We start from the raw sequence: 124,962 nt of genomic DNA, 5'->3' as shown, positions 1-124,962 counted from the left end.
ACACCTCTACTGACTCCAAAGTCCAGATCAGTGTCAACTGGTGGGAAGTTTACTGCACTTTTTGTGCAAATTACTGTTCTCCCAAAATACTGGATAATTTGTATCTTCATCTATGACCATCAAATCAGGAATCAAATGGATAAGAGCAAAGTCTGCTGGAGTTGCTATACTGTAGGACAGATTTTTTTTTTATGCTTGTCTTTAAGAAACAGCAGGTGGGAATATAATGTGAAACCTGGTGCATTGTGCTACACAGGAAATAACTGGGCAGACCTGCAGAACCTCATGCAGCACAAGCACTGAGGACACTCAGCCCCAAGGCAACCTACCAGAAAAATAATTGCATTTTATTTAGTAGTTTGAAAATAATTGTTTTGCTGAAATTTAAGTTGATGTAAGCACCTCAAAGGCAAACTTGAGGGCAGCCTTCAGCTCTGCGGAGGAAATAATTACAATTTCCAAGCTTGTGTAGCCAACCCCATGTGGGCCAAGGGCCCCTGGAACTGCCTTCCTGACAATTTCACTCCTCTCCCACCAGCCTGCCCAGTCCTCCCAGGAAAAGCCAAGCGCTGGCCCTCACACCCCGCAGTGTGCAGGAAAGGAGCAAAAAGTCCATCACCCTCTGCAAGGTCGCTCCTCAAGTGCTTTTGGCTTCAGATCAAGAAGGGGTTGGTGCAGACCCCTCCAAGTTTTGGCTGTGTTTCTCATCTGCCCCTGGGTTGAGGTTTGGGCTGGGAAAATGCTGGGAAAGCCAGCCCTGAGGTGTTTTAGCAGTGGTTACCACAGGCAGGACCCTGTCACCGGGTATGTGTGACAGAGAAGGGGAAGTCTGTGTAGGAGCATTTGCCTGTGCAAAGGCTGTGGGCTTACACAGTAAACACAAAAATTCAAAAAAGAAGTCACTTAACGAAGTCACAGGTTAATTCAAAAAGAAGTCACTTTTGCTGAGCAAGTGTTACCTTTGTCTCTTTTCTTTGAACTTGAAGTCAGTGTCTCAGCTGTGTTCACTGAAGACCCTCCTACTAGCATAAACTTGTTCACGACTTTTTGCTCTCTGACTGATGCAGGTAAGACAATGAAGATAGGGCATTGAGGCCCAAATTCTGCCTTCAGCTGTGTTTGCAAGCTGGCAGTGGCTATACAGCTCATCTTTAAGGACTGTAAAACGTATTAGCTCTATTATTTTTCCGTAAATAATTTGTGATCAGGTTGATTTTTTTTTTTTTTTTCACGATCCCCCTGGATGTATGATATTACTAGGCACTGGTTACCACAGGCAGGACACATCCACTGGGTATGGATGACACAGAAGGGGAAGTCTGTGTAGGAGCATTTCCCTGTGCAAAGGCTTCAGGCTCACGCCATAAAAACGCTTGTGCAAGAGGGTAGGGAGGACTGTGGGACCACAGTGTGTAACTTGGGAAGAGGGAAAGGGCTGCCTTTGAGGCATGCCACAGCTTAAGCAATGCGTTACAGCTGAAGAGAAAAATTAGAAAAAAAAAAAAAGGGAAAAGAAACACCAAGTTTACAACAGGTCTTTGAGGCAAGGCTCTTCTTGCCTTGTGGGGTTCCAGCTGTATCTGCACCAAGTGTGGCTGAGTTTAAACAGATCACTATCTGGTGCCTGGTGCCGAGCAGTACCGGGAGACATGGAAGCTCACCCTGCAGGTGTCCAGCATAAAGACTGGGTTTTTTTCCACTACACCTTTAGTTGCTTTAGTACCCACTTTTCACATGCAAAACCACTGCAACAATTGTCTTGTTGATGGGCATGATTAGAGCTAATACAGAAAAAAATATTTCTTTTCCCCCCTCCTTCGATTGAAAATGCAAAACACTCAATAGATTAAGGCAAATTTGCATATGTTTCTGTATGCATGTGGTACTCAGAATTAGTGAAGTAAGAGGCTTTGTGTGAATATCTAGCCCAGGAATTTAATTATTGTTCTCCCACCAATACATCCTAAGTTTCCTTTGCAATGAAGTGCCACCTCCTATGTGTCTTTCTCAGACAAATATCCCCCACATGCCATATATCCATGTTGTGCTTAGCACCTGAAATTTCTGTCAGAGGTCCATGAGAAGTCCTTCCTGCCTGTTAAATTCCATCATGAGCGTTGGTGAGGCAAGACCTGTCCTAAGACAGGTTGATGTAGATGGTCTTGGTGATGGTTATTTGTCCTTGTGTTGGTTCTTTGCACAGGTGTATAGCAATCCTGCATCCATTTAAACCTAGAGTAACCTACCAAAAGGAAGGGAAAACAGGTTCAGTCAAGTTCTCATTTAATGGAGAGTAGATATTTGCCTTGAATTCCTATTAACCTTTTTCTTCACTGTAATTATAACTTAATAATGTTGTCAGTGGGAATTCTTTTGATTTCTGAAAAGAATTTCAATTATCATTTCAGCATGTGCTGCTAATTAAAAATGAAGAGGCAAAGGAGCCAGGGCAAAAATAAAGGAAAATACCAGAGCATGAGGTGTTTCCCAGCTAGACCCTGTAATTCTGTAGCTCTCCCTAGTAAAGCATACTCTCTGCAGAGTTCCAGGGGGCTGAAATCCCAGAGGCCTTACGTGTGACAGCCATCAGCTTAAACTGAAAGAAGTGCCAGAGACTGGAGTGGTTTGGGAAAAATTGTAACAGCTTGAATGAAAGAGCCAGACTTAGTAGTTAAGAGCAAAAATAACAAGTCTGCTGAGGGTAAATCATAGAGGACAGCACTGAATATTCTTTAGCACAGAGTGATTCCCTCATAAATGACAGAAGAAAAGGGTTTTTTCCTTAGCATTGACAACCTTGGTTCATATCCAGTTCAGCTAACTCAATGGCTACCAACCCTCGTCAAGCCTCAAGCCCACACAGTCGGGCACCTAAGCAAAAGGTGTATATGTAGGATTGTGACTGGATTATCATAATCATCTTATTCCTGACACATTAAATTCTATTTCTATGTCAGCCCTGACTTGAGACAGAGGTGATGGGAAAGAACAAAAAAAATCCCTTGTTCCTATAGGTATATTTAAAATGTTTGTTGCTTTTTTGTTGTTGTTTTGGAAGAGCATGTTAAAAATATTTCATCTCAGGAAAGAAGGATTTTGAGGCTCTGCCTGTCTCCTGTTCCCTAGCACTGGTGGAGTCAGTCAGGAACCCAGACTTTCCCAGAAGCAATGGCAGCATTTTGCCCGAGTGGCCAAGGAAAGACACAGGCCACACCTTTAATAACCAGGCTAATGATTTAATTCAAAAAGAAGTCACTTTTGCTGAGCAAGTGCACTTGTCACCTTTGTCTCTTTTCTTTGAACTTGAAGTCAATGTCTCAGCAATTTTCATGGAAGACCCTCTTACCAGCATAAACTTGTTCATGACTTTTTTGCTCTGGCTGATGTAGGTAAGACAATGAAGATAGGGCATAGAGGCCCAAATTCTGCCTTCAGCTGTGTTTGCAAGCTGGCAGCGGTTATACAGCTCATCACCGAGGGCTGTAAAATGCATTTGCTCTGCTATTATTTTTCCGTAAATAATTTGTGATCAGGTTGTTGTGGGTTTTTTTTCACAATCCCCCTGGATGCATGATATTACAAGGCATTTTTCCAGTCTGAGTATTAGGACAATTGATGATTTTTAACTTTTATTTTTGAAAGAGCCTCTGCTTCTCAGACTGCACTGATCTGCATTTACACTCCAGCTTGACTTGCATGTGAGGAAATTTCATTCCAGGGGGAAACAACTTTTACTACCTGCGTAAATTACTACTCCCCGTTACAGCTCCAAGCTGTGCTCTGCTCACACACCTCTCAGAAAACCCCTTGCAAACGGCGAAGAAGAAACTTTCAGGAAGTTCTCCCCAGACAGGTTTCTACTCTAACCATGGACACCACCTCTGCACCTCCCGGTTCCTGCAGGCCCAGCTGCGCGCCTGCCCTGGCCCTCCTGATAAAGTCAGCCCTGAGAGACTCTTGAAAGGGGGGCTGCAGGTGTGCTTTCCTGCCCCTGCCTATCTCTCCCCGCTGCCTCTCATGTTTCATTAACTCTCTCATCAGCCTACACCAGCACAGGAGGTATCTGGAGGCGAGGGGAGGCCCTGAGTATTTAAGCGCTGGGTTCTGGGTATTTGTGTTTGGAGGAGCTGGAGGTGGAGAGCTCAGAGGTGCAGGCTCAGCCTTCCTGTGCAGATAAAGGTGCTGGTGCTGCCAGCAGGGAACTGGAAATCTGGCTGTAGCTCCTACCTGCCCGGCCATGTCTCTGAGAAATAACACGGAGGAACGGCCACGGTTTGCTGCCTAAAATAACTTTCAGCGAAATTATTAAGAAAAAGGGATGATGCTTTGCTTTTCTTTATGGCTCTGCTCCTCCTCCTGGCCATCCCTGCTTTCCCTGTAGCTGCTTTGAGCGGGCTCAGCTCTGTGTCACCAAGGCACACATCCTGTTGAGGTCTGGCCCAAACCCTGATGATAATTGATTAAGGAAAGTTGCTGGTCTCTGGGACCTCAGCAAGCCCAAACCAAGACTTCTCAAGGGCTAAGAACATGGATCATTTCTCTGCTCATGGCTGACACGCCTCTGCCACACCCCTCTGAGGAGAGGCCCTCACACACTCCTCCCACTCGTCCTCTTACCTCCAGGTTCTAGATCATCTTCACTGAAAGCTGAGCTTGGGTCTTATCTTGAGTACCTTTCTCCAGTCAAGCCTCATTCATTCACAAAAGCCTCTCACTGGCAGTGTGACTCTTCCCAAAGAGGCCCACCAGGACTGGACCGGACAGGCTGCCTGCCTGCCCTGCCATGTTACACTCAGCTTTGCCTCCCTCTTAGCAGTTTTCCATCTTTCCCAGGTTGGGGACAAGCTCTGCTGCCCTGTGAAGGATCTGCTGTGGCACCCCAGGAGCCACACTGGGACTCACTGGGAGATCTTCTTAGTTAGGGCTGACAAAGGCACACCCGTAACTTTCTCTAATCAAAGAAGTTAAAGTAATCCTTTCCTCAGCAGCCTCTGATTTGTGGCCACATCCTCTGACAGAAAACCCATAACAAATACAAATATAGTTTGTACAGTGGTAAGATACAGAACTGATGAGATAAGTCACCCATCCATGACCCCTCTAAAAACTATTGCTTCCTAGGGCAGGCTGTCATTGCATCCCATTGGCACTGCTGCTGTTCAGATCTCAAGAAAGGCCCCACTGCCACAAGAGAGGAGTCAACCTGGTATACACCTGCCCCATGATTTTGCCACAGGCAAAGCAGTAACTCACTGACTTTTTGATTAAAATAAGCTGTTGGATTTTTTCCCCCCTCACTGTTAAGTTGTCACTTCTGAAGTTTGCTAGGCTATCTGTCTGACATCCAAAAAAATACCTGTTATCATTCACTCTGGCAATGATCAATGGAGGAACTGGATTTTTATGTGACAGCTTGAATGGATTGAATGTGAAATTTTAAATGATACCCTGGTAAGTCTTTCTAACTGTCAGACTGGTACAAGCTCTTCTTCCCTTCTCTTTGACACCCAGAACTGATTTTTTTTTCAATGGATTTCCTATAACAGGGATCATCTTTTTTCTTAAGCACAGGAAGTTGTCCAGAAGGCTTGACATTACAAACATGATCCTGTACTCTCCTGAAGCTGATGCTGAAGGTGCTACAACTTCAGTCTTGCTGTGCCAAAGCAGGTTCTCATACCCTCATGCAAACCTTCCAGCCAAACTTTGGTGACAAGAAGCCCAACTGCTGCACAGGTAGGTTTTAACTTAATGGTTTTCTACTACTTTTGCACACAGGCTGGCAAAGTGCAGGTCACCCTGGTTCTGGAGCAATGTTTAGATGCTAGTGATGAGAATGTCATGATATGTTGCATGTAGAGTAACACAACTGAGCAACACAATGTATTAGACTTTCGGTTTCCAAGTCCCTAAATGTCCTGAGGAAGTTTGTCAAAAGTCAGCAAAGGAGAAGCATTGACTTCCAGAAGAGGTGATGATTTTCATTCACGTTCATTTATATAAGTAAGCACAACCAAATACATCCATGTATTTCTCTACATATATACTTACTTACCCTACTAAATTAAAGAAAGGATGTTTTACTTGAAGAGACCCAAATCCCACCAGCAGTCTGACCACCACAGGCTGTGTATCCTGTGCTTGGGTCATGGGAACTCTTGGCCACCAGCACAAAAATTGTAAAGGGTAGAATTCAGACAAACATCAGACTCAGCACTCAGAAAAAGAGAAAACAATCCAAACAAGAGGCTTCTGTGAGAACATCTTCTGTGATGAGAACTGAAACTGCAAGTCACTGGTTTTCATTGAAAGCAATGCAACCAAGAGTCTGAAATCAGTCATACACAACTGATGAGTTGACTGAAATCTGCCACCTTCCAGAACACAAGGATCCTGAGATATCTCATCTTCCTCATTTGTGATCACAGATCTCTCTCTTAAAGGGTACTTCATTATTAAAATCAAATTCTTAATTATAATCATTAAAACACCATGGGGAAAAACATACATAGAAGTTGACTGAGTTGTTCTCTTCTCCCCAGTGCATAGGGATTAATGTTTGAATTTATGCTGCAAGTGAGTTCACACATAGCCATTTATACTAGAAGTTAGGTTGTCAGAGGTTTCTCCAGATACATTGCAATTTAGAGTGGACTGCACTTAATTTCTTTACCATGTTTTAACATAATTCTTGCATGCCTGATGCAAGAGCTTCCAGACAAGTCAATGGGAGTAATCATGTGAATAACACACACAGGTTTGGGCCTGAAAATCCCTACCACCCTCATTTGTGGGTCAAGGTTGGTCTACTTGGGGAAAATCACAATGCAATGCCAACAGTGAATGGCCTTTACATGGTCTATTTCCGAGAGATATAATGATACCACCAAACCCCCAGGACTGTATGCACATAATGAAAAGTGACAATGCAGTCGTTTGTGAAGGATATAAGACAGCCACTGGTAGTTAGGGCAGCATTTGCATAATCACATTAACTTTAAGGACCTACTTTAAAATTGACCTAACAATGGCTGTCATTGTTTAAAGCCACAGCTGTCCATGCTGACAGGACAACATGCTTGGTCAACTGGTGACACAGACATCTTCTACAGGAGGATTTTAGAAAGTCTGACTGAAAAAAATTGTGGGCTGCAGGACATCCTGTGAGTGTCTAGCCTCCCACCGTGGTTTGGGTATCTGGGAATCCACAGTTTTCAGATCTGCACAACAGTTGCATTTTCATCGGGACTGCTGTAATTTATTGCACAGCTTTATTTTTCAGAATTGTTCATCAAGGTTGTGTGAAAAAGCCCACAGAGACTGCTTATTAGCTGCTAAGAATATTACAAATATGGGTAGTCAAAGCCCTGGTTATTGTAGGCTTGCTTGAGTTGCTTCTAAGATTTAAAAAAAATCAGAACTTGTACTCAGACGTGACACTTCATCCATGTGTTCCTTCTAGGCACAGGGAAGAGTGGACCCCCACATCAAAATCACTGATATTCAGCCAAAAATGTACCTGATGAGTGATCTTTGGTGGGAAAATGACTACTTAAATTGTCAAGGGTTGTGTTTTATGAAACACAGTTTTATTCCAGTTTTAATGAAAAACTAGACTCTCCTTATCTAAGATTTCTTTTTCTTGTTCTCATTGGCTTTAAAAAGGCAGCCACGTCCACCTTGAAAAACATGTTTATTTTAAGTATTTTAGGATTCTCAGACAAGCAAAGTGCTGCTGGATTAGCTGCAGGGAACTCAAAGTTTCAGTTAGAGTGTGTCTTCTTTGAATAACACTAACCACAGGTAGGAGAATGACTGGAGCACACTCTCTAGGCTGGAAAACAAATAAAGACAAATGTCAAAAAAAAAAAAAAAAAAAGCCGCAATAAAAATGGTTCAGCCCTTTCTGAGAATGAGGTTAAGGAAAACTAGTTTCTCCTTGCCCTGGTAGGCCTGGTTAGCATAGCTGCTAGCATAAATCCATGAACTTTAACTGACTTCTTGTTTTGCATTGCATATACCCGTGATTAAAAATCCATTTAGTCCCCACGCTGTCACTTTGTCTTAAGCCATGATACCCAGTTCCATATAAATCTGACCAAGTCACACCCTCTGAGCATTTTCACTTAGCACAGGAGTAGCAGAGATTCAAACTCCAGTTTGGCAGCTCCCTCCATTCCTTGCAGACCACCTGGGCAGCAGGCAGCATCCATTTGAGGCTTGGGGGCTGCAGTGGGCCATCTGTGTCCCTGCTTCTCACCATCGGGGTCACACAGCGTCTCAGCTCAGCTGTCCGGGGTCTCTGAAGAGACCTTCTGGTGCCCCTTGCTGAGCCTTCAGAGGAAGGAGGAGGTTACTAGACGTAAATGCAGGGGGAATACTGAGTGAAGTGGATACAAAACCAAGCTGGAAACAATTGGAATGACTGGCTAAGATCCAGATGTAAATGTGTGTATGACTGTGTGCGCACACATAAATATGTGTAATTAAGATTAGTATTATAATGCATACACAGAGAAGTGGGGAGTAAGGGGAGGGTGAATTAATTGTGTGGAGAACCTCAATTCTGACTCCCCTAACTTTGAAGTGCTGCACTCCCAAGCCTTAATGGTCTTTTAATTTATATTTAAAATGATAATTTACCTGTTGATTATTCAAAAGATGGGCAGCATTTTATACCAACACTTTACATTCAAGCAAAGTAATTGAAAAGATGCAAATGCCTTTAATGAACAGATATGCAGAATGCCCTTCTGAGTTAAGCACAGGTAAAGTGAACAAGCATATTAATATAGGCAAAGTTTCACTAACCACACTGTTGTTTATATTTTAGGCACTTAGTCCATCATAAGGATCAGCATTCTTTCCTCATACTCATATCTGAACACATTAAGGCTACTGCAAGAGTTCAAGAGCATTACAAGAGAACTGCAGGTAGAGCAAAGGTGGGGATGAGATCTGTTGCGCTTCTTCAGAAACACCTATGTTGTTTCAGAACTTCTGTACTGTTTCAGTACTTCAGAAACCCCTATAATTTCAGACTGGAAAAAAATACAGCTTCATACCACTTAGACTTGCATACACTTCCCACACCAAGGAAAGTCTCAGAGTCAGTACTGTTGAAAGAAAAATTGCAGTAGTTGTGCAAGGCTGTCTTCTGACAGTCAAAAATCAATCTTTTCCGGGTAAAATGATCCAACACATTCATTTGATCTTAGTTTAGGCCTCCCAAGAACTATGTGAGTCCCTTTATCTTAAGTCAGTGTGAGGATACTTTATGTAATTTTTGCTTTTGGAAATCAGCATTGTGCTACTCATACATTACCAAGAACTGGGTTATTACTGAGCACAGTTCTATCACAATGAGCTCAATAGATATTTCGTTATGCAAGAAGTCTTGCATAGATTTGTGCAGGGATCCAAGACTGAATGGACATGTTCCAGTACAGCATTTTTACTGCTTCATATAACTCTCCAAACAAAAGAGAAAGAATGAGTCATTTATCTTAAGGACATGAATATTTCGACAAACATAAGATAAAAGTGCAGAGTGTGGATAGAAAGTTCAGAAACCCATTCAAGCACCAGGCAACATGTAAGCTCTCATCAGCTATCACCAGAAGTGACTCATTAACAATGGAGTAAGACAAGGTTTATAGGGAGAGCAATATTTTTTATTAGACTACCTGATACAGCTTCCTAGGCCAATGGCTGAACCCATGCAAAGATACTACAGGCTTTGATTTTCTCCATAGCAGATAACAGAATCTCACTTGAACCCTTAGGCAATCAAAGCCACAAGAGCACTCATTCATTACATGGCACACAAGGGACAAAGTGATGTCCCACGACTACACATGAAACTAGTGGAGCAAAGTGAGCATCGGCAAGAACTTCCCACACAAAGTTCTATGTGGCATAAGCACCATCTGGTAGAAAATCTAAATAGCACAGCTGTGTAGGAGCACACCGTATATACACTAATCTAGGTAAGATCCTCAGTCCAACTATTATCCTATTTTGCCTTACAGATGGTGGTACCTGTTGCTGTGGGAACAGGTGAGATGTGTCAGCAAATCAGCAAAGTATTTTCTGCAATGGGGGAGAAGAGAGAAAGCTGTTCTCTTTGGGGTACTGCATGTCTTGATGTGAGATTTTGTTAATCTTTCTTAATACCAAATGTTATTTTGTAGCCAGCTACCCATGTTATGCACATAAGTATACACTGCTTAAAGGCAGATTAGCAGTAGAAGGTCATGGGCAGCTCAAAATAAATTTTCTTTAAAAACTCAGGTATCTCCTCCAAAGTTCCCACATACTTAATTGAAATATGCACACAGGTTATTTTCAGCTGCTGTAACTCACTGGTCTCCGTTTAGCAACTTCTGTATTTTTTTCCTTTTCTTATGGCACTTTGAAGGTGTGGGTTTGTAGAGCACTGATGTAAAACAATAACCTTAGAGAACAAACCAAATTAAGCATCTGTTCGTATTACTGAAAACCAAGGGGAAAATCAGATGTCTTTTGCTTCTGATAGCTTTTTCAAAGTCCCCACAAACAGCGCACAGCCCTTTAACTTTTCCGTTGGATTTTTTGTGTCTTTTCCTCTGCTAAAAGTCCCCCTGTTAAAAAAGAAAGGAGACTGTTATTCCATGAACCTTATGTTCCCCTCACATTTAAATATCGCAGGTCTTAATATTTCTACGAAGCTATTGTTTATTTCTATCACAACAGCAGTCAGTAATTTCAAGGAGAGTCTTATTGTATGACACTGTGTAACAACCCCAGAAAATTCCCGTTGTGCCAAGCAGAATTTGCTGTTACAAGATTTATTTAATAGTATTGTATTGTTGTGAGAATAGATCTCGTCGCTTCAAAGAGCCCGAGCATTATCTGCTGCTCCACGACAGGCAGTGAAGGTACCCTTCACGGGCAGGTGGGACTGTTTATTTTCATCACACGCTAGCACATTATGACATCAATCTATAGGATCTCTGTGAGAACTTCCTTTGTGAGCATACATAAAGCCATGCAGTTGGAGCTCCCGGGCGACCCTTTGCCTTGCATTGGCTTATTGGAAGAGCTACAACAGCTTTTCTGCAGAGGAACTACACTAATGATATTGCATGGTATGTGTTACACTCTGGTAGCCTTCTGTGTATGGTCGCTCGGTTTGGGATTCCTTCCATGTATTCATTGTCTCTTTCAAAAGGGAGGGAAAAAAAAGGAAAGAAAGGAGGGAGGAAAAAAATCTCAAGCTATTTCTTTGAGTTGAGACCTCCACGTGCTGCCTAGGCACGCGCAGCCTGTTGCCTGTTTTGTGCTCTGCCATGCTATGTGGCATAACTAACTTTGATCCCTGGGGTGGTGAGGCAGAAGTTGGTCTTCACCATTAAATTTTTTTATAGATAGCAAAGTCCATCCTTCCACCTGCATCCAAAGCACTGAGGCAGCTGGCAGAACAAAGCACTAGAGAAAAATAGTTGACCAGAATCTATCTGAAATTGCCAGCATACAGGTGCAGTCTTGTTTTTCATCTCAGTCGCAGCAGTCCCTAGTGACTGTCAATGTTTTACTGAGACTAATTAACCCTTTTTCTGCCTAGCATGGATCAGGGGAAAAAACCCAAAACAAAACACCAAAATCCCCACCAACCTGCCACCCAAGCTTAAAATTACATGAGTAGAGGAATGCAACAATCATGCCTAGCCGAGAACTGTGCCACAAATAAAGAAGCTGCTACAAAAGCAAAAAAGAGACAGTAAGAGTACAAAGAAACTTTGCATCTTGGGATCCTTGAGACTGCTCCAAGGTTAGTGTGTTACTTCTAACACCCGAATGAGGTGGTAAAGATAAACAGAGAAATCACCTACTGCTGAAGCACTGCCAACTCCTGAGCGTAAAGGAGCAGTTGTTAAACAAGGAATAGTAAAACTGAACAATAAACCTGGATAAGCATTGTAGACAGGAACTCAGGAAATATAAACAACTGAAACTAAAGATAAGAATTTGAAGACAGATAAGAATTCCCAAAGCTGCAGTTTGGCTCAGCCGTCAACATTAAACATTCTTTTGGATCCTCAAGGAGAAGTGGTGGCCAAGGAGCCTTATGACTTTTAAGTTTCTTCCTCAAAGAAGCCAGGGGAAATCCAAATTATCCATGCAAAAGGCAGGACTGTTCCCTGAGATGCGGTGCCTCACACTCCTTATCTGTCTGGTTGTTCAAGTCCTAAAATACAGGTTTCCACAGTTCCCTGGGGGAGATGATCCCACAGTCCAAGTGTTTGGGTTTTCCATTTACATGTAGCCTAAGTTTTGCTTCTTATTTTCATCTCATTCCTTCTATTTTTACCTCATCAACAAAAAGAAAATGGCAATCGCTATTATTTGTGTGTTTCAAGTATTAACCTCATTTTCACATCCTCTCTAGCTAAATGGCTGTCATTAACCAGGGTATATTTAGTTCTCTGACAAGCCTCTGTGGAAGCTACAAGCTGGAAATGGAGGAGCTGTTCCAAATGCCCCCAGCCCTCCAGGGCCTGGCTCACAGCTGTTGCAGAAGGGGAAAGGTCTTTGCTTCTTGCTTCAGACCCCTGATACCTCAATATTGGTCCTTTCAAAATGCACTGGCCTTTTTTTTTTCCTCTCCCAGTCACATGATGAGCACACATGTAGCCAGCAGAGAAGATGCCTTTCCTTGTAGAAAGTGTATTCAGTCCAGGATGCTTCTTCTCCCAACATCAGTTTTTTCCACACCAACTTGAACTAGACATAACCACATCTGTAATTTGTCATACAAAAATAATACACTGCCAGCTTCCTATCCATGACCAAAAGCTGAGTGACGGCAGAACAAAAAGCCCAAACTGGCAGGCAGCATCTGGGCTCCATTTTACCTTCATTCTCTGGTGTGACAGCTTTAGGAGAGCCAGAAATACAAATGAAAAATTTGGGAAGATGCTTGCTGCCACGCTCTGCATTTCTGCCAAGCTTTCTGCTTTCATCATGTCAGTGCCTCAGTTTCCAGGGTGGAGTGTTTGGAAGGACACTCTGATGTTTCTCTCCAGCTGTGTCAAAACCCAAACCCAGATCTGGCAGAGCCTCTGTAGCTATGAAAGGGGCAGCATTGGTACACGGAGAGTAATGCCTAGGTCTGGGATGAAAAGGACAAGACAGGCTGCAAGAGGGAGAAATGCTCAGCCGTGAGAGTACAGCAGGAGCTCAGCACAGGCATCAGAGCTGATGATCCCTGCTTGAATCACTTTAAACAAGCCAGTTCAAAACATCTTGCCAGCCCAGAGCTGGGGATTCCTGAGCTGCAGTCATATTCCTGGCCCTCAATGAAACCGCCCCCTCCGCTTCTCGGAAGCCACGTCAAGGAAAGTGATGCCTCCAGACCAGAGATGTGGAAGCCTGCCACAGGGCTGGAAATGCTGGAAAGCCAGGACATGATGCAATGCTTTGGCAGTCGCTGGCTGTGCTGCAGTCAGGCTTACACAGCTGTGCCAGTTGTTCCTTCCACATCCCTCACTTTGAAGGATGCCATGCACAGAGTCAGTGAAAGGGAAAACATTTCCCTTGCCAAGACAATTCAACTGCAAGTCTTGGACACTTTGTTGACTATAAAGATAGAAAATACAGTTGGAAGGCATCTCAAGGGGTTATTATGTTCATCCTCATGCTTTTAGGCAGCATAAGGCCTAAGAAGCAGCTCTGCAATAGATTTTTTTAACCTCTTCTTGAATGTCTTCCAGGGATGGAGATGTCCAGTTTCCCCAGCCCTCTGTTTTTAATGCAATGCTTTCTCTAAGTCTTACCTGCCTTCATTGCTGCAGTTGAAGTCCAATTCTTCTTTTTTTGAGTGGCAAAACACTTGTTATTAAACACTTGTTATTAAAGCTTGTTATTTTCCTCTTGCAGCAATATTAATAGTTAGTATTAATAAACAATCATCCTCTAATAAAACGGGGTAATATTTAGAAACATCAGTCACTAGGAGCCTTCAGCTGAAAGGCCATGTACCTTGGTAATGTAGTATGACAAAAACTGTTCTCTGGTTGTAAAAGGCTCTGAAATCTAACATTTCTTGATTTAACTGGATTAAATTGAAATTCTGCAGTAAACGGAATTCTAGACTTGCAAAACTACTTCCTCCCATTCATAAATCATATCACTTTGCATGTATTTGAGTGGTCAAACATCTATTTAGTCCGTGGAATGATTTGTTCTTTCATTAGTGGAGACAAGATGAAAGCCACAGATAACAAACAACTCAGTGATTGAACATAAAGTAAAACTCCTTTATTATATGGGATCTGCAGCCTGAGCACCATGGCAATTATCTAATGATGCCAAAACTTGGATGCCCTTCAAATGCTTCAGAACAATATTTGCTGTCAACATGACCTACACGAGGTACCAGCAACTGAGAAGCCAGAGTCTGAAGTTAGAGCTTCCCTCTGCCACTGTGGGCACCCTGTAAGGGCAGTGCCTCAGAAGCACCCAGGAAGCACTGGGCATGAAGAAACCTGGACAAGGGGCTGGCATCACCCAGGCCCAGCCTACTTGGGCTCCTCTATCTAATTTAGATCTTTTAAGATCTGTCTGCCACAAACACTGCTGCTAAAACTCTCCAAGAGGTGAACAAAAGCCCTTGTTAGGATATCTCAGAGCACTTAAGCTAAGCAGCTCCCACTGACTTCAATGGGATTTGCCCAGCAATGAAGCATGCAAATATTTATGCTTGCAGAACTCCTACATTTTAAAGTTAACAGGGGCTTGGCCTGGATAAAGAGTGTGAGATGGAAGCTATCCTTAAAGCAGCTCCAGGATTTTGGAGCAAACAGTAGAGGATCTTCCTCAGGGCCAAGCTTGTAACACTATGGAGAATAAATTTGCTAAGTGCATGCAGCAGTACATTGGTAGCCCCTTTAGAAAAAAGGTACATCTTCTGTTTGCCACCAAAAGCCAAATTATTTTAATGACTGGTGGGGTTGTTCAATTTAAATGGGATAAAATCCATATGTACTCTGTGCAGCATAAAACTAAAATACAGCTGGAGTGAATATGTTTCACTTCCAAGCAGAAAATGTTTTCTCAGACTAATGCTTGGAGTAGGTTTGGTGCTTTCAGGGTGATGTGGGAAAGGGAAAGGGGGAGGAAGGAATAACTCAACCAAAACACAGTGTAGTTAGTCTCCTATTATTCCCTCTTTTCAGCCAAATAGCTGTATTCAATGGCTACACGATTTCCTGGACAGAAATAGTGTTAATTCTGAGCTGGGGAGAAAGATTCCCCCATTGAGGAAAAATGTGAGATCATTAAAAACCAATCAGTGACCAAGATCACAAAAGAAGAAAAATGGATATGAAAAAAAGCCCAGTTCCCCAACAAGACATTTCCAACAGGGCTGCAGTATTTATTTTAGTTTAAACGTATTCCTCCCAAATTAATGAACTGAAGGTGCATAGGTTAGGACCCACCAGGAATACTCTTCTCCTATCAGAGGCATATTTTTCAAACACGTAAGTGGTTACAGCCTTTATGAGTTCTGTTTCTATCTGAAGATTCATCCACCTCTTAATGAGGGTGTGCTTACACTTGAAATGAACACTGGAACTGCAGCCTGACCCTCTGGATCTTTTGATCCAGCATTATTATCTGATGTACTGTAAAATAAGCATGGTCTGCTCAATGAGTTCTTAACACCTTTCTGTCTTGTTATCCAATTGGCACAGCATCCTGTATGCTAGGCAGGTATTCCTGCTTGTGGGGGACACAGCAACTTGGGTCCTTTCCTTGCCAGCTTTTCCAGCATTTATCTTCTCTCTCTGTTTTGATGGCAATTATCATTTATGAATGCAAGAAACCTGAGGGGAAAAGTAACCTCTCTTTCCTTGCCATGGAACGTACTTCAAGGCTTTGAGTTTTTCTGGCCAGATTCCCATCATAGATTTTTTGAGCTCCAGTGGGGATTGCTCTACAGTCTATTATAGCTGTCAGGGTAGAGTGTCTTGTAATATGTTATAGTCTCCAACTACAGCTGAATAATCTACCCTTACAAGCAAAGGCTTTTTTCAGAGCTTATTCATCTCATGTCTGATATTGCCAGCCCCAAAAATAAGATAATAAAAATTGCTTATCCAAGTCAAAAGCAAAAAACATGAGTATACAAAAGTCAGTTAAAGAAACCTCAAATATCAAAACTTAGAAGTGCCGTAAGTATGGACTATCTACTATCTACTCAGCTACTCACTGAGTCATCTAGGTACGTGACAGCTAAACTTTTAAGAATCTGCTAGACAAGGGCTTGAGGACTGTACATTGTCAAAAGCAGATTAGCTCTCAGGCTGTCTAGAGGAGAAATATTAGTATCTGTGGCTAAAGACAGGGAAATTGAGGTGGAGGTTCAATTTACCCAAGGCCATGCCATAAATCATCAGAACAGCATGATTAAAACTGAATAGCCATAGGCTCATGATTTCTGGACAAAGATGCAGGGTCAGGATTTTTGCTCCAGTTAGAGATTTATGACAGAAGAGATAATGAATAAAACACTTCCACTGTCATTTTTTCTCAAAGAACTGTTGTTAAGCACCAACACTGATCTAGTGGGTCTTACAGATGATATTTTAGAGGAAGAAAATGGCAACTAATAATAGTACGCAGAGAAAACACAGAGAAAGAAAGGAAATCTATGACCATCTAATTTAAATGGTCCCATGGCTTCTTTTAGCTCTGTCACACTGCTGTCAGGTAAAGGGAAATGTGTTCACAAGCAGGAGAGAAAAATGCTTTGTAATGAAATCACACGGACATAGATCATACCAAACAGAGTTGCCTAACCTCCTTCTTTCTGTAAAAGTCTACATACAGTTAAGCACTGCTATCGTGTCTCCCACTCCTTATCTCCTTTTTATAGCAAATTCCTTGCACATCCCTCATCAGTTTCTAAACTTCTTGTTATCCCCACTGCAATTCCCTGGACCTTCTTCAGTTTGTCTACTACTATGCAGTGGCAAAAACTAAAGCAAAGTATTTTGGTTGAAGCTTCACCAGCATACCTTGGAAAGAAATAATAATCTTCTGATCTACACATTTCATCCCTGCTAATATCAACACTTAAAATGACATTTTTTTCCAGTTGAGATAATGTGTTGCTCAGCCATTTAGTTTGCATTCGAACCTTTAGCCTTGAACACTTTTCAGCAATAAAACTGTAAAAGCAGTTTATATTTCTGCCTCTGTTTCCTTCCCTCTCTGCTTTGCACAAATCTTACTGGCTTATATTTTACTGATTTGCACCATTACTTCCATTTTCCAAAATAATTTTTAATTCTGATCACGTCCTGCAAGGAGCCTGCAAACTCCTGGTGTCACGCACAAGTTTTATAAATACTACTGCATCATCCAACTCATTAATGGAAATAGTGAATAGAAGTGACAGACAACTGACCTCAGGGACCTCACTTGCAATATCTTCCTAGTATGATAACTAAACTTGGTTAACTCTTTCTTGAATGCAGCTTTTCTTTTTTAATTAGTTATGCATCAACTCCTCGTGATAGTTTCATCTAGGCCATATTTCCTCCCTTTGTTTATAAAAAATATCATATGAGACAGTATAAAAAATCTTACCAACATCATAATTTGTTACACCTAATATGCAGTCTTAGACCTGTTATGCTGCTGAAGGACCAGACTTGTTTGAGTATTCACCAAGGATTTTTCCTAAAGAAATTATCTTTTAAAAAGTACAGTAGTTATCTATGACAAACTTCCAACATTGTCAACATTTTCTGTGACAATGAAATGACTATATTTTCCAAAATTATTGTAAAAAAATCATTGCTGGCATTTTTTATTAAATACTGATAAAACATAAATTAGGATAATTAATTAGGTCATTGAGTTAGACAAGAGTTTTAGATTAAAGTTAATTAATCTGATTTCAGTTAAAAGTCACAAAACCAGATGTAAGTTAAACCAAACAGAATGGAAAAAAAAAAAAAAGTTAATTTCAACACTTTTTGAAAGAGAATTTTTTTGGTTTCCAGACAGCAAAAAAGTTCCAGAGCAAAGCTTTAAATTTCACGTGGCTGAATGCTTTACACACTAGAGCAGATGTTTTGCCACCTTAGGACAGAAGCAGGAAAAATCGCCACTGCTCACACCTTTCTAGTCAAAGAAAGTTATAATGATGGTGACAAATGACAAGCCAACCAACCTAAACACAAAAGCCAGCCTTCAAAAAGGCCGATAGTAAACAAGGCAGCTAAATCAATATTTGCACAAATTTGCCCAGGAGTGAATAATTTCTTTGAGTTACACGAGGCATGAGTGCATGAAGAAGTGGGTTGCCCTGGGGATGGATGGCATGGTGTCCCTCAGAGAGAGAAGCAGCGTCTGATGCCCGGGTATCTGGCACACTGCCACCCATCCCATTTCTCCATTTCAGCTGGAGTTTTCCAGAGGAGGCAGGAGGCCAGCAGGGAACTGAGGGTGGCTGGGAGGGAGAATGAGAGCAGCACCACAAATTGCACGTCCTTCAAGAAGACCTTAATCTCGTGTGACATTTGCCACTGCTTACAAATCCTTGTATAGCAGGGCCTGTTTTCCACGCTGCTGCACCATGCAGTGAAGAGACTACTGGTGGATCACTTAACACTTCTCCACTGGTTTTGCACAGGTTCAAATGACAAGCAAATTCTCTTTGTCTTTTTCTCTAGCTTACGTGTAGGATTCAAAATGACCCTGCAAGATGTACTCATGCCAAGAAACTCTAATATTCAAAGGAAATCTGCCAGTGAGGATAACCGCTGTTCAGCTACAGTTTCAGGCACAAATAAATGCATCTTCAAATTTGAAAGCCGTGTTTGTCCAATGTCAGGTCCTGTGAAAGCACATACCTAAACTTTGCTGCTTCTAACTCTCAGAGAAGATGTCTCTGTTCCAGAAAAAGATATCAAAAGTTCAAACCTCTTAGGAAAAGATTTCTTCAATGACACAGAGGTAAGTTTCCAATAGTTATTACTACACATTCAAAAAAGGAACAAAACCAGAAAGCAAAAAGATACCCCAAAACTTTTGCATATGTTACAGCACTGCTCTTTGTGTAGGAAACCGGAGGAGTTCAAATGACTCAGTGAAGAAACCTACACCTACAAAAAGACCTGACCTTGATGGTGTTTGACCAGGGTGCCAGCTCCAGTGTGCTGAACTGGTCGCTTTTCTCTCCATTAAAATTTTCTTCCTAGAATAAGCAAACTGAGCTAAACATTATATTTATCCCCTATGTTGGCAGGCTCAGTGTCTGGGCTGAAAGGGATCTGAGTCACAGAGCTTTCTCCTTCAAATCTCCTGTTTTTTCATGGACTTGGAGAAGTCTCTGTCGGTAGCTGTGTGACCTGACTGTCAGCATTACTAGTCCTGTATTGCCTTCTGTTTCACTGGCATGAAATAATACTAATGAATGCTAAGTATTAAAAAACCCAAACAACTGGCTCTTCTGGTGAACCAAAGCGAATCAAGCTGTTACTCGATAGCACAAACCAATCAGGAAATTGTACCTCAGATCATGTCTTCATGGGCTTCTCTTCTTCCACAGAGAACCTGACCAACAACCAGAACCTGGGAATTACCAGGCATCTTTTCTCAATTTGAATTCAGGCTACTCAGGGACCTAACTGGAGGCAGCTGAGTCCTTGACAAATGATATCAGAAACAGTTCCTCAAGTGATTCTCAGCAACCTCAACTATTTTGTTGCCAAAGAGTATGACAAGCCAAAGACTGGGGACACTGAATTCAAAAAGATGCCATCGAGGGCTTTTTCCTCAGAGAGAAAACCTACCCCTGACTGAAAGGCAAGAAAAAAGCAGGTGTAACCCACTTCACACAAACATGGCAAAAAAGCCCTGTCTAGAACTTCCACCCTCCTTCCCAGTGCCTGCCTGGTCACTGGAGCATGTCCCTAGGGAGTGGGAAATGGGAAGCCTGAGCTCTGGCCCTGCCCAGCGCCAGCCTTGCCAACCCCCCTAAGGAGTGAGGGTACCTTGGGTGCTCCCCCAGCTCCTGAATGACCCGTCCTGAAGGCAGGCTGCCTGGTTCACATCCAAACCTTTGGATGCAGGCAACAAAATGGGAACTTTGGGGTCTAAATCAGGAGTCCCGGTTTTGGGATGCTTCCTTCAGTGAGCGGGAACTGCAGAGCCCAGAGCTTTGGCTGGGCAGTGATCCAGCAGAGAGAGGGCCACGTGTTGCTACCCACCTCCTGTCTGCCTGCGGATTCCCACGCTGCATCACTGAGGAGCTGCCCCAAAATATTTATTGGGCTGTAGCGTTCTGCCTCAGCTAACAGAAAAGCCACCTTTAGTCATCCTGCACTGTAACTCCGACCTCCTCAGCTCCGGTCATGCTGTTGGTCAAGCAGGAGGGATGTCAGGAGCCCTTGGCCACACCATGGAGCACATTTACTGCCCCTTCTGCCCTTTCCCTGATGTCACTTTCTCATTATGACATTATACCAAATCACAATGGGGATTAACCACCCCTGTATAAGCTTATTATAGGCTTATGCAGCCTGCTAGAGCTTGGCTTTATATTGCATTTATTTTAATGAGCCTCAGGCTGATGTCACCGCGACACCCATTAATGTATATCTCCATTAAGCACTAAATTAATGCAAACATAAAATTAAGTTGCTTTGTACAGTATCTGTACAAAGGTGTCAAAATCCCTATGATGTACACAGAAAAAAAAATTGCTGATGATGCAACAGCAAAATAAAAACGTCAAAGTGGAACTAAGGGAAGAGTTAAAGTCCATCAAAAAAACAAACGCTGCCATGTAACGCTTGGGGATGATAACAATCCCTTTACACTGCACTGCTCACCTGCAGTACTGGATATGCAAAGGCTTAACTGGTGCACTTTAAAACAAGCAGTGCAAGTGAGGAAGCAAAAAGTCTTGCTTATCAAAATTCGGAGGGCAGAAAGGAATTTTCTGCAAATTATGCAGTTGCATAGTGCTGATTTGGTTATATTTTGCTGATTTGGTTATATTTTGGTTATATTATATTTGGGGATTAATAGCAGGGTATTCAAGATTGTGGGTATTGCCAGAAAAAATATGAAATTCAGTATTTCTTCATTTTAACTGAGAGCTGGGGCGATGAATCTAGGGTAAACAGTTGAATTCAGGGAGGACTTACTTCAGTCACCTTTGTAAGAACTAAGCAGGAAGAGACATTAAAAATAGAGTGGTAAGAAATTCATACTTATTCTTTTTTCAACTCACAGACAATTTGAATGAACTCTTTGTTTTATTTAACAAAAGATGGTGTCTTTAGCGAGGGCAGAGAAAGAAAAATACAGACTGATCAAGAAGCAAGCTAAACTGGCACTGAATGTTTCAGCTCCACTCACTAATTTCATCACCAAAACGCATGGATAGGGCCTGGACTGACACACAAAATGTGTGAAAAGAGGCTCCTCAGTTGAGCATGGCCACAGAACTTCATTAACTATCCTTCTCACTCCCAGAAGAGCAGGATCTAGGCCAATATATTCTGCAAAAATTTCCTTTCCACTTGGTACCTCTGCTTGCGCTGAGTTTGCCGAAGACAAGCCATGATATTGGTGAATGTCAGTCTGGAAAAAAAATTTCTAGATTCAGAGAAATAGTGGCAATATTGGGCTCTCTGTTATTTATTTTTTTTCCCCCAGCTATACCTGCATTTTTATGTGACTAGAGGGTTTTCAAACAGCTATATCATAACAGTCTGTCGCAAGTGTATTGGGTGTTTCAGTTTGCCAGACCTGTCATAATAAATTAATTACAGGATGTTGCAGAAATGGCTGAGTTCCAGCAGCATCTTGCACAGTTTAATATAGCCCTATTTCCCCATTTCGATGTATTTGTGGTTAGATAAATCCTCAGAAAATTTACAGCTGCTACACACTAGTTTATTATACTCCCCGCCTGTGCAGCCCATGCAAGTGCAACAAAAATTTGATGCCTTCTCAGAGCATAGATTTTACTGATACTGCTTCTTTACTGATGTGGAAACATTTTTCTGCTAAAAGTCACATCTGCAGTTTCCGAGTACTTGCATTTGAGCATTAAACAGGACTTCTAAACTTGCTTGTCCCAGCCAAACAGGGCAAATTCATTTGGCCTGACAGTCCTCACAAAAAAAAAAAACCCAAAAAAACCCCAACAGGTGGCTAGAGTTTTAGATGAAGCACAGCTATTAGTTTTGTTTATTAGTGCAAGCTAGAAAGTGGTTTTTTCAGTCTTCAAGGTTATTGTACATTAATGCAAAAACTATAGCCACGGTGTGTCTGCTGGAAGCCTAATCCTTACTGACTTTATGGAGCTTTGAGTATAGAGGTCTGCTTACTCTGGGAAGCTTGGAAGACCAGGACTGAACACATAGATCCATGTCACTGCTGGGAAACAGACACCTCAGGAGGCAAAGGCAGCAAGAAGCAAGCATAGAACACACTGAACAAAGGACAAAGCTCTGACCAAAAGCAGTGTGAGTGGAGTACATCTACATGTATGGAAAGAATCATCATACGATATTTAATGCTCAGAACAGCAGCTAGATGCTTGCTGTGAAATTCTCATGTAGGCTCTAAGGTTTTTTTGCACAGGATGAAGATGCTGGAGCTAACTGAGTCAAGGCAGACCATAGGTGACAGGGACCTTTCTAGGCTGTAGCTCAGTTAGGACAGTAAAGAGTTATGAATTACTGGAGAGACACTGTAGAACATTCCTTGTGCCTTCCAAGAATTAATCCAAAAAGCTCCTGACATCACTGTAAATAGCACAAAAATATATTAAAAAGTGATGTGGTTAAATACCTTAATTGCTAAAGTCTAAAAACATGACTGAAGTTACCAAAGTTCTGCTATAACACGCCTTCCCACTATCTTCTGTTCCTTCTTCTTCAGTTCCAATTTCTAATTGCCACATTCTTGCAAGTCTCCCCCAGACACGTAGTTTTCTTCTCAAGTCACTTATTCCCCTCTCTCAGACTTCCTCTCGTTTCTATTCCTTATGTGCAGTTTTGTTCATAATGTGTGTATTTTATACTGCAAGCAGTAAAACTCCTTGAACTAACACAGGATGTTTTAACAAGTTCAGGTGTACATCCATAAATCCACTTATCCAAAACATTCTGGATAGCCATTGGACAGAATGCTTAAGGGGAAAACCCCCGAGCACAATCTGGTACAGGAATCATTCTAGCCTCTCTCCACTACTCAGAAAGCACTTCTATCCCCACCCCATTTCCAGACCCATAAAATATAGGTTGCACTGCACACATACTATTTTCATATGTGCTGGAAAAGGATCATTAAAAAAACCCCACACCACTCTTTGTGTTTACCAAACAATTGTTTTTTGCTTTAGTGTGTTCCCGCCTTAAACAAAGTATTTCCTATTCACCTCAGTAATTAGAGCAGAAGGAGGCAGTGAATGAAGTGCCTCATTATCAAGTTTGTATCCATGGGCTCTGCAGAATGGCTGCCATGCTGGCTATTTTTCATAGCTGTCTGCTTTTCCTTGTAATGGGCCATTGTTAACCCTAAATGATCCTGACATCCAATTCTCCCCCAGACAATCGGGTCCAGCCGGCAGATTTAGTTCACCAGTCAACAGAGACTTTCAGTTGTCATGTTCCTCTGTGTTCTCATTAGCCCTTGTTTGACTGTGATCCATCCCCTACTGCCTTCTGAATTAAGTGATGCTACAAATACACTTATTGTGCTTTACAATGTCTGTTCCTCAGATTGTTTTTAAGGGAAAAATCAAATGCAATCTGATGGCTTTTGGGAAACTGAGGGAAAATGTGCCGTCCATTCTTTTCTTCTCTGTTGGTTTATGCCTTGTTCTCCGTGTCTGCCATAGCATAAAAATGTAATAGGAAATGTATGTTGTAACCACACACACAATACCTAGAAACTCCAGAACAGTGGAAGATCTGCTATGCTGTTATCACCAGAGCTATAAATCTAATATTGACCTTTTTTAAACAAGGTTTGATCTGCTTTGTTCCAGCAATCATCTTGTATCAGCCTCTAAAAACTCCTCAAATAGACTTTTATAATTCTTGTATTTTAATCCATGGCTCTGGGAACAATTTGAAGGGCACTTGTGTTTCAGGACGCTTAATGTGAATCATAAAGAACCAATGATCAATCGTAAAGAATGAAAATTTTCAACAGGCAACCAGAATCCTTCTGAAATTCTTTTTTTCCACTGAAATTTAAATACATTTTTGGGCAATTTTACACAATGTTAATTTTAAAGTGATTTTCAAAAACGTATAGGCTTCATTAACATAGAAACAGAAAGCATTACATAAAAGTTCGATTTAAATTTTTTTTTGCACCATTATCCTAACCTAAGCTGTTTAAAACTTTTGTCCTTACTTGTACAATTAAAATCCCAACAGATCCCTGAAGAATAAAGGATCTATTACTACTGATGAGAAAAGCAGTTTTTCCTACAATTATGCTACATTAGTAACTTAGCAGATTTTAGACTGAAGGTTCTATTTTCACTACTGAAGGATCACTTACAATATTTAAAAAAAGAAAAAGAAGATCTTTATGTTTATTTTCTGTTAAACTAATGGTGAAAGCTCAGGTACCACAGCGATGCAGTACAAAGGAACAGAAGCGTCCAACCAACCATGAGGTGGGGAGGAAAAGTAATAAAAACAAAAGCCACTGCAATTACAAGAAAACATTATGAAAAGTTTACTTTCAACTCCCTGCGTTTTCATCTTTGGCTCTTATCTGATTCCTTCTGCTTAATTGTTATTTGGAACCGTGCCTTGGAAGACGCTGCTGCTGCCTCTCCTCTCAATTTGGAAAGTGTGGCAAAGCAGCGCTATTCAGCTTCAGAGCAGTGAACATAATTGGAGCCCCAGTTCGCAAGCATGAAAGGAGGTGCTGTGCCTTTGATTAGAACTACCATCTCTCCGTGGTGTTTATCTGATGTGTTATTTCTGTCTTCGGCGTCCACAATGCCAAATTAACATCTTACAATGGTTTCCAATGAGCTCCCAGATCTTGGCTGCTGCTCACCTCTCCCTGACGTGGAGCCTGATGTCACGCTCTGCCCTTATTTTAAATGTGATTCGGGACATTTGAAGAAATGGAAGATGTTGAGGTTTTTTTGCTTTTACAAAACCTTTAAAGACCACATGTCACACAGAATTATGAGTTGGAACATAGTGAAAAAGCAGAGAGATAAGAGGATAGAAGCCTTGCTAGAATCAGGCAGTCCCAGATTTTATACCACCTCTGACTGGGGAAAGAGACTTTCCAGTATAAATATGCAAGCCCCATTTAAGAGAGGACTCCATATATACGCTCTATGCAAATCAAACCTAGGACTTTTAGCAAAAAGCAATTTCAGTGGAGAAAACAAAACAAAACAAAAGTATTTGCTGTTGTGCTTTACTCAAGCAAGTTTACAGACTTTTCTGGCTTTAAACCATGCTGCAACTCGTCCTCTACATCTGGATGCATTTCACACATCAGTGCCCAACACTGTTATTCTCACTTCTTTTTTTAATGGAATCAAGTGCCCTGTCTTCTAAATAAGGGCTTTCTAATTTTATGTTATTTATTGCTTCAGAGGGGGAGGAGGAGGAGGAATTTCCTAGCAGAGTAAAAATAAACTGGACATCATCAGCCAGAAAAAATACCAAGACTCGCTGATATATTGTGTTTCATTTAATATAAAACAAATTATTTAGCACTGTAGATAATTATTGAAGTCATTAGTAAAAGTTTACAACATAATACTTCAGTAAAAAAATAGATTAATGACACTTAAAAGAGAATAAAAACTACAAGTAAAACAAACAGCACAGCTGGATATGAAATATTTCATTCACACAAAAGAAAGTATATTTGGCAAGACTGCTGCCCAAGCAGCCAGGAACTCTGACAAAACCACAATGCATCTTTATTATGTGCAGAAAAATTCATTTGAAAAATATAACTGCCTGGAATTTGCAACACTTATTTACATTGCTAAGCATGAATAGTCCCCACTGAAGACAGTGTTTTTGCATAGGTAGTTACTCGAAAACTCACTTCAGAACTGCAAAAACGCAGCCCAGGTGAATATCTGATGTCAGAAGAATGTATTTTTAAAGTTTATGGTTTCAGGTACATTGTAGTATCAGTGTTCCCTTGGAATTCTACCATTTGGAGCACTCCTCTATTTAACTTGCAACACATATTAAAATGCTAATTTAATAACTTCAGTAGTAGTTGGACTTGTTTGCTTTAGATCCTTTATCACTCAGATGCTTTAGAACTTTCTCACTTAATTCTCCGCTCCCCAGTGGAGTATCTACAGTCCACATAAATGCCTAAGTTAAGGTGTAATCAGCCAATAAACAGGTTAACATTGTATTTGATAGTTTCAGATTTTACCAGGCCAGTGAGGAGTTGAAAATTCAAGATCTGTTATTTCAAAGAACCCAGGACAAAACCCAAAACAACTTTACACCATTGGTAAGTCACAACTGGAACCATTTTGTGTATATGAGTATTTCTTTTGTTTCTTGTTAATCCTAAAAGTGACTTCATAGTTGCAGCCTTTGATACACATACTGAATATCACACCAGTACTTGGAATTAAATTATAACTATACATCACAGTATTAGGGCTCAAAGGCAGTATTTGTCTTTCCATTTGTGCTTAAGCTTGAGCCTTTCACTGCCTTTTTCTTCTTCTTCTTCAATTCCACCCCACGGGCTGTAGGTTCATTTTCAGCACCATTAGCTGTAACTGATGATACAGGAGTATCGAGACCCACTAAGTTGTGCTCATTTTCTCTCTCACTCCTCTGTATCCTTTTCTTCTTTTTCTTTGCACCTCTAGAGGAAGGCAGATATAAAAGGAGTAAAAGAAACACAAAGTTAGCCCAAATTCAGAGCTTTTTCCACCCACAGCTGATGTGTTAGAGCAATTGTCTGCCTGTCCCCCTTGAGCACAATGCTGAAAAAGCTACAAAAACTACTGTTCTACAGCAGAACAAAGACAGGAAAAACATTAAGACAAAATATGAGACCAGTCCACCAATCTACTTTTTAAAATACCATAGCACAGCTTTGGAAAGAACTGCTCATAATCCTAAGAATCAGCTGATCTTGATCAATAGTCAGCCAATATAATTAAAAAATATAAATTACCAGTCACCTCCTCTCATTAAAGCAATTTTTTTTTCTTTCCTAAGATCAAACACCAAAATACTTGCAATTGAAGAGAGATCTCTGGTTTATTTGTTCAACAAGAATTAGACCAAGTGCACAATATTAGTTTTTCCATTTTAATTTACCTGAACTTTGACAGATTCACAGAATTGGAAAATGCTACAACATCTGTTTATGCTTATCAGACTTTATACAACGCCAAATGCATCAGTCAAGTTTCTGTATCTTTCCCAATTAGTGCTTTTAACAAGGGAATTAGACTGGGTTTGCAGATGATGCCAGGGATTATACAGATGTTACAGCACTTTGACCATGCATTTCCACTCTTGACAGAACTTGTAACTTTATTTAACCATAAGTATGTAATAATACTTGGACTGCAGCTTTTCAAGGGCAAGTACAGTCTTCATTCTAAATCTGTGTTGTGCCCAGCATGGAGAAGCCTTGGTTTGTGACCAGAATTGCTACTGAACACTGCTGAAACACATCAGCAAGGGGATGGATCAAGACTAAAGAATGTAATGAGATGTGTGCAGTTTCACCAATAATGGTGTTGCAGGATATTACTTCTGGTGATACCATTGTCATGTAATCATCTTTTATAGGTGAAAATTTTTGCACAGCCTTACTGAAGGACTGATTACTTTCTGATATAGTTTAAATTTTAAGATAAATTGTGTATTAATGAATATATGAATTGCTGTAGCTCTAACACTGGAACATCCTAATGTTCTGGAGTTTATAACTGTCTGTGCTAGGACTCCTGGAACAATTTGAAAAGTGCTGTTGCAGGAGGAAACCAGGGCTCAAAAATCATAATTAATCAGTACTGTAAGTACCAGTCTGCCAAACTGAGTTCAGTTCAGATGGAACTCATGCATAATCACTTGTAAATTTATGCAGAGAGCACTACCTAGTGTAGCTCAACAAAACTGTACAATGGGAATATATGTCAGGAGGTAATGTCTTTACTGAAAAGCAGTATCTAATAATTAATATTCAAAGAGACAGGTTTCTACACAAATTTTCAGTATAAAGTTACCCAAAACTTGAGAAGTAATTTAATTTTTTTAATTATTTGAATATCTCTTAGAGATACTTAGATAAAAGCCTTAGTTCACTTAGCATCTATTATGTGGACATTTCTGTTTCTTCTAGACTCTGCAGAAGAGATATTAACTGCTTGGCTAAGATAAGAATCTCCTACTATCTTGAATATTTTTTTTCCTATTGCAAAACCATTGCTTCCATCTAGAAATTCTGAAAGACATGTCATTGGGGCTTGGCATTCACTTGCTTTTACAGCAAGTAATGTGGCCATAATGAATACTATTCAAATAGGCAAAACAGCAATTATTCATTAGGGGGCTCAAAGAAAGGTATAGTCAGTTGTGCAGGTGCAGTTTCACTTCTCCATGCTTGGCAAGCACATCTAGCTTGATACTTAAAAAGTTTATTTACTGTCTAATTTCTATTATGCTGATCTGCTTCTGGATGCTAAACTGAAAAACATTTCCAGTTAAGATGGCAACACTTGCACGTGTCATTTTGTATGAACACTGCAAGACACAACTGTACAGAACAAAAAAACCCTACAGTTCTATCACAGCCCCTGCAGGTCATGGTTACAGGTCCAAGAAGCAAGAGTTTTCATGAACATTCACAGCCACGTTTCTGAAATGTTTTATTATCTGATCTGTACTATATAGGTAGCCTATAGACAGAAATATGGAGTTGTATTTTAAACAAGCAGCATCAGAAATGCTTAAAGATCCTTCTCCTAGGTCTCAAAAAAGGGCAAAAACTTGGAAGTTACTTCTGAAAAAATCCTAGTATATGAAGTCTTCTTAGTACATGACAACCTTTTGCAATTCACATTAATTAATTTTAAGGAGCTGCAAAAATAGTCTACAGTTTGAATCAAAAGCCTAATACATAGCTGAGGGATGCTGCAGGACTACCCTATATCCCTGAGTTCTGATTCTCTTGTACATTACCGTCCTTGCTCTTTTGGGGAAGAGAGCACATGTATGAATGGATGTACATGTATACATACTTACTTCCTTCATGTTTCATGGAACATATTTTGATTGATTTTCACAAAATTGTTCTGGTTGGAAAAGACCTTTAAGTTCATTGCATACAACAATTACCTTAACTCTACTGAGTCCAGTGCTAAACCGTGTCCCTAAACACATCTATATGTCTTTTAAAGACCTTCATGGATAGTGATTCAACAACCTCACTGGGCAGCCTGTTAAGTGTTTGACAACCTGTTCAGTGAGAAAGTTTCCTCTAATATCTAACCTAAACCTCTCTAGGTACAACTTGAGGCCATTTCTACTCACCCTAACACTCATAACTTGGAAGAGGAGACCTGCACCCACATTTCTATGAACTCCTTTCAGGTGAGAGTGGTAAGGTCTCCCCTCAGCCTCCCCTTCTCCAAACTAAACAGCCCAAGTTCCCTCAGATGCTCTTCAGAAGACTTTCCTCACCAGTTTCACTGCTCTTCTCTGGACTTGCTCAAGCAGCCTGATGTCTTTTTTATAGTGAGGGGCTCAAAACTGAACACAGGACCTCACCAATGCCAAGCAGAGGGTAACAGTCACTTCCCTAGTCCTGCTGGCCACACTATTTCTGATACAGGCCAGGATGCTGTTGGGCTTCTTAGCCACCTGGGCACACTACTGGCCCATGTTCATCTGTTTGTTGACTCACACCCATAGGTCCCATTCTGCCTGGCACTTTCCAGCCATTTTTCCCCAAGCCTGTAGTATTGCATGGGGTTGTTGTGGCTTGAGTGCAGGACCCTGAAACTAACTTCTTTTGCTTGCTGAAACAAAACAACCCCTCCAGCATTTCTCAAAGTTTCCTACCAGCAGTTGCAGAAACAGCAGTGCAAACTGATTTAAGTACTTCTTGCTTACTGTGTCACAAGTGTGTCTCTGTCTGTGTCATGCTCTGAGCTGAATTTTATGTCCCCTGACTTACTGGTGACTGGTGACATCTGTAAAAGAAGAAAAAAAAATAGGAAGGTAAAAAGACAACAGACAATGGGGCCAACACATGTACATAGAAAACCCACCAGCTTCCTGAATGAGGAGAGAATATACCTCGTTACTAAAAGAATGTCTTTCAGCCATAAAATGTTAACTCCTATGTGGTTACAAACAAGGAAACAGTATCCTGCTTAAAATCAAACAAACAAAAAAGGTACTTTCACATAAGACAGTTTACAGGTATGCGTAAAAACAGAAGGTTATCTATTCAATGCCATCTTCCTGCATAAACAAGATAAATGTGTCTATTTTTTCAGCCTCCACCAGTTCAAATCACTCCAGGTTGCTTCATAATTCAGGCTAAGAAACCCTCTAAAATCCAAGAAAAAAACCAACACAAACAAACCAAAAAACCAAAACAGCCTGGAAGAGTTTAAGCAAATTCTCTAATCACCAATGTAATTAGTTGGTCTCTACACAACCTGCTCCATCTATAAACAAAACCCTTCTAATCCTAACACACTTATGGAAAAAATTCCCATAAAGAAATGTGACTGCCCATCCTGAGTTTACTCTCTGCAGGGACAGATTATTTTCTCTATCTTCTTCCAGCAGGCTTTTCAAAGATCTGGTAACTATCCCTGTAGTTTGACTTTCACGGAGGGCAGAAGCCACCATAACCTCATGTCTCACTCAAAATTTGCTCTTCTGTAATAAGGCAAACACTACACATTCAGCCATGAACTTCGAGGCCTCCATAGCACCACAACCAAGCAGAAAAGCTGTGGAAAGCAGTGCAGCACACTGTACATTTAGACCTTGTATCATAACGCTATCACTGAAAAACTGTTGAGGACCTCTACTTCAGGATGATAGGTGTGTTCCCCAAGTTTTGTATGGAATGCATGGAAAAAGTTATATCCAGGCAGCCACAGTGAGACTGGGTACTGGTTCCCACTTGAAACTGAGCAGCATTAGGAAGAGAGTATCATTCAGCAGCTCTGGAGCACCTAACAAGAGCACAGCAACTAAAGAAGTAACCATGAAGCCACCAAGAGCTTTCTGGAAGCAACAGAGAAGAAAAACATTACAGTTTTTGACCCTCCAGTCTGCCAATTGTTCATTTAATTTTGTGTGACTTAAGATGCAAGGTGAACCATGATCCCTCCATATTTAACTTAAACATAGAAAAAAATAGAGGGTTTCACAGCAGTTCTTTTTATCACTCAAGCATCAGTTATGGTATTTGAAAACAGAATGAAAATACTTTGTTTTCAGATGCCCAACTTATCCATGATGGATTTCAAAGCTCTAAGGAATGAAACTTAACATTCCCCTGTCAAGTACTATCATTCAATTTTGATTTGGGGTGAGGTGAGGCACAGAGGAAAATTGTCTTAGGCCACACAAATGAAGATTATATTGGAACCAGAACCCACATCTCCCAAACATAATCGTACGTCTTCAACAGTTTAATTTCTCTCTTAAACTTTAAATGGAATTAATTACAAAAAATTTAGTCAAGGTTAGTAGTTGAATGAAATTTTAACTTTTTGGTCTTGGTACGGTTCCCTAGTATTATTTTATTACTTGAATATTATTTTTCTGCTGACTTAGAAGCAGGGTCAAGCTCCCATTGACTTACTGAATCCATATAAGCACACTGCCCATCATGTTCAAACTTTAGTCATTAGAATTAGTTTGCTGAAAAACACAGACTGCTGGTTTAGTTTAGACAAAAGTCAGCCTATAAAAATATAATAATGCAGCATGTGCAGGGCTATGAAGAAAAATCTTTAACTTCACACACAAAAACCATGTTAATACAGTCATAAACTTGAAACTAAGACAATGGTATAAGTAAACATAAAAGGAGGAAATATAATGCCACTGATATGAAATACAAGGGAGTATTGTAAAGAGAATGACTCTAAGTAACTAATACTTCCTTCAGCATTTATTACCTTGTATTTCCTTGCCATAAGCAATCATGAATTCACTTTGCTTGCAGTCAAACAAAATCTATTTCTGAAAGTCCTATGAATGATGTTGAACTAGATTTTTTACCCTCCTTTTTGAGTAAATACTACAGAATCTGTACATTATACTAATACCATAAAATATGGACCTTTCTAAAGAGCAGTCAAGTTGAATTCCCTTAAGTGCCTCAACAGAAGACTGACTTCTCTTATCAAAAAAAGTATTTAAAGCTTTTTAATACTTTCAGATATCAAATGACAAGGTTATCCTTCTTTTAAAGTTAGAAGGTTAAAGTATCCACTAAATTAAGTTGCCTAAGTGAAGGTTCCTATGATCTCTTTTAAAAACAACTCATCAGATATGCTTTCATACATTCCAAGCACGCTGTCTCAGTATGAGTGCCCAGGAAAAAAAAGCACAAAATTACAGACATCCAAATAACTGTTCACCTGATATAGCAACTAACAAGCATCCCTAAGGTCAGGAGAGAGAAACTGTTCAAGTAGGACAGCCTCCTTCCCTCGACCCTACAAACTTTCAAGCATGTGATGAGGCAGGAACTAGATACTAAATCTTTTTGAAGCAGAGCTCACTGTCGCTCCCTTCTCTTGTCTATCCCACATCCCTTTGTGTCCCTCTTAGCCCAATCCTTGAACTAGTTTTCCCATCCCAGTGATGTAAGTAAGCAGTAGCAGTACTGACGAAAAAAGTGGGGTGAGTGGCAGATGGGAGAAGGCAGTGCAGATGCTGGTGCACCAAGCAGATGAAGCATCAGGAGGAGCACAGTGAATGAGTGAGTGGAGGCTGGGCAAACAGGCAGGAGGTATTTGGTGAAAGAGGTAGTGGTAACACTGAATGCATCAAGGACATACTAATGTAAGGAGCAAGTGACAGAAATCTAACGTATGGAGGGGCTGAAGGGGATGATGATCTCTTCTTCCCCCATTTCTAAACCTCTCAACCACTTGTTATGCATGGGTAGATCTGACAGGAAGCTCCAAACAGCTGTGCACTATTGGCACTCCGTTTACACTAAGATTTAGCAAACCTAGCATTGTAAACAGATATGGTGTTAACTATTAAATGTATCCGGATTGCAGAGCTTAAACATAAATACAAAATTATTAGGGCTGTGTTTGCTTTAAAGGAAAAAATATTAATGTTTCAGATAATTAAGAATATCTTCTAAAGAAGAAATACTGAACATTTGTTGCCTTGTTCTAATTCTGCACCCTTTGAATGATATAGCCCACCAGGAGAGGAGAACATCAGTTCCTATCAATGGTAGAAGCTTATAGTTCCTGAAGTTTCTTTTATTTTATTTACTACCATAGAAATAACAATTGCAATAAAATATATGCTGCCCTTTTCTAGAAGTCTTGCTTGCTTTACAGCTCATTTTTGATACTTAATATTTAAGTGTTGCCACACAAGAAGCAAACAAGGTAAAACAATGAAAGGCTAAATACACAAAAGCCTATCAGTTCCTGACCACTGCCATGAACTCCACAGCAGTAATTCAAGCACTAAACCCTCCCTGTGTAACTCATGGAAACAATCAGATCTATCAGAACACACTTCCTAGCAAAACCTGAAGCAGAGGGAATCTGAAGGCAACACTAGTGACAAAGTCTCATCATCCCAAGTCTACATCTTTGGTAGTGCTTTCCTCTAGGCTGTGCAGAGTGGTCTCTAAGACTGATGGTCTGTACAGGTCTTTGACAGACTAGGGGACAGATGGAGAGAATGGAGTGGGGCAGGCAATCTGGTTAGGTGATATGAGCCAAGAAAGTAAATGCACTTTCTCTACAGCCCAAGTTCCACAGATGAGCCCTCCCATAGAAGCTGTTCCTACAGAACTTGATCTAATTAAAGATTAATTGGATCACAGATGGCAAGAATGAACATGTCTGTGTCTTCTCAGTCTAGTCTTCAGGATGTCAAACTCAGTATTACTAAGTTTATATTTTGTTTTCTATTACATAGTCCATGAATAAAAGATTTATAGCAATGCACTACCTCTCCAGAACCATGTTGATACCTCCTGTAAAAACTGTTCTGACAAGTCAAGTTTGGGAGAAATATTGTGACACTACATCGCAATCAATTTATTGAGGGGTTATTCTGTACCCCTCCACACATTTCCCCAGTAAATGAACAACTGACAGGGAGTTTTGCTAGTAGAATTACATATGTTTCTTTTGCCATGAACTCCTTACTTAAAAGGCAGTTAACTTAAAATTGCTTTAAATCTGCTTTCTTGCTCTATGTCCCTTATGCCTGACAGTACCAACTTAGTTGTCAGTATCTAGCAGAACTGTAGCTCCATATGCAACATTTTATCTTTCTCATAAAAAACAGCCCAACCACTCAGGTGTTTAGGACCAAGCCAACACTCACTGGCTTCTCCATCCATGGATGCTAGAGCCACAGGCAGAGGAGTTTGCCTTCTCTGGTCTTTGAAACTACAGAAACCTGGGCCTGTCCAGGGCTAAGAGAGACCAGCAGAAAATCCAGCAGGGGAAAACTGTAGTCAGGGCTCAACACTGACAAACACTACAAATACTGCATTTCAGAAAACAAATCAACTGGATTTGAGGGACAATTAAAGAAAGAGGATGGAGAGTGGAGAGAAGATACTTCAGGCTGAAGCACTGGTTTAGAGCAGCTGTTTTCAGTCTTCAAGTCTTGGCCTCTGGGAATTTATCTGTGGTTACAGCTTTGCATTAATATTTGCATAAAAATAGTTCAATCCTGATCAGAAAGAGGCTGTGAGAACCCAAGGAGAAAACCACGGAGAAGAGCGAGGCTACCTTGCTCCTGAGTGCTATTTTAATTATGTAAGTGTGTTTTTGATTCTGCTTGACTGGCTTGGTGGCTCAGCCTGATTCTTCCTATCTTTAAAAACACCAGCCATTAACAGCAAATTACTATGGATGTCATTCCCCCCCCCCCCAACAGACATTAGTTTCCTTATAAACCAAATACCTTTTTCAATGACTCAAATAATAATAATATAGACCCTGCCATGAATAATTTTTGAGACAGAAACCATTGGGAATCACAAAGGTGGTTTTGCAGTTGAGAAAAGAAGAGCTACTAGCTTACAAATACAGTAGAATGAAACATACTTAAGAGAGACTAATTCAACTTGAAGACTACAAAGTGCATTTCAAACAGAAAACAGAATACTTACAAAAAGGAAACTACAGAACTAAAATGTTAATAACAGGTAATGTTTAATGTTCCGTTCCTCACAGATGGTACCATAATAACATTTCCTTCAGAAGCATTTCTTCAAGAATCTTCAATGTAATTATTATTTTCAAAAGTAGTATTTACAAAGATATTTCTATTTTATAATACCTATTCAACAGATTACCTGGAAGACCACACAGCAGCTTTGCAGACTGATTCTAGAAAAAGCATAGTTTCTCTCAGCCTAGATCTGAGTGACTTTAAAAAAGTGACCTGTACTCATATTTGGCATGAATGCAGCCCAGAATTACAAACTTCACTAGAACACATTCACAGTTGAATATAATCTTTTCCTGGGCCTATATTCTCTCTGAACCTAGAAAATAAACACACTTCATGACATATCCAAAACCTTCAACTCTATTCAGTGCATGAGTTCTATAGTATTAATTCTTTAATTTTTCCCTCACTAGCATTATCACATCTTCCTAGTCCCTCCTCTACAGAAAAGATAATCAGTCACTGAAGTGCTCCCCAGTAACCTGAAGAAAGGCACAATAAAAGGAGAAAACAGAAACAGCACAAACATAAAATGAAAGTTTTCAATCTTGTATTTTTGGAAATATTTTTTGAGCAACTTTTTTATGCTTCTGAAATTTTTAAATCTAATAAAAAAATTTTGAGCCCACAAAACCACCCAAACTGAAAGAGCTCAATCCCAGAGGAAAAGCATCAATTACATGGAAGGTTAGTTTCAGGCATGCTATGCTAAGTATTCTGAAAGTCTGACAACAACCTACTCTAGAGGAAGAACATGAATTATTTATGTGAACATTGATAATCCCAAACTTTGTTTGAATATACATGGAATCAAGTTTTGATGATCTGTGGGGTAGATTAGCCAAACTTGCAATAATAATGTAGTTCTTGAAGGTAACCCTATTATTTTCATGGTTATGACCATTATTTTATATCTTAACATAATGTTTTAAAGATAAACATTCTAGAAAGACAATTTTCTTAGACTTCCAATGGGAATTCTAAATTACAGGTTTGGTGTTTTGTCTGTCATCACTTCCTGCTGTTCTCACATAACACAGAATTGAGTACAGAATATTCAGAATCCAGATGTATGAGATATAATAAGTAGTAGAACATCTTAAATGATAAAAGCTTATTCACAAGATTTTACAGACAGCCAAAGAGTTCTGGCCGAAGACACTGTATTGACTTTGAAATGTCTCTGATTTGCCAAAATTCTGCAAAACCCAAATTCTGGTGTCTAATAGAACCCTGAGTTCCTGTCTTTTCTGCCTTAATCTTAATGAATCCCACAACAGGACATTTACTGGAGCAGCCAGAGGACAGATCTGTCTCTGTTTCTTGGGATTCTTCAGCAATGTAGTGAAAACTTCACTCCATGAAATTTCGATTGGCAGTTTAAATGTATGTTGTAATTAAAGATTATTATGACCTAACTTTGCGGCTCAGGAATTAAGTAACTCATAAGGCAGGAAAAAAAGGTTTGCATGAAATTATTATGCTATGAATGCAAAGCTGATGGTAAAAAGCATTTTGAAAACAGGTTTGAAAACAACTTTTTTTTATTATTTGCAAAGGTTAATATTGGATCTTGATTATTATGCCCTCTTCTAATGTAATGATCCCATTTGATTCAGACATCATAAAATTCTGATGCCTAGGCTAGATATGCATTTAAAACATCTGCAGTTGGAAAACCATGTTGAATTAGATTATGTAGAATTCTCAATAATTTAAAACCAGAGTAGTATTCTACATTTAAAGTACTCAGCCTTGTATGGTAGCAACATCTCAGGAGTAGCTGCTGACCATGGTTTTCACTGTAACTGTGTTTTGCAGTCTTAACAGACTTTTTCATCAAAACAAAGAGAAAGAATAATAGATATAGAAGACCTGGCTATAATTATTTGGGAAAACATGCTTGTGGCCTAAAACCCAAACACAACCAAAACCTGTTACATTTTCCTGTTTGTGCTAACAACTTCAGCAAAAATGTAATTATTTGATAAATATTTTTTGGATTAAAAAATAATTTCATTTTCTGTCAAAGCAAAAAACCCTCCCAAACAATAAAGTATCACAAAGTAATGATTTTTCTTGTTCCCCATGTAAAAGAAATTAACTTTTTAACTTTTTTTTTTTTTTGTTATCTGCTATTTTACTGAATAAGAAAAAAAAAAAAAAAGAAAGGAATAGGAGGAAAAGTTGCTGTGTCACTGCTGCAACACAGGAACTGTCATAACCGATCAGCCCCCTCAGTGGTCATCTTAGCAGTTTTCTCTCATAAGTATCTGATATTGCCCTAAAGGCAAAGCACAGCAGAACTTTCCTTCATTTTGACAAACAGCTGAATGAAAATTTGCTGCTTCTGTGCAGCACATTGCAACTTTTGTAAAACCGTTGCAGTTCAAGTGATAGCAGGTCTTACACAGATGTGATTCATGTTTATTCAACTCAAAATCTTACTGGTGATTTATATGGTGCTTCTGTAACTTGAAATGACCAAAAAAACCCCCAAAAAACCCAAACCCAAAAACCAACCCAAACCAAAAAACCCCGAAAACCAGTCATATTTCTGTTTCCAAGCAATTTTAAAGCTCTTGGAATCTCAACCATTACCCCAGCCTGGCATGTTATTAATAAAAAAAAAGATCCCTGAACACATAAGTTTAACAGTAGTTAAACTTGTAGTAGGCAGGTTCACCAGGTTAACTAAGCATGGCATAAACAATCATTTCCTTTCTTAGTTTGGGTTCTATTTAGGTTTAACGTTCTTTTAACAGTTCATGTCTCTATATAATTTATTATTTTGTATTATTTTATTTATGCTCTTCAGTGCTCATTCTAGTGCTAGTTTAATCTTGTAAATATATCCTCTTATACTATTTTTCCAGGACTTGTAAATGTTTCATTACTAGTTCTTTAAGATTTTGTAGTGCCCTTGGATGCTGTGCAAGATAAAAAGCACCATATCTTCTTGGGTTTTGACTGCTACTCTACACTTTATTAATGATATCTTTTGAATACTTGCACGTATGACACAGACTACTAAAAACCTAATTATTAAACATGCAGCCAATTTAATTCAAAGTGCCAGCAGAATCTAAGAGTATTTTTATGAAACATTACTAAACTGAGTGTTACTACAAAAGTGCCACTTGTAACACAAAAACTATTTTAAAAAAAGTCAACTCTAGAACTGAGAAAATGTGATTAAAAGCAATCAAATGTTACTTCTCACAAAGTTGAATAATATTTGCAAATGCTAGTAACATTAGTTTTGTATATAAAAGTATTTTGATCCAGTAAATCAAGGAGATTCCTGTTGGATTAAAACAGAAAATATGTGGATAAAACTGGTTCAGTCTTACATGACAATAAGCAATTCAGCACTTGCCCCTCTTCTAATCTGGGTATGAATGAAACTGGTGAGTACAGCAGCATATTCCCTCTGGGGGACAGACTGCCTCCAGCAACACAGACAACAGATGAAATAAATTTTCATATTCTCCAGTAATGTAATTTCTCCTATATTTCCAGTCTACCTTTATTGGAATATCTGGAAGTTATACACCCTTGTCTTTCTTGCACAATGGTTTGGGTATGAGTTTCTCAGCTATGAAGAGGTAAAAGACACTTCAGAGTAATTATTACTACTTGGTAATAATTATTGGTGTAGTAATTAATTTTGTTTTCCAAGTATAGTTAGAAATTAAGCACATGATAATTTGATTTATAGTGGTTGGCGTTCAACAAGACTGGCAAGTGAGTAAACTGTACTCAAAAATTTATTAAATACTACCTCTCTGCTTATTAAGAACAACAGCTACATAAAAAAGGTTAATAGAAGTAGCTTTGAGTGTTAACCCCGAACACTGGAATTTCTATTATGCAGCAAGTATAAATAATCTAAAAAGAACACCAAAAATGGAGCAGCACAGCCTATGCTTTTAGTCTTGCAAATCAGATGCAAAATATTACATTCAACTATAAAAAAGTACATGGAAAAGTCAAGTAATTTGAAAGAAATTTGAATAGAAGTAATTTTTGAAGCAGCCGTGTTATTAACATTTGGCTAAATAAATAGCTGTGGAAATTACATTTAAGAAGGATACAAATATTTTTGAACAGCCCCTCCCCCCTATTCTAACAGTTATTGAACCAATTTCTATTGGATTTTTTCTGCTTATAAAGTATCCAATGTTTTAAGATGATCATCAGTCTTACTTCACAGAAGGTGATCATAAGCTATGCAAAGCTTCTTAGTTCTATTTGTCTGGAGAAGTGAAAGCCATTTGGCCCTCTTTGCACACAGTAGTATCTCTAAACTAAAAATCAAATCCCTATCTTTCCCTTGACTAAAAACTGGTGTCTGTTTCTTTGTTCTGTACATACCATATTTGACTGCTAACTAAAATCACAGGAACAGGAACGCTGCTGCATACAATATAGTATGTGATGTGTAAATAACAACACAAAGCCATATGCAATTGCAACCCAACAGAAGTATATAATGGGAGAGATAGCAGGTATAGTAAAGACAAAAGCCTTTCTTTCCTTTGTTACTTCAAACTATGAAGTCTCCACAGTCAACCCTCCTGAGCAGCCTACGAGGATGAGTGCAGTCATTCTGCAGTGCTTCTGCAGTCATTCACAGCAGAAGCTTTTAAACAGAAACATCTTGACAAGCACATTTAGATGCAGCTTATCTCCTGGTCTGGTAATAAGGCTTTATGATCACATTGTATATCTTTAATTAGGGTATTATTACATGGACCGAAAAGCTCTCAAGAGAAAACCAAGAGATTTTCCTAAGCAACCTGATAGATAAGAAAATTTCATGGCAGAAAATCTGTTCCAAGAATGACAGTCAGGTGCCTGAATATCTGTCAAGATATGACAAACTCATCTTGTTTCTTCAACTCTTATTTACATCACGTAGCTACAAAAGATACCCCTGTAAACCTTCAAGTCAATGGGAAATATGCCACGCATTACAATAGTGCAAAGGTAGGCAGAATATTTAATTGCCACATGATGGAAAAGCTGGTTCCACACGAGACAAATATTGGACAATTGCTCAAAATCTATCTGCTTGCCTAGATCTACACAGGAAATTTTTGCAAGGAAATACGAAAATTAATACATTCCACCTGGCACACACAAGACCAGTACTTAATAGAATCCTTCCTTCCCAAATTATTACCTTATGTACTATTGGAGATCCTGCCTCTGGTTTTGGTGCTTCAGGTAGGAGAGGAGCAGAATCTGGCACTGATCCTGAAGGTTGCTCTTCATATTCTTCTGCAAACATGATCCATAATGCACCGTTATGAGAACCATCAAAGAATTCTGAAAGCTTCTATTTTATGTGAACAACTTTGAAATCACAATGTAGCCAGTAACAAGATGCGAAACGAAACAGGTAAAATGTGTTTAAAGACAAACTTTGTATAAAAATTTGTCAAAGCCTTCCCATTAACTTTTGTTCACATAAGTAAGATTAGATTTAAATGCAATTTACATATAGGTAATTATATATAAATTTTAAAAATGCCTCAAAAAACAAGTAAACAAGACTTTTAAGAACAGCAGGCCATCACTGAAGACTCTTCCTAGAAGATAGACTGCTCTCTGGCTTATTTTGCAAGAAAAAAATGAAGCAGAAAATGCACAGGATATGCAACAGAAGGACAAAGGAAACTGGCAGTAATTATGCTGACTTTAATTACCATCATGAAGTTAGTACAGTCTTGGGTTTTTTTGTTTGTTTGTTTTTTTGGGGTGTGTGTGTTGTTTTGTTTTTGTTTTTTAGGAAAAAGGCACAAATACTACAATGAAAAGATAAAGGCATTAGCTAAAAAATGGGGGAAAATTTCTTGAGAAATGCTTGGTTAAAAGATTTCCAAACACCAGAAGAACTGATAATTTGATAATTTAGTAAGGCAAGTGAATTTCTTGTAGTATGCAATTATCACTATGTCCATCCATAAGCTGAATAATAACTATGAGGACATTGTGCATCTTTACATCAACTGACTCAACAGGATGCTTCCCATACTATTAGTTCAGATTTACTTAGGCTTGTATATATTAGTTTAATCAAAACTGTTTTAATAACTGAGACCTGGTAGCAAGTTCCATGTTCAGATATGACATTTTAGCATTACTGTTCTTTTAAAACTTCATACTGAAATCCCCTTACCTGGGAACTGAGCACTCTCCATATCACAGTAAAGGGAAAATCAACAGTTTTTACAAAAGCAGCTGGCTAGATCTAACAGAGATTGCCTAAAAAAACCTTAAGATGTTAGTGAAATGCTTTGATGTATCCTAAACTGTTGCCAAGGCAGGGCATGAACCAGGTGGCTATATGTAAGAAGAGATGAGGAATCAATCCAGTTGACCGATAATTAAGCCAGTACTATACAAGATGGAATGTTTAAGTAAGTGCCAATACCTTCCTAAGTTAGGTGTGTCAATTTGCTCAGTGGTTAGCTAACTTCATACAATTTTTACATCATTACAAGTCATCACTATGCCACCTGTTTGCTACATAAAGTCAGATCTTCATAACAATAAGCAGTGCGGCACGGTAAGATCTTGGACCATCAGTTAAACCCACACCGGTATACCAGGAAGACAGCAGCAAACTTACTTTCACCAACCACATAATTAGCTGGAAAATAGCCTTGCTGTCCATTTGCTAGGCTGCCAAACCACCAGTTATCATTATCTTTGTATAACACTTGGATAATGTCACTGCGATGGATGGTTAGCTCATCTGATCGATGCGCTGTGTAGTCATAAAGAGCCACTACCTAAAAGAGAGATAAGAGCACCACAGCTTATCACAACCATGCCACAGAGAAAAAAGCGCAACATTCACTTCCTCTTGCAGAAAAGCAGCTGAAACCAAAGCTGCACTTTGGTAAAAGCTGAGGCTGTCTCAAGTTTTGCTAATGGGATCAGGGGTGGTGAGAAAGCAGCAGGAGAAGCAAGATAAAGGACTGTGGGATTGTAGAAATGGTTAAGAACATTCAATTCACCAAGATTAGCTTAAAAACAGCAGCTGTTAGTTTTATAAGCAATTTACTTGTGAAGCAAAAGGAAAAAAAAATACACTTCATACATTCACTTTCTCAGAACTGTTACACCACCTTCAGATCCCATTCTGTGTGTGTTTGAATAAATACTTCAACAGTACGACAGTTTTACCAAAGGAAAGATTTAGTACAAAATATTACTATCAATTTTACTTTGGCCACCCCACCCTTTTTTGTTTGTTTGTTTTTGTTAAGAAATAAAGATTTGGAACCACAATTTTATAAATATTTGCAAAAAAAGTTTATATTCCATTACTCATAAATCCATTTTCTAGTAAAATATGATGCATCTACACTTTTCTAGAAGAAGTGTACAAATAGTTGACAGTACCATACATGGAACATATTACCAGATGTAGCCTGCTTTCTACCCTCAATATGAAAATATCAAGTACAATTTCTTACTTATTTACTCTCACCTATGAACAAAAATGTGTCCTGATGAACTCAGAGCAGAAAAGACTGACAAAACAAGTGAACTGGAAAAATAAGGGAATTTTTCACTTCCCTCATCAAGTGAAGAACAAAATTATGACCTATTTTACACAAAACCTTTCCTTACGTATAATTTTCACCTCAGATTCCTCTACAAAATTTTAAGTACACTGGTCAGAAACAAGGATTGTTAGGAATGAGACAGAAGATTATAGAAGACTGAGGGTGACAGCAAAGTTATTATGAAGATAGGGATTTGGAGAAAATACTTCCTTTTTTTATTAATCATGCATGTATTTAAATCCTGAGACTTCTGACCTGCACAGTGTTTTTTATATTTTTATTTCTATCTTGAGTAAGTTCACCTGTGAGTTATGTGTGTAAAAATAAGGCAACCATAACTTGTGTTTTCATACTTCCATGCCACCGATTAAACAGGTTAGTTATGAATGGGAAAATAAGGAAATTCTGAATTATTCTAACATTGTAAATTCTATGTGGTACCTTGTGAGCTCATCAGCAACTAAGAATTAGTGCCAGTATTGTTGTCAGCAGATGGGAATTTTATTTAACCATGCATTCAGTAATCCTCAACTTATATAAAGAAACTAAACTATGAAATATGTGTTATAAAAACGCTCTTAGCCTGCATTAGAAAAGCCAAAAGAGTAATTACATGTGATGTTGACAGTACAGAAATATGAACTATAGAAAATTACATAAAACTAAAGCACAATAATGAGCACCACAGAGAAGCAGCATAGAACTGGATGCTTGCATCATCATGTCCAGTAAAGGGTGCTTTAACAGAGCTCACCTCAGTTAAGGGGCAATGGTTTCCTTAGCAATGATACTATGAAAATCATGAGGTCACTTCAGGTAAGAAAAATAATAAATAAGTAAATAAATAAACACTAATTACTTGGCAGCATTAAAAACAATGAAAGGCACAGCAACAAATATTTCATTTTGCAGCATCTTTTGTAAGACAGTCCTGGTGTAAATGTTTTGGTTTGGGGAACATAAAGGTAAGAATTCAGTAACATGGAAACCATTCAAGCAAGTTTCAGTGGCTCCCAGAAATAAAAAAATCAAAATAGTAATGTGTCCTGTAATACAACTGGTTTAGCAAGCCTGACAATTCAAACAAAATGTGGAAATTGCCATTATATTCTCTGGAGACATATGATCTGAAAATGCCTGTAGGGGGGATACATGAAATCCAACTCAGGACCAAGGGAAAAAATGCTCACAATTATGCCCAAAACAACAGAATTTCTTCTGGTGTGACATTCAGACATATATCAAGATCTGTCTGGGCCCAAAAGCAAAAAATCTGTACTAATAAAAAATTTTACAAAATGATTCTTCAAGACTGATATAAAAACAGCACTAACATGGCTACACCAGTTTGTAAGAACTTCACAATCCAGGGTACCAATAAAAAAAAATAAAATCCTAGGATCATGGTAAAAGAACAGAAGATGCTTTCAGAAGCACAAATTCAGAGTAGCAGGTATAGGAGGTACAGCAGAAAACTACATAGTACTTACAATCTCTTGCCCGAGTGGACAATTGCTTCCTCCTCTGACCCCCAGTGCAGTCAGGCAGTCATCATTCTAGAAAAGAAATTATTTTCAGATTTTAATATGAAGTATTTTGATAAACAATAACTTTGAGTATTTTAATGCCTGCTGCTAAACAGCAAAAATTAACTGTAATTAAAAGCTTTTCTTAAAAAACAAAAAAGCAGAAGTGTAGTTAAGCAACAGTAATACTGACTATGTAGATATTTGGAAAAAGATATTAAGTTTTTCAAGTATGTACATGACTCTATAGACAACACGGGGAAGACAGAGAATTGATGATTATGCAGTCTAAACCTGTGTGCATTGCAAATACTGCAGTAGATGTTTAGGATGTTGTTGCAGTGAATTTCACCTCTGAACCAGTACACAAAAGATGACATTTTCATAAAGTGGAGAATTTCAGGTTGGTCTTAATCACCAATACTTTCAATTTAATTCTAATTCTTCTGCCTTTACCACTTACTCTTCAGATTTTCAAAGAAGTCAAAGGAATAGGAGATATTTAACACAACATCTAGGATGTCCCTGTACCTACAAAATTTGATTTTTTTCAGAATTCTTCAGTTGAAAGAAGATTTAAACCAGAAAAATTATGAAAATCAGCTGAGGGACAACAAACGTTAGAACAAACGAAGAGATGGAAGTCCTTTTCTGCTGTTTCTTAATTTTTTCCAATGGCTTGTTTTTACCAAGTTTCCCATAGATTTTGTGTGTTTTAAAGGATACAAGCTACAATACAGAGCAGAAATATTACACAGTAATTAAATATTTTAGAGGGGAAGAATCAAATGTGAACTTTGTGAAGTAAAAACATTTCAAACCATAACAGATTGTATCACATTGTAAACAAAAGTTAAATTTGAGAACTGCTATCCACCACACTTCACCTTTTTCATATTTTACAGCCCTTCCTTTAACGTTTTTCTTTTTTTTTTCATTAACTTTTCTCTTATCTTGCTTTTTAAAAACCTGTACCTAAAACGTATTGCTCCTTTTACTTTTTATTTTTTCTTTATAAGGGTGATACAAGGAACAGAACTATTGCAATCCTCAGCTGAATAAATGGCATTCGCTAGGAGAGATTCTTACCCTCAACACTGTTTTTCCTAACTTAGCCAGGCTCATCATAAATGGGAAAGAGATCTCTGATGTTCCTAAATAGAAGGGTTCCATTCAGCCTCCAGATTGTGTTGGTGCTAGAGCAGTAGTGTGTCACTGCCTGATTTGATAACAACTTTTGAATAAAGGCTGGAGGAGTCGCAGTTTAGTGTGTGGCTTGCTGAGTGGTCTACTGGTAGTCAGCACTGCCTTCCAGGTTCCAGCCAATTCTCCTTTTCCATTCTCAAGGTTAAGAGACCTGTGCAGCCAACGTGCTTAGCCTGTGGGATGGGAGTGCCTCCTGTTGCTCAAAAATGATTCATCAGAATTATTAGCAGAATTATTTAGTTATCTAGTTCAGCTACTCATATTGCCCCATTATTGTGTCTCAATTCGTCTCTCTTTTTAATAAAGTATTTATGTGCTCTCAAACACTCAACGTAAGGAGAGCTTGAAGAGAGTGAGCTGTTTGGAAATAACAAGCTGAAATCTGTGAGTCATCCTCAGACTATGTTGAATGTTCTCAGACACCATGTTAAACTTCTAAGGCAACAACAATCCAAAGAGTTCCCTCTTAAAGAGACAGAGCCAGTATGTCACAGGCTGCACACATGCCTTACCTCCAGTGGGACAGGGAAATGCCACTCCACTGCAGCGGAGCTACTGCAAGGCAGCAGAGCAGCCTCTGTCATGCTGTGACATTTCTCAGAGAGTGCCAGCTGCAAGTGACACCAGTAACTACTGGCTTTGCAGTTTAGAATAAATTTCTTTTCATCTTGTGCCACAATAAAAAAAGCCACATTTTCAGGATCCCAAAAATGTAACAGACATACTGAAGTTTTAATTACAGTATTGACATCTCTATTTTTTTAATGCAAGCTGGAAACTAGTTAATGCTTTTCTTGCATCATAACAGACATGGAGCTATAGTTATGCTCTGAGGAGCTGAACCTTTTGGTAGGCAGACTGTCTGTGAGAAATAGGAACAAAATGTTTTCTGAAGCAGCCTGCTATGTCACATTGATTTGGATTGAAAAAAAGCTGTTAGGAGCTTTCAGCTTAATGAACATCCTCACAACAAAATAAATAGATCCAGCAGTTGATGCAGAGTTCTATCACCCTGCTATCCATTAATTGGGCAGTTTCAGCCTCAGTATGGGAGGTTTTGCTTTTATTCATGCAAATGGCTAGCAGCCAGTGGGATTTGGGCATTAGCATTCATTCCCCTAGGAGAAGCAGTACTGAGTAAGAACAAGTGATATGTTTTTAGTGCCTTTTCTGTAAAAAACTGAGCATTGCATTTCTATAGATTTCAAATATCACAATATCAAAGTCTAAAGAAAAAAACATGGAAAAATGTAAAGTCTACCAGTGCCTTCATATGCTTCTTCCTCGTACATCAACACATTCTTCATTGTAGATTAAATCCCATTTCTAATTACTTACGAACAATTAATAACACTTGGAAAAAAAGCACTTCTAAGATTAACCTTTGGCAGACACCACACGCATTAGAGGGAACCCCAATCTGTGTGCACATAGGGCCAAATCCCCCCTCCCTCCTTTTGCTGTCCTTTCGTGACATGAAGGACAAACATCTATTTCTTGGATGCTGCACAATGCCACTGCTTCTCCCTACTCCACCTCCCTACACCTGTTATTTGCCAGAAAGGCAGAGTAACTGGAGTGCTACTTGTGCAAACACTCCAGTGAAGACAAAGAGAGATGAGGATTAAAACTTTTTCTTGCACAAGCAATACATTTTGAGACTGGTACATTTTTGGTTTTTTGTTTGGTTTGGTTTACGGTAGCTGGTTTTGATTTTTTTTTTTAAAGTAGACAAAATAAGAAATAAACTTACAGTGTTCAAAAAACCCTGTGGCTTGAAAGTGAGATCATATTAAAAACATAAAAAAAATTCTACAGAATCAATCTGAGCTTTCGCAGTTGCGCCATTATTTTCATTTTTCCTTACAAATCTGTGAGCTAGAAATTTACTTGATTCTCTCCTTCCCTAAGAATGTCATGCAATCTATTTGCATCAGCAAGTATTAAATGAAATAGTAAACAGGATGAGACACAGCATAAAATAGATTAACACATTTCATATATTTACTGTCATATTTCTGTTCTTGTTCTCTGGTCCAATTAATTGTGAACGCACTCCTAGCTCAGGACATGTAATTGTACAAATTTAGTCAATGGAAAACAGAAATAACAAGGAAAATATTAATAGCTAAATTGAAATTATTCAAAAGTACTAATTGCTAGGAATAGTGTACTCTTCTTCAGTGTTAATTAATCTGTCTGTAGAAACTGTAAAGTTAGGTTTCAGAATCCTGCAATACTTATTTTATTGCAGCCCTTCAATATTTAATGAGCATGGGAATCTATAATCTACCTGGAGGAAAAAAAACCAAAACAGTGCCAAGCTGCACTTGACTCAAACCTGCCATGTACAAACAGAAAACAGAAATACAAACACAGCAGGCTTCAGGGGTGTAAAAACAAAAAACAACCAAACAAAAAAGATAAAAAAAGAAAGGGAGCATTACTCAAAACTTCAACTACTTCATAATTTGTAAATATGCTACTTTCTTGATGTAAGGTAAATTTACCTGAACCTATAACAAATATATTACTGCACTTATAACACAAAAGTAATAAAAATATTCAAAACCTGTATTCTCTCAGAAAAATTTAAATTAGCTGCTATTTAGTATTTTCCAAAACAGTTGATCCTCTAAATATTACAGAGCTTGATGTGAAGAATATCAAAATACTAACTGATTAATGTATGCTTTTTCCTAAAAATTACATATTGGTGGCTAAAAAATTAAAAATGTGAAACAAAGACCAGTTGAGCCATGAACAGCGATTTAAACTGTACTTTCAAAATTTATTGGTGAAACTTATATATCTTAAGAGCCTTCCGTAACTCTATAAACAGATTCTGCTAAATAAGTTAGATCCCCCAAAAATCCCTAAAGTAAACTAAACCATAACCCCAAATCTAAACTGTATAACAGCTACAAATGATCCCAGTTAATTTATATCCATTTCTAAAACTACTTTAAAAAATTACAATTAGCATGCAATTAAGACAGATTATTAAATTATGGTGTTCTTGTCCATGGGTGCAGGAGGATTAACACTTCAAGCATGACAGGCCCAGCTTTCTAGAGCCACACATACACTCAGTGTTCAAAGGCATCACTCACTCTTCTTTCACTAGTCCTGCATAGGAATCATGTTTAATCCTAATTTAGCAAATGTATAGTTAGAATTAATGGCATTTAGGGATTCTGTTGGATTTTTATCATCATGATCAGAAAACCAGAAAGGAACAAAGAATTACTAGAAGTTTCTAATCACTGTTTAACCGGTAAGCAATCAAATAAATGAAGGTTAAGCTGTGATTTCACTTGTTACAAAAAAGACGATGTATGAGTAAACAATGAAAACATGGTGCTGCAAATAGGATTAAATTTCAACTTACTGTTCCAGCTTTCTCTCTCTACTTATCAATGCCTGTATTCTTAGATCTCTGATCAAAATCACAGGATTGTGACTTTAGCTTATTTATTTCTAAACAACAAAAAGTAAATAATGAAAAAATATAAAGGTTTTAATTTGTAGGTATCTGATCTCACTACCAGCTGGCTGCTGCTGCAAAAGCTTATTTGCCCATGTAGACAATTTGCTTGAAGATACCTCTTTTGTGAATAAAGACAGGATAAAAAAATCTTCTCCACAATGAGAACTTGTGAATAATGACATTTATAGTTAAACATCAATTTAAAAAAATGCAAAGATAGAATTCCTTACCGTCTGTAGTCTACCCAATAGTGTTTGGCTAAGAGGATTTCCCACTGGGCTGAAACACCCTGTGAAAAGAAAAGGCTGTGAATTTTCTGCTTGTTATCCTTTTCCATCGAATAAACCATTTAATTTAAAAATCATTATGTTAGCAGGACGTTTGACAAAATTCTAATGAAAAGCAGCAGCATCTTTCAGTCACAACTATGAGTCCTTCAGTCAGGAACAGTTGGAGGGTTTATTTAACTAACAGACCTGACACAAGGTTAACTAATCCAATATTTCCATTCAAATGATTTGGAGAAATAACTCAAGCTATGTCCACATGCCACCTCGTGCTCAAAGCTGACACTATTATCTAGGCTGCATTGCTTTTCTCTTCATTGAATTTCTGAGTACCGCATACAAAGTTTTCCAACAGAAATGATCACAAAAGCTCTCAAAGAAATTACTTTCTTATTTTATCTAAAAGAATAACAGTAGTTCTTTGATCATCTGAGTTACTATCACAACACATCTTGCTGTTTATTTTATTCACTCTCTATATAGTGCATTTGAACAAGTACTTGTAAATTCTTTTCAAACTATTATGTTAACTACTAAGCTCAGGAAAATCCTTTCATCATCTATGCATTTATCTTTTTGTTACTGGGCTCCTCAGCTGTTCACTTAAGAAAACATCGTAAATGAAAAGATACCAAAATCTGAAAATTGTTGAACACGACAGTGAAAAATGCTACCTCTTCATTAGAGAACAGTTTCCCGAGTATATAGATGCCTGGCAACACAGAATTAAGCTCACTGGATTTTCTCTGTAAGACTCTAGGTTTGAAAAAAGTTTTGTTTTCAAAGAGGAATAAATTCTGAAAACACTTTTTCATTTGCCACTCCAAAAGCCTACCCTTAAGGAGTGCACTATCTGAATAAACAAGGCTTTTCAAATTCAGATTCCCATGCACTGGCACAGCTCCACAAGGAAGCTCTCACAACTCTACCTGCAGTGTACTTTCTAAAGTCTGGTGGTTTAGACTTTCACAGGAGAGTTACTCATAAATGTTTAATCATTAAGATATTTAGATATTTCTAAATATTATAAAAGCTGCAAGCTCAAACAGTCATAGTTAAACCATGCTCCTGGAGACCTGTGTATAAACAATTCTGTACTTGTGAGAAATCCTAAATAAGTGAAAAAATTGATTTTCCAATTTTGTGTATGAATGAAAATGTTTCTTATCCTAATAATGTCAAAAAAGCTTGTAAAAGTTCTGAAATACTTTATTTTGAAGGGCCTAATTTGATTTTTATGACTTTTTTCTCTCTCTTTTCAGAAGAGGAAAGAGATGAGAATAGAAATTTCTGTATTCAATGCACACACAAATACGGTAGACCTGAAGCTTATGTTTTTTCCAAATAAGCTATTTGCTAAAACATGTGTGCAGCATTAACACAAAAAACCAGTGGGCATAATAATATTGTTATCTACATACTTTTATTATTACAAAATGAGCTACTACAGATACTATGTATGGATATACCATTGCATGTAAGAATCATATCAACTTTTTGAATTAAAAAACCAAAACAACAAGCTCAAGAACAATAAAATCTCTACTTGATTAAAAAAAAACCAAAAACCAAAAAACTATTTAGATAGCTAAATATTCTAGCACAGTATTTTCAATTTAAGCATTGTAGTAGTGTGCCAGTTCTCACAAACCTGTCCCAGAAAACCCATATAAAACACATGATGAAAACAATAGCTCATTTGAAGAAGTTTTCAAACTTGAACTAAAAAAAAAAATTATTATTTTTATTACTGTAATTTACTTTCTTGCTCTCCTACAGAAAAAAAAATATTACCTCCAAGTACTTCTGTTTTGTATGTTTATGTGTGTGAATACTCCAGTGTATGCAAGTCCAGTCTTATGTTTAGCTACTTGTAAGGTGAAAACTTAAGGGTTGGACTGATATCCCTAATTAAGCCTGAGTAAAGGGCAGTGCAGACCTGTTCTGCAGCAAGCACAGGAATGAGACAGATGTGTTATTCAGATATAGGGAGTGCTGTATTGAATTCTAGCAGCTGGCACACTTTTTTTGGCTGTTTTCTGTGACTAGAGCCTTCTTCTTAAACAAGACAAAAACAGCCAATGCTGTTTGTTCAGACTGATCACACCTATTTGTTACCCCAGAACAGCTATTAGTGCTATCCTGTTAGCTGTTCTCAGTTATCAAGTATTCCTACATTCAGGCATACTAAAAAACAAACAGAAAACCCCCAAAACATCCCAAAAACACAATACCAAAACCAAACACCAAACCAAACTCCCCTCTTAAATGGTTACAATCTTCCTCATTGATGAAATAAGGTGCATTCAGCAAATAAGGCAATATCCATCCCTTCTTTCACTAACAATTCAGCATATTTTAAAGCAGCTTTACCCAGTTATTGGCTTGACATGGTTCCATGCTTGATGAAGCATGTACATGACACTGAGTAGGTGTGATTAACAGCCTCAGCACTGCTTGCTTTGGTTATCTCCCATCCAAACTCTGAAAACTTTTCAACTACTATTGTAAGGTATTGAAATTGAGGTCAGGATTGCAGAAGACACTTGCACTTCATCTAAAACTGAAGCTTACAGGACACCATGACCTGCTTGTGCTGATTTAGATAAATGCCTCTCAAAGAACTGGTGTCTTTTGAAAAAGAGTGTAGCTGCCTGCCTTGAGAGGGAGCCTGAATCTGTGTTAGTTTCCTATACAACTTGAATAGTGAACTGCAAATGTCTCCTTAGTGCCCCTGGGTCACTTCTGGCAATATCTTCTCTGCTGGCAATTAAAGAGAAATTAAAGAGAAATGACAAAAGACAGAAACCAAGTAGTTGTTCTCCCATTGAAAATTACTTCTGTACTACCAAGTTCCAAATTTCATTGCATGCTCTCACTGAAAGCTGCCCTCTGCTCTAGACAGCACATTAGTGTAAACTGATCAAATTCTAAATAGCTGTGATGAAATGCACCAGAAGTAGAAGAGTTCATTTCCAAACAGATTAGACTTATATGGAAATTTATATGGGAACAGCAACAATGTGCCCCAAAACAGCACATGCAGTAATTAAGGATATTTCCTCTTAAATATCAACAGCTTTTATTTGTTTTAAATTAATAGAAAAAGCTACAGAATAGGGAAAAAAGTCCTTTCAGGAAGTCACTGCAGTCCTACTGGAGTGGCTACAATCACCTAACATGAAATACTGATGTGAATAATTAAATTTCTAATAGTGGCTTTCATACAGAAAATGTGTTTCAATTAACTTTTCAAAAGAAGAATTTTTCTCCCCTTCATAATAAATGAATTCTATTAATTAATAAAGGTATTTGTGTATCATAAATCTTGAAGGTTTCCAGTGCTATGGAATCTACAGTTAAGAAAATAAGCCAAAACTTTATCCAGGAAAATCCCCAGGAACCCACAGAATACCAATGAATAAATAAATAAATAAATAAATAAGAAAACAGGAAAAATATTTAGATATTTTTGTGATGAACTCCTCTACAGCATATGGAGAGAAAAAAAATCTTACTTATTTCCAGTTCCACATCATTCTATTTTTAAATTAAGTACTACTTTATAATTTGTACTAATTATTGATGTCTAAAAACCCACAAACAAATCCCAAAAGACATGAAAATAAACTATACCTCAAAGAGATGGTATTTTTTATTGAAGATATTCTTATTCATATTGTGGCCTCTTGCAACAAGGTATAGTTAAAATATACCCAAACAACAAACACAAGAGAAAAACGACAACTCAGATATGACATGAATATGTGCTCAGTCCTTTTCCTCCTCATCTTCTTAAAATTGTTCCGAGTAAACAGAATAATGTTTTCAACACAGTCACCTATTTCAAAGTATGACTGTTGTGACCAAAATATCTTTTAGTATCCAATATAATCTCTACTTTAGGATTAAAAGAAAACTTTTGAGTTTTTTTTTAAATGTAAAAGCCATCAGAACAGTATTACTCAGTTCTTTCTGTAGCTTTACTTTCCAAGCCAGGTAAGAAAACAAAGAAGATCATTTTGTAATGATCTAAATATATATTAATCTTTCCTCAAAGGCCTTATCCTCACAACAATTATGCTTTTATAGATCAAACAGAATTAATTAAATAAAAAGATTGCTTATATATTGGATAAGAACTTATTTTCCTTTATTTAGTAAAGGCAGGATCACAAATACTTTCCAAAACCACTGCAAACACTTTCACATGCATTCACACCAAATTAAAGGAATGGATTCACCCACTGAACACATACACACCTTTTTGGTTTACCAACAAAACAGATGTTTTACTAATATCCAATGCTGTAAGTGAACATCCACTTCGAGTTCTGCTCTACATTGCTTAGTCAAGTACCTAAGATTTTGAACATATTCCACACTGAAAAGGAGAATGGACAGGACCAAAGTGTACTGAAAATCAAGTTTAATCTGTACCATGCCTTCTGAAACTACTTTGAAACACATCTGGCTGTAGAGCTAGAAAACTATATGCAGAAGTTCAAAGACAAAAAACTGTAGTTTTAGAATTCTTTCCACAACAGTGTCCCATTTGTAACTACTACACCACCAGAGGCGATGGTTACTTCTCTTAAGAGCCTATATCTTGCATGCCACTTAAAATGTATACTCTCAAAACAGATGGTTCTCACATGCTATGTCATAGTGTATGCACAGAAGTGCTGTGATGACATCACTACTGAACACAAAGGACTTCTACAAACAACCATAAGGTTTTTGCAATGTGTTCTGCACTCAAAGTCTACTCAATGTCTGGTGAGCCCATGCTGTTACTAATCGTCTCCTTGTTTTGTTTTTTTTTCCTTGTCAGAGCATTTGGAAAAGATTGAATTATCTCCTCAATGTTGTTTTCTCATTTTCTAATGAAACCTGAAAACCAAACAAAAAACCCTAAAGGACAAAATTCCTCTCTGTTTACTCTCTTGTTTTCTCAAAGTTATACAGAGAAACTTCTGTTAATTTATTTTACCAGTCTAAGATGAGAGCTGTTTTCATGCCATATACACTAACAAAATGAGAGAAAAGCCTTAACTCTACTGCTTCCAGATATCACTCCTTCAGTGCAGAGATTATTCTAGATGGCAATGACAAAAAAAAACCCAAACAAACTCAAAGGTCCCAACAACCCTTCAACAATTAAGACAAAACTGAGCTGTGCTGACAGGTGGCAAAGCAAAACTTGGTTTTCCCTCCTCATCCGCATTAATACTAGGATAACTTGTAAACAAACAAAAAAAATATAATATAAACTAGAGAAGTGTAGTCAGTGGATAAGGCTGTGGTTGCCATTCAAAATTCACTATGGAAAATCATGCACAGAAAGACAAGCTTTAAAAAGTATGTGACATGTACCTTTTTGTAACCAATTGGTTACTTAATGCTGGTATTAAAACCAGTTATCTAAACAAGTAACTCTAGAGAGCTATGCAGTTTTACAGGTACTGCTGCAGTTTCTCTCACACCAACACAGTCTTCTAGTAGATGACCCAGCTCTGGGTATTAGAGGAACTCTGGCTTCTCAAACCGTGTCAGTTTCATTCTTCTAACTTGAGAAAGACAATTGATGTGATGTGCTTGAACACTGTGACTTTCTGATCCAAGGACCAGTACAGCTGTCTGCATCTACTGTGTCTGGCTGTCTCTGATTCCCCAGGCAAATGACCAAGCATGCACTTACAGAAAACCTAACTGGACACTGGGGCAGTGGAATGGAGCAAGGCTTGAATTCACACCTGTGGATCCACAAGGAGATACCTTCAGTGTAACATCAACTAATTCCAGTCTTCATATACAAGACCTCAGAATCAGACAGCACTAAAACGAAAAAACACAATGCTTCTGGCAGTGCCATATCCCACAAGACAGCTATATCTGTCATCAGCCAAAAGAATGCACGGAGATATTCATTTGGGGTTAAGTGTCATTTTCAGTCCTGGATCAAGGTGTACAAGGGTACAAACACGTCTTTACTCTGAATTTTAAAATAACCCTCCAGAAGGAATTATGGAGATAGTCTGCCACTAGGTTTGAGGAGAATACTGTGAGGAGAATACATTTATCTTGTGCTAAGGCTCCATGAACAGGCAGAATTTGGCCGTATTTGTAAAAGGTTTAATGAACTAAAAACTATTGCATCACAAAAACAATTTAAAAAATCCAACTTTTTAATTAGAGATTAAAATCAAATACACTTAGCAGCCTACACACCCACCTAATTATTTCTGAGTAATCTTATCAAATCATCATCTTACATTTTTCTTGCAAATGTTAAGTTTCTACAGTACCATATATAAACAATGCAAGTAGTAGCACGTGTCCCAAGCATTCTTTTGAAGCAAAGAACATTTATTGAATTCATGCTAATCAGGAACGTGCTAATTTATGACAATCTCTAACGTTACATCATAATGGTAGTAGATACAACTGAAAATGATCAGGAGTTCTAGTATCCAGTTGTTTCTTTCTACAGTGCAGAGAACATAAAGTCACTCTACAGCAAACATCAATAAGCCTGCACAGATATCATCAGCATTTTGATATCAGATGGGCAATATTATTTACAAGTTCTAGAGAGCAGATAAAAAAGATCTAAGGAAAATGCAGACTATGACACATACTTTGTATTAATAATAGTTATTTTTCTTCTATTGTTGCAGAGATCCCGAGAAACTAATTATTAGCTTTGCTAAGATCACCAGGACTATTTAAAAGCAAGCATGCTAAAATGAATTTGAAAAGAAACTTATTTTGCATTATGTTAAATAAAGACTGTTACTCTACTGAAATACTTCAGGAAATATCAAAACTGCAGTTCCTTTAGAGATGCAGATGCCCAACATTGAAATAGCAAACTTCACTTTTGGCCTTTGTAATACTTTTGCTTCTGCATTAACTTGCCCTCCTCAAATCAAAGGAAATGAAGCTCTTAAGTAGGATTTATGCTTATCTGCTTCCTAAAAATAGGTAATACAATTAAATTCTATTTATTAGTACAGATGATTTCCATGTAATACAGTTTTAATCGAATTTAACTGCACCTATAACTCCTGAAGCCAATTATCTACGCATCTCGTGAGGTCTACAAGTTTCTTTTAAAATCATAATCACTAAAAAAAAGAATGAAAACTATGCGAGGAAGAAAACCAAAGTAACTTATTTTTCATTGTTTGTCCCACAACTGAAATTCAGCAATGGCTGCTTACCTACAGCTAATAAAATCAAATTAGCCTGCTGCTCTACAAATGGAAAGCTTTAAGTAAGAAAATATGCTTAGAATACAACAAATACTTTTTTAAAATAAGCCATTACCATTCTTGCAATGCAAAGTTTCCTCAGTTAAAAAAAATAGCTACTTACCAAGTGAATTACTGAGTTTCTTTATTACCCAGTAGGCCCACAATAAATGAAGTGTTGTCCCCCCAAAATATCTTGTAACTGCTTGGAGAACACACACAGCATCTTTTAAATATTTGCGTTCAAGGAACAATAGTACCAGCAACATCATATGGAGTATGCTGGAAAAAATAAGTCAGCTTGGTATATTATGTCTTAATCATGACCAGAGTAGCCACTAGTTTGTACCTTGCCTACTGGCTTCATTAAATTAGCACTTTCAGTGAGTACTGAATATTAATTTTGAGAAAATGTTACCAGAAAATTCCATGACATTGGCAAAAAATTAAAACATTATTAAACCTGCAAAATGCAGGACCATTGACAGACACTGAATCAGGAGACCATTATTATAAGAATTTTGATATGGTACAAAATCAAAAGAGTAAGAACAAGTTCGCAGGAGGTAACACTTATTGTTCCATTTCCTGAAATAGAAGGCTATGTCTTTAAAATGCATTTCCAAGTTTACTTTCCATTTTTTAGTTCAAAAACTAGATGGGTCAGATATTTTGAGAATGGGTGTGTAGTGAAATCAACCTCCTACACGTGAGGTTTTGTACAAGCACACTTCCAAGTTTTCATACAATTGATGAACAAATTAAGAAGATATTTTCTACATTTCAGTGTAAGTTCTTTTTAATTTGTTTCCAACTATATATGGAAATAAATGGTGGCCTGTAGCAACTTTGGTAATAAAATCTAAATATATATGCTTCCTTGTAAAATATATATGATGAAGGGTTAAGACTAAAAGTGGTATCATTCACTAGAAAAGAAAATATATTGGAAAGTTAAGTCCAACATCAGAGCAACACACTGCAGATTCAGCTGGGCAATGATGTTGATTTTTTTAGTTTTCTTTATCTACAATGTCTGCAAATTTTCTAGAATGCAATAGCAATGTGCTACTACTTTTATAGCTGTGGATTTTTAGAATGCTTTCTAGAAAAGTATTCCATTGCTATACTCCCAGATTTTGGCCACAATGCAAGTACTCTAGCACAAGGAACACTGATTATACAAATTGTGAGTACCAAACATAATGCTACTTTAGAGACAGCAAAGATGACCTGGCTATTAAGGGCCACCTTCTAGAAGATGAGACCCCCGTGGAAAGCTTGAATTAACATTCAACAAAGAGCTGAAAAACACCCTGTTCTAAACAGATTTTTCCTTGGGTCTTATGTGAAGGGTCTGATAAATCCTTCAGCATGGAAAGGAAACTGTTTGCAAAGAACATCATTAGAAGGTAATACTCCCTTACAAAGTGGCACCTGATCTAAGGAGGGATTAAAGGCAGAAAACCAAGAGAGGCAGTTTCATAAAGAGGGACTGTGCCAAGCTCTGTGTGAAGATGACATTTCCAGAACTCTGGATGTCCTGAAGAGAAGAGACCTCCCCTCCAAGCTTCAATCTATATCCCAAAATCGCTGCAACTGGTACTGGAAATAAGACTTTCCACTATCTCAGCATTAAACCAACAAGTAGAAATTGCAGTCCAATGCAGCAAATTTGTATCTTATTTGTATAGGAATTTTGCAAGCAAGAGTATTTGCACAGCATGTCTAAAGATGTAAACAAAAATATTAATGGAAATCAAATTCAGAATTAATACAGAAATACCATTTGACTAAATATTTTCTATATTATCATGTCACACAATTCTATGAAGTAGTTAATAAAACAACATGAGAGCTTTTTTCACATCACCATACACACACAGGCAGTGCCAAATTGATAAAAACTCTCTTCCTAAACAAGTAGTGGAGGAGACACACCTCAGTGAAACTTCCACTGAATCAAGACATCACCCCCCAAAAAAAAAGATTAAGTTGAAGGACAAAAGCCCATCCTTTTTATTAGAGCGGTGAACTCTGCTTAAATGTGATTACCAAAAAATCGAAAAGATGCAAGTAGTAGGAAAATAGACTATTTATAATCATCTGAAAAAAGTAGAAAATAGTCAGGCTATGAATGGATTCCAGAAAGACTTACATCAACATATGTCACTGGCATACCCTTCAGCTATTCTGTGAAAAACCCACTATGAGGGACCATAAACCAGCACAGACAGCTGGAGAGAGCAGCCACCTATTCAAAACAGGATATTGACAGGATAGGAAAAGGTATCTTGTGGCATATAGGGATGTGATAAGCTAGAACCAATCTTCAGATAAGATACAATTTTGAATACTATCGGTTACACAGTCTGAGTAACAATCTTCTGCAGAAGGGCTGCCCAGCATGCTAGAGCAAAGCCTGGAGTCAAGTGAGCAGGAAAGACTCTAAATAGAGTTTCACTGACTTGTGTATGTGTCATTCAGATCTTTCTTCCCTAGAAAAGGAAGTAAAAACTCAGGAGTTCGAGCCCTACAGGTGAGGGGGAAAGGTGAGGAAGGAACACGTGCAATCTGCTTCTTCACTGGAGCATACTACAGGGTAGCAGAAAACACATAAATAAAACTCTGCTCCTGAAAACTTGTAAGGCTATTATACCATTTCATTTAAAGCCAGCAAGCAGTGAGCCACTGTTCCTTACCAACCCCCAGTGAGAAAGAAAGCAAGGTAACAGTGAGAAGTGAAACTTTCATCTGGATCAAAGCAGCACACTGAGGCCAGCTTTGTAAATAAGACAGTCACCAAGCTGTGTGACAATAGGAACGTGTAAGCTACCCACCCATAAGCCTTTGCCTCTCTGTATATGCATTATGCTGCCTTAATGCTTTCCCAAGCCACCATTCTCTGTCATTAGTTTCTAAAGGACCAATATGATCTGTATCAATCTACACAGGTACCACGGTCTACTGAAGAACTTAACATAGATCACAGATACCCAGTTAATTTAAAAAGTTTTATATTAGTAGAATGAGTTATGCGAGGGAATCTTGGTCTCAAAGAACTTGGTGCACTTCAGCCTCAAGGGTAACAGCAGCTGGATTATGAATCCATGAATGCTTGTTTCACACAGGAATATTTATTTACAAAATTGAAAAGAATTTTTAAAATAGTTGAAAATGTATGTATGTATACCAAAAAATGATGGACAATGTATGTTAAATAAATGGATTTAAAAAAAAAATGTACTTGGCTTTTGCTGACTTGGGAGATGACCCTCTACTGTGCATGATGGCTGCTACTGGGTCTTTTGCACAGTCCTCCCAGCTCCTCTGGAAATGACAGGAACAGAAGCATTGGAGCAATACAGTGAGGCATCAATTTGCTCATCTTACTTATGCTTTTTGCTGTACAGAGAGCAATCTAGCTGACTTGAACTTTCTGCTGGACAGAGAATTGATGATACACAGTCCTTGAACAGAAGAACTGTTTCCACCTCTCAAACAAGCTGGAATTACTGTTAAGCATGCACTTTGTCAACACTTGCTGTCTTGTGGTTCAATAGCTCAAAAATTACAAACCAGCTCTATGTGAAAGACAAGCTAAGACTGAAAACAGTTAACAGGACCTCTCTACTTAGGAATTAATTAGGTTTGCTTGTTTTAGGATCCACATAATTGAGAATGTAAGGGCACACTCAGGCCAAATCACTTTTGGCAGAGCCTTTCCCCAGTACTACGTCACACCCTGATTTTGCAATCTATACCCACTTCTGCCAAACAGAGAGTAATGCTTCATTTAATCCACACCCTTGTATAATTTGGCTGCAAGTACTTCCTTTACCCTGAAGGCACAGCAGTAATTACCCTAAGATACACCAATTTCAAGTAAATATAAATGGGGTTCTTTTGATAAAGTTTCTTGAATCTTCAAAGATTGCTGTTATTGTGCTCTGTATTTAGTGTAATTTTGAGTGAAATATTTTAATTAACTTGCCCAGAAGAAACATGAAAAAGAACATATAATAAAGGAACATGTGTATCTTTGATCTCCGTATAAACAACTCTAGCAAGTTTAATTAGAAAATACAAACTCTTCTGACATTTATAACATCTTATCAATCAGATATCCAGGAAAGTGGATAACCAACCTTTTAAAACAGAAGAACTAGATTGTCATTAATGTTAATGGTTTTGTCTCTATGTCTTCACTATTCTGTTAGAACATTTTTGTGGTTAGATGAACCTAGTTACACACCTTTTGTTTTCAAATTAAAAATTCATTTTTACCCTTCATTTTATAAGTGTAAACACTCAACTCTTCTGCTTTGCAACAAGGTCCTATATTTGTGCCTTGAGCCAAAACTCTGACAGTGGTAACTGATGTTAGCAGCACAGCCAGGCCACAGAACATGAAGTGCTTTCCCTTGCCATGGTAAGGGCACAGCTGTGTCCTGGCACTCCTTATTTTTATTCACTGCCAAGGTGCAACATCACAGAGATGGCTCTAGTGACTGAGCAGAAGAAATAAGATCAGGGAAGTACACACAAAGGTTGGCTGCAGGTGACAACTGAGACTTCATAATCTATCTGCACTGAAGAAACTGAGACACAATTTTCAAGTGTCTTGCCTTCAAAATGTGAATGGTTAAGCAAAAGAGATTATAAAGAACCAGGGAGGCATAAAAACCACCCAACAATCTTGAGATGGTTGTTTGTAGCATTTAAAAGAAAACTAATTTTGAAAAAATACTAGAGTTGAACTTTCCAGTTCTTTCATTCTGCTGTGAGCAAATAAAAAAGTTTTATTTTCTCTGTCTTCTCTCATGTATTTCCCCAAAGTAAAAGCACGATATATGAATATCTCATATGAATGAATGACCACTTTTCCCAGAGGAGTTCCCATTGAAATTAACACAGAAACATATAAAAAAAAAAATTTGGACCTAATATTCTGCTTTCGGTAAAAATGTTTTCACCTAACCTCCCTGTAGTTAAGTCAGTTCACACTTGCCAAAGATCTATGGTGTCTAGCAAGTACTTTGTCTCTATTCACATCTCTTATCCTCTTTTGAAAAATAAAGAAAAATTCTGGTAAGTGGATATAAAACTTATTCCACTATTTCAATTTCTCTGTGATTATGCAGTGATTTATAGTTAAAACAAAGCCTTGTAATGAATGTAAAGGTATTATCCTTTGTTAATAGGAGAAAATAATAGAAATAGAAAAATAAAAAACCCTAGAGACTAAAATAAGTCCAGTTTATGCACTTTAAAAGTGATAGTTTTCTGCACTGTCTCATGACAGTTTTCACATATTATTGCTATCCAGACTTGGGCTTGTGGAGGTGTTTTAAAGTAATTAAGTTTCCAAAAGACGGAAAACAATCTTTAAGGTTCCTTCTAACCCAAATCATTCTATGATTTTATGATAAGTAGTATGATAGCTATACAAATTAGAGCAAAATGTCAGAATTCTGCAAAGTTCTAATTAGATACTTGTTATGGTAACAAAAAGCAAATCATGTTTCTACACTTAGGAATGCAAAAGAAAATTATTGGCAAAAAATTTCATTTTTTTTAGAACCACTATCCCATTAAGTAATTAAATGAAAAGGCCACATTTCAAAGTTTGAAATCCACCCCCATAAAAACATAAGAACAAATCTCTTGATATTTTTTTTAAAAGTTAAATTTTTGAAAAATGTGTTAGGGCTGATTATGCAGAAAAACAGCAAATTGCATAAAACTATAGAATCATTACAGAGAAACAAGAGACAAGCATTGGGCACGTACTTCTTTCAATCATAATGCACATTTACCCCTTTCAAATTCATGTGATAATTTACTATAAGCAGATTATAGTTTGCAGGAAGCAGAATTCTTCAAACAGTTCTTATGTTCTCTTACTCTAAGACCATTTTCTATTTTGGCAGCACCTCTGCAGGACATACTGATAGGGTTCTGTATTTCTACCCAGTTTAGGAGCTAAAGACAACTGGAAGCAGACTACTAATCACAGGCATTTCCCTCACTGAACCACCTCATCACATTGAGGCTATTAGGACTATCCTGTGATGAAAAGGTAACTTGCATTTCTGCCTCTATACTAGTAAGGAAAAACAAGAGAAGATAAACATGTTTAGGCCACCAAGCAAGAAACTGCTAAAATCCTTCTGTGCAGTCTGAAATGTTATTTTATGATTTTCTTAACTAGTATCACAAAAAAAACCCAAACCAACAACTCAGTAGACTAACCAATAATAATTTTGTGAGATTATTAAACATTACCTGCTTCCCTTTTATAAGAATTTTCATACATAAAAGAAATGAAAAGACTTCCCATCACTACTGATTCCTCCCAGCACCTTGTATTACACTCAAAACACTTAACTCAGCGTGGGTACTGAACCACTTTTTGGTACATATCTGGTCCTCTTTACCACAGTATGCTCCTGCTCCAATTTGAAGAAGATGAGGGGCTGAAAAGAAATACCTCAAAGTAACTTAGACATTATAGCAAATTGCTGCACCATTTCCATAGCTGTGATCTGTTCAGCCCTGCAGGCTTAATTGCTTTTCCCGTAACACCAATTTTAAATGAAGCTGCTGGGTAAGCTAATGAGGAAACACACATTACAGTTTAACAGGGAACAGATATACCCAGAATCTTTCAAGACAAAATTGAGAGTTCTTATCTTTATCCTCTTGACAAGAAATCTTTTATGCACAGTCAAGCTATTTCTCTTAAAAAAAATGAATAGGAAGACATTTCACTCCAGTTTCAAAATTTGATAAAATACAGTATTTACAGTAATATGTTAGGGCAAAAAAAAATTAAATAAAGAAGGTATCCAGTATCTGTGTGTCATTCAATCTGCCTGCATTGAATGGATCCCAGAAAACAGATTTCTCCAACTGGCACTCCCACTAAACAAAAATGATCCCCCCAAGGTCAGCATTATATAACCAGCACAGCAGTGTGGAAAAGCCAGCAGCACTGCTGGCTGAACTGCTTTGCTTGTTGTTATCAGCTGTCTGTCAAGTGGTTCTTTCAGTCCTCTTTGAAAATGCCACCAACCTGTATCCAAATATAGCCAAAGATGTCTAAAAATATTCTATTCCATGTTATACTTGCTGTACTTACAGTACACTGGCATGCAGGCTTCAATTAATATATACTCTGTCATCTTTTTAGTATCTCTTCAGTCTCTCCAGAGTATTTTGTTACTGCTTACTGTCAAATTAAAAAGCAGAGCTATTCTAAGCTATCCAGTAAAACTGATTTGCTTTGGTCATTTGATGTATTATCAATAATTAACTTGCATGAGTCTTTTTTCTACTAACAGTTTCTTAATAAGAGACAAAAAGAAAAAATGTCACACATAGCTTTCTACACACATTCTTCCTTAAGTGGCACATACTTAAGTCAGAAGTAAGATAAATACCACCAAAACCAACCAAACAAAACCATTAAAATCTTCCAGAACTTACAGTGGTAGTACTGACGATGTATGTTGTACAGTTGAGAAAGTATGAAATCCTGAAAAAGGTAATAAAAAATACCTACATATGAGGATGTAACTTGTGACAGTGCTTCTGCATATCTTGTGAAAAAATGTGGATGTTGCTACCTAATATACTAATGTTTCCACTTCTAATAAACAAGAAACAAAATAGTATTTTAAAAGCATGCAGTTGATTCAGAAGTGCTTTGTTACCTTTGATGCAGAAATCTATTTTACTGTTTGCTTCAGATTAAAAAAAAGTTCAAATAATCTATTGAATGTAACAGAGGACTTAAATGCAAAGTCAGTTTTGTTAATATCTTGAGAGAGAAAGAACACTTCGAAGCTTTCACTGTATAGGTGAAGAACACCTCTGAATGTCAGTTTTGTTAATGGAGAGAAAATTTCTAATTGTTCTCAACCCTGCCAAAGCGTTGTGCTTTTTGTTTTTGACATTTTTTAAAGATACAAGAACCATCACGTTTCTAGCACATACGTAATTAATTTTGAAGAGCAAGTTTAATTAACTGGTTTTATTGAAGTCAACATTTTAGCAAAAATATCTGTGCGGTATTTATAGTCAAGCTTCAATCTCCCACATAGTTAATAATTAGGGTCACGGCTAATTACAGTTACTTGAAACCTAAAACTTTTAGAAAACATGCCCTGAACACAGTGGGAGTTACTGAAGAGTATCTGTTGAACAAAGCATAAAAATGCAGGCCATTTCTTTCATGGCATGCCACAGATCTGCAAAACAGTATCTGTTTTGTAGGAAGGTGATTTTACTGTCCAAAGATATTCACAGTCCCAAGGAGGGAAGACAAAGAGAACCAGGGGGACTTTTTACATTACTCCTTTACTTGTTTAAAAAATAACGAGGAAAGAAGTTATCTTAGAAGAAGGCACAAAGATAAGAACGTGACAAAGAAAAGACAGGACTGTCTAAAACAAAGTCCTAGATAATGCTATGCTGCAGTGCTAGAGTAGCACCACAGCTTTATGGGTGTGATAAAATTAGCACTGAAGCAAGAGCGTAAGCAGAGCTATACAGCACAAGGAAGGTAAAACCTTAATTTTGACTATCAGACAGGTCTTGAGCATTACATACTTCTAGGGACAGGTTCCCTGAAGTGTACTGACCAATGCTCAAGAAAGAATAAAGCAATCTGCTACAAGTGCAACATGAAGTCATTTGAGTAGAGTGAAAAGCAGGACTAGCTATAGGACTTCAATATAAATTAGAAAATAAAGCCCAAAGGGGATTGCTTTCTCCAAAAACATACACCTATCAAACTTTTCAAATTATTGGAATAGCTGTCAGCTGCATCTTTATTGACACAGACACAAAAACACCCTGATATGACAAAATGTGTTAAACTCAATGAGAAATCCCAACTTACAGGCTACCAGGACGGGCAGTAAGAAAAGCTAAGTTTTGAGTTTTCCTCTCAAATTTAATGTGAACTTTGTGAGAGGAAAACACACAACACATTGAAATGAATTTTTTTTAATTTTAAGAAATCTCTTCAATGAAGAGCTTTTTATATAACACATAATAAATAAGTTCATCCATGTCTTATATCTGCTTTGTTGTATGTACTTTGTTAATTTGTCAAAAAAATTTTTTTTAAAAATTCCAACCATATTCTTCACAAAAATTCAAATACCTCTCTTGCACTGGCCTCTATAGCATTGATGGGAAAGCAGCAGTTACTATTAACCTTGAATTTAGCAAGACTTTCATCACAGAGTCCCCTAACATTCTTATAGACAGACTGATGATGTATGAAGTGTGTAAAGCAGACAAGCTCAGCAGACTGAATATTGCCTAAGCTACAGGGATCAGAGGTTTGTAACCCCACTTGCATGAAATTAATTGGAGACCAGTCACTAGTGGTGCATTTCAGGAGTCAACACTGAGGCCCACACTGTCCACTAATGACCTGGATGATGGGATTCAGTGCACCCTCAGGAGCTTTGCAGGTGATAAAAACCAGGGAGGATACAAGCTGATACACCAGAGGTATGTCCTGCCATTAAGTGGGACCTTGACAGGCTGCAGCAATGGGCCAATAAGTATCTCACAAAGTTAAACTAAAGGGAAATGCAAAATCCTGAATTTGGGGATTAATAATCCCATGCACCAATGGCAACTTAAACATGCAAAATATGATTGGAATATAAGAAAAAAAAAACCAAAACCTTTCCTGTGAGAACAGTCAAACATCATATCAGGTTGTCCAGAGACGCTGTAGAGTTTTCATCCTCAGAGATATTCAGTACTCAACTGGATATGGTCCTGAGCCTTTCAGGAGGAAACCTTTCAGCAGGGGGATTGGGTACATGGTCTCCACAGGTGTCTTACCACCTCGATAATACCATGTTCTTTTCTTTACTCATCTCACTTAAAGAATATTCAGTGCTGGAGAAAGCTACTGAATCTCTCTATTTGATGGCTAAAGAACAAATTATTTAATTTACAACAAAGTAAGTTAGGATACCTAACCATCACATATCAAACTCAAGACAAGGGGTAAAAAACCCATAACTGAACAAAGTCTTTAAGGAGACAAGAAAGGATCTGATATTGGTTTATAATTTTTACTGCAGCTGAACACAGAAAACCCAACAGTAGCAAGTTGTTTGTCTCTATATGTAGCCACTTCATAAAGATGACAACTAAAGTTTTAAATAAATTAATTAAATAAACAGAAAGTAGTGTTCAGCAAAGTCTCTAAAACATTCTAGAACAGAGGAAAGACTGAAATGAGAGGCATCTTTGCTATAATGCATTAATATTCAAGGATGTATCAACCCAAGTGGTGTACAACAAACAAATCAAGTTTGTTTCCACAGAATAGTGTTGCTGGGGGAGGGGGCTATATGAGAATGATAAATAGCACTGAACCTTATTTTCAGAGTTTCATGACTATTTCCCTCAAATAAAACATTTATATATTTATGTTTCCTATTAATTGATTTGAGTATTGTGAGATCCTGTGGACTCAGGCTCTTCAGGAAGACCTGATAAAGACTACAAGAATGGAAAGTAATGTAGCAAAGGGAGGAGATGCTCAAATGTGCAGAGCTAGAGAGCAGGTGACACACAAGCACATGGGTCAGAATAAGAAGGAAAGTCAAAAATACAGACATTGCTGGAGGCACCTGCTATAGACTATCTGATGAAGAAGAGGAAGTGGATAAAGCCTTCTTTGAACAGAACAGGAACTCTCACAATCGCAGGCCCTATGTCTCTTTTTTACCACCTCAGTATCTGCTAGAGAGACTAAAACACAGGCTACAAGCAATTCAGACTTCTGGAATGCCCTGGGGACAACTTTTTGATGTAGATGTTGGACAGACTGACTAAGGGGGCTGCACCCCTGAGCATGCTAATAATGAATATGGCAGAACTGGGCTGAGACAAAGGCAGTCCTGCCTCAGTGACTGAGATAACTGATCTTGACACAAATGAGAAAGGTAAATAGCAGAACAAGGACTGGGGCTTCATGAAAGCTTATATACATGTGAAAGTATGCACTTGAAGAAAAGCCAAAACATACTATACCTTTGAGAGTATAAAAAACCCATCTGTCAAAAGGAATAGGCATGTTTAAAAGTAGTGAGTATTGCTTTTATTTGAAGTATTATGAAATCACTTATAGCTATTTCTGCAAACATATCTGGATACAAAAAGATTTAAAAGAGCTGCAGTAATATTGCAACCTCCAATAAATGACAAGGGTGGATAACCTGTTTTTCCACTGTTTCTACCTAACATAAGACCCAGATAATTGTTTTGCTAAAAGAAGAAAATGCTGCATGTATTCAGGCTGCTATGCTGTCTGTACCACAAGACATGAGCTATAACTTCATTAAGTTGATACAGCACACACAAAAGATTGCGAACAGAGTTTTACACTCACTGTAAGGGTTTCACTGAAATGGGAATTCTACATTTTGCTGTAAGAAGAATGAACTACACAGCAAAAGGTGACAGGAAAGTGTGAGAATGAGAAAACAGAATAACTGCGAACATAACTGTCAGGAATACGTAAATTAAAATATTTTAAAAAGGCTTTCTGAGACCAGTACAATCCATGAATGTATAGATCTGCTTAAGTACAGATTCTGTAATATTAAAAACAAAATTAAACTGGCAGATAAGAGTGATGAACATGAGCACCTATCTTCATGCTTTATAATCAACAGGGAGAGATCAGTAAATCTTGTATGTTTCAGTGAAAACAATGTATCACAGCAGAATAGCTTGAAGGCCACAAAAATAATAAATAAGTAATTTAGGATTTTAAAGTACTTTCATACTAGAAAATCTATTCCAATAGTGGCCCACTAGCATTTTTATGGTTTTAACTTTCATTTGCTTGTTGCTTTAATTGACTGTTGAAAGGTCACTAAAACACACCTCTTTACTACAGTTTCCTTGCATAACCTGAGGATGACCTTGAAGTCAGTTTTGGAAATAACTACACAGAACATGCACATGAACAGCTAAAACATCTATCCATGCTTTTGCATAAAGTAAAATTTGAGACAATAAAATGCACTGGTTTCAGCAATGTTCTTTAGAGGGTCATGTATTTTAAATAGTCACAATATGTAAAAAAGCATATTCTACTGACCATAAGATTTACATACTGTGGAAACAATAAGCATCTGTTGTGCAATAGATTAATATTATTATGGCTTTAAAATCTTTTGTTAAAGAATAAAATGGAAGCAAAGAAGTTAATTGGTGTATGGCCATCTGAATTGTGAATTGTCTATAAGCAATTCTGACACTAGTGGTCAATCTTTTAGTCCATGCTAAGGTCTCTTTCCCTCACCACTCAGGAAAAGTAATGGTAATTTGATTTGCGAAGAAAATTGTCTGCCCTTAGGAGATAATTCTACATAATTACAGAGACTATTCTTATCTTTACTATTTACATTTTACATATGTTACCTGTTTTTAGTTCATTATATATTCCACCCTCCCCTTGGACTTTTTACTTTTCTCAAGGATACAAAACAAAAACACTTTGAAAACATTTTCTGTCTTATCTTACAGATGCCAAATGCAGACCAAAAAGCATGAAATTATCTATTTTATTATTAAATATTGTGGTTAGCAATGCAACAGATATTACTAGAAAATTAACCAAAAATGCATACATACAAAATAAATACATAATTACCTAAAGGTCTTGTTTACCTTTTTCTCAAAATCTTTGAATACAAAATGTCTTCAGAAACAAACCCATTAAAATATATTTAACACAACTGCAAATAGAGTACTGACCACTATAGTTTTTAAGTGAACTACTTTTCTTATTACTGGTTTTCTTTTACCAGTACACATATATAAAAATAGGATTTTATTTTTGCCATTGTTTTTACAGTCCTCTAGTAAATACTAAAGTAATACTAGTAAATACTAAAATATTATCAATATTAAATTAAGAAAATCTGGAAGTTTCATAGTGTTCTAGGAACTTAGAGCTCTAATAAACAAGTGTACAGCTTAAAAAAGAAGCACTACAAGGCAAGGACTTTATCACACTTTATGCACTTTAAACTGTATCACATATAACAACGAGGACACCTCCTGAAAGAGTTGCACAGGAATATAAAGACAGAAAAAAATCCTCTTGGAAGTTAATAGCCTTTCCCTACAGAGACTGAAGAAGTAAAGAAACTTACCACTTTTAGTAGTGAAAGAATACAGAGGATTCAGTGGAGTCCTCAGAGTGCCTGGCACTTGCTTGGAGTGTGGTGACAGTGATGATGGTGCAGGAAGCAAGAGATTTGAGCTTGCCTGTAATAGGAAAGACAAATCAGAAAGTGAAGTGTAATTTCCTGGGTTTCTTACTGATGCAACAGCTAGAAGAGAAAAATTTGCTTACTCTAAATAACTGATGAATTCCAGGGGAAAAAAAAAAAAAAATCACACTGAAGTTGATGATAACTTAAATTGATGGGTATTTTTGTTGGTTGGGAGGTTTTGAGGGTTTGTTTATTTTGGGTTTGGTTTTGGCTTTTTTTTAGTATTTGAGACACAGACTCAGAAAAATTCTTGACACAGCTAGAAACTGAACTGCACTTTACATATGGATAAAAAAAATCTCATGCAGTGCAAACAATACAACAGAGCTGTTTGAGCTGATACTCTATTGTACAAAGGAAAATGACATTTATGTATCATTATAAACTGATAAATGTAAAAAACTTCTCACTTTTGATTACTCAAGCCACATTAGATCTATGAAGAAATTATTCATTGTTAGACTGAGAGGAAAAGTCAGACCAATCACAACACTGATTTCTGCAAATCAATACTTACACCAAAACACTGGCCGATTCCTGTATGAAAGTTACATAAAAAATATCTGCAGTCCTAATTTCCACAGCAACAAAGACAATGTAATTAAAATTTGGCTTGCTATGAAGGTACCTGACATATATGAAGCTGCCACAGTGCAAAAAAAACTTTCTCAAACTTTCTTCTTTACATATTATGCAATACTGCCTAGGTAGAAAATACATTATAACAATCTTAGCTTTTGTATGTGATCCAGCTGTTTGTCAAACTATTGCTGTTTGTCAAACATATTTTCTCTGATTGCTTTGATAGTACAACCAAAGGGGAGGGAAAACATGCCCAAAATAAAATATTTGTAACTTTCTTCACACCAAATAGACTCACAAGGTACCATTTTTGAGTTATTTACACCAAACAAGATAATCCTTGCCCTTTCAATTCAAGCCTATATCACAATCTAGAAAAAATACATACGGTCACTTAATCCAACTGAAAACCCACACTCAGTGGACTTCTTGGGCCTCAGTAAACTTCAGATCAGATCCGATCCTAAAACTTCAGTTATGGCCCAAACCAGAACAATGCCATCTTGCAAATTTTCAGTCTATTGGTTTCAAAATTCTGTCTTGAGACAACTAAACCAAAGTGAATCAGTGGCTTATTTTCAGGAGTACTATAATTTATATAACTACTATTTCTGACACTTAATAAATATTAAACAATTCAAGAGGTTCCAGTATTGCAGAATATTTGGGCATTAGCAAGTATACTGGGCTGCAAGTAACACAGCACCAAAAGACATGTGTTGAGCAACTTGACTTGGGCATAGAGGGTGTCTGCTATCATCTCTTCTGTATTTCTACATTAGACCTTCATCTTGGGAGTATCTGGTTTTTTGTGTAGCAGTACAGATTGAATTCTACTTAAAGAAGTTTTTATAATAAACTGTCATTTACTAATCAAGCAGTTCCTCAGCAACTGCACAAAACTGTAGTGACTTCATTCCAAAACTGACCACAAAGAAAAACAGGACACAAAATCAGTTCAACCACTGTCATGGGGCACTGAACAAGCTGTATTTTATTGCAGTGTGCAAATATAACAGAATGTTAATAAACACTAGTTGTGAAATGTAAGCAGAATGGAGAGGCCTGCTTTTCTGAACAACAAACTCAATCTGTTTTCTTACATTTACATATGCAAGTAACTAAGTTCCAGTAACATAAGGGTTTCTCTGATAAACACAAATACTATGGAAAGCCATTAGAACAACAAAAAAAAAAAATCTGTTCTGAAAATATGTCGAGCTCAGCTTCCCAGTGTTTCATCTTCTTTTATCCACTGTTATCTCTAGTGAGAGCATTTCTGCAATAAAGACAAATGAGATCTCCTCCCTGTATGAAATATTTGCTGAATGCACACTACACCATCATCGATACAAATGTTTGTTTTCCAGTCAGGTATTCTCATGGAACTTTTTTGAATTCTCTTTCAAATTAGCTATCAAAAAGTTGGTTTCAGATACAACCAGGCAATGAAGACAGCTTGAATACATTAGCCTTTGGAAATAAAACTAAACACAACAGAGCAAACTATTTAAAACTAGCACTTAACAGGAACAATTCCCTGGTTCATCCTGGAGGGGAAAAGATACTAGGAGAAATTTGTCTTCATTGTGGATGAATAAATTACAGACTAGATAGATCTCTGTATATTAATTGTTTCTGTAGAGTAATTAATTCACTAATCTTCCTGGTATATTTCTCAAATAATCTATTATTGTTGATTATACATGACAAATTACACACTTTGAAATCAAATGAAATTGACATGTACATAGAAGAGTGGGTGTCTTCTATGTATATGTATGTATAGACTCCTGAAGTTTTAAGAAATTCCAAAAGAAGTTTTATCTTACGATTTCTTTCTTCCTCTTCACGTCCTTACAAACAAAATTAAAAGCCTTTTTATAGAAAACAGATATTAGGAAGGTTTAAATTTTAATTTTTTTTTTCCAGCTTTACAGGATTTATTATTTTCTCCCCTTAATGGCAGCTCAGCACAGCTGAGCTATAAAAAACTACATATCCAAAACACTTGCAAAACTAGAGTTTTTGGTCATCCTGCAACTAGCTCTGAAGTCAGAAGGAACCACTCATCTAATAAATGTGGACTACTGATTCAGCAGAACTGTTCCCATGTAAAGTACACTGTCCTATGAAGAATAATTAATTTTCCTACAACAGACAGACTTAGGACTACCTACAGAAAAGAGTGAAGCAATAACTTTTTTGAAATACATGCTGTGGGAAGGCATTGCTAAATATCTTTACAACAACGAGCAAAGTTGGCTAAGAAAGCCAACTATCAATCTACTTATTTTTCACAACAGACTCTGCTTGCTTCATGCCCAAACCGCATCTTTATCAAAGACACAATTTACTACTATCATGAATTGTGTAAAACTAAGAGTTTTAATATTCCTGTAGTTTTTGTACTTAAAACAGATACCTATATAATTTTTCCCAAATTTAAACAAAGTTGGTTTGCATTTACTTTTTTGTATTAAGGCGTCCCATGCAAATTATGCAGACACACATTCAGTGGAACTAGTTTTCATGTTAAAAGTGAATTGCATGACACAAAAAACAGCTTGATGAACTAACAATTTCTTTTTTACCCCTAAGAATGCAATTTTATTATCTTTGCAAGCAATAAAAATGAAACCTCCATATATACTTGCAAATTAAGTCAAGTTGGCCAGCTCTGTATTACCACTTATTTAGTTTTATCCTTCCTTTTTGAAGCTTTAAAAAGAGTGCCCTAGAGGCCTAATGACAGTTAAAAAACATTATTAAACCACGAATCAAAACAATTTAAAAGTTCATGATTGAATTTGAAATAAAAATAAAACACAAATTCTGCAGCTTTTCTAAAAACTGTAAGTATTCAACAGTGTTGAATATATGGACTGATCATGCATTTCCGAAGTAGAAACTCAGGTACCCTCCTTATACTCAGTTTGGATGGATCTTACTTAATGCTTTCCTAAAAAGACATTCAGATACAGGGCTTTTTATAAGAAAGAGAATTTTGCTTCCCCCCCCCCCCAGTGGTATGCACAGTATAAAAAATTTTTTTAAAAGTATAAACAGTACCAAAAAAATGGTTTTTTCTTCAGAAAAAAATAAGACAATTCTATGAACTTACTGTAAAGAATGCTTTAAAAATACTGAAAGTTTGTTATATATATATGATAGGTAAGATTACAGAATATCAGTACCTCATCTGACAGTGTATAGACAAAAAATCTGTATTGCAGGCATGATAAAGTGATAAAGCTATTTCAGCATGCAGAGACATTATGGTATTGCCTTGTAGTTGGCCAAAACTACAGTTAACAGAACTGTCAATGCTTTAACAAGAGTCCTCAATACTTAATATATTAAGGTTCTCCATTTTTTTATCTTCAGACAGAAATTGAAGTTACTACAGAACAGATCTCTTCAATCTGCACTAAAACCCTGAAGCCACACATGGTATTTCAGCCTCTACCAATCCAAGATGACCTGGAAGACAGATTCTTACAGTATTGATGATGGTAGCACAAAAAAAACCCCACACCACTTTGGTATCCAGCTCTGCCTCTAAGTCTTTGTTGCAGGCCATCACAGAATCACAAGAGGCTGGAAAAGACCTGATATCATCAAGTCCAGCCTATGATCTAACACCAGCACACTGGCTAGACTATAGCACTAAATGCCACATCCAGTCTCAAATACCTCAAGGGATGGTGAATCCACCACTTCTCTGGACAAGTTCATTCCAATGTCTGATCACCCTTTCCATGAGGAAGTGTTTCCTAATATCCAACCTAAACCTTCCCTGCCACAGCTTCAGGCCATGCCCTCCTGGTCGTGTCAGTAGTTGCCTAGGAGAAGAGCCTGACCCCCAACAACGTCAGGAAGTTGTGAAGAGTGATAAGGCGCCCCCATGAATCTCCTCCTCCCCAGGCTAAACAACCCCAGCTCCCTCAGCCTCTCATAAGACTTTCCCTCTAATCCCTTCATCAAGCTCATTAATGTCCTCTGGACCCACTCCAGCACCTCAGTATCTTTCTTGAAGTGAGGGGCCCAGTACACAAGGTGTTGTCTCACCAGCGCCAAGCACAGGGGATAATTACATCCCCAGACCTCCTGGCCATGCTGTTCCCAATGCAAGCGAGAAGACCATTGGCCTTCTGGGCCACCTGGACACACTGCAGTCACACGATCAATTGATTGTCAACCAGTACTCCCAGGTCCCTTTCTGCCATGCCACTTTCCAGCCACCTTTCCCTATCCTTTAGCACTGCATGGGGCCAAAGTGTAGGACCTGGCACCTACTGAACCTCATACCATTGTCCTTGGCCCATTGACCCAGCCAGTCTAGGTCCTGCTGTAGCATCTTCCTACTGCCCAGCAGACTGACACTCTCCTCGAGTTTCGTGTCATTTGGGAATTTACTATGGGTAGACTTGATACCCTCATCCAGGTCATTAATAAAGATACTGAGTAGGACTGGACCCAGTACTGATCACTGGGGGATCCTACCGGCAACTGGATGCCAATGGGATTCAGAACCATTCACCACCACTCTCTGGGCCTGGTCATCCAGCTAGTTTTTAACCCAGTGAAGGATGCACCTCTCCAAGCCATGGGCTGACAGCTTCTTCAGGAGGATGCTGTGAGAGACTGTGCCAAAGGATTTGCTGAAGTTCAGGTAGACCATATCCACAGCCATTTCCTCATCCACTATGTGGGTCAGCTAGTCATGGAAAGAGATCAGACTGGTCAGGCAGGACCTTCCTTCCTTAAACCCGTTTTGGGCCTGATCCCCTGGTTGTCTTGTATATGCTGCCTGACGGCACTCAGGATGATCTGCTCCATAACCCTGCCAGGCACTGAGGTTAGGCTGACAGGCCTGGAGCTCTCCAGATCCCCTTTCCATCCCTTTTTATGGATGGGTGTCACACTGGCCAACCTCCAGTCATCTGGGACCTCCCTGGTACCCAGGACCAATGATAAATGATGGAGAATGGCTTAGCCAGTTCTTCTGCCAGCTCCCTCAGCACCCTAGAATGAATCCCACCCAGTCCCCACAGACTTGTTAGGATCTAAGTGGCACAGAAAGTCACTAACTACTTCCTCCTGGATTATAGCAAGGGTATTCCAGTCCCCATCCCTGTCTACAGTCTCAGAAGCTCAGTTGCCCCGAGGATAACCAGTATTTTTGTTAAAGACTGAGGTAAAGAAGGTGTTAAGTACTTCAGCCTTTTCTCTGTCTTTTGTGACAATGTCTCCTCCCCCTCATCCAATAAGGAGTGAAGATTTTCCCTAGCCTTCCTTTTGTTTATTTCCTTCATGTTTATGTGTTCACTAGAAAGGCTGCACATTTTTTTTCTGAAAAGCAGTGGCTTTAAATTTGCTTCTATTTTCACAGACACATTTTGCATCTCAACTAAACTGTAAAATGAGACCATCTGGAAGGATTACACAGTACAATATTTGACATATATTATAAAAACACACTGTCTAAGACCATACTTTGTATTCATACAGCTTAGTGATAAATCTTAGCACATTTGTTGCTATTGGAGGTATAAGTTGGCAGATTTTCTCACAGTACCTACTCCCTCAATGGATTCTCGCACAGTAATAAATACACTCAAAGAACAAAAGAAATTCATACAGTTTTAAGTATTTCTGTACATGGGAAAGAACACTTTCACAATCTACCTGTCTAATACTGCACTTAAAACTTTGAGTATCAGAATTTTGGTAACCTTTTAAAAACATTTTTCAGAAATACATTGCAAAGCAAAGACTGGAAAAGCAAAACATACTTTTAATTAACTTAGAGGTATCCACATATTAAGAGACAAGACAACCAACACATAATTTCTTCCAGAATTAGTATTACAGAGTATATATGAATGCTATCCTTAGTGTTAGGCTTTTCTCCTTCAAATTATAGCATAGAATTTCTAACATCTTAGTTTCAGGTCTAGGCTACCAGACTGTTAAAAGAAGCCCTTCTCCTCATACCTGCACATCACAAATTTGTTATATGTCCTGCATAAAGTAACAAACAGATATTTTGATGCTAGATAGAAGTGAAATTTCAAATAAATAAATAGCAACAATGAATGAAAAGCACTTACAAGTTCCTTCAACGACTAGAGATGTGCTAAGTGTTTTCCTATTAAAAAATTCTGTGAATAGAAATACACATTAACATTAGTTCCTGGAGGCAGAGATCAGTAATCATTGCTGCCAAGATTCACTATACTGTAATTTCTCTATGTGGTAAAGAAGCCAATTCCACATTCTGGTTTCATAAAGAAGTTCGTATTTATTTTTTGTAATAAAGCATCCTGGCTTTTGTGAATTAGTAAAGCTTTAGCCTGATATTCAACTTTTGGATCTAATTACACATTTTGTGGGATAAAAAGAATGGTAACGCTACAGAGGAAAAGAAAAGAAACTTCCTCTGTTACAGTTCCTGTTTAGGTAGCAAAGAACAAAGAAAAAAACATTGCTTCTAAATAGACCTGGAAAGAAGGCACTGATCACAAGCCAAAAAAGGCTCATACAGGATCAGAATATTTTCTATTTCTATCTAGATTGAACCAAATTTCTATGTATTCACATTACATTTTCAAATCATATAGCTATATAGTTGTAAGGGCTAAGTTTGGAGGTCTGCAAGTTGATTTCATATCCATTAATTACTGCTGTGAAGAGAATCCTGTGTTGGCAGATCTACAATTTGGAGGTTTCAGCAGCACCTTTGTCTCATCAATACAACCCCTGGTGTGACCTCAGGTCAGGTTTACTATCTACAGGGTATGCTGCCAACATGCTTACCCCAGTACATGTCTGTGACAAGACACTGGCATGCAAACATGACCAAAATACCACAAAAAAGCCTACATAGTTTCCAGTTCCCTTTTATTTTTCCTGATAAATACATTACAAGATAACAGCTGTACTGTCATTTGGATTTACATATTCCAATCCTTTCACAGGGCAGCCTTCCACCCTTCTACTCCTTTTTGGTTTTATTTCTCAGTACCCAGATGTATTAGCACATTCACACATCCAGCTGAGTGGCAACTTTCATGACACTTACTTTGACAGATGCCTTACCAAAGCTTTTATTCTAACAATCCTTCCAGCACAGTCTGTACTTGAATACGTGTTATTTTTTTAATGCAAAAGGGAGCTGCGCACATATAAACGCACAAACATCCAAAACTGTAATTCTTAATTACAAATTAGTAGAAATTTTAAGTTTTAGTGTCGATATATTATATTCCAGGACTGTCCAGAATCTCTGATAATGAACACAGGCAATCCTACACCTATATGCAAGAAATTATCCTATCCCTGCTTGGAAAGGAAGTACCACTGTCCTCTGAGGCTCATGCTGGATCACTGAAAAGATGATTATCAAGAATTCTTTCAAGGAAAAGAATTCTTCTCCTACTGCTCTCAGTGGTTCACAAAGCCCTGCAAGAAAGCACTCCCAGTTTTTTATAATCTGCTCTCTGACAGAAAACAGACTAGATGTGGACTCTCAACTTCCATCTTGCACTGTTTGGAAACCCACACAGTGAGAGGACTCAGATGATGTTTCTGACATCTCCCATATGGTCCACAGGTAGAGGGTTTGGTGGATGCTCTCCAAAACCTTGATTATGACTGCTCAGAGTGGACTTACTCACCCCAAACTGGTCATACTAAACTCCAGTAGCTGAAAATCATTCTCTCAAACACAGCTGTAGGCAATACCTATTTCACCTAGGTATGTGGTTCCATGGTTCCGTTAAATCAGATTTGTCTACCATGGTCCAGAATCCCTGGTTAATTGGGGACTATATAATTATTTTATATATACATATATATATATATTAAAAAATAATTACAATTATGAAGACTCCCGGAAATTCAGTACCGCTGTTCTCTTCCTCATATGACAAGACATGCAAAAGACTAAAAACAATTTCTTCTGGAATGTCTTCCAGACACACAATTACATGGCTCCGTTCTCTTCTCTCAGACTGATAAACAATTTGAAGTCACCAGAGTTCACTTGCAGATGTGCAGGAACAAAATAATCAGAAAACATAAGCGAGGGTTGCTTCACGTGATGCCACATGTAACTGCAACATGTTAAAATTATCCATGCAAGGTAGAGTGTGGTATTACATATATGGGTCCACTCTGAACTCCTTCTAGAAACCAATGGAGTGTGCAATATTTTTCAGGGTAGTTTTACAGCACAGGCCTAATGGGGATGTCCAGGCTGGGGAACCAGACTAGATCCATTCCAAAGCAAAACTCCTAAAGCACAGAGAGTAGCTACAGCATCCTCAGCAACAACTGCTTTCATCTACTCACCTGCTTCCACTACTTATTCATGCAGACAAAGCAAAAAAAAAAAAAAATTCTTTATGCACTCAAAAGTACTTAAAAATTAAAAAAAGTAAGTACAAATCCAAATGCACTTAATTTCACTGTGAACGGTAATTATAACTACACAGCACTCTACAGGAATTTTCTGCATTCTTGTCACAGGCAAAATTTTTAAAGTTCGTGAATTTTACTTAATTAAATTTATTCTCATTTACGAAAGCTTAAATTACTGATTCACATATTGAGAGACAAAAAAATAATAAAAAAAAAAAACCAAAAACCAACAAACCCCCACAAAAAAACATTTGTCTTCCTCTTTGTCAGTCTCAACTTCCCTTCACACTCCTCTCTCTTGTCCTTCAGTCTCCTTGGTTTTGACATTATGCTATACACAGGCCCTTCAGTAGGGTGACAGGTGGTGCAAGGGAAAAAGGGTTAGTTCAGAGTAGCTTCCTCTTTTTGCCTTTCATTGTTTCTTACTCCTTTCTCCTGGTCCTTCACCAGCCAAAATCCCCTCAGGGACTGTACCTGTCCAGTATGGATACCTCCATGGGGTCCCTTCAGAGGTGCACATCCTCCTGTGCTTTCTTTTGTGCGTCCTCACATGTCTGCTCCTGTCTTTCCTTTCACAGCTACTCTTTTATATTCCCCTGCATCTCCATTTGTGCACTGTTTTGTGACTCCTACATCACCTTTGTGCCTCCTTTTGTATCTTCTTCAGTGCCTCCTCACATCTCCTGTATCTCCACTTCTGCTTCCTGACATGTTTTCCTCAAAGTTTCCTCCTCAGCTCTGGTGTCTCCTGTCCCTAGCAGCTATCGACCATTCTTAAATACTTCCAGAGTGCCATGTGCTATTCTGTTTGGTTCCAGTGCCAGTTGTGTGCTCAGTGGGTTCAAACTTCCCTTTCTGGAGATGGCTGGAAACAGCTGTGCTCAGCACAGAGCAGTGCAGTCCATGATCTCCTCCCATAGAAACCAGCTCTGCAGCCACACCCCCAATCCCTCCTCCCTGCTACCAAACACTTGCCATTTATGCAAAACACAATTCTAGAGGTGAGGAAAAACAGAAAAAAATATTATTTTCTAAAGCTCAGCCATAATGATCTATGGAGTAAATCACATAAATGGACATTGGCAGAAAACACCCCTTGTCAGCAGTAGTTTAAAAACATAAATAACACAGTTTTATGCAATTAATTGCTTCTAAAGAGCTACTTACACACACATTAATATTAGTAAGAGCTGAACACATTCCTCAATAACAGCTACTAAGATCTAAGTATGTTTTGTTACAAATACCAGTCCCAGAATTTGAATTCTGGCGGAGTTGACTACATATTTCTGGAAATAATTAAATTTGACTTACCATTACAGAATTAAGTTTCTGTTTCACCTTTTGCATTCTCATTGATTCCCTTGCAACACTGACAAATTGATCTGCCGGAGCCATCACTGAATTTTTTTGTACAGGAATTTCAGAAAAACTGCTTAAGAACTGTGGCCCTCTTAGCGAAGCTGTTTTAAACGATGAACTGAGATCTTTTACGAGTTCAGCTTCCTGTTGTGCAGCTGTAGAAGTAACCAATATTAATGTATCAGATGAAGCCTTACTTTGCTGTGAAAGAAATAATTGAATCATCACTGTCATTTTCACAGCTATGTCTTGAGTCAAACACCACCAATACATGTACTAATGGTGCTAAAGGGAAAACCTAAAAATCACATGAAATTTTGCCCAGACTACCCCATTTCCCCCTAACTTGTCCCCTCGCCACCTCTCCGCCCCATTATCTTGTGTCCAGTTCCTATCACACACAAGTGATATTTTTTTATTGCTTATACACAATAGTGAACTTCATACAAAAATACAAGGGGGGAAGAGAAAGCAGAGTTTTCAAACACAAGTAAGTTATATATCTGCCACTGAATTCATCTGTTTTACTAGGTACATTTTATATTTATTCTAGGCTCGTTCAAGCAAACTTGTTATACTTGAGTAAAATTTCAGAGGTTGCTAGACATACATACAGACACAGGAGGTACTATTAGGAGGTATCCTGCTACAGAATATAATACTTTTGATGAAAGTTGTGCTCACTGTCACTTAACCAAATTGGTTAACTTCAAGTTTTCGTGCTGTGGCCTCAAGCCAATGAAGGTTATAATTCTTCATGTAAGTTTTGCACAGGATACACATAAAAGTATTGGGGTATGTAAAATGCTTACTTAAAAACTCTGACAGTGACTAAAATTAGTATTACTATATGATTAACTCTTTCAACACTAAGGCGGTACGACTATCATCTGAAAGCAAAGTGTGTGCTTTTAACCAAAAAAAGGAATAAAAATGTTAGTAACATACAATGTACAAAAGACCACAACCTATGCAAAAATTTATGGTTATCTGTGATTTAGTTAAGCAGTCAGATGATACAAATAACTACTAGTGTAATATCTGCATGATCTCTAAATACACACACATATAATATATATATAACTACCCTATTAATATATATATTATAATAATTAATATATATATATAACTACCCTATTAGCTTTTGAAAGACTCCCTGTCTGCTGAAGAGTAAAAAAAAAAAAAAAATTAAATCTTTCACCCAGAGTATTTTCCACTGCTCTCTAGAATTGAGATATCTTACTGTGCTGACATTTAGCACTGAATATTGACTGTAAAGCCATTCAACTTTATTTTCCTGTACAAGCTAACCAGTTCAATAGACAAATAACCTAAACTGAAATTTGAGATGAGTAATCTTGTTAGTTCATGTTATTTAAAATGCAAATGTATAAAGACAGGATTAACTTTACAAATCTATGTTCTCTACAAATATAAACCAAATCAAAACCTGACAGATATGCAAAATCTATTGCATAATTCATATTAATATTATCTACTTTCTAGATGCAATGTGACATCTGAAATTACATCCTTAATTTAAAAAAATGATACTGGTAAAGCTAATAAAATACAAGAAATGTCTGCAAAGGAGAGTCCAAATTTTATTTTGTATCTTAAAAATTAAAAGCTAGTATTATCTTCAACATAGGAAATAAACATGTATCTCATCGAGTCACACCACAGGTGTACCATCTGTTTAAGAAAACCATGTGTACTGTCCCACATAGATGTTCTCATATATATATATATATATATATATATATATATAAAAACACATTCCTATACAGCTCCTTAATATTAGTGTGTAATATACACAATACAAAATAATGAGTTTTGCATTAGCTATTTATTAATTTTCAGAGAGATACTATTTTCTGGCTCCATAATCCACCTCAGCAGTAAAAAGGGCTTTAAATGTTTCTATGACACTTCCCATATACATTAAGGGGCTATAAGAATCACTCAGGATTACATGTAACACCATATTTCAACTTGAGGTGGCAAGGAACCCTCAGTAACTGGCAAGGCCAAAGCCCCTTCTCAAGCAGGGTTGCCTAGAACAGGTTGCTCTGGTTCATGTCTGGTGGGGTTATGATATCCCACAGGATAAATATGCATATTATAATTAAATTACTGTTTTCTTTTTCCTTCAAAATAAGTACAAATACTAGCAAATCACTTCTAAAATATTTACAGGTCTGTATCAATAAAATTTATACTGTACCTTTATAATCATAGATGTACACAAGTATTGGTTGATTTTGACCAAAGGCACAAAATGACACCATGTGTTCATGTGGATGAAAGGCAACATCACGAAGTGGACATGTAAAGGAAAGTTCAGAATATATGGCCACTTGATCTCCTACAGGAGTGAAATACATTTATTAATACCATGGAAACATTGTTGATACTACAAAAATAACAAATGGTTAGAGCGTGTATTAAAACAGTGCAGTGACTACCATTGTAAATAAGTATTCTTTAGTCCATTTCCTTATTGAAAAGTACTATTTGACATATGACATTAATAAGTGCATGCTTTGAAGTTATTTGACAAGTTAGAAAAGTGCTTTTGTAACAGCTGCAGGAAACCCCAAAGGATGCATCAGGTTAGCAGAGTTCTCTTTTGATACCCAAGTTCTGGAAAGGTGGCGTTCCACAGTATTTGTTCATGCTTGCAGTTTGCAGATAGCTATCTAACTTAGTTGGGGATTTCAGTTATATAATACTGACACTAGCAATGAAAGTTGATAATAAATTATTAAAAAAAATACATAAAATTTGCTCGCCAGCTGATTGCATTATGAATGCAAGTACCCTACATAAACAGAAACAAAGCCCAATGAAAACACACTAACAAAATTTCTCTCTTTTTTTACTTTTTTTTTGTTGAAGTTTTCAGACAAAATATGCAGTGGCATAGATGCAAGCTAATATAGTTGGAAATGTAGCAAGAAATTGAAAAAAGAACTTTCAGCTTCCAGTTCTAAAATATTTACTTCTTCCACTTTAAAAATTATTTAGATTTTAACTGGAGACAGAGCATTTCGTCTTCAAAAGAAAAAAAGCATATTCTACTACCTTTCACTGTTATTTTTACCTCACTGTACAATGGAGATGACAAACTCTTTATCTTACATTAGCTTAACACTTTTCCAGAAAGACTTTTTGGTAGCTTTTTTTCAACTACCTGGATTGGGGAATAATTCAAACAGAAACCTTATATACCAAAGGCCAAAAATAATCAGTCTCCGATCACTCTTGGGAAACAGACGAAGCTGTTTTCAACAAAAGGCTAACTCCCAAATCCAAAAATTTAAAACAAAGACTGATTTGACTTGAAATATTTTTGTGCATTCCGTTTTAAGACCCTCATCCACGTGTGAAAAATTGCAGTACACAAAAAGCTGAACTGAAAGGACAGCATTTTCTGCTGAATATTACAAACGGTAACTCTGCCTATTACTTTCTTCAAGAGAATTAAATATTACAGCTTAACAATACCTATTTAAAAGGCTTCAGGGTTTAACAGTATCTTACTGAAGTTTCATTCCATATCAGAAGTGCATCAGTACAGCTTACAAAACCATTTCCCCCTCAGTCTTGATAACCTGACTTAAGATCAGAACATAGTTACCTGTTTCTGGATTCCAAACATAAGCCTTTCCATCTTCACTTCCAGAAAACAGGAACGTACCACATGGTGTTAAGGTGCTGTGAATCTTTTCTCTGTAATTTGTGGCACCTATGTATTTCTTTGTAGCCAAGCTAAAGATAAAGAATAGTTTGAAAATTTAGCAGATACTTTCGGAATAGACAATCTAACATTTTATATGTCAGTCCTCTTCTCTACTCCTTAGAAAAATCAATACACCTCGTATCCCAAATAGATAGGCAAGCGCTTCCCTTTTGCATAATGCAGTATTTACCTTTCCTTTTCCCTGGCTTTCATAATACCTCTGAAATTATATATGCAAGTGTACACCTTTGCCTTTCAATAGAAAACTAAAATACATCTAGAGAATGGATTTAGATTTGCATTTTCTCAATGTAAATTTTCTTTCCAAAAAAAAAAAAAAAAAAAAATGGGGAAATTGGCACTACTACTCTAAGCTCTGCCAATAAAAGCTTTCATTATGCTTCCTGAGCTTGGTTACACTCCATTAGTGCTCTGTTTGTCCAGTAGCTCTCTCTAGCTCTTCAGACTAATGTCTGCTTAGCTAGAAAACCAGCAGCAGAATCAACAAATTTTAGTTATCAACTTTAACATAAGTAATATTATTGTGCTACCTAGGTATCCTAATAATTTTTCAGTGAAACACTGCTAGTCAGCATAGTAATAATGACCTACTAATGAATAAGTTATGTCAAACAACTTGTAGGCATCAAAGAAGAAAATCTGCAAAAAGGATTTCAAGAAGCATAAGCCAGCTTGTCAAATACAATCCACAGCTTGGAAAAAGACAGGCAAAATGAAGACTAACACAGTTGTAATATAATAATGCAAAATTCAAGGCAAGAAGAATAGCCAAAGGCCAGAAAAGATCACAAAGACAAAAAACAGTAATTTTTAAAAAGTGTTACTGCAGAAACAATGGAGGTATGCTGAGAAAAGGGCAATGAAGTTAATATGACAGCAAAATAATTTTGACACTATTCTGAATAAACATAGCTGAGCTACAATTCTATTTGCCAGGCAAGAGAAAAGGATGATTTAATGATCACAGGGCAAGACCATATTAGCCCAAATAAGAACATTAGCTACATGAATAATAAAGATGGTATCTCTGAGATGTCACAAAGAAGAGCTCTGCAAGATGTAAAACTAACCTGCATATGAAGCCCTAAAGAAAGGTCTGAACTAAAACCAAATCCCTGATCACATACCTGAGTGACAGTACAACAGCATTATCCAAAAAGATCAAAAAAGCAAGTTGAAAGTTAAGAACAACTAGTTGTCAATCAAAGTGAATTGTGTTGCTCTGTGACCTCCACCCCCTCTTTTCTCATGCAGGGAATGAACAGATAATGCTGACGTGTAAAATTATCAGTGCTGGGTATCTGACCCTGTGGTTTATTGATAAGACTTAAGCCAATGTAACTGTGGGCTGCGGTCAAAGCAGCAGTCCAGCTGCTGTCCTCTCCACCCTTATTTTCCCAGGCTCTCCCTCATTTCTTCTCTACTGTTTGGAGAGCTATCAGATGAGTTAGATCAGATAGTGGATTAAAATGAAAATTAATCATTTGTATTTGCCGGCTGATTTTCAGTCGGATCAGTTCACTGATCTGACTTACGCTGCATCAAAAGATCTCCAGAGCTGATAAAAAAGAAATGCTAGGAATACATGGCCAAAGGTGTAGGAGATAGAAGGAGATGGCTTGTCCTACAGATGATCTGGCTTCAAAGTTGTGAAACTGCACACCATATTTACCATTTCTTAGAGATTAGTACGAATCTCCAATTTTCTCTCTCAAAGTGAAAGTTCATACTTTTTAGAAGTTACAGAAGAACACTATCTGCTTCAAAAACTACTTTCCTGTTAATCCATCAACTCCATTTTTTGATTGAGTGGATACCTTAGCCTTCTAGCATGCTCATTATAATCTATCATTTATAGTAAAAGATGAAGAATACACTATAAAACTGGAAAGCCTTCAGCTAGGTCAAACATCCAATACAATATGTACATGAAAGATTTCCTGAGAGAGTATATACATGTACAACAGTATGTTTTAAAAGAATGCAGTTTCTCATGCTATGAGAGCTTTAAGAGGTACTTCCCCCAGGTAAATTCATATAGAATACCAGGGACCTTTGGTTTTCTGCCTGACAAGGTGAGGAAAGCCATGAAATTAAGGATGAATCATTTAGGATGAGTATTCAGATTTTTAATGTGACTTTCTGGAACCAATTTTCCTGATGCATTTTATCAAGGTTTGTAACTGATAGGAATAAGACTCTTTTCAGCTTCACCCAGTAAAATGACCTCAACAACTCAAGAAATTCTGTGCTTCCCCTCAGTTTTTATTGTAGTTTCATAGCATCACAGGATGGTTTGGGCTAGAAGGATACTTAAAGATCATAAAGTTTCAACCCCCCTGCGTGGGCAACTATTAAAAACTAGAAAAAAATTAATCAAAAACTAAGTTCAAAATATCTCAACAGCTGCTTAATATCCCAGAGTATGAACATCACTGCACATTTCAGTACTTATGATGATGATCTTTATTCCATTCCACCAAAATAAACTAATGTACAAGTAAATATTATGATTTCCAAGTTCTTTTCATAACCATATTGCATTTTTAAAAGTTAATTCAGTCTTCAGGAGATTAGTGTCTTCTCCTTCATGCCACCTAAAACTCCCAAATCACCAATTAATTTCTGGATACTCTGTTCTAAACAATTTACCTATTATTACAGATCTTTGTCTGAAATACAGAAGTCTTTTGAACAATCTCCTAACCCTAATATAACTACCCTTGATTATTAGGACATCTTTCCTCTCCACAACTATACATTTAATAGTTATATGGCACTTTCTTTCCCCAAGTACACTTTAAAACAAAAAGGAAATGCACATTTGTTACCAAAAATCTACTTACATTCTGAGATCCATGATTCTCAGAGTATTGTCTTTGGCATGGATTAATAAACGTCTTCCATTTGGATGTACCTCCAAATGATTTATTGGTGTTCCTTTAATATCATTTTCTTTTATTTCCTGCAGAAAGAAGGAAAATATATTTTAAAAAAATCTAACTTTGTGTTTTAGAACTCATGCTTTTACACATTATTATTAATTTTCCTCTTGCATTTCTATTTTTCTGCACACTTTATTCTATTTGATTAAGGAAAAGGTTTCTTCTGATATTAACAGCATTACATACTGGCAATTAACTTCTCACAAGTACCAGGCAGATTCCACTGTGACTGAAATTCTGATATACAGTTGAAGACAAAAATTATGATTTAACATTTGGCCTCAAAGGTATGAAAAAAAGTGAATTTTAAAGCCTATGATCTATTAAATTGTTATCTCAATTAACAAATCTAATGTATTAGCATTTAGCTGCTAATACAATAGTATTAAGTACCAGACGTTTTTGTGTTTTATATATAAAAAAATTGAAGTTGACAATTAAAAAATTCTGAGTCAGTGAATCACAACATGCTCTATCAGCTCCTTTGTACCATTATTTAAATAAATTACACCTTTTCATTTGAATGAAAATTATTGTATATATTAAAAAAATTTACTTCAAATTACTGTATTTGGAACACTTCACATAAAAATCACCCTGCTAGTTTAAGCAACTTGTTAATTAATAAGGATTACCTTATTAATCCTCCAGTGCTCAAACTGGTGATGAGAACTTCCTTTGACAGATGTATCCCAAACTATTATCAGTCCTGAACTATCTCCTGAAAACATGTGGAGTCCTGTGAAATAATAACATCTTGTAAGTAGAATACCACAAAAAAAAAAAAATGCAAAAGGATGCATGAACAAGAAACAGTTTTTTCTATTACTTTTGTGAACAGGTGCACACCAGTTCTTTCCTCTTTTGCTATGATACACTCATTGAAACTACACGTTGCTTACACTGCATGACTGAAGATGATACCATCAATTTGGATTCAGAATGAATCAGATATTGTGAATATTAAGTTTTATCATTTTTTTCTCTCATATTCTAGACCCAGCAAACCCCAAGCATTTATAGCTCAATGATCTTCATATGAGAGTGTAATACCTACCTGTACAACCACTGAGGGCACCTCGAACAGAAACACTGTTGTCCAACAGTTGTTTTTAATTTAAACACAAATACTTATTTTTCTATAAAAATGCAATTCTTCCTTTTTTGTAGGAACCAGAGCAAGTCAAACACTTCCAAGCATCTAACTCATGCACTCATCTTCAACTCTTTCCACCTTTCACTTGTACATGGGAGTAACTCTTTCTCACTTGCCTTCAGATGTTAATCTACCAGTTAATATTATTTGTAGTGGTCAAAACTGTGTCCTTTTCTCTCAGTTATTTCATATTTGTTGTCAATGTTGAAAAGTTCATTGCCTTCCTGCTTCTTCAGTTTAGCATTATAATTCTCACAATTAACCACTGGTACATAATTTTCTTTATCTTTGTAATGTGTTGATAACACAATGACAATACAGTGGAGCCATCTTTGCTATTCTTGTGATCATGCAATCTCTTCTGTTCTGAGCCTTCTCTAGCTTTCCTGCTTCTGCTTTTAAGCTCACTTATAATTCTTCCACTTAGAAGAATTCTAGCCAAACCTGACCTTTTTCCAACTTACCTCTCTACACTAAGTCCTAGGCTTTCCACCTTGTCTCCTTTGAAAATTAGCATCTGTGCTTTATGTTCTGCTAATATTTGCTCTAATATGCACAAAACATTTGCTAATAACAGCTAGTTATAGGGACAATGGCAACCAAAATATTACCAAATTTGCCAAGTCATCACTGCCTGATCACTACACAGTCATTCACCTGGCCTTTTTACACTTACATTTTCTGATTACTCTCAATTTATATCAAGGACTATATGTCCCTTTGTGTTTGCCCAGATAAGGCATCGTACTAACATACAGACTGTAAACACACAGCTAAAACTATTCTATTCTACTACAGGATTTCATGTTGCCTCTAGGAAATAAAGCAACCTAGTAGCACCCAAGTTGGCTTTCAACTGAAAAGAAGGAGACTTGAAAAAGTACTAAGAAAATACCTTCTGCATCAAAACAAAGTGTATTGATGAAACTTCTGTGACCATCAAGCTCCTGGAGCAGCTGCCCATGGATTTCTTCCACATCTGCATTCCAGATTCTAATCACTGAGTCGTAACATCCTGTCACGACCACCGAGTCAGCAATTGGATGGTACTTTGCAGCATAAACAAATGAAGGATGAGGAAAAAGTCGTGCTGCAGATGCTGCCTGAATTTCTATTTTCCACATTCTGAAAGAAAAGGATATTAGGATATCTACTGTATAAGGCAATCACATGCACACGTGTAACTGATGCTGCATTTTGTGTTGGTGGTTCTAGAAGCAAATGCTGGCAAATAATTAGCATGACCTGTTTATCCTATTAATTTGCTCCACCTGTTTTTAATCCTTTAATATGGTACTTTCTAACAAAAATGAGGACACATTTACTACTTTACACAGTTCTCTGTCTTCAAAGTAAATTCACGACCACTCACAAATTTAATGGGTATTTGGCACATTTTAAAATCCACAAAAATTCCATGTAATGAATCAGATTCTTTCTTTCAGAAATTAGAAACTATTTATTACTAAGGTCTTCTGGGGTATCACTCATTTACAGAAAAAGTACAAAGAGGTGGCAGAACAAAAAACCTACAAAGGAGCACTTAGGAACACTTAATAGAAATAAAACCCCAGAAAACTTTAAAAGTCCATTTACATACCACACAGTGACAGTGATCTCAAGGATGTTTCCTTCAAGTAAATTCAGTTCTTACTATTCATCTATTTCCTACCCTTCACCACCCATAACTGTAAAATCAGATTTTTGTTAGGAAGCATTTTTTGTTTGATACATTTTATTAGGGACCTTGCCCCAAATATGAGTCCATAAAGAATGGAATGGTACCTGGATCATGAAATACAGGTAGGCAGCATATTTCAGAGAATGCTTAGTTACAATGTGGTATTAAATTGTTTGAGTGCCACCTTTCCAGGTGGGAGGACTTCTTCTGGTAGCTAGTGAAGAATTCTAAGCTCACTCTGAGGCGAGTTCATTACAAAACTGTAATCCCTTGGAGTATAGTGCAAATAACCTACAAATTAACATGCAAAGGTCACAAGGAGTCAACCTATCTTTTAGAACGGTTGTGCTCTAACACCATAAAGGTTAATTTATTGCTCACAAATATTGTGGGACTAAATCTTGGGATGACTTAAGAGCAACGTATAAAATATTTATATAAAGAATTTACCCAAGATCACTAATTTTACTTCAAATTCCCTTCAAAATCAGCCTGAGAGATGATCCAGGTAAAAAACTGGTAATAACTTTAAAGCTATGAAGTGCCTTCTGGTCCTCATCCTTAAATTCTGTTATGTTTCAATGGCAAAATACTCCCAATATGAAAGGAAAAAAGATGAAACTACTTGCCTAAACTGAGACTTTTTAAGGAACTTAAGGGAACAGGTAGTAAATACAGGAACAAAAAACTTATACAGTTACTACACAGAGTACAAAAAAGGAGGAAGACCACTACTGTTTCAACTTGCTGCCACAAATTCAAGAATTGAGGAACAGCTGAGTCTTCTTATGGGTAACATAAAGGAGTGAAATTGATATTAAATTAAATATTTAAAAAGTCACATTTAATCTGTTTCTCAAAGAACGAGAATATGGGATAAGCTCTCAAAACACTTTATGCATACATACAAGCAACCAAAAAAAACCCAAAACAACACAGCTAAAACCAGAAAACCAACAAAAACCAGTTCCAGACATACAATATATAATATACTGTTTAACAATTCTTCTGGCATTTTAATTATGTAACTGCCTGTAGAATTACTGAATTGCATAACAGAAACAACAGATAGTCATCTGAAGAGCTTAAAAAAAAAAAAGCCTTATGAAAACCTATGAAGTTGTTCACATTAGCAGTATGCAGTGTCATCAGCTGTATTTTCTTATTTTTCTTCAGGTTTGGGAATTTTGCTTTCAAGGCTTGAACACTATTGAGATTTTAACATTAACACTGCACTGAAGCACACTTCCTAATTGCAGAGGAAAATGTGTACATATTCAGCCTTGAAAATAACACTATCAAATTTCACTTACAGCAAATTAAGTTGAATTATTTGACTAAATATAAATAATTCTAATTAAGTATAAATAAACACTAAACACACCCCGAACAACCTAAAAAAATGCATATATAGGTGCAGGGTGGCAAATTTATACACATATCACGAATCTTAAATTTTCAATTTCCTGCTTTGTGTTAAAATTTGAAAATTTAATATGGCATTCATAATGAGGCAACTTCTCAAAGGACAGAATTTTTCAACTGTCTTAGTGACTTCTTGAAATATAAAGCCTTTTGGGTTTAACTGCACTGCAGATTTAGATACTGTAGTTTTAGGAAAAAGCTTTGGTCTCAAATACACCTACACCACAAACCGAAACAGCATAAATTAGTAGCTCCATAACATTTTTTATATTTCAGATTAAGTCACACTGCAATCAATCTTTAACTAAAATACCACAGCACAGTTTGTAATAAACTGGAAATAAACCCAGACCACTTTGTTGGGGATTTTTTAATGCTTCTGATGCTATCTCCCAGAACATCATCATACTGACCTGGCAGTGCCATCAGAGGATGCGGTAAGAAGATATTGACTGTCTTTTGACCAGCAAAGATCATATACTATGTTAAGGTGACCATAAAATTCTCTCAGAAGCTGTCCAGAAGGAATTTCATACACTAGTGAAGTTTAAATAGAGAAATAAAAATTATGTATGAATTTACCACCAATTCATGCAATTATTTGTCTAAAATTCAGTCTAATCTTAGGCTGAGTTTCAGCTAGCATAAATCAACTCATTTTCTTTATCTTCCGACTTTCAGAGAACAAGATTAAATAGTTGCTAGATATGCAAGGACAGCAAGCATATACTTCCATCTAGTGGTTTATGGGTATTATAAGTGCCTTAACCCCTAAGAAACAGCCTACTCACATTAAATATTTAGATCCAAATCAGGACTTTCATTTTTTTAATGATTATTTGGATTTTGATGATTACCTGACAATCTTTGAAGTATATTAACTCAGAGTAAATTTCCTGGGAGTATGCAATACAGTAATCTAGATTTACTGTTCCTTGTGTTTAAACATTTACTTTGTATACACTTAAAATATCTTTCTCTCCCAAACTCAAAACTCTTACGCAGGGCTTAAGAATTATGCAGTTGATGGTACTGTGAAGCAGAAGCCCCACGTATGAGTATAAGTGGTATTTGTAGTTTCAACTGAAGGGGACCCATGGAAGACTGCAGCCTCCAGTAGTTACGTAGAGAGATGACAGTATTCCAGTTATTTAACTTTTACAACAGGTCAGGAGAAAGGCTTAAAAAGCTTTGGGGGTAGGGGCCAGAAACATTAGTGCACTTAAAACTTTATTATCAGAATGTATGTTTTAGTATTTCCATTCAACCTCTGCACAAAAATACCCCAAACCTGTATCACTAAATTGTATATACATTACAATGTATGCACAAAGACAGTTCCAGCCCTATTAATACAGAAAGAGCATTTTTGCACAAAAATACCCCAAACCTGTATCACTAAATTGTATATACATTACAATGTATGCACAAAGACAGTTCCAGCCCTATTAATACAGAAAGAGCATTTTCCTTGATGCTCTCTAATGAGAAGAACAATTTCCAAAACACATTTACATACGAAACCTCTAAAAATACAGAATTAAAAATACATCTTTTGTCCTTTAATTTCAATCTGCACAAATTATTAGGAAAAAAAACCCAAACATATCTTAAACTTACAAACAATGGGATAGCCATTCCTTCCTGCACATGCTGCTGCCAGGGTTCTCCCATCATGAGAGAAACGTATACAGAAACAGCCCATATCTCCACCTCGCAGTGAAAGCAGATGCTTGTTCGGTATGCGGCAAGCCTGGCTTTTCAGGAAAGAATTGGGATTACACAGCTAGGAATATAAATTACCCAATGCTCAAGACACATTCTTAGTTCCTGTCATGTAAGTTTTAAAAAGCTAGTAAGATCCTAAGGGAATTTAAAGGGGAATAAATAAAGAAATAAATCTTATCATCAACTTTGTACTTTGTCCAGCAATGTCATCACTGCCAGCCTGGACTACCAACAGTGGATAATAATCTGTGGGCTGAATTAGTTGAGGGAGTCTCCTACTAATATCCCTCACACGGGCACCGGGAAGGCAGCAGACCTCTCTGTGGGATGGGTCAGGTCGACATATAGGGCCCTCAGTTCCCCTCAGAAGGGAGTCACCAACTACAACTACCCTTCTTCTTTTCTTCGTAGCTGTAGTTGTAACCCGTCTGGTAAACAGGGGGCGAGCAGGAGACCTTTCCGAGAGATCTTCCTCTTGTCTGGCCTCTGCCTCATTTTCTGAGTCCAGGGCCTCATATGTGTTCTTTAAGGGCACCTGGGAGGATGGTGGGGGTTGGGAGGGGATTCTTTTACCTTTCCGATGGGGGACCTGTTTCCATTCCACCCTATCCACCTGGTTTGCAACAACTGTCTGATGGAGGGAGGGGCAGGGCTTCACCGACTCCTTTTGGATTTCTTTTGCGGTCGAAAGGGTGACTCCACCAATCAATTTCCCTTTCACTGTCTCTAATACTTCTTAGTCTCTCTACTTCCTCCTTAAGCTCTGCCACCAGGCATAGGAGGTCGTTCACCTGCTCGCATCTCACACAGACCCCACTCACACTGTCCTCAGATGCTAGCACTAGGCTCAAACACTCTGCGCAGCCAGAGGCCTGAAACATATTCTTTTATACCCCATTACTACAGATAACCAGTAAGTTTTAAAAATCTAAGAAAATTTATAATTGAAATAATTTCCTTACTCTTAAGACATACTTAATAATGACTATCATCAATAGTAAAAGATGTAGAGTAAATCAAGCTTCTTTAAAGAGTCTAAGTACAACTTCCAGTAACTTAATGATTGCAGTATGAGCTCAGAAGACTAATTACAGGCACTCAAACCTCTGGTCTTCCAAAGCACCTTTAGCATTTGTCATCAGTATTTTCATTTCTCATTTTTAAAAAAATAATTGGAGAGAAAACTTCAGAAAAATGCACAGGTATTTTAGCCACCCTTCCTCTCTTCCAAATATTTTCTTTACAGCCATGAGGTTTTCTCCAGAACTAAATTAGAAGCTTAATGAATTTCAATAATTGATTAATTTCAAATTAATAATTTGAAATATTCAGAGTAGTTATGTAATAGTTTAACCCAAACCTGACTTACCTTTTTCAATGAAAAAAGGAACATTAACTCATATGCATTTAAAAGTATACAAACAGAAAATACAATATGCTGTTCATTTCAGATTAAGTGTAACCACGTATTATTATAAACTATATATGTACTTAAGCCTCCCTAAGCCTTTTTACCTCTCTAAAATAAGATATTACAATGTTGAAACACTTATTCAACACAGAATAAACTTCTATTTATAGGTTATGTAACTACAATTCACATAAAAATAATATTCATGTATCCATTAACTCATAATCGTATAGAACATTTTGTAAAAAGTAACATACCACCCATCAGTGGACATGGAGAAATACATAAATACACTGATTCTTAAAAAAGTTAATTTAGCTTTAAAGGTAAATTACTAATTCAAATGTGTGAAAGAGGTAAATTATTAATTTAAATGTGTGAAAAGGAAGTAATAATTTTGAGTATTCATTTTTAAACAAGCGTATCTGCTTTAATAGTCTTTGGCAAATAGGCATGGCACATCATGCTACCTACAAAATGAAACAAGAAAACATACTTCCACCCAAGGTGAAATCTGAGAACTGTTTTCCCTGTCTTACTTCCACTACGTGACAAGCCATATTCCTTCTTATTATTACAGAATTCTGGAAAAAAAAATACCTGGCTGTTCTGAGAAAAAAATTACTATATCAACCATATTTTGTAAGAAGCTAAGCATCCTGTACTTTTTTTTTTTAAACTTTGTTTTTTGTTTGGTTTTTTTTTTTAATTTGCTCTAATGAATTATTTGCTTACTATTACTTATTGCAAAAAACCTGAAATTGCATAAAACAGAAATATAGCAGATCTTTACATTATTTTATTTAAAAAACAAAGAAACCACTTCACCTGTCCAGGTATTCTTGTCCATCTAAAAGATTGCTTTTGCTCCTCTGCAAAGGGTTCACATGATTTCTTAGATCCCTCTCCCTGGGGCTCACTTGTTGCACTACTTTGCTCCTGCTGAATGGCTATCATAGAGCTCAAATAAGGAGCAACCTTAACAAAACAAAACAAAGTATCAGGAAAAAATATTTTTGAAATTCACAGTGGAATATGTGACAATATTAAAAGGTACTTTTAACTTAAAATGCATTTCTTAATAAAAAGGGATTATCAATCTTCGGCAAAGTTTTCTGACTGTCAATGGCAAAATATGTACACCTGTTTTTCTAAGAAAGCTAAGAAGGGAAGAGTTTGGAAGACATATCTTAACATACAAAGTTTTAAAAATAGCTAGTTATGTACTAGTTGTTTTATATACTGTACATAAGTACAGCTTTTACATACATGCACACACAGACATTCTAGCTAGTTACTAGCTCTTACAGAAACGTCTGCTTATCTGTAAATATATTTATATGTATTATAAATTTAACTTACTTGATCTGGCAATTTTATGCCTCTTACAGTTACGTATAAAGTCGATGGGTAACGATTTCTAGGACATTTTGCCCACCAGTCATAAACCTCAACAACATTTGAATGTGACTTCGTCCTTGGAGGTGGGTAATATAATTGCAGACGAAGCTTTCCATCAACATTTAGAACTCCATTTGCACCTACAAGCTTAAAGTGTGATTAAAAATAGGGAAAAAAAGTGTTAACACAAGTAATAAAAGTCATTGATTACTTCTAGTATCTTAAAATCCACTTTCCACTGGGGAAATATGCTATCCCAAAAAGTGGTAATGATACAAATATGTAATAAATGGCAGCTTAGTTTTGAAACATGCTGCATACACACAACAGTAATGTCCTATATGTGAGAAGACCTCTACAATAACACTTTTGTTTGTTTGTTTGTTAATTACTACTTGCTGGAACTATCCAAAGGACTATCAATCCCCAAAAGCCTCATTCAAATCCAACCATTTGAACATTGCAGCAAAGGATGTTGGTAAGGTCTTGACCCAGACCAGAAGATACAGCAAAGCAGCAACTCTTCCAACTTGAGAGGACATTGAGCTCTCCAAACTCAGATAAAAATTGGTGCTTATGCTCTTCATTTTGTCTGTACCTGCTACCATTAACACTGACCACTGTTTATCAGTACATTTTTACTTCAGCTGATACAGACAAAAGGATAATGCAGCCAGATGCAGTAGGAATGAAGAAGAGACTACAATTTTATTTTTATTTATGAGTTAGCAATTTCACCCTTCTCTTTGTTCACAAGTAGGCTGTGCTGAATAACTGGATGCACAGTTTCCACCAACTATACACTGATATAGGATACAAGTCTTCTCATTCCTGTAGATTCATCTCGGGAAAAGCTTAGAAGAGACTCTGTATGTAATGATATGGAGATCCCTCCCCTTCCCCTGAGCTAATGTCCATCATCCTCTCCTGTATTTCTTATGTTGTGGACTGCTCACTGGCTGTTAAGATCTACCATCCATGGGGGTAGGTGTTAATGAACAAATCTCAGGCAAATTATCACATGTAATCACATGTAATACCTTGCCAGTCCTCAAAGGCCAAATTGGCACAAACAGGCATCTCAAAAAGGGGCAAAAAGGTACATGACATGCTGGCTAAATTATTTGTCTCTCACTGCTGCAACTCTTCAAATTCTACAATTAAAAACTGGCAGATATATTATAATCAGGCTGGCAAGTTCTTTTCAAAGGCTGGCCAACTGAAAATGCCCCTATAATACAAAATAGCCGAGGTACAGAAATTAGGGGATTTGTCACATTGTTTCCACATAAACTCTCATGGACACACAAACCCTCAACACCTTCTGTACTTTAAGAACAAAAGAAAAAAATCTTACATTCTACACTTTCTTAAAATACACATATTCTTTACTGTTAAGCTTTTTACTGTGAATTTTATGAGGCAAAGGAAGAGGGAAAGGAGATAACCAAGTAAACAAGGATTTGTTTCTCCCCTATCTGTTGCCTGGAAATATTAAAAAATGTTTCCCCACTTAGTAGGGCTAGTGTCTTTTACATATCTGCATAATAAGTTTTATATATTTTGTTTCTTATTTAGACATTTATAATACCTTTAGAAACGCCCAACATATTTTTCGGAAGCCACTTTCTGGAATCTGTACAGAGCTGGCTCGCACTTCATCCATCCTTAGAAAATCAAGGATCTGAATGTATTGGTAGGAATATCAAGAAATTTGTAATTAATATACACCTCGCAGTAAATACTGCTGAACATATGCTAGATGCAATTCTCTAAATTTAGCAGATTTCAGTTTTAATATATTACAAAACCAGTACACAGCACAGAAGTACACAATCAGACATAAAAGATCCTTATGCATTTACCTGATGACTGTTAATCATCTGCTTTAAAAAAAGAACACAAGCTTGGTCTTAAAAATCTGTTCTTGCTTCCCTTCTGTCTCAGTAAGAACTGAAAACATTTGTGTAATTTTCATAAATCCTGTATCATTCACTAACCTGACTGCCAAACTAGCTGGATTGTTAACCTAGCTTGAAAAGGGCAGTGAAAAAGTTAGTTTTCTTTTCCTAGCTTTATCAGTTATGTCAACGAATCAGTCATAGGATAGTTAGAGTTGGAAGGGACCTTTAGAGATCATCTAGTCCAGCATGCCTGCCACAGGCAGGGACATCTTTCAATAGGTCAGGGTGCTTAATCTGCTGCAGAGCCTGACTTCAAACACTTCCAATGACGTCCATGAGATTCTTCATTTTTCTGGTCAATGACCAGAATCTTCTTATATTAAGCCATTCTTAGGTTTATCTGATATTAAAAAATAAAATAAAACAAAACAACAAAAAACCCCAACAACAACAAAACCTCAAAAAGCCCAAAACAACCACCATCACCTGGAATCACATCGTCTTCAAACAGGTATTTCATAAACAACACTGAAGTCAAAAAGCATGCTTTTAGTCATGCTTTTGGTCCCAACTACTTCCATGAGTAATCTCTACATACAAATGTAATCACCTTTGTGATAAGCAAGTAAGGATTCTGAATTCTATAAACATGTTTATTGGAGAAAATAAAGAAGCATATCATGCTATTGTGCATAGAATCTACTTGAATGATAAAAAAAAAACCAAGGACTGAGTGAAATATCAAAAAAAAAGGAATGAAAAAGTACATACTGTACTAGGTACCTATTTTCAGGTTAATACTATTGTCTCTATAAATATTTAGATACTTTAGCTCAAAATCACGTTGAATACATACCTTAAAATTTTTCCTTTAAACATAATTGTATTTGAAGACAAATTAATAATTACTTGAGAAAAATGGGAAAGAAGTCAATGTCTAAAACGTTAATGGAAAAAGAATGTAATAGCTTGCTCACTGGTACAAGGGAAAATAAGTGTTGCTACAAGCAGGAAAACTCCATCTTTGAATTTTTGGTACTTGAGCTTCTTTTCAGATTTCAAGAATGATTAGATGGTTAGGGGACTGATGATTAGCATCTCCAGATCAGGAAAGGCTCAGAGACCTAGGTCTCTTATGCTAGAGAAGACACAGTGAATCTTATAAATGCTTATAAAAAAGGCAGATGACAAGAAGATGGGGACAGACTATTTTCAGAGGTGCCCAGCAACAGGAATAGGGGCCACAATCACACACTGGGATCCAGCAAGGTCCATCTGAACATGAGAGCAGACCTCTTTACTTTGAGGGTGACAGAGCACTGGAACAGACTGCCCAAAGAGGCTGTGGAGTCTCCACTACTTTGGAGTTATTCAACATCCACCTGGATGTGGTCCTGTGCCACCTGCTCAAGCTGAACCTGCACTAGCAGGGAGATCAGACTAGATGATTTTCAGATTATCTCCCTTCTAACCCCTGACATATTCTGTGAATATGGAAAAGAAAAAACTGATACTCTTTATATGTGGTGCCATTGCTTCTGATCTGACATTATTTTACCAGCCTTTTCAAAATGTTTTTGGTTTTGAAGTTTTTTTCCGATTAAAAGTGTTTATTATTACTAACAATCACCAACACCACATTTTGGTATCTCCACTTAATTCTGTAACCTGAGGCTATGCTGCTAACTCATAATATAACTGAAATAAAGCATCTGTACCTGTCAAATATATGCTGTTGAAAAAAAAAAAAAATTCCTAATGTGCAGAAATTGGGTGTAAAATATTTAACCTTACCTCAAAAAACAGGATTACCCGAGGGCCTTCTTCAGTATTTTGAATAAAATAATTAAAACGCTCATTAAATATGACTTGCTCCTCCCACTCTGGAATTGTTGATTTAGATTGTCTAAAGTCATATGGTTTTGTCATATTAGGAAGAATGTCCTCTATTTGTTCTTCTTCAGAAGATGAAACTTTCCTCCTGCTGTTTGAAAGTTAAAATTGTTATTGCTCCTCAGAAAAAAGAACCAACAAAAAACTCAAACAAAAAAGTATTTTCAATTACTGAGAGCAAAGAAACATCAAGATACCATTTGTATGATTTTAGAGGCAAAATTCTAAAGCCACTCAAAATTTAAGGAATTTTTAAGTCTACTGGTTAAATAAACAATGCTCGAACTTTATTTTCAGGAAAATTATGTATAATAGCAGTAGAAACCAGTAACTGAAGTGATCAGAAATATGGAGGACTAAACTTCATTATTTTGAAAGTTTTTACAAGAAAAGGCAGACACCAATAGGATACAATACTTTTGCTTAATGGTTCTAATCTTCTACCTATTTTTGAGACTTGGGGGAAATTTTCTCCCTGAAAAGAATGCACAATAAACTGTGCTATAAATGGGTGGGCCTCAATAGCAAAACAGCAGTGCAGAGCATTTAAAAGTGCCAAAAAGAAATTAAAAATACCACTCTAGTTTATGGTAGGCAGATATATGCATTATTGTGGATGTGAAAAACAATGAGTAAACTGGCAGGCTTAAAATTCAGCATTATTTTCATTTTCATACATAACTTTCTAGGAAACCAATGTGTTTATACTTATAATTAATAACAGAAAAAGTATTAAGAGTCACCTATTATCCTTCTTGATGTATAAGCCACTTCTCTGATCAACAACATGGATTTTAACTACGGGATGAGACACCAGGAGATCAGTTTTAAGTCGGTCAGATCGATGGATATAAACTCCCAACACAAGATCATCATCAAAACCAAGTTTAGACTGAGTTGAAATGTCTGAATTCCTCATTTCCTCATCATTTTCTGCAGCAAATTCAGTGTTTTCTTCTAGAACTAGGTACAAAGTAAATACAGGTTACTGTGTTCCACTCGTGACTGTTTAAAGTAGTTAAACTCTGTCCTGTTTTAGCAATCTATAGTAAAGTATTAATATTTAAGGTGGTTTTTATGTAACAGGTTAAAATAAAGTAACCAAATATGCAGCATTTTATGTATTTATGAGCACTGACATGAATTTATATTAATATATTCCTACTAGCAAACATCTTAATTTTAAATCAGAGGTCTTCCTATCAGTTGGTATAGGTGGCTCTTTGCTACAACGATGTAAAATCCATGCAGTTCAATATCCTGCTCTGAACTACTGCTTCAAGTAACATTTCCTTGTTTGTTTTAAGGAAAACATTAAACAGGTAAGCAGAAACTTATGCTTTCTTCATGTGCATTTTCCCTGAATTTACCAAACACTGTTTTCAGAACTTCCTTCTTTTGAAGTTATGGTGAGACGACTACACTTATCAGATAGCCAAGACCTACTCCTCATCAGTATCTGTAATCTCTACTTTTAATCTAATTTCTCATTCTGGTCTCCACAACATTTGAGGAAATAAATTCTCCAATTTGGCTATGCATTGCATCAAAATCTATTCCACGTGCCTGAATTGAGCATCCAGTTAATATAGTGGTGATGCACACTTTAAAAGTAAGTAAAAATGAGAAAAATTATAGTGACAATTAGAACATGCATCTTAAAAATACACCACACACGTAATATTATACTACGCTTTAAAAACCCCTCTTAATTATATCAATTTCAAAACTATTTACAATAAATGAGTTTAAAATTTTAGACACATATATCAAATTAACTTCATTACAAATTTGCCTCAGAATTAGAAAAACAAAAGTAGAGTTAAGTAACTTAAGAAACATAAGTAACATTAACAGCTCAATTCCTTTTCCGTTACTACTATGGACAAATACTTCTGCTGTTGTGCATGAAACAACAAAAAAACAAGCAAACAAACAAAAAAAGGGCTTTAGATAAAGCAGTACAACATTCTAATATTTTGTTGGCAGACCTTTTCTGGTTTTCTTTTTAACCTTCTTTGCTTTAGGTTTCTTTTCTTCCATGCTTTCCTCCAGTTTTTGTCCTTTTGAGGCAAGAAGTCTTTCCAAGGACTGATTTTCATTGCCATCTTCTTCTGGATGATGCTGTAGCTCAGAAAGGGACATTGCACTGCAGCATAAGGGTTTATTGTCAACAACTGCATTCTGCTTCATATATGGATGCAATTGCTCATTATAACATATCCTCAACATTAGTGCCTTGCCTTTTTTATTTCTCTCTACCCTTTAGTTAACCCCTGATTTCCAGATGATCTACAAGCCATTCATGTGAAGAGAGCTATGCATCATAAGATTTGGTTTTTATCTGTAACAAAAGCAGCACAGAGAGCTGGTCAACGGAGGTGATTCTCCCCCTCTGCTCAGCTCCTGTGAGACCCCACCTGGAGCACTGTGTCCAGTTCTGGACTCCCCAACATAAGGAGGACACAGAGCTCCTTGAGTGTGTCCAGAGGAGAGCCACTAAAATGATTAGAGTGCTGGAGCACCTCCCCTGTGAAGACAGGCTGAAGAAGTTGGGGTTGTTCAGCCTGGAGAAAAGGAGGCTCTGAGGTGCCCTTATAGCAACCTTCCAGTATCTGAAGAGGCCCTACAAGAAAGCTGGGGTGGGGCTTTTTACGTGGCTGTGTAGTGAGAGGACAAGGGGAAATGGTTTCAAACTTGAAGAAGGTAGATTTAGATTAAACATTTGAAAGAAATTATTTAAGGTATTATTTGAGGGTGGTGAGACACTGGCGCAGGCTGTCCAAGGAACCTGTGGCTGCCCCCTCGCTGGAAGTGTTCAAGGCCAGTTTGGATGGGGCCTTGAGCAACCTGGTCCAGTGGGAGACGTCCCTGCCCATGCAGCGGGGTTGGAGCTATATGATCTTGAAGGTGCCTTCAGCCCCCAGCCCCTCAATGATTCCATGATAAACTAATACCCTCTGATGGATCAGGGCCATCACTCTTCACTAAAAAAAAACAAAAAAAACCCCCACACTCGCATAATTATCTTAAGTTAGTTAAGAGCCAATTCAACAGAAAATAATAGTAGGTAGCAATGGAGTTGTTTTTTTTCTTTAAAAGTTAACCAGAATTTGTGAGTTAAATGTTAATAACATTTAACATTAGCATTTTGAAGAAGTATTTAGTAATTTTTCGTAACAATCACCCAGATCTTCACTTACAAAATATGTACAGTTTACAAGAAAGCTTCTGCCTGTCTTAGAACAAAATCAAGCATTTCACTTAAGTTTTACAGACACACAGTATACATTTTTTATCATGGTACCTTGTTTCAGCTTCATTTAAAACTGCTACTTCTTTCTTCTTTTTCTTCTTTTTGCCCACTTCATTGTTCAGTACAACTTCCTGGCTTTGAACACTGGAGGCAAATTCAGACATTTGTTCTTTAAGTTTCATCCTTACTTTCTTTTTAATTGCAGCTGCCTCATCCTCAGCCACATGCAGCTGATAAGCTTGAATTAGCTCTTCTTCCTCTTCTAACTCAGTTAGACATTTCTCTTCAGTCAAGGAATTTTTAATCTTTTTATCACCTCCTTGACGAGATACATCTGTTTGTGATTTACTTTTTGTTTTCTTCTTTGGAAGATCATTAATCTTTTTCTCAAAACTCTCCAACTTATCTTCACATAAATTTTTCTCCTCATTAAACTGTTCTTGTAGCAGTGATTTCTTTTTTTTCTTGTTAGACTTGGGTTGCTTGATCTCCTCTCCACTAACAATATCATTGTTTATTTTCTTTGCAATTGAAGTTTTCTCTCTCACTTTATTTTTTGTAAATCGGGGACTCTCTTCTTCAGGATTGTAGGTGTTGTTTATAATTGCTTCATCATTCACACTTTCCTTAGCAAGATCAATATTACTTCTAAAGGTGTCAAGCTATAAGGGAAAAAACATAAAACATACTTGTACTAAAAATTACATTGTCAGGATAAACATAGTACTTTGTTATTTTGTTAGCAACATTATATGAAGTAGAAGGAAATCAAAGATTTATTTATTTTCTTGTTTAAAAGGAACAAGTGACAGATAGAAAGGCAACAGAAAACTCACACAGAAAAAAACCCCACAACATTGTGTCTGGGCAAAAAGAAACCAAGTCTACTCCATGAAGATTACATACAGCACAAAATCAAGTACTTTCACCTATTTAAAATGCAAGTTTGAGACAGATTTCAGGTCTCTTTTACTGAAAACTGCTTGCCAAAGTTTGAGGATAAAATCATATTTAAAAGTGTTAAAACTGAAAAACAGAAACTCATCAAGACTCTTAAAAAAGTATGAAGTTCAAAAAACAAAACAACCAAACCACATTACATCAAGTACTTGTTACTCTACTGAGACTAGTGTAGTAAAATTCAGTAAAGGGAGAAGATAAATTTCAGCTAATGCATTTGTCTCTCCATGCATTCTGCCAATTTTTAATGGTTTTTAGAAAACACATTGTAAACTTTCCTCCCTCCTTCAGTAGGTTTCTGTTCCTGGATGCCAAGTTATAATGCCCTATACCTGGAAACATCCAAGGTCAGGATGAGCAACCTGATGTAGTTGAAGATATCCCTGCTAGGGGTTTTGGACTTGACGACCTTTAAAGGTCCCTTTCAACCCAAACTATTCTGTGATTCCATTGTAACACCAAACAACACAAGTAGCTAAGGCCTAACTCTGTAAGGAGCTCAACACACAAGATCTCTGTTCCTTTGGAACTTCTATAAAGTCATTGAGGTTCATCCACTTTGTTGCCTTGCATTACATTCTACCTGATGTCTAAAACAAAGCTTAAACAAAGAAAACCAAGACAAAGCTTAAAAACGTACTCACTACATGTACTTTTGCTACCTATTAAACAACATATTAAGGGACATATTATTATATCCCAATAAAGAACAAGTTAAAAAGTGTTTAGAATTTCATGCAAGTGTGCCTATCTTACACATCAGAAAAATCTAAAGTCACTCACATATCTTTTCGATAAGTATCTCTATTTCTAGCATCCTGCATCTAAAAATAATTTATCTCAACATCAAATAATGAAAATTCCTATCTTAGTACCTTCATCTCCTTCTTGCTTATATAAACCAGTAATATCGTCTTTATTCATAAGTCAGTGATTTAAGAGGATGTGGGAGATTTAATACAGTTAACTTGAAAATAAGCATAGAGTAAAGGAAATAAAAAATTAAGGAAATAAAGCAACAAGCTTGGTATATACTAAAATACCACCCCAAAATAATGCTTTCTAACATTGTCTACTCCCTTTTCTGTATTTCTATGAATAGCTTTAACTGCAGACTTTAAGGTATGAAGGTTAAAATTCACTACCAATTAAGACCCAATAACAACCAATAGCTAGGGTCATACTGATTTTTGCCTATTGCCTGCTGATATTCAAGAACCATTTCCTCAAAGAAACCAAGCTGCTGCAAAAACTTGCTTAAAATATTTACTAGGACTTGTTATTTGTTATGTCTACAAACAAAAAGATACATCCAGAAGTATGCATCATGAATAGTAGCAGCACAGAGTTAATTATAGCAAATTCACTAATGGCAATTAAAAAAATACAGAATAACCTGATAATGAAATAAAACACAATTTCAAACTACAGCAAATTCCAGGAACATTAATAGATACTGCAGGCAACACAATACTGCTTCAGCAGTTCAAATAAATTCTTCAGATCATAGCCTGTATGATCTTAACTCATGCTACTTTTTCCACGTTTTAACTACATGATGTAATTAAGCGGAGAGGAAAGATGGGAGGGTGTCACAGAAAGATAAAGGAAAAGCCATGATGTTCATAAAAACCTTCCAATTAGTTCTCAGGCCAAGGTATAGATTATCTGGAATACAGGACCAAACGGAATCAGTTAAGAGTAATCATTTATATATAAACATACTTGAATTAGAAGAAGCAGTTAGGCTGGAAAAGCAGCTCAGAGCATAGGCCTGTCTCTGGAGTAACTCTAGAAGGTTGCTGACCTGAACCTGACCTCCTCAGCTTAAAGCATGGATCAAATGTGAAGGCTCCTTTTCAAAACTGCTCTACTGGCCACATCAGGAACAGATCTACTTGCACTATTGGCTTGATAAGACATGAGAGGATAGGAATCAGCCAAGAACCTTGTGGGTGGGCTGACAAACAAGGCTCTTAAGACAATGAGCTCAGCCCAAGTCATGTCACATGCCATTTCTTGTTCCACAGCTGACAGCAGGGGCAACACTCCTTACTCCTTTATAAAAAAGGCTCCTCATCTATGCATGAGCGGAACCAGAAAACCCGTCAAGTGCTTTTGCTGAGGGTATTTGGAAGGTGTTAGAGCCAGATATACAGAGCTACCTGAACCTCTTCCCATAATACAGGTACACCTCCTCTCTATGAGGAGAGGTTGAGGGAGCTGGGGCTGTTCAGCCTAAAGAAGAGGCGGCTCAGGGGAGACCTCATCACTCTCTACAACTCCCTGAAAGGAGGGTGTAGCCAGGCGGGGGTTGGGCTCTTTTGCCAGACGACTTTCAACAAGACAAGAGGGCATGGTCTTAAGTTGTGCCAGGGGAAGTTTAGGTTGGATATTAGAAAGAATTTCTTTACGGAGAGAGTGATCAAGCATTGGAATGGGCTACCCAGGGAAGTGGTGGATTCTCCATCCCTGGAGATACTTAAAAAGAGACTGGACGTGGCACTCAGTGCCATGGTCTAGCAACCGCAACAGTGGATCAAGGGTTGGACTCGATGATCTATGAGGTCCCTTCCAACCCAGCCAATTCTATGATTCTAAGTTGGAATGGATGTTCCCAGCTCACTGAAGGGCTGCTTTGTACTGGTTGTAAAACAACATTTTCTTACAGCTGAGTTGGTAATGAATATGCTCATGCTACTGGCTAGTTGGGTGGGATGTTTAAGAAAATGAACTATAGAAAAAATTTTACTGCTGTTGTTCACATAAAATTACAAAATGTAAACTCTCAAAGCTAGAAGAAATTTAATTTACAGACAGGGTGGCCTTGGAGAAGTTTAATCTGATTTTAACATAAAACATTGAGAAAATCTGTAGATCAACTATATAGTCAACTATTACCAGATCTCCCAAAAAAACAGTGACAGGCTCAAAAAATTAAGCAGTGCCTGTTAGCTTGTGGAAAAAAAAAAGCTATGAAACAGTCTGGGAAAATTCTACAGCCTTAAAGCTTTCAAGACAGAAGCAAAGTACTGAAGTAGTCAGAAGAAACCTGAAAAATATCCACCTTACCTAAAAGAATGAAAGAATTTTCAAGCCCAGAAGTAGATTCCAATTACCTGTACCCTCAAGGAACCCCAAGTTCCAATCTGTCTATTCAGGCTATTATCAAGGCAAGGAACAGACTCAGTGAGGGATGAAGTAAAAAGCTTTAAATGGATAAATCTGTCACAGTCCTGCCTTGAACACAAAACCTTAGTTGCCAATGCATGCCCATCCCAGTATTATAAAGCTGGTCAGACTACAGTCTAGGGAAGAAATTCTTGCCTCCATAAAGGGATCTTGCTTTTCAGCTGAAAGAAAACCTCAATGACATTTTCTGAGTATAACATTCTCTTTCCTACCATGATATTTAGATCGAGTCAAGTAATACTCAAATAATTTTCATGCTCACTTTAGACAGATCAGTCTATCTAGGCCAAACAGTCTGAGCATTGCCTGGTCTGATGTTTGCCTCAATTGTAGCATCTTATAATAGGAGGCACAAATGGTAAAAAATATGGTGACCATTAGCCCTGGAAGTGATACTAGCAAATTCACTCCCTGTGTTTCAATTGCTTGCTTTTTTTCAAGCCTGCCTTTAGGCCTCATTGCACCTGTGGCTATTGAACAACAAAGCAGACCTCTCACTGGCCACAGCTGATGCCTATCTCAATCTCCATTACAAGCTTCTCTGTCTTATCACTTGTGATATCTGTCTTATCACCCTGCCCCTCTGCCATCATCCTTTCCTCCTCTACAAGTCAAGCTACTTCCCTTCTCTGCAAGCAGGCTCTCCAGGTGATGGGCACACACAGCAGAGCAGGCAAGCATGCAATTAATAAATATATAAATGATCTATATACAAACTGTAACTATTAAAAATATACTCATTAATTATAAATACAATGTAACATTCTGATTTTCTATAAAATGCCACTCTTTCATCATAATTAACTATTAAGGAATGAAAATTCATTTCCAGAATCTGCTATGGATGTAACTGTAGAAAAAAAAAAAAAAAACAAAACCAAAAACACTGACAAAATAAAACCCAACAAGTGGAAAATATTTAAACCAGAACATTTGTCTTTCAAGGAAACTACTTTCTTTTGAAATTACAAATATTGTAAGTTAATAAGTGGGATACATAGGACTCATATTAAACATTTATTCTTCTATTCAGGAAAAAAGCTACAATATGATCCATAACTCAGAGGAATCTCTTGAGGGTCCTTTAAATCCTTTAAAGAAAGATTTTACACAAAAATGCCATCTAACCATAAGGTCAAGGTAATAAGACCATTCCCAAATTGCTAGTCACAAACTAACCCAAAATCTTTAGAACAAATCTTCATTTATGTATACTACCTAAGTAGACATTTAAACACAGGACCACTTGTACACAATCCTTAGCACATGGAGGAATATGCTGACTGATGAGTTTAAACTGAAATAAACGAACAACTTTTAAATGTTGTTTAATAATGTAAAATCTTATTCTTTTAACAGTAATTTTTAGGAGATGGAATAAAGCTAATGATTATCTATTATATTATTATAAATTCTTATCCATTCTCAATTCACAGATGTATTACAGAGGTGCAATACTGCCACAATTAAATACTTTTAGAGCCATACTTCTACTGGCCCATCAAGCTCACACTAAAGTCAATATTGAATTTGTAAATCTTAAAACTATTCAGAAGAATGTGAATAAAAAAAGAAGTGCTGGCAAACTTTAAATAAGTGCATGCCTGCATGTGCCACTTCCTTTTTAAAAAATTATATACTATAGAATTCTCACATACCTTAAAACTGTAAGGATGCATTGCTGGTACATAAACAATGATAAAACACATATCAGAACAAATAATATGTGCAGAAATATTCCTTCTTTTAAAAAAAATGCTTACATCTCCTTTCTAAAATATATTACTCTGATCTTTTTTCCACTAAGCAAAGCAACAGAACTTACATGTGTTCAAACTCACCGCAATGTTCTCTTGAGGGGTAAACTTCTTTTTCTTTGATTTCTTTGTGTCTGTTAGGCCAGCATGACTTCTGAATATTTCCTCAAAACGAACTTTGGTTTTTGCCTTTGCCTCACTTTCAACTGCAAAAAGAAATCTAAAGTATTATTCACAAGCTCAGTAATCACCATTGCTAAGGAAGCATGCAATCATCCTTTAAAATCACAACAGATAAGTATTATCACAGAAATTTTACCAAGAAATTTGCTTGATATTCACTGAGGAATTTCCACTGACAACATAAGCCACAGAAGGATAACTCAGCAACGCTGTACAAACACACCAGGCTGTTACTTGTAGCTGAGGATGGCACTGTGTACTCTTTTTCCTGAAGTACCTTTTGAGGAGCCCATACAAAACCATGGCTAGCAAAAGCAGAGGACAGATTGTTGCCCTTAATGTTTATAAACAGTAGCACAGTGATAATAAATGTAATACACCATCTCCAGTAGAAGCAGCAGCTCCAAGTTCTTACCATGTCTGGAACAAAGAGAAGCACCACCCCGAAACAGATCTGCAAGTGTCAGGATGATGCACAAGTCTGAAATGAGCTGCAGCTGAGAGGCTCTGCCTTTCTGTGAACCATGATACTGCTATCAGCAGCATTTCAGCCCCTGAAGCAGGTGTTCTACCTCCTTTGAGGTAATACTTAAATTCCAGTTAAGAATTAAAGATGCAGTCTAGTGCACCACTGAAAAAGGCTGTTGAATCCTCATCTATGGAATATTTACTACTGTAATTACAATTTTTACAAAAGCTCACAAATTTAAAATAAATTTTAAAAAAGTCAGCACTCTGAAAATCAGCTGTAACATGGACTCAGAACCAACAGCATTCAACATTTAACAGAAGTAACTCCTATCATTTTCATCTAGTTCTGACTATAAAATACGTAATGGAAATCAAACAAAACATATTCTTACCTGCTGGCATTTTCAGTCCTCAGAAGTGGCTCAACACACCAGCTGCTTCCTCCTCAGAATTCAGCATTCTATTTAAAATAATTAACAACTTTCATTAACATAACTGGTTCATAGACTTAAAGCTAACAACTGAATGTATTTTAAATTAATACCGAGGATGAGTACAGATCTTTTAGGAAAATATTTACTTCTAGACTACTTGTCTAAATTATTACAAGCTCCTTGCCATCAGATTTCAGCTCAGGATTCTCAGTGTCTATCTGATACTAATTACTTGTTAGTAAATAAAACCCAACACCACAGAATTTCAATTAGCTAAATATTTCCAGGCAATAGGCGAATACTTCAGTACTGTCATCCTCCAGCCTTCCAAAATAACCTGCAGTTTATTTAAATAACAATGTCCCACTAAACCATTTATATTGAAGCCTTTCTAATCGTGTTCCTATCCTGACATCATTATCAAGGAAGTCACACTGCAGCCAGCTGATATTTTTCAATGCAAAGATTAAAATCTGCCAGCAAACTTTGTTACAAATGTCTAAATATTTTTATTTAGAAAAAGTATTTTTATGTCACATAAAGCAGACAAGCAATGACATGAAACTCATTTCTCCAAAGAAAACAGGTTTGGCCCTCCTGATTGTGGAAAAAAAAGCCTACAGAAGAAATTCAAACAAAGCTTGAAGGCAAATTAAAATATTACACGGCTTTATCTTTCCATCAAAAAAATTCAGAATGTTTTACAAAAACCTTTAATTCAAAAAGCTGTTTTGTAAACAGTAGAACTAATGAAACCTAACTTTCTACGATTGTATTATATTCACCTGAGCATTCCATGCTATGAACTATTGTACCTGCCTCCCTGATATCCCTAGGTAACACCTTCTGTTAAACACCACTAATTCACAGTCACTGGGCAGCCCAACTAATAAATTAAGACACAGCATTAAATACTGTCAGGCTATATGGTTGCATTACCCTTGACACCATTTTGGTCCAAACCACCCACCACTCACCCAAGTACAGTTTAGGAGTTAGTATGGATTAATAGGCAGTTTACATGCAGCCACTCTTGAATCAGGGCTAAGAGAATTTAACAGCATTAAAGAGGGCAGAACACAACTCTTGGCTTCAACACCAAAAACTTACTTTTAGGAACATGTACCTAACTAGCATAGAAAAGAGATAAAGGCTACACTTAAATCCCCAAGCACCTGTACTACCAAGATCTCAGATCCCTCTCATACCTTTCACAGTGTTACTGCTTCCTTGTCTCCTACAGTCTACATATTTTCCAGTTATTTAACATCTGCTACGTAAAAGTACTTTTGTCTGCTGACTAGCCAAACCAAACCAAATTAAGAAAAAAAAGCAGTGTTAGGGTTGGTTTTGGACTATAGGAGTGATAAGTAGTCAGTTACCAGATGTAAGCACTTTATTTTAGGTATCCAGCAAGGCCTTTATACTAGATATCCAACAAACTAAGGTTATTTGAAGTGAGCAAGGATGACCATAAAGGGACTTCATAGGAAGGGAAAAAAAAAAAAAAAAAAAGTTTTGGAATATGTTTCATTCTGTCACTGACAAAACACAAATATTTTCACTAACTAAAATTTGTTTAGACTGGTAAAGCAAAGCCTTACAGTAAACTGAGAAATAAAAATAAAAATATTGAAAAATAAAGCTGCTTTTGCAATTTCTACCTCTACCAAAAGGACATTTTAAAAGTAATTCAGTCATTAAGTGCTGCTTTTCAAGTAGTCGATTCACAATTGGCTAGAAAATACAAATTTAAAGAGCAGAAAACTGAATACAGTTATAAAATAAAGCAGATCCCTGAAATGTATCACCGAGGACTGCAGAAACATGGAAAAGTTTCTTATTGTTAGTTCAGTCATTTCAACCACCTTTGAGAAAAACTAATGACAAACAACAAATGAAATGCTGAAGTACTCCTAAATTTAAAAAGAAAAATATGACAGACAGACAATATAGAAGTCAACAGCAAAGTAAGTAAAGCAAACATCTGCTTCAAGTATGGAAGTAATTTTGTAGTCAAAGGTTAAATAAATCACAGGACAGAAAATCTGTAGGTAAATTACTTTTGCAGACACTTTTGCTTATAATGGAACAAACAACTTTCCAAAGGCTAGACTCACTTCACGTCTACCACAGCACTCTGCAAAATGCACAGATTTGCCATATTCACCAAAAAGTGCATAATTTTCTATTTATTCAGGACATCAATCCTCTTGTGGCAATAAAATTAAGAAATAAAGTCTTCTGATGATAGTACGATTATTTTCTACCCAGTTGAAATTTAGAATTACATGACCTGTGACATGGTACATTAAAGCAACTATCAGACTTGTGTAAATATAGATCATTAATCAACAAGGTAAGAGCAAGGCTGTTTACTGAGTTTAATCTCATCTTAAAGCAGGAGAGACTTAATCGTATATCAGACTTCAGCAACCATAATGCCCCAATCTGAATAATCTCTGATGTCATTAAGATTAATCTTGTAAAATGTACTTTTGCCTGATCAGATTTTATTTCTTCCAGGTTAGTTAATATAAAGCAACTCAGGAATGGCAAAAATACACACTTGAAACAGTGACACACTACAGCCATCAGGAATAACGAGGAAAACAGTATCAAAGCCCAAATATTTCTTGAAAATCATCTAATTTGCTCTTCCCTATTATTCCATTTGTATTTTATAAATATCATCATATTAAATTCTTGCTTTTTTACAGAAGTTTACAACACTCACTGAATGGCTATATTCTGCATCCATAATATGGGAAATATTCTCTACCAAACAACAAATTAGGACCAATTAGGAAACTGAGTTGACAAATTATGTATCACTTCAAGATTTTTGTGAACTAAACTCATTTTTCTTGTTTCTCAAAAAGCAAATGTAATTTTCAGTGGCTAAGAACAAGGAGAGCATCAATCCTTTTTTCTTCTTGTCTTTTAGAAGATATCAATCATGGTGGGAAATCCTGGGTTTTACTTGTAGGTTTCTAATTCAGCTATCTCTAGGAATCAGTACCTTGAAATCTGACAAAGATTTAAGTCAGAATTATTCAATAAAAGAAGAGTCTAATCTGTTTCTCTTCGCTAATTATAAAGGTGACATCAAAAGCCATTCTTTTTTAATAAAAATTCATTCTTTTAAGTCCAGAAAACTGACAGACAACTTTATTACCTTGTAAATACACACCTACTTGTCTAAAACAAATAAACACCACTAAGAGTGCAGCAGCTTTCCACCAGTTCAGATGTACCTGTAAAAACCGTGTTTTTATACTAATTTACAAGGATGTTTAAAATGCTGGTGCTTTCTGAGTTCTCTATCAGTAATGCATCAGAAAGCTTTTGCTTAAGAGTAATTGTCATTTTTTCCTAGAAGATTTGGCCAACCTCACATAGGTCGGAAGAAGGCTGAACGCTGTTCTGTCCTGATGGCAAAACTATGGATTTCAGGTCTGCATAAGGAAATAAGGCTGACTTTTAATGTCTCCTACATTTTAGCTTCTGCTTTAAATAATTTCATAATTGTGAAAATGGGTTCTCATCAAGAGATCACTTTAAGTATTCAGATTTCTGAAGTGGCATTTTGCTTTGCATAGAGGAATAATGGTAAACAACAAAGATACAGATGAACATCCCCAGCACATGCCATAACTGGACTGATGGGATCAGTTGTGTTTAACATGCAGATTGCACACTCCTCATGTGAGGGAGGCATCACTGCTGTGGGGCTTAGCATGTCAGGCATGGAGAAGCACTGTTGTACCATCACGTGCTGTGGGATACAGGCGGACCATAACATCTTAGGCTTATTTTGGTCTGAAAAGACCTTTAAGATCATGTTCAATTTCTAACCTAAAATACTGCTAGCTGTCATGGCCTACCACTAAATTATGTCCCTCAGCACCACATCTACGTGCCTTTTAGAAACCTCGACGGATGGTGACTCAACCACCTCTCTGAGCAGCCTGTTCCAGCGTCTGATAACCCTTTGGGTGAAGGGGTTTTGTCCAATATCCAATCTAGACCTCTCCTGACAAAACTTCAGGCCATTTCCTCCTGTTCTATCAATTGCTTATGGGGAGCTGACCCCCACTTCACTACAACCTCCTTTCAGGTAGTTGTAGAGAGCAATAAGGTTTCCCCTCCGCCTCTTTTTCTTCCAGTCTAAACAACCCCAATTCCCCCAGCTGCTTGCTGCAGGACCTGTGCTCCACACCCTTCATCAGCTTCATTGCCTCGCTCCATCACCCTGACGTCCTCCTTCTAGGGAGGGAGCCAAAAACTGGTTGCAGCATTCTCAGCTGCTTAAACTACAAAGATCGTAGGGAGAGGGAGGAAAAAATTAACTAATCCAGGGACTGTGGCTTCACGCAGCATTGCTTCGTGCCACTACGCTGGACTCGACCCAGAAGACGAAAGCCACACTGGCCTCCCTGTGGCCGCCTTATAGCCAGCCCCCGGAGCTAAGCCTGCGCAACCACAACAGTTGCGGGACCCAACTCCTGCTGTTCCCCGCACACCGAACCGGCCCGCTTTCCAGCCGCCCCCTGGCCCCGCCGCTGCTCGGTCTCCGGGCTCCCAAGCGACCCACCCACGCGCGCCAACGGCCGCCGCCCCGCGCCCTCCGTAACGGCTGCCGAGTGCCCCCGGTTGAGCCCTCGCTACCCCCGGCAGTGGGAGAGGGACCGGCGGCCGGGAGGGGTACCCGCAGCCTACCCGCTTCTTGCGGGGCGGCATCGCCCGGCGGGACTCAGGCAGCACGCAGCTTCCCAGCCCGAGACGCGGGACCTTCCAGAGGTGGCCCCGCTCCCCTTCGCCCTCCCGCAGCGCGACGCCCTCGGCATCACTTACGTCGGCCCCGTCCGCTTCAGGGGCGGCCGTCCGGGTGCTGTCTCCCCCCCCCCCGCCAGTGGTCTCTCCCTCGCCCTGCGCCTCCCCTCCGTAGCTCCGTGCCTGTGGTTTGGCCGAAAACAACCAGAGCTGCCAAGGAAACCGGAGCGTGCGGCGCATGCGCGCAGGAGAAGGGGGAGAGCAGGGGAAGGAACGATGAACCTGCGCGGCCTGCGCTGCCACCCGGAGCGGTTTCGGCAGCGCATCCCCTCGGCTATTTCTTCTCTAGCCGGAAAGCCGCGGCTCCGGAGAGAGGGGGAGGGCGGCTGCGCAGCAGGGATGGCTCCGAGGGCGGGAGCCAGCCCGCGGCGGGGGCTGAGGGGCCTTGTGCGCATGCGAGGTTCTTGCTCCTCTCAGGCATTTTTCTGCGCTTGAATTTGGGGGCGGGTGTTCACCTCGCCCTTGGCGCCCTGAGGTGGCGGGAGCGGGGCTGGAACCGCTAACGGGTAGAGGGAAGGAGGCTACGGAAGTCCTGGGGCTCTTGTGTCGGCTCTCCGGCCTCGCTTCCCGAAGATGCCGCCCTCCCTTCGCCGGGGCTTCTGAAGGAGACCTGGAGGCTCGGCGGTGTTGCCCGCCGTCAGGCCCGCCACATGTTGTCGAACCGGCAAAGTCTGTCGGAGCAACTGAGCCGTGGGAGCCAAAAAAGCCCCGAACTTTTCGGATATCTGTCCCAGAGAAGGGGGGTTGTTGACGCTGTAAGGGGCAGGGTGCAGTCGTCCTCAGCCCATATGTTCACAAATAGGTATGCTGGAGGTATGCAGGTCCTCTAGAAGCTTTGGTTTCCTGTCTTGATTCAGTAGGTAATTTAAGAAATCTAAGAATTATAGAGTCATTAAGGTTAGAAAAGACTTCCAAGGTCATTGAGTCCAACCATAATGCAACTACCACAAACATTAAACTGTATCCTGAAGCCCTACATCTAAATGCTGCTTGAGTACTTTCAGGAATGGCACTTCCACCACTTCCCTGGGCAACCCATTCCAATGCCTCACCACTCTTCCAGTAAAGAAACGTTTTGTAATTTCCAACCTAAACCTCCCCTGGTACAACTTAAGCCCATTTCCTCTCGTCCTATTGCTGCTTATGTGGGAGAAGACACCAACACCAGCCTCTTTACAATCTCCATTCAGGTAGTTGTTGAAAGCAGTAAAATTTCCCCTGGACCTTTTCCAGATCAAATAGCTCTCTTCCCTCAGTCACTCCTTCAACTACATGCCCTCCACAGCCCTTACCAGCCTCATAGCTGTTCCTGGTGTAATGCTGCATAAGCACTCCCCATAAACAGAACCCTTCATGTTCTAGAACAGTCTGCAGTGCCATCTCGGTGAGGTCTTCCTCCTGGCTATTGGAGATGTAGATCTGCATGGGACTTTGTGATGGCTTAGCATGTTTTCTCCTCTAAAATAGTCATTGGCATATTAACAAGGAGAAAAAAAAAGAACTACACAGCTGGACCCTTGTGTGGCCACACTGCTAGGGAGAGGGCTATAGTGACAGGGCTTGAGAGTTTTAACTGTATTGTATAGTGTATGTACCATAGATAGCACTACAGGTGAGGGAAGAGTCTAAAGTTGCATGTAGGCTCTTGGAGAGTAAGGGCTAAATAGGTGGTCTGTCCTCTGAGGCTAGTGAAGGTTGCATAACTGCAGCAAGACCAATTTTAAGTCAGGACATTTGTGTAGTGAAATGAGGCAACCAGGTGCCTCTAATTCCCAGGGAGTGGCATGAGCTTGTGTTAAGCCCACCTGTGCCTAATTAGGTTGTGCCCCCACTGCGCATGAGCAGAATAGGGGGCCAATAAAAGGCACAGGTGGACTTAACACAAGCTCATGCCACTCCCTGGGAATTAATGATACCTGGTTGCCTCATTTCACTACACTTTTGGAAGCAGAGTCACTTATTTTTCTTAGTGTATAGTTGAGGTGGAAGGAATTGTAAAGCTAATGGTATTCATGGAGCCTGTATGCCAGTAATTTAGGAGGAAGGCTTCCTGGGTCAGACTCATTGCTAATTAAATGGGAGATGGAGTTCACTGTAGCGAAGCTTTTAGTTTATGATTTAAGTTCTTCTAATAGCTGGGGCAGCAAGAACTGTAGAGTCTATTTCTGGATATGGAAAACCAACAATACTTGTGGAAAGTGAGGCAGGTTGAAATGAAAAGTGATTAAACATTTCTGACAAATCATGAAGAGTGGTATCAGTTTGAAATTATGTGTCCTATGGAGATTAGAATTGAGGTTAAATGAGAATCCTCTATGGCTCACAGGACTAAAATGTGGTTTGGTGCCAACCATGCCACATCCTAGGGTATGTAAGGTTGTTACTCTTAGGCAAGTGATAGGACTACTGTCAAGTAGATTTTATGATGACAACACTGGAGAAAGATCTTTTCAAATCTGTTAGGTAAAATCATGTAAGTCCCCCAAGGCTTGGATGAAACCTGAGCCTGGCAGGGTGAGTGGCATAAGGCAGCTGGGAGACAGAGTTATGGTTAATTCAAAACCAGTCCTTTTTAAACATTGCAACAGAAAGCAGATCTGCTACTAAGATTTGATCTGTCAGCAGCAGTAGTGGGATACAAGGCTGTGTAAATAAACCTGTCACTAGACATCAAAAAGTTTCCCTAGTGCAAACTTGTGTCAAGTTTCAAGGAATAGTTATTTCATGAGAAAAGTAGTTTCATCTGAAAGCCCCGAGTTATTTTTGCAGTCTGAGTTCTATAAGCATGTACTGGTCAGGCCCATTTTTCATGTTGGAAGAAAATTCCATCTCACTTCTTCAGATGACTTGTGTAGTTGGATTTATTGGAGGGAATAGGAGAAAGAAACACTGCAGCTCTTAGTCATAAAGACTAGATTCTGTGAAAAGAAATAAATACATGTCTGAGTTAAATTTGGTACCTTCAGCCTGGGTTAGCTAAAAATCACTATTCTGGAGTTAAGAATGTCCCAGATACAAAGCTACCATAAACAGAGATTTGACATGCTGATCTCAAGAATATTTTTTCCCCTGAGTTCCTTCCTATGAGGTTCTCTCTGTTACTTCCTGTGTACTTTGCATGGTACATAACATGATCTGCTGATACTAAGTGGTTATTAAGGTTACTAATCACACTTCTACTACAGGTAGGATTGTTGAAAATATGTATTCCAGCAGCAGTATGAGGAATATCCTTCTATTTCCTGACAGTGAAATATTTTTTAAGATTTAGGTTTTCCTCTTTATTGCAAAGTCAGTGGAAGTCAGAAGCATCATCTACGAAATCCAGCATGGAAATTTAAATAGCCTCCCAAATAATAGGATGAGTTTAGTGTGTACTTTGATGGCCACTGGAACAGGACAGAGATAAGATCGCATGTTCCAAACACAATATGTCCTGCTCAAAATCATACATAAGTGTGCAAATCTTTTCTTCTGGAAGGAGAAAACCCAAACTTTTGAAAAAGATAGAAAATGTATATGGATCCATGACATTTTTCAATGGGTTGAAAGGCATGTGCTCACCGTGATCACCTGATTTTTCAGTTGCAAGGGCTTGTATGTAGAAGGCTTCCCATTACTTATCTTACATTTGCTATGGGAAGTAGAAAGTGACATGCACAATGATGACATCTTGCTAGTGTACTGGTAGAAAGTTTGTAGATATCAGATATATCCAGAAAATCTCACAGGAATTCCAGAATTATGAAGAATGGATCAAGGATCTTGTCACATCCTGACCTTCATCAACAGGGTAAAATCTATAACATGCAGGGGACAACCTCTAGGTGTCACTTGAGTGTACAAAATAGAAACAGGATTTTCTAATTCAACTAAGACAGCACTGAAGATGAAGTGACACTGGTATAAGTTACTTTTTTAACTGATCACTGTGTTGTTTTCTTCTGAAAGTAAAACATAAATCAGTTTCTGTTGAGTATTCTGAGCAAATGATTTGGTTTCAACAGAAAGTTGAAGCCTCATTATTTGATTGGGCCAACTTGGAAGACTTAATTATATTGGTAAGAAAAAGAAGAGTCACAAAAATTACTTTTTAAAAAAAAGGCACCAACTCAATAAATTTAGAGAACAATTGTGCAAAATATTCTGCATTCTGGGATTATTGTATCTTTCATGCCAAGTTTCAAGTGCTTTTCCAGTCTAACTATTCTGGAGAGCTGATGTTCCCTAAATATATGGATACTGGCAATATACATGTCTGTACATGCTTATTTGGCAGTGTACATTTTTATGACCTCTCAGAAAGCTTCAACTCTGATCTTAAGGGATTTCTTTTTTAGTTCAGCCCTTGACTCACCTCCTGTTTCTATAATGAGTGTCCTTACTTCAGGGGGATACTTAAGCATGCCATGTACTCAGTCTTTGCTCAGGATAGATCTATTGCATGTGTTTAAGAATTTCCTTTATTCTCTGTGGCTTTGCTGAGCCAGAATTACTCTTTCAAAATGTTTTCCTGAGTAGGCACAAGAAACTACTCAGGTTATTATTGCCATGAATTTTTTTTTTCTTCTGCTTTATCCCCTAATTGTGGGTAGCAGTTCTCCCAAAGCTAAAATTTTATAGTACAGAAGACATCTCTCATATTTTGCTGCAGTATTTATTTGTTGGCCAAGAGCAAAAAATTCGTGTATTAAAATTCAGAAAAAACATCTAGAGAAGCTTCCTTTTTTATACTTTTTATTTAAAGATGTTTGCAGTTTGTAATTTTGAAATGTTATAAGAAACTCAAGCCTTACTTATATTAATGCAGAGACTTGGAGCAGGGCTGGAACTGTGAAACAGCACAATCCTAGGATCTGGGATTAACAGGAAATGCAAGATTCCTAAATTTTTAATGAGCTGTTTTATTTTTCATTGTAAATGGCCTGAAGTTAATTGGAGGATCATATCAACACTCTCTTGTATTTCAGATTGTGTACCAGTATGTTCAGCATACTGAATTATTTATTATACTGTGTTATATTTTTACAGTGTGGGGAAAAGCATAAGATTAACTTGTTTTCTTCAACTGTCAGAAAACTAGGCTTCAGAAGCCATAGGTTCAAATTGTCTTTCCAGACAATGAGGTCGTGAGCCCTCTAAAGTGAAAATCTGATTGTAATTTCCGTAGATTTAGTGTTTCTTGAGCGTTATCTCCGGATGTATAGCTAAATCTCTACTGATGTTTTCGTGTCTTCGAAACAAGAACACTAAATCTTTTCTTTTTGAAAGCAGGGTATCTGGAAAACTGTTCACAGAAAGCTGCAGGTACCTTGCCACAGGATGGCAGTGTAACAGCACGTCAGGACAATTCTAAAGTGTTTTGGAAAAAGACTGTTGGAGCTGGAATTTGCCTGCAACTACATGCAGCATTATTGCTTTTTAACTTTTCAAAATACAATTGTTCCCCTTGTACAGTCAGTGCAACTTTGCATATATTTTAATTGTATTATTTTCCCTTTGTGCTGTTTATTAGCTGCACAATAGTCTCTAATAAAGAATAATGAAACTCCTGCATTTCTATTATGTCCTGTGATTCACAGTCTTTTATTTGTAGACTACTTGCCCCAGTCTTTTTTTTTTTTTTAAAGTAATTTATTTTTTAAAATGTGATGGTTGATTTGTTTCAAAATGTAATTGCTGATGTGTTTCATCTGGTATTTTTTCTTTCTTTTCAAGAGTTGTTTTTTTTTTTTTAGCAGGTCAGTTTAGTTATTTTATTTCATTGTCCTTTGGTAGGTTCTCATAACTCTCTTTTCAAATCCTTCAAGCCTGTGTTTTTAATCATTATTATTTATCTCACTGGGATCTTTTATGCTTCAGTATTTTATTAGGGTTCATCTCTTTCCATACTTCCATAAGAATCACTATTCCTATCCACAAGAGTGTCCATTTTTAAATTTGGAAAGTACTTCATTAGTTCCATTGCAAATATGCTGTTGTGCATTTGTGTTTTTACTTTTTTCTCATCATTCTGTTGTGGATGGAGTCTTGCTGGAGCTTTATTGAAGGTAAATGAAACTATTCTTTTTGTTTGCTTTCCTGGCAAGTTTGCAAGCCCTATTTATAAAAAAACACATTACTGTATTCTGCATTTCATATTTTTTATACCAAAGCCATTAATTTTTTTCATACTTTAGTGATTAGCAAAGGGATAATGAAACTTTGGACTTGTACTATGTACAAGAGTGCTTTTTTAGGTGGACTATTAAGAGATACAGTTGGCTGTTGCACTTGGCCAGTGCATATGCAGGAGCTGAGTTTTGTAGAGGGCAGCTTAGGTTTGGGTGTGTCTAAATAGCAGTCAAATGTAAGACATCTTCCAGCAACTTTTAAAATTTAATCATACTCCAAGGAAGTTGGGATAAGTTTCGATTGATTTTCACTTCGTTGTGAAACAGTCTGAGACCCAGTAACATGAAAAGTCTCATCTTAGTGTTGTACTGAAATCTGGATTCAACCTAACAAGTAGTTAATTTCTACAGTGATGGGCACTGACTTAGTGGGTAGTTCTACCATTGCTGGGGTGATGTACCAGAATTGTGGTATAGTCAGATTTTGGTACCTGCCCAACAAAAATTAAAACTTCACCTTTCATTTGTCTAACTTAAACACTCCATTCTGTCAAAGTTACATTACTAATTAAACATCCCAATGGTGTGATGGTTGAGAGCAAAATGAAGAGAACACTTTATTTTTCATATAAAGTTCCTCCTTAAGTAATGAACTAAGCAAGAACACAGATTACTTTCAAAGATGCCAGTAGTTTAAAAAAAAAACAACAAAACACCAGCAATTTGAATTCTCAGCATAGACAAGATCTAAGTCTCTCTTCTTTCATTTCTGCCTGTTCTGTTAAGCAAGAAATCAGGAACTGACTGAAGGTACTTTTCTGTCTGCTCAGCTGTCAGTGTTGACTTGCTCTAGAACCTTCTCTCCCCATCTCGAGCAATCTTTAAGAATCCCCTCTTGACAGGTTTTTAATATACCTTTACTCTGTCACAATGCATAATGAGTATCTATTTTAGCCATTGTTTCTATGTACATTCTTTTAGTTCTACATTTTATAACTCCTACTTATATGTCTGTCTTAATTCTTTTACCTTCTGAGTACAGTCATGACTTCATTTAGAAAGAAGCAGCAAAAAGTTTTTTCAGTTGCTGAATTCAGCATACGATTTTTAACTCATGTTTCTGAGACCAGAAACCTGGGAGTTGTCCTTGATGCTCCCTCTTTTTCACCTAAACTCTACTTTTCTCTCCTGCTTTGACTACTCTTGGAATACAGTCAGAATTTGTACTTTATGTGGTATTGCCACCTCTCTCTATGCTTGTACCATCTTTTTCTTGCCTCATACAGCTTCTTCTTATGGTCTTTCTATATCCTTTTTTTGTTAAGCTAGATAGTCTAAAGGCAGCTACTCTTTGTTGTTGCTGCAAGAGAATAACACTAAGTCTTTTGCTTCAGGATGTAGGACTTAATACCTGTGTTTTCCCACTGGTTTCCTGTCACTGCAACAAAACCTTGTGAAACAAGGACATAGCAACCTGACCACGTCAGGGGCAAAGAAATCAGATGCATTATATAAATCAATCACATGGAAAACCTACCTTGCGTAATACCAGTGTATTGGAAAATAGCAGAATCAATGTTAATTGATTTACTCCTTATAGTTACTAGATACTTTTACATCTCTGTGGGATTTTGATGGGTATGGCTTCTTGCCAGGTGTTTCTATGATCTTTCAAGCTTTTTCTTATCAATGGTCATTATATTATTAGCAGTCATCTCCTAAAAGCATATGCAGTCATTTTCTACCAATCAGGTGCAGTAATAGCCCATATTTATTCATTTCAGCATTATACTTCTTGGTTCAATTATTCTACTTTTACATGTCTCTGGTCTCTTGATGGTTTATTTGACTTGAGCCTGCAGATCGTTGTGGCAATAAATTTTTTTGTATTTTTCTAACTCAAGCTTTCTTATACTGCTTATTGAATCACTTTACTTTGTAAAAATGGTTGTTTGTTTCATTTCTACACTGCAGCCCACTTCTCTGTGTTACTGGATAAAGCTGGAGAGCACTTGAATTGTCACTCCTATATAACATAGGTAAGCCAAGTTACTAGTGAATGAGTATCACATCCCTTTCATTTCTCACTTTTCTATTCAGTGTACTTCACATTACTATGTAATTTTAATATTTCATAGCTCTCAGCTTTTCTTTGCACTGATCAAACTTAAATTTTTCTATGATCTGATAGAGTTTGCCTATCTCAGGCTATCTTATTGTATAATTTTACTTACCTCTCATTGTAGTGACAGCAATTGTTACTAATCAAATGATATGTGGAGAGAAAATTTTCTTTAACATACTTGCCTTAGAATCATAGAATACAGAAATGTCTGAAGTGACATGCAGCCTATTTATGCTCTCTAAGGCAAGGTAAACTATACCAATATCATTGCAGACTGTTCTTAAAAGTCTTTCAGAGCTGTAGTTTCACAGCCCATTTGCCCACTTTGCCCTGATGTGTTGTTACTGTTACCCTTAGAAAGCTCATAGAACCATAAAGCAACCCAAGCTGGAACAGATGTCAAAAGATCATCTGGCCCAACTTTTGATGTGAATGGGAGCTTAGATAAGCATATCTGGTACCCTGTCCAGTCATGTTTTGAAAACCTCCAGCAATGGGGACTCTACCATGTCCCTGGCAAGGCTGTTCCAGTGATCAGTTGTTTTCAACTGAGATTAAACCTTTCCTAGTGCAACTTGTACCTATTCCCCCATCTTCTCCGTGTGACTCTGTTAAGTCTCTGTCCTGCTTGCAGATGCACTTTAAGTACTGGAACACTGTGATGAGGTCTCCCTTGAGCCTTCTCCAGGAAGAAAAGACTTCAACACCTCCAGTCTTTCCTCATAGGGCAGGTCCTCCTGCCTTAGATCATCTTTGTAGCCATTCTTTAGACCCTCTCCAGGCTGTCTGCATCTTTCTTGATTTGTGAGGACCAGAGCTGTCAACACTACTGGAGGTGCAGCTTGACAAGCACTGAGTGGGACAAGTGCATCTGTATCTCTGCCAATACTGCCCCTTTTGCTGCTATTTAGACCTATTACTCCTGTTCCCTGCAGAGTAGATTATTGCCTTTGTATCAGTCAAGAGGAACATTCTTCATAATCTCAACAGTGAGCAATTTTCCCCTTCAGTCATTTCTGCAGCCTCCTCTACAATCTTGGTGCTTTCAATCCTTCAGCATTATTTAGAGACCTTCAGCCATGCTTTTCGCTTTGTTAGACTCTGGAATTGGTCCAAATCTCTTTTAAAATGTGCTTGAAGTAAAAGTAGTTTTGCAGGTAAGGTCTTAGTGAAAAAGGTAAAATAATGCCCTTACCACTCACCTAGATGGTAATGGTGTATGCTTTTTCCCAAGGGATTTATTTCCTCTTTGTGAAGATCTCTTTGAATTACAGATCTCCTGTCCCAGATGCTTGCAGTTCCCCACAGACTGCTGTAACAGCAGATTCACAAAGCTTCATCTTTATCATACAACCCAGCTCAATAACTAATGCATCAAATAGTGTCAGACCCAGGGCAGATACTTTCTTACTGATAGTGAATTAATGACAGCTACTTCTAAATAGGTTTTCCACCAGTTTTACATCATCTGTGTGCTTATTTCTTCTGAAGGATGTAACATTTGCATAAGTAAGCTATAGATGCATGAGACAATGTCAAAAACTAAAGCACAAAGCTTGTTACCCTCTCAAAGCAGGTTACCCTCTCACAGAAAGAAAATGTATGATTTGACAGAATTTATTTTCCACACAAGCTATGATGAGTCTTACCTCAGTCATGTAGTGGTTTGATTATTCATTACATGATTCTTTTTAATTTTTTTATTTAGTAGCAAACACTGCTAAACTGTTTGTAAGGTAATTTCCAAGCAGCACTACCTTTTTATGTTTGCCCTTACCCA

At 37.5% G+C, this 124,962-nt stretch overlaps 1 protein-coding gene across 1 annotated transcript; it reads right to left on the bottom strand.

The window, feature by feature from the left end:
- Positions 1-25,800: 25,800 nt before the first annotated feature.
- Positions 25,801-115,007, bottom strand: AHI1 (Abelson helper integration site 1). Its single transcript, XM_030447614.1, has 25 exons — positions 114,966-115,007; positions 110,067-110,134; positions 109,105-109,226; positions 103,163-103,773; positions 101,847-102,004; positions 100,599-100,818; positions 99,757-99,946; positions 97,650-97,742; positions 96,020-96,205; positions 95,486-95,635; positions 93,139-93,271; positions 91,932-92,055; positions 89,308-89,537; positions 87,892-87,995; positions 87,158-87,276; positions 84,189-84,319; positions 82,773-82,913; positions 80,498-80,700; positions 70,052-70,166; positions 49,528-49,586; positions 44,566-44,631; positions 42,130-42,292; positions 40,678-40,775; positions 30,180-30,259; positions 25,801-26,913 (listed from the first exon to the last, which is right to left on the bottom strand). Exons 2-25 carry the CDS (start codon positions 110,074-110,076, stop codon positions 26,697-26,699), a joined length of 3,723 nt encoding a protein of 1,240 aa, XP_030303474.1. The 5' UTR covers positions 110,077-110,134; positions 114,966-115,007; the 3' UTR covers positions 25,801-26,696.
- Positions 115,008-124,962: the final 9,955 nt, after the last annotated feature.

Source organism: Calypte anna, chromosome 3 (assembly GCF_003957555.1).
Source record: "Calypte anna isolate BGI_N300 chromosome 3, bCalAnn1_v1.p, whole genome shotgun sequence".
In the NCBI taxonomy this organism is placed as follows: Eukaryota; Metazoa; Chordata; class Aves; order Apodiformes; family Trochilidae; genus Calypte; species Calypte anna.
This window is presented reverse-complemented; position numbering and strand designations above follow the sequence as displayed.

What these genes read in the sequence shown, in the direction of transcription:
- AHI1 (XM_030447614.1), bottom strand. An exon ending in TAATTATGTGGTTGGTGAAA is followed by an intron (nt 40,776 to 42,129) that starts GTAAGTTTGCTG and finishes TCATGTTTGCAG; the next exon opens with AAGAATATGAAGAGCAACCT. An exon ending in GATCTCCAATAGTACATAAG is followed by an intron (nt 30,260 to 40,677) that starts GTAATAATTTGG and finishes CTTCTTTTACAG; the next exon opens with ATGTCACCAGTCACCAGTAA.